This window comes from Balaenoptera physalus (genome assembly GCF_965194825.1).
Source record: "Balaenoptera physalus genome assembly, chromosome: 19".
Taxonomy (NCBI): Eukaryota; Metazoa; Chordata; class Mammalia; order Artiodactyla; family Balaenopteridae; genus Balaenoptera; species Balaenoptera physalus.
This window is the reverse complement of record NC_138900.1, coordinates 41,523,236-41,667,414: the sequence shown is the minus strand read 5'-3', so window position 1 is coordinate 41,667,414 and position 144,179 is coordinate 41,523,236. Positions and strand designations below refer to the sequence as shown.

General features: G+C 42.7%; 2 protein-coding genes and 4 long non-coding RNA genes across 8 annotated transcripts in view; 4 read left to right on the top strand and 2 right to left on the bottom strand.

Annotated features, from left to right (window-relative positions):
• Positions 1 to 27,343, bottom strand: part of LOC309649494 — a 913,024-nt gene extending 885,681 nt beyond the window's left edge. The window contains exon 1 of the long non-coding RNA XR_014257151.1: positions 24,880 to 27,343. This is a non-coding gene — a long non-coding RNA (uncharacterized lncRNA). The remainder of the gene's footprint in view (positions 1 to 24,879) is intronic.
• A 31,763-nt stretch (positions 27,344 to 59,106) lies between these two features.
• LOC309649499 lies at positions 59,107 to 66,601 on the top strand. Its single transcript, XR_014257159.1, has 2 exons — positions 59,107 to 62,920; positions 62,963 to 66,601. It is a non-coding gene; the product is annotated as an uncharacterized lncRNA (long non-coding RNA).
• A 37,507-nt stretch (positions 66,602 to 104,108) lies between these two features.
• Positions 104,109 to 126,371, top strand: GOT2 (glutamic-oxaloacetic transaminase 2). The gene is made up of 10 exons (XM_082439492.1): positions 104,109 to 104,320; positions 113,775 to 113,931; positions 116,117 to 116,245; positions 118,578 to 118,637; positions 119,170 to 119,331; positions 119,705 to 119,809; positions 120,932 to 121,082; positions 121,563 to 121,728; positions 124,396 to 124,546; positions 125,127 to 126,371. The coding sequence occupies exons 1-10, from the start codon at positions 104,232 to 104,234 to the stop codon at positions 125,247 to 125,249; spliced, it is 1,293 nt and encodes a 430-aa protein (XP_082295618.1). The 5' UTR covers positions 104,109 to 104,231; the 3' UTR covers positions 125,250 to 126,371.
• Positions 104,337 to 107,734, top strand: LOC309649489. Its single transcript, XR_014257144.1, has 2 exons — positions 104,337 to 104,604; positions 105,078 to 107,734. It is a non-coding gene; the product is annotated as an uncharacterized lncRNA (long non-coding RNA).
• A 148-nt stretch (positions 126,372 to 126,519) lies between the features above and the next one.
• SLC38A7 (solute carrier family 38 member 7) lies at positions 126,520 to 143,400 on the top strand. 3 transcript variants are annotated; one of them, XM_082439494.1, is made up of 12 exons: positions 126,520 to 130,540; positions 131,168 to 131,297; positions 132,408 to 132,829; positions 133,478 to 133,676; positions 133,909 to 134,053; positions 134,951 to 135,049; positions 135,680 to 135,737; positions 135,919 to 136,033; positions 137,393 to 137,540; positions 138,082 to 138,281; positions 139,132 to 139,186; positions 141,428 to 143,400. In XM_082439494.1, the coding sequence occupies exons 3-12, from the start codon at positions 132,560 to 132,562 to the stop codon at positions 141,528 to 141,530; spliced, it is 1,392 nt and encodes a 463-aa protein (XP_082295620.1). In that variant the 5' UTR covers positions 126,520 to 130,540; positions 131,168 to 131,297; positions 132,408 to 132,559; the 3' UTR covers positions 141,531 to 143,400. The 3 variants fall into 3 exon arrangements, with proteins under 3 accessions (XP_082295620.1, XP_082295621.1, XP_082295622.1); XM_082439495.1 differs by lacking the exon at positions 141,428 to 143,400 and adding an exon at positions 139,401 to 140,302; XM_082439496.1 differs by lacking the exons at positions 126,520 to 130,540; positions 131,168 to 131,297; positions 132,408 to 132,829; positions 133,909 to 134,053 and having other exon boundaries at positions 133,607 to 133,676; positions 141,428 to 141,677.
• On the bottom strand, positions 135,458 to 138,117 carry LOC309649488. Its single transcript, XR_014257143.1, has 2 exons — positions 137,991 to 138,117; positions 135,458 to 135,822 (listed from the first exon to the last, which is right to left on the bottom strand). It is a non-coding gene; the product is annotated as an uncharacterized lncRNA (long non-coding RNA).
• Positions 143,401 to 144,179: the final 779 nt, after the last annotated feature.

Here is a 144,179-nt window from a genome sequence, read left to right as displayed (position 1 = left end):
GTGAAACTAAGGTCTTGAAAGTAACTAGGTGCCTTTTTTTCTAGCTCCCCTTCATTCATTCCCCATTTCTTAAAAGATAAACTAAAGGTCAAGTTCCTTGACCAGTCATCATGAATTTACATGATATGAGCCATATAGATCTTTTTGCCCCCCCTGCTGTCCCACTCCTTTATACTCCAGCAATCCTAATGTGCTTCTCTTGCCCTTACACATCATGCAATCTTTTGAAAAAGCTTTCCTTCCTTTGCACATGCTGTTCCCACTATCTGGAATGACCACCTTCACTACTGCTGGATGGTAAACTTCAAAACACTGTGTGATGATCCCCCAAAACCCCATCCAGATGATTCTGGGAGACCTTTCCTTGCTTGTTCCAAATAAAGGTAATTTTTCTATCTCCAAAACCTCATCGATACTTTTACTCTTATTGCATGAAACAAGACTTACACACACACAAAAGTAATAGTCTTACTACTTGACACTAAGCATCTATAACTCATTCATCCTTATATACCCAGATCTCAGCACAGTGTTTGGCATATAGTAAGCTCTCCATCCTTATTTGTCTAATTTAACTGAACTCTTTTACCCAGGTATTTGGTTATAGGAGGCTTCTGGGAGTTTAAAAGAAACCACAACGTAAATTAGGAGTTTGGGATTAACATATAGACACTACTATATATAAAATAGGTAATCAATAAGGACCTACTGTATAGCACAAAGAACTCTACTCAATATTCTGTAATAACTTACATGGGAAGAGAATCTGAAAAAAGAATGGATATATGTATAACTGAATCACTTTGCTGTATACATGAAACTAGCACAACACTGTAAATCAACTATACTCTAATATAAAATAAAAATTAAATTTAAATAAAATAAAATAAAAATAAACCACAAGCAAAAGAAAAAAAGAAATGCATTATAAAGGATGGAAAAAAAAAATTCCTTGATCTCCCTAAACAGAAAAACACTTTCAACATTGGGTCTATGCATATCTACAGCTATACCTATATATATCTATATATATCTATATATATCTATATATATCTATATCTGTATCTAAAATATTCATACATAAAACAGAAATAGAGCTTTGAGTATTAGGTTTTTTTCTTCTTTTTTAAAGAAATTTACACCGAATAGTGGGAATAAGTTACCCTTTGTAGATGAAGATGACACAGTGGAGAAATCAGTATTCCCTCCTGATCGAACACGACAGTAAGGCTTGCTGGAATCCATTTAGCGCAATCAACTGGTCTATTATCTCCCGATTATGGAGGTGGAGAAGTGGGATATTTAATCAGGACATATTTTAGAAAGTTGTAATATATTTGCGTATTTCCCTAAGGCCAGTAATGAAGAGCTCTTAATATTTCATTTTCATTACCAGAAGAGTTACAATAAAAACTCTCCCTGTGGTCTGAGTCCCAGAATAAAGAATTTCAGCATCTCTAGGTCATTCAAGCAATGACCCCACAGTCAAACTAAGTAGAGAACTACTCAGGATCAGGGCGCTGGGTCCACTTCCCAAGCCATTTCCACTCTCTGTCTTGGTACACACTCTCTGCCCCTAACTCACAGAAGGACATCTTCTATTTAGAATCTGTTTTGAAGGTCATGGAAAATAATCATTCCTATTAGCAGGATAATGTGGACACCTCCCACTGAATACCAAATTCCTCCAGAGGTTCAGGAGCAAGAGCCACACTCTCTCTGCCATGTGAAATCTGGCAACTGCTGGGGGCGGGGTTGGTGCACAAATGAGTAAACTGAGGTATATTCATGGGAAGATCAAGAAGAGACTGGAGTATGCCATCTTTAGGATCTTTTCAAGCCCAAAAATTATCTGATTAAATTAGTGCCAAGCAATAATAGCCCCTGAACCAGAGATGTAATCATGGAGCCAGAGAATATGTTTATCAAACAGCAAAACGTTAATTCTGACTCAATTACTACTTTGGCTGCCAAATCCGCATAGTTTTTGAGAAGCTAGATTTACATTGAGATGTAGATTGTAACCAAGTGTGCTCTGTTCCTAAACAGATCAAGACCACATAGCTGAGAATTGTGATAATTGCAGAATGCATAGACAAATGATTACTCTCTGGACAAAGACACAAATTTGGCCTTCTTTCCCATATTTCTCAATGTGCTGTTCTTGTATTCCAGGTCTAGGGCTAATCATGCCAAGAGAAGAAGCTTCAATTTATAGCAAAGGATAGGTGGGTGCAACTCCCAGGGATGTCTGAGTCTAACCAGACAGTGCTGCCTGCTTCCCGTATCCAGGTGGTCTGTAGTGGTGTGTCTGATAAGAACAAGGGACAAGAGCCAGATGGCATGATCACTGCAATGGAAAAGGAGATGAAGAACCACCACGTCCCAGCAGCCCCTGACATGGTGGCCCTGGATAGGTAAATTTCAGCCATTCCTAAACACTGGTGGGAAGAAACAGATTCAATTCATTAGGTGTTTTCAATCTGCTTTTTTATATGTATACATATACTGTGAAAAGAGTATCAGTTTGTGTTTGGAAGGACTGGTATGTTTATTCATATTTAGTCATCTATTAGGGGCGTGAGGAGTAAAATAGAAGGAGGCATGGAAGGGCGAATTATTTGAAAAGGCAAACTGGTATAACAGGAGAAAGCAAAGCCTTGCTTAGTTTCTAAAAGAGAACAGTCTTTTAAAGGTCAGCTAGGAGGTTTGTCTATGTGCGTGTATGTGTCTAAACCACATTTACTAGAAAAGCACGTTGGCTCATTCACCAAAAAGAGCACAGTCTAGCATGTGGCATATCTTTCTCAGAGTCCAGGGAATGGGGACGTTAGAAGCTGGACAGAGGGGAACAGAGATAAGTGCCTGTGCTCACATGCATGGATATCCGAAGTCTATTCTCATTTCTCATTTTCTTTCTCTCTCCATCTCCATCTACCTATTTTTACCTATTTCCTGAAAGCACTCTGACTTCAACATACCGCTGTCCCTTGTGTGCTAACATGAAAATCCTGATCTCTCCTTGCCTCAAGTCCATACTGCCAAATTCCCGATTCAAAGATGTCCCACTTGGATAGTCATGAGGACACAGGACAAACCAAATGCCCTTTTAAAATACTGAATGCTTTTTATAAAATAACTTTGACTTGAATACAGCCTACAGATTATAGTATTGTATCAATATTAATTTCCTGATTTTGATCACCATACTGTAAAAAATATACCCTAAAGTATTTAGGGTTAAAGAGATATCATAGTTGTGACTGTTTTCAAATGTTACAGAAGAAAAAAATAACATATATAGAAAGAATAATAAAGCAAATATGACAAAATGTTAACATTTGGGATACCTGGGTGAAAGATACCAGAAATTCTTTGTATTTTTCTTAAAACTTTTCTGTAATTTTGAAATTATTTCAAAATAAAAAATTTAAATGGGGGCTATTCTATATGAAAAGAAATTTATTATTTTAACTTGTCCTCATAGTGAAGACTCCCTTCACTCAATAGTGCCATTGAGGAAGACGACTGAAAAGTAAAAACTATACCCCAACAAAACTCAAACCAAACATATTGTTGTGTAAACCACACAACCAAAACTGCACTCTAGAAATCTGGTCAAAATTTTCCACATTTCTAATGAAGTCCTCATCTTGTCATTCACCCATTCATTCACCAAATATTTATTGAGAGCCTTCATATGAAATGATCGAAGATGCTGATCTCATAAGCCTGCAGAAGAGAGACACACAGAGTCATGTCTGACACTGTGTGTCACGTGGTAAAACCACAGAGAGGGGCAACTCTCACCCAGTCTTCAGTGGGACCAGAGAAACCTTCCTAAAAAGAGGATGTTTAATATCAAACCCATAAGAAAAGAGGAGTTGGCTAGATGAGGGAGGTGTGGGAGAGCAATAATATCCCAAGATATGCAAAGACACTGGCGCAGAGCACTGGGAGTGAAGGGCAGAGAAGGCTATAGGTTACAAAACAATTAAAACTGAAGAATCAAGCAAGAGCCTTATACTGAATCAAGCAGGACCCTGCAGGGCCTTCTTGGGGACAGACCTCCTCAGTGTCCCCTGTCTCTTGTTTGTAGAAAAGCTTTAGCCTCCTAGGCCTTCCCCAAGTTCCAAAGAGCAAATTTACTCAGAGAAGTGAGAAAATGCTAAAACAAAGGAAAACAGTCATTCAAGACAAAATAATAAATAGTTTAGCCATTCAAAAAGGTCAAGGAACTTTAGTTCCTCCTGAAAGGCTACAGATAATATTCCAAGCTATATCCTTGAGCTGTTCTGAAGATACTATAAAACCCGCACCAGGTGGAAGAAGATAACTGTATGCTGCCCACCAGCACGCAGATCCCAGACCGGCTGGAACCAGAAGGTTGATGACTGAGATCCCCAAAACCTTACCCTGTTACCTCACCATCAACCAATCAGAGAATTGTGTACAAGCTGATCACACACCCTGTGACCTTCTCCCTCACACTGTCTTTAGAAACTCCTCCCTGAAAGCCACCGGGGAGTTTGGATCTTTCGAGCATAAGCTGCCCATTCTCCCTGCTTGGTGCCCTGCAATAAATGCTGTGTTTCCTTCACCACAATCTGGTGTCGGTAGATTGGCTCTGCTGCAACACTGGATGAGCAGACCCAAGTTTGGTTCAGTAACAATATAAGTTGCTTGTGATTTTGGATTTTATCCTGAAGACTACAGGATTTTTAAGCAAAGGAGTGACATGAGAAATGTTTTTGCTTTTTTGAGTTTTAATTCTGGTTACTGGCAAAACCACTGATTTGAAGAGAGTAGGAATAGAGCCTGTGAGACCATTTGGCTGGAATTGAGATAATGAACACTAAGGCAACATCAGGAACATATGGACCAATGAAATTAAAGGCTCATACACCATGTCTGTCTTCTGAAACCCAACCCTTTTAAGTCAAATGGAAACATCCCTGTGGCCCATATCAGATGGATGATAAAGGCCAGGTGCTCACACCCTAATCTTGCTTATGACAGTCACTATGGGCTCACCTTCCATTATGGCTTTTCTGATCTTGCTCTAAATTCTGTGCCTGATTCTGAGAGTTAATCCCATAGCCCTTCACAAATCCATCCTGAATGGATGAAATGGGTGAAGGGGGTTAAAAGGTACAAACTTCCAGTTATAAAATAAATAAGACACGGGGATGTAATGCACAGCATGGTGACTATAGTTAATAATACTGTATTGCATATTTGAAAGCTGTTAAGAGAGTAGATCTTTAACATTCTCATCACAAGAAAAATATATTTGTAACTATGTATGGTGAGGGATGTTAACTAGACTTGTGATGACCATTTTGCAATGTATACAAATATTGAATCATAAGGTTGTACACCTAAAACAACATAATATGTCAATTATACCTCAATTTTTGAAAGTCAGTAAAATGTGACCATCACACTGAAGCCAAAACTATATTGCTTAAAGCCATAAAACTAAATCTAAATCAGATTATCAAAATATCCTGTTCAATGACAACTATTACTTAAGTGGGCTTCACAAAAGAATCCAAAAATATTTCCTATGGCCATTTCCACTTATATGTTACAAATGCTGAAATAACCTCCTGTCAACCTTTGTCTTTGTCAGGTGAACTCTTAGTTATACTTCAAGACCCAAATCAAAACGTACTTATTTGGTAACATTTTTCTGAATGCTCCCAGGAAAGGTGAGTCAATCACTCCTATGTTCTTACGGTACTTTGTGCTTGCTTCTTAATCACATGGGTTCAAACTCAGCTTTTCCACTGATTTTGGGATAATGTTGATCATAGTGCTTTCTACCTAAAAACAGAGAGGAAAACAGAATTTACCTTCCAGAGTTGTTATATGAAATAATCACTAATGAGTGTTTGCTTGGGTCCCCAGAATATGAAAATAACAGCTACCAGTTACGGAGGGTTTACTCTGATTTCATTTATTACTTTCCTCCATTAAATTAGGAGCTCCTCAGGAATTCCCTGGCAGTACAGTGGTCAGAACTCCACGCTTTCACTGCCGAGGGCCCCCGTTCGATCCCTGGTCAGGGAACTGAAATCCCACAAGCTGTGCGGTACAGCCAAAAATAAAATAAAATAAATTAGGAGTCCCTCTAGTAAAAGAGACTATCTTAACCACCTATGAACCCCCACTGTCTAGCAAGTGGTTTGGCACAGAGAGGGAGCACCTTCCATAGTTGTTGAATGCATGAATGAGTGAGTGGGTATAAACAGGATATCTGATGATCAGCGTCCACTGCCACAGATAAATTACAGCCTGGTTCTTGGCAGATTCCAGTGATGAAGTGTTCAGGCTGGTTCACAGAGCCACAGGTTCAGCCCCAGCTTGGCGAGCCTGCTGAGTCGTTTGTGCACATTGACTGTATCTCAGACTGCTCTTCATCCTGATCACTGGCTTAATCACCTCTGCTGGCTTCTTTCCTGCTTCTTGGGGAGTGAAAAGTTTCTGCTGCTAAAAGAACGACTGCCTGTGATCCCATCCTTTCCATTTGGGCAGTCTCCTATTATTGTCGATTCTCCCCTTGCTCTAATAAGTGGCTCCTGCTTCATCACAAAGCATTCTGTGCTTACATCTCCCTTTATCCCTGTGTGGAGTGGAACAGAGCAGAGAGAGTTCCTCCCTGCCCACATTGTGCTGACACTGAAAGAGACACAATCATCAGGCAGGAAGGAAAGATGGCTTTTGAATCAGAACAAATGCATCCCAGCTCAATTCTATGCTTCATTTAATTAGGAATCAATTGGCTCTGGCCACCACGACGGAGTTCCCCTTTTCATAACAGAACTAACTCACTCTCCCTCTCCTCTCTCCCCCTTCATTTATATGAGAAGTGGAGAGAGATGGGGAAGAATTGAGTGGAGTTTGAAATTAAAAAATAGCATCCTGCAGAAGGAGAATCAGAGTGAGCAAAAATAAATATAAACAAAGCTGATATGATAAGGAAATTAATTCCAACCCCAAAAATGTATTGAGCACCTAATATGTGCTAGGAAGTGTGCTAAAATCTGGGAAGGCACCTTTGAAAAAAGACAGATTCCTGCATTCAAGGATTGTGGGGAAATAACTTCATATGATGATTATTTGGAGTAATTGATGTTATTTAGCTTGGGAAGGGAAAGAATCAGAGGTGGCATAAGTCTTGTCTTAAAATATATGATAGGATGTAGAATGGCTTCCTCCAAGCTCCTTGCAATTGTCTACAAAACTCTGCACTATCTAGCACCTGCTGGCCACCTGCAACATCATTGTAAATGTAAGTTTCATAGGGTGGTGCATGAAACCACCTAAAATCACAGCATTCCAGAGAAGTAATAATGATAAAGTGCTTAAGTTCTTCTACCAGTCATCCTGCTCCTTCTCCTGCAAGCCAAAGATAAAACCATGTGCTTGTATTTCCCAGCCATAAATAAATGTTAAAAACTCACCCCTACAAATTACCACGACCTTTATGGATAACATATAAGAATCCAGGAAAAGAAGAGTAGGACACACAACGTGATGGAATCAGAATTTGAAGTTGATAATCTTTCATACACCCTCAGGAAGTGTGACTTCAGTTGTCATATCAGGGCTTTGCAGCCACAAAGTGTCCTTGTCAAGATCTGCAACCTTTTACTTCATCCCTTTAAATTCATACATGCCATTTGTCACATCCAATGGCTCAGAAACCAATTCCAAGTGAGCACAGTCCATTACTTGGATGTTTGTAGATGGACTTTCTTTGTCCTCCTCTTTCTGAATTAACAAACCTATTTCAAAGGTTTTGCTTTGCTTGGGACCCAGATGGCTGTGAACATACATTTATTAGTCATCACTCTTAGAGTTGCAAATTATGGAAGAGTCAACTCAAACTGGCTTAAGCAAAACAGGCAAATTACTAAATCATATAACTAAAGCGGCTAGTAGTAGAGTTCATTTTAGAGATTTCTCTCTCTCTCTCTCTCCCTCCCCTGCTTCCCTTTCCTCTGGCCTCTCCCCTCCCCACTCTACCTCTATCTCTCTATCTCTCTTTCCTTTCCCTATGCCTTGGCTCTGCTTTCCTCTGTGTATGTTTCATGCTCAAACAGGATCTCTTTGTGTGGCCTCTGGAAGCTCTGGTCTTTCACCTTTGTAAGTATAAGACCAGAACAAAAAAGAACAATTTCTTCCAATCTCCTCAGTAAACATCCAAATATCAGCTCTGATTGGATAGACTAGGGTATGTCTCCATCCCTGAAGAAAGCCCCGAGGCTCCAGGATGAAACATTGGCGGGGCTGGTTGCTCACCCACCCCTGCACCTGAGGCTGGGTCAGCTAATGGTCTGAGAGGAGAAGGTGTATTTCCCAAAGGAGTCTCCAGAAGCTGTTATTAGTAAGAGAACTAAGGAATGCTGAGAAGGGAGAAAGAAAAAGACAGAAATGTCCCCTTAGTTCCCACATTTGAACATCGAGCCCATAGCTTTCAATAGTTTCAGACGGAGCAAAAAACAAAAGCCTCTGAAACAAATTTTAGGTGTCTAAGGCTTGGCTTGTTTCCTTCTAGCTCATTGCCCTCTTATGTCTCCTGGAGGGATGAACTGATAGAAAGTGAGGGTGAGAGAACAAATAACCAGGAGAAGGACGTTTGTTCTCAACCTTTTTTGAGAGCAATGAAGTCAGATGTTAATAGAGGCGAAGAGTAACAGATCCAGATTATGTATTGACAGGAGGGTGGGGCTGTGCTACTGGGAGGCTCTCACTTTGTTTTCCTGTAGGACATCACACGGATGCCAAGATGGACTATTTGCACAAAAAACATACTATGTATCTGAGTCATAAGTGCTATAAAAAAAGATTATAATTAGGATTTGAAGTTCAGATTCTAGCTTAACTTTGGATATGAGAAAGAAACCATCACTGACCTATTTGAGCCTGAATTCTACTTCTTATAACCTCACCAATCAATTACAAAGGTCATGGGTATGGAGAAATATTTTTACTATATTTTAATAGCAGGAAGAAAATGTGAATGCATTTTAGAGTGGATTTCTTTGGTTGTTCTGTTTACTCTGCTTTTTCTTTTCATTTGCCCCTTCCCAATGCCCCACCATCTCAGAGTCACTTCACTGCACACTGTTTCATCCATGTCTCTGTTATGTGGATCTTCATGAGGTACAGTTATGGAAACAATAAGTTTTCTCTTCCCACAGCACCAACTGGAGTTTCTAATCACAATAATATAAGTACTATTAACCTCATCATTATTATTAACACCGATGACCACAGAACAAAAACTTAGTATGACATGATAGCCATATTGATGAGCAAAGCAATGTGTCATGTTCTCTGCAAGCACTTTACCTATATTATCACAATTAAGTCTTGCAACAAAACTATGAGGTCAGCACTTTTTTTCATCCCCACTTTTAAAATGAAGAAAACTGATACTCAGAGACCAATGTTTCAACTAATAGACAAAGCTGGTGAGTGTCCTTCATTCATTTCTTCTGCCTGCCCTGCTCTCTCAAGCCTTTGCAACTGGATTGCTCTTGATTCCTAACACTGTCTCAGGTAAGAGCGTATGTTTTCAGGGCATAATCTTCACAACCATAAGTGATGACCTATTCCTTCCTGGCTAACTTCGACTCGTGCTCTTAGAACAAAAGGCACCGCCTCAGAGCTGATTCCCAGACATCACCACTTTCAATGCTCCCCCCACTCTTTGTTCTGCATGATTGTATGGTCATTGATTACCAGCACTGTCCTTCTAGACTTAGAGTTCTGTTTGGTTTTTACTCAGAGCTGTGTCCTTAGTTTTTAGCTCAGTTTTAGTTGTCTATTACACATGGCTAAATAGATGCGTGACTGTAATCACTACCCAGGCGGGTAACAGGCAGTTTGGGACCAGTAGACTCTAAGCATTTTCTCAGGACTTCCTCCATCCCCCAATGCCATTTTCTAATGCCTCCTTTTGCTAAACCTCATCTCCCTGATTTGAAAACTATGACTCTATCCCAGATGCTATTTACGTAACTACTTATAGGAGTAAGAAAAATAACAGAAGTTTTAAAAGTCGACCAATTACAGTGAATAGGGATATGTGAAGACTCCAATAAACAGTAGTCATGCCTATCCTATCTAATAAGGACATTTGTTGCCCTAAGGATTGAGAGCCCAATAGTCACTAGAAGTTTCAAATATTCAGAAATACTGATTTTTAGTTTTATATGTAAAAATCTCTCACTGTTTTAATATCACGTGTAAGGTATATGGCCTTGCACAAGTTATCTAACCTCTCCGTGCCTCAGTTTCCTCATCTGTGAAGTAAGGACAATATTGGAACCTAACTAATAGGGTTGCTATAAAAAGTAAATTACATGGTATTTCTGAACAGCTTAGAGCAGTTCTTGGCACATAGTAAGCGTTTATATATATAAATATATATATATGAATATGTGATTATATATAATGTTCAATTTCATGTTGAATATATAATTGAATATTGAATATATAACTAAATATTAAACATGTAATTGAATGACAACAATAATACATTTTTAAAGAAAAACACTGAAAGCCAAGCAAAACACACCTACAGGGCACTTGTGGCCTACAGGTTATCAGATTGGGAGCCTGCTTATACTTTCACTGAAAACCTCATTTTGGACTGCCTCTGGATATGGCATATCTCCTGACTCTTTTATCCTACATAGTTTGAAAAATAGCCCTTTCTCTGCCCACACAGTCCCTAATTTTCTTTTTTTTTTTTTATAAAGTCTCTTTATTCTTTTTTTTTTTTTTAAATTAATTAATTAATTTATTTATTTATGGTTGTGTTGGGTCTTTGTTTCTGTGCGAGGGCTTTCTCTAGTTGTGGCAAGTGGGGTCCACTCTTCATCGCGGTGCGCGGGCCTCTCACTATCGCGGCCTCTCTTGTTGCGGAGCACGGGCTCCAGACGCGCAGGCTCAGTAGTTGTGGCTCACGGGCCTAGTTGCTCCGCGGCATGTGGGATCTTCCCAGACCAGGGCTCGAACCCGTGTCCCCTGCATTGGCAGACAGACCCTCAACCACTGCGCCACCAGGGAAGCCCCAGTCCCTAATTTTCTAAAATCAGCCCACTCCTGAGTCCCAAGACTACCGAAGAAGGGACAAGTTTTTAATATCTGCCTCTCCCCACCACAGGCCCCCATGGAAGTGTGGTTGAAAAACTTCCACCCAAAAGCAAACCCTTTAGGAAGCTCCTGCTTCCTAGGCCTCAGAGGGGTCTCTCTCAGCTGCAGCCCACTTTTCAATCAATCTTATCTGTAATGTTTGCAGATTGCACCGGCCACCCCCCTCCCCCACCGCAAGCCAGCTGTGTTATCAGCAATCAGCAGCATGGTGAGGACAGAGCACAGGCACAGTAGAGAACAAGGCTAAAAATAACCATTTTCAAATTAAAATCCTGAATTGTAGAGGGAAGGGGGGAGGAGAAGCAAGACACGGTAGGGCAGGTTTTATTTATTTACACCAATGAATCAAAGATAAAAGGAGGAAAAAGGCATTTCGAAGGAGTTGGGAGTATGGCAGAATTGCTTTCATCTCCAGTAATGTTGTCAAAACACGAATGATGATGCAAAGTAAATGCCTGTCAGACAAACCCAAAGGAAGCTTATTTACACGTTTAGGATGAGCAGGGTTGTAAATGATGGTTTAATTGGGAAAATCTGCCTAGTCATTTGAACAAGCAGACCTAAAAACAGACATAGTGCTGGGAGGAAAATAAATTTAAGGAAATTTCTTTTCCATTGCTTTACTCTAATACATTTCCCCCATTCCTCTGCCTCTCCCTATTCCATTTTCATTTCCATTAGAAAAAACACTTCTCAGCGTTTCCCAGGCTGCCCTTAACCTTTCTGACTCACTCACTTGGGGCCTGTGGAAGGCAAAGCATTCTCTCAATGACTGGAGACAGGCTCTGGGCAGTACCCAACACACGTAGGCTGACCTCTGGCGCTGGGATGGTGGCTTCCTAAAAACAAACAGTGCAAGGGCTAATGGGTTAGGGAAGGTGCATAGAATGTTCAACTCGATGTCCAGCAAATAACAGGCATTCAATAAATACTAGTTTCCTTACCTGACACTCAGTAGGGAACTGGCATTTATTGACTGGGAAGAACTAAACCAATACAGTAACAATGATTATTTCTAGATGGGAGGTTATGGTTGATACAGTTTCCTTCTTCTTTATATTTTTTATTTAGGTTTTTTTTAAATTTTCTGAGATGAGAAATAAGATGATTTTTAAATCCAAAATTCTGGATGCCATCATATTAAATGTGTCATTCTAGTCTTATACCCACCTATTCCCATCCCATGATCTGACCTTCTAGTAAAATTAATTCATTAATAAGCTTTAAAACTAAGGTTTTAGTTCTCTTTTATGGTTTTTTCAAAATGTGCCAGAAATTGGCATTTTGCCAATTTTTTAGGACCGAGAGGTTGGCACAAATACCAACCTTAAACTGAATATCACTTGACATGACCGTAATCTCTCAAAACATAGCAAAAAATCATATATAAATATATAAATAATTAGTAGAGCATATACAATTTATTTCATCATTTTGGCCATTATTCTTAGGTAAGACTTCTTGTCATCTGTAGCAGATACTTGTAATGAACCATTTCCCTCCCTCAGTCCACCTAATTTCAGCACTTGTATGGTAGACAGTTCCATGCATCTTTGCCGATATCCCATGGTGCCTCTCTGTACTGCTTTCTCTAAAGCTGGAGAAGATGGCTTAGCCACATGCAGGTGCAACCCAAAAATGTGGGCGAGTCTACCCCCAATGCAGTCCTCACACTATGGAGGGTAAAAGTCTATGGATAAATGTCCCAACTTCTTTGTCTTTCAGTGGGACAATTCTAAGCAGTAATCAGCTCATTATCACATACTTTATTGTTTTTCTTCCTTTCTTGTCTCCCTCTCTCTACTTTCCACACTTCTGTTATCTGTGATCACCTTCAAAATAAATTCCCCATATCAACTCCTTGTCTTAGGGTCAGCTTTAAGTGGCAGGAGGAGGTGTGGCTGCACCCACAGTAAGATATCATAATTATAATTCATTGGTTAAAAAGAGTCTTCAAGTCACTAATGATAACAATGTCATTAATGAGAATTGCAGTCAACATTTTATTTATTAGAATGTGGTGCCCAGGGCTTCCCTGGTGGCACAGTGCTTAAGAATCCGCCTGCCACCCCGAATAGCCAAAGCAATCTTGAGAACGAAAAATGGAGCTGGGGGAATCAGGCTCCCTGACTTCAGACTATATTACAAAGCTACAGTAATTAAGACAGTTTGGTACTGGCACAAAACCAGAAATATAGATCAATGGAACAGGATAGAAAGCCCAGAGATAAACCCACGCACATATGGTCACCTTATCTTTGATAAAGGAGGCAAGCATATACAGTGGAGAAAAGACAGCCTCTTCAATAAGTGTTGCTGGGAAAATTGGACAGATACATGTAAAAGTATGAAATTAGAACACTCCCTGACACCATGCACAAAAATAAACTCAAAATGGATTGAAGACCTAAGTGTAAGGCCAGACACTATCAAACTCTTAGAGGAAAACATAGGCAGAACACTCTATGACATACATCACAGCAAGATTCTTTTTGACCCAGCTCCTAGAGAAACGGAAATAAGAACACAAATAAACAAATGGGACCTAATGAAACTTAAAAGCTTTCACACAGCAAAGGAAACCATAAACAAGACCAAAAGACAACCATCAGAATGGGAGAAAATATTTGCAAATGAAGCAACTAACAAAGGATTAATCTCCAAGATTTACAAGCAGCTCATGCAGCTCAATAACAAAAAAAACGAACAACCCAATCCAAAAATGGGTGGAAGACCTAAATAGACATTTCTCCAAAGAAGATATACAGATGGCCAACAGACACATGAAAGAATGCTCAACATCATTAATCATTAGAGAAATGCAAATCAAAACTACAATGAGGTATCATCTCACACCGGTCAGAATGGCCATCATCAAAAAATCTAGAAACAATAAATGCTGGAGAGGGTGTGGAGGAAAGGGAACACTCTTGCACTGTTGGTGGGAATGTAAATTGATACAGCCACTATGGAGAACAGTATGGAGGTTCCTTAAAAAACTACAAATAGAACTACCATATGACCCAACAATCCCACTACTGGGCATATACCCTGAGAAAACCATAGTTCAAAAAGAGCCATGTACCAAAATGTTCATTGCAGCTCTATTTACAATAGCCAGGACGTGGAAGCAACCTAAGTGTCCATCATCAGATGAATGGATAAAGAAGATGTGGCACATATATACAATGGAATATTACTCAGCCATAAACAGAAATGAAATGGAGGTATTTGTAATGAGGTGGATGGAGTTAGAGTCTGTCATACAGAGTGAAGTAAGTCAGAAAGAGAAAAACAAATACAGTATGCTAACACATATATATGGAATCTAAGGGAAAAAAAAAAAGGCCATGAAGAACCTAGTGGTAAGATGGGAATAAAGACACAGACCTACTAGAGGAGGGACTTCAGGATATGGGGAGGGGGAGGGGTGAGATGTGACAGGGTGAGAGAGTGTCATGGACATATATACACTACCAAATGTAAAATAGATAGCTAGTGGGAAGCAGCCGCATAGCACAGGGAGATCAGCTCGGTGCTTTGTGACCACCTAGAGGGGTGGGATGGGGAGGGTGGGAGGGAGGGAGATGCAAGAGGGAAGAGATATGGGAACATATGTATATGTATAACTGATTCACTTTGTTATAAAGCAGAAACTAACACACCATTGTAAAGCAATTATACTTCAATAAAGATTTTAAAAAAAAAAAAAATGAAGAAAATGAAAAGGCAACATTGCATGCGGAACATGACACCAATTCTGCTACCAGTCTAAAAGGAAACAATAAACTCTCAATGGTGTTTTAGGGAAAAAAAAAAAAAAAAAAAGAATCTGCCTGCCAATGCAGGGGACACGGGTTCGAGCCCTGATCTGGGAAGATCCCACATGCCACGGAGCAACTAAGCCCGTGTGCCACAACTACTGAGCCTCCACTCTAGAGCCTGGGAGCCACAACTACTGAGAGCCCATGCCACAACTACTGAAGCCCACGCGCCTAGAGCCCGTGCTCCGCAGCAAGAGAAGCCACCGCAATGAGAAGCCCGTGCATCGCAACGAAGAGTAGCCCCCGCTCGCCACAACTAGAGATAGCCCGCATGCAGCAACGGAGACCCAACACAGCCAAAAATAAAATAAATTAAAAATAAATTAAAAAAAAAAAAAAAAAGAATGTGGTGCCCAAATTAAACTGACCGTGTAAGCAACCTCCACATAGAATGGGACTGGAACAAAATTCCTTTCTGTCTAGATGTGCTGTTAGCACACAGAACTGTGCCAGGAACTGAGACAAAATAAGCAAGCGCTTTCACAAGCCCATGGGCAAAACCTCCCCTTTTCTAACTCTTGGCCTTGAAGAATTAGGGTCCTAGAACATGATGAGTATGGAAGACTAGCCTCACTCAACAGTAACTCCTCCTTATAGCCTGAGTTTTTGACAGCCTAACAACGGTACAGGAATTATGCCAGTTTTCCTGCTTAGCATGAGCTCTGCCACAGGACCAATGACATATAATCTGTATACTTGCTTTTCCTGCCACAAAGCTGTGACACATTATCAAAGCTTCACAAAGTCATTCCATCTTAGTACAACTCTGGACAACTTCTTTCCATCTTATTTCTGGGACAAGGACATTCACTGTATCCTACTTTCATTTTCTGATCATTATATTAAATGTTGACACATGTTTGACAACTCTAATTCATTGATTAAATGTTTTTCCTCTCTCAAAATTATTTTTAATATAATAATCTAATAAATATGAATCCCAGATTCATCACTAAATATATGACCTTGCTTAGTTAACCTCAGTATTTTGTTCTGTAAAATACAGATAACAATAAAACATTGTAGATTGTTGTGAATATTGCAAAAATCCCTGTGTGTTTTGTGAAGTCCCTAGCTCAAAAACACGTCTAAATGTTAAACACTATTATTAAAATCAGATCCAGGGCTTCCCTGGTGGCGCAGTGGTTGAGAATCTGCCTGCCTAATGCAGGGGACACGGGTTCGAGCCCTGGGCTGGGAAGATCCCACATGCCGCGGAGCAACTAGGCCCGTGAGCCACAACTACTGAGCCTGCGCGTCTGGAGCCTATGCTCCGCAGCAAGAGAAGCCGCGATAGTGAGAGGCCCGCGCACCGCGATGAAGAGTGGCCCCCGCTTGCCGCAACTAGAGAAAGCCCTCGCACAGAAACGAAGATCCAACACAGCCATAAATAAATAAATAAAAATTAAAAAAAAAAAAAAAAAATCAGATCCAATTATAATAAATGCACAATGAAAAAATACCAAGTCAGTTTTGCACTTAGAATCTGGAGACACTCTAACTAAAAGTCATATAAGGTCTCTCATTCTAACCTTTTCATTTTTTATGCAATTTAACCTTCATTAAAACTATAATGTGTAAAGACAGGAATGTATCAAAAAAGCAAAACTTATCAAGATATCCATCTAGAGGATCTCACAATATAGAAGGAAAAACAGATACATAGATTTAATCATTCACTAAACATTTATGAAATGCCAGCTTTGTACTAGAACTGCACTAGGTAATACAGACACAAAGATGAGTAAGATTCTATCTCCTCTAAGAGAAGCAGCTGTCCAATTAACCAACAAGAACTATATTGATATGATATGTATTATGTATGTATTATGTTCAAGGTAATATGAGAAGACCTTAAAAGGAATTACCAGCTCTAACAAGGGAAGTTAGAGCTGGGGGCAAATGAGTAAAGCTTTACAGTTATGACTGTTAAACTGGTATATGAAGGATGTATAGGAGTTAACAAGTAAATCAATGGGGAAAAAATGGCTCCAAGATATAGCATATACAAAAGCAAGGAATTATGGAAGAACATATTGTCTTCAGGGAACTCCAAGTAGTTAGATTAGACTGGACCCAGGAGAGATGGGGAAAGTGAGGAGGAGAGATGTAGGAAAACGCTTCTCACAACGGTAGACTGTGATTATTTTGAAATGACCATAATGGAGTTACAAGCAAAGCAGTATGAAATATTCCTGCCACATAAGGTTAGATCACTTGTCCATTTACTTCTGGCAAAACTAAAACTAGAAGCTGAGCCTCCCAACTCCAAATATGGTGCTCTATCCTATAGATCAGTGGTTTAGAAAGGTGTCCCAGGACCAACAGCTTAAGCATTATCTGGGAAATTGTTAGAAATGTACATTCTCGAGTCTCACCCAGACCTACTGAATCAGAAACGCCGAGGACCGGGCTCAGAAATGTGCATTTGTAAAATCCCTCCAGATGATTCACACTAAAATCTGAGAATCACTACTCTTGACCATGCTGTTATCTTCACATTCCCAAGGAGCTGTTCATGGAAGAAACTGAAGAAAAAGCAAAGATTGCTTCTTTTTTATCACAATCAGAAAACAGCCTTATGCTCATAACAAAACTTTATCAATCAAGCACTTTGCAAAAATTGTATGAAAATGTTCTGTTTTGGCAAGTCCTTTGATGGCCAATATCTTAGAGGGCACAACAGGTTCAGGTAGCCAGAAATATCATTTACCCCCAGATGCCACTTAGGTACCAGCTACATGGAGACCCAGGAGCAGGTGCCCACCGGTATACCTGCTGGAAGAAGTTAGAAGGGGGAAATAAAATTAAAAGGAATGGGAGGAAATGAATCACCCTTTGAACACTATGGTTATATCATTGATTTTTCTGAAATTAGAAGCATTCTGCATCCAATCAACCTGCCTCTCTATAGGTGACATCAACCATTGAGGAGAGGAAGAAAAATCTCATTTGTGTCAGTAACTGGCAAACTAATACAAGTTAATTTGTCAATTAAACTATCAGCGTAATAGGGAATGCTGCAAACTAACATTAGCAGGTTAAGAGAGGCAAGCTGTATAATTCATAAAGAAAACCCCAAGTCCGCAACAGGAATTCAGATGGAACTTAAATGAAGATGAACAATGGCAAAACTAAATTAAAGACAGGGTCTGAGTGACCTCTAGTGTTATTAAGAGGAATATGAGGTAAGTATGAGAAATAGAACTAGCCTACAGTGCAGAATCCTAGATACAAATATAACTATATATGTATATATACATGCATAACTATATATGTATATATATATGCATAACTATATATGTATAACTACACATATACACTTATGTATGTATACTTCATTTCAGCAGAGGCATCATATCCATTGGTTTAAAAGTCACCCAAGAAACATGTAATGTTTTACATTTCAGTTTTCGTCACTAAAATCTTGACTGTTCTGACTTACTGACTTAGTATTAAAATGTCTTCATTGTATATATGCAAAAGTTTGGGATCTTAGCCTCATCATTCAAATGCCCTTGGGGAAAAAGAAATAATGCCTTGTATTAAATGTTAAATAACATTAGGTTTCCTAACTGATATTGGGAAAAGGTCAAGGGAATGCAGAGAGGCAATGAAGTCATTCCAATTTTAGAACTGTTGAGAGAGAGTGCTTACATTCAGTAGCTTCACCTTCTAATGTAGGCATTGATTTTTCTAAAAGCACAGCTCTGATCACCTTCCATCAAGGTCCTTCAAGAGCCCCCGGTTGTCTACCAAATTAAGAACAAATCCTTATGTGGGTCATTCAAGGTCTTCCATGATGTGACCACTCTGACCTTCATCTCTTATGAAGAAGGCATTGCCAGATGTCACAACACTTGTATTATTTCTGCACAGGCAGACTTCCCACCTACCGATGTTTTTAACTTCAAGAATTTTGTAAACCTTTGTGTAAAGATAGCCCCAAGCCTGGGAAGGGCTTGCAGTTTATTTCTAACAATCTCCTGATTTCAACTCCTATTTCCACCACTTGCTAAATGTGTAATTTTGGAAAAATTACTTAGCCCAACTTAACTCAGTTTGATCATCGCTAATACAAAGATAATGTACATCATGAATATGTTACTACAGCTACCTCTTCATGACAGAAGATAAAGAAGGGTAAGAAGAAACCAGGTCAAGTACCATCTCTGCCATTAGCTTTGGGAGCCTGGATAAACCACTCGACTCTCTTTTTTTTTTTTTTTTTAATTAATTAATTAATTAATTTATGGCTGTGTTGGGTCTCTGTTTCTGTGCGAGGGCTTTCTCCAGTTGCGGCAAGCGGGGGCCACTCTTCATCACGGTGCGCGGGCCTCTCACTATCGCGGCCTCTCTTGTTGCGGAGCACAGGCTCCAGACGCGCAGGCTCAGTAGTTGTGGCTCACGGGCCTAGTTGCTCTGCGGCATGTGGGATCTTCCCAGACCAGGGCTCGAACCCGTGTCCCCTGCATTAGCAGGCAGACTCTCAACCACTGCGCCACCAGGGAAGCCCCGCCACTCGACTCTCTTAATTCCAGTTTCCCCATTTGTGAAACAGGTACAATAATAACCAACTTCATGATATTAAGATGAGGATTAAAATCAGATGACTTATATGCAAAAGCAGCCAGTATATCATAGGAACTCAATAAATGCTTAACCCTGCACACTCTAGGACTACTGCCTCTACCTACCTCTTTCATCTGGAGTAGGGACATGGATGTCAGTGATGCCATCAAGCCCTCTAATTGGGCTGGGGCCTTTGACTGTCCTGTTCCTCCTTTTCCTATTGAAAATGTAGTCAGCAAATGATTCAAGAATATGTTAATATTCTTGTTAATATGAATATGTTAATATGTACATCTAAGGTGTGGTTATTATGAACCATCTGATAATAATAATTCACAGGATGATCCTGTAAACCAGCATCATGCAGTCAGTAAAATTATTTTAGCCCGTAGACTTGGTCTAAACCAGGCTCAGAATGAAAAGTTAAAATAAAGTTTTAATGTATGATTCCACTTACATGAGGTATTTAGAATAGACAAACTCATAAAAACAGAAAGTAGAATGATGACTGTCAGAGGCTGGGGCTGGGTGGGGGGGTTTCTTTTTAACAGGTATAGAGTGGCAGTTTTACAAAATGAAAAAGTTCTGCAGATTGGTTGCACAACAGTGTGAATATACTTAATACTACTGAACTGTACACTTAAAAATGGTTAAGATAGTAATATGTGTATTTTACCATAATTAAAAATTTTTTTTTAATTTTAAAAAGCTTTTATGAGATGAAATTCATTACCCCTTAAATGCAACTTCTTCTGGCATCTCCATAGGCCACACACACACACAAGTGAGTTTGTGTGTAAAGAGTGATCTTTGTCTAATAACCCATGATTTTACTAATTGGCCCTCAAAAGCCTAGATTATTTGAGTCCATGTTGAAGAATGATAAAAAGTACATTTTTCACCCCTCTGAATGCCACCTAACATGTAAGCAGAGGAACTGATGCTAACTCGTTTGGCTAGAAATAAAAGGAGTAAAAGGATCAGCATTTACCTTCTACCTGGAGTTACTTGGGCAGAACCTGGAACAAAGCACCAGTATAAATAATTTTGAACTCCTTCTAATTATTATCAGGCTTTTGTGTGATTATTAAAATGATTTCTCAACAAGAGCTACCAGCAATTCCTTCCACTACCTGAAAACTTAGACCAGCAAAGAAAGAAGTCCCAAAGCCAGCTCCACACTTGTGTCCCTTCCTTCTGAATCCACTGGAAAAATCAGTAAAAATTATAAGTCTGCACTGTTGCTTTCTCGGGTTAGAAATTCCAAATTACTTTTAAAGCCTCCTCATTAATGTGTCCCTCTAACAGCCTAACCCTCATTGTTGGCCTGATATCCAGAATGCTTAGAGCTTGATGAAAAAGGATAAAACTCAGTAGTCTTGAATGTAAGTGAGCTGAAATAACCCCATCCATTTATCCCCAGATCCTTGTGCTTCTCCAAGTCAGTGTACCCTATGATGCTGTCTCTGTACTTCTGGATGGATTCTAGCAATCCTAGGTGTTCTCTAACTCATGATCACAATTTTTTAGGTAGTTGTTTCAACTTTTTGTTGATGTAATATATATAGAGAGAGAGATTGCATATATATATATATATATACACACACACAAATTGATGTGCATATATATATATGCACAAATCATGATTGTATAAATTGATGCACTTTCACAAAGTGAACATTTCTGCATAACATCCGCTTTTGTTACATTCCAGTTATCCTGCCAAGGATAACTACTATACCAAATATGCTGATTTTTAACATCATACATTAATTTTGCCTCTTTGTGGGTGGGGCAGGACTTTATATAAATGGAATCACACAGAGGGATCTGTAAATTCGTGAGATTCATCTATACTGCTCTATGTAGATGTAGTTTGTTCCCTTTCATTGCTGTGTAAGGCAAATGTAACATGACTTACTTGTCCATTTTACTATTGATGCCGCTTCCCATTTATTTGAAATTAGCCCATCATATTTGGGTCTGTGAATGCACACCTCAAATCCCTGTACCTTAAGTTTCTAGTAATGTTCTAATGACCATCTGACAGTAACCACAGAGCTGCCTTGTCATCCTCTGTCCAAGTCAGTAATTCCCAAATTCCATCTCTAAGGTTCAACCAAAAACTGCCCTGTGTGAAAAATCAAGAAATTCATTTTCCCTGAGAACAATACAACCTTTCTATATTTGTAGATTTTCTGTTTTTGCTTTAGAAATTATTTTTTTAAACACTATGTTCTATCTACTTCAGTTCCGTTCAACAAGTTTTATTAGAATTTCATCTATGTGCCAAGCACTGTGCTCCTTATGGGACTGCAAAATAAGGTAACATACAGTCCTTAATTTGGGGGAGCTCAGAGCCTACTGGAAAGAAAGATGATATTATATATGTGACCGCCCCCCACCCCAGAAGTGAATGTGCTGTCCAAATTTCTCACCAATGCTGTTCTAACTCCAGGGAAGAATAAAGTCATGACCCTAGGGCTGGGGGCTCTCAGGAAAGTCTTAAGTAGTTCATCCCAAGTGTGAAATATCCTTGAAATGTTGTTCGTCAGTAAAGGTACGCTTAATAAAATGATCACGCCTGTTTTAATACCAAAATATTTCCCTTCACAACTGTCAGTTAAAATAGACACTCCAGGACAATGTGTCCTGTTTAACACTTGAATTTTAGCACTCCTGTAAACCACTAATATATTAAACCACTGTAGATATCACCACCGAAGTTTGAAAAGGACAAATCTAAACAACCTGTAAAAGTTTACCACATAATAAAAGGATATGAGGCGGCTCCATCAATCTTGTAGATGATCCACAAACATCTGGCCATACTGTGTTTTGATATATACTAACTGATTTGCTCTACTTTTCCCAGGAGATAAATAATTCTTCAGATATTTTATCCATTTTAAACAACCATGCATTTCATAATATCAGAGGCTTTAAACCACAAACCTCAGTAAAACACAGGCTGAAATTCTAGTGTCACTCATACAGTTAATAACCAAAAAAGTAATACTCATCATTTTCCTAACTGTTTGAAAGTAGAAATTGACTCCTGGGAAGGCAGAGAAGCCAATTTGCAATGAGCGGCTTTCATTTCCTACTCTTAATTCAAATCGTCATAAAATTGTTTGAAGTCTTGGCACAAGTAGTGACATTCCAATGTAACCTATAAGCGGCTCTTTGGGGAGGGACAGTTATATGTAAAATACACTCTGCATAGCAACCAAAACAGTCAGTGGACTTCGAGTGCTAAAATAGGACATCTTTCTAACCACAAAGAAGAAGTGAAGACGGTGGCACAAGATGATTAGAACTAAGGGTGAGAATCCTTTCGGGACTCTTATTTTGGCTTGCTGTGTCTTTTCTGTGCAAAGGGAGACGTGATATCTGTCTTTCATTCATACACACATCCTGGAACTCAGGAAGTCCAAGGGTATGTACAACTAGGAGCCCTCAGAATACAGATGGGGATTAAAGCCTTGGAACTGAATAACATCACCTAGGCTAAAGAAGAGAAGAAAAGATGTATGAGGTCTGATCCCTAGTCTGATCCAATATAGAGGTTAAGAAAGAGGAGGGCAGGCTGAAGAGAACCTTAGAAGAAGCAACCTATGATGTAGGAGGAAAAACAGGAGTGTGGAATGTCTTCAAATTATATGGGGGTGGGGAGGTAGTCAACAAGGTAGGAATACTCAACCGTTCCAAAGATTCTCAAAGGCCAAATGAGATGAGGTTTGACAAGGGACCAACGGAATCCGCAAGCTAAAGGTACCAGTAACCATAACAAGCGTGGTTTCAGGAAGTAGGGAGGGCAAAAATGCATTGAGGACAGGATATACAGTGAAGATTAAGTAAACAGAGAATAGAGACAACACTTTTGAGGAGTTTGCTATAAAGAAAAGTGCACAAAGTTTACAGTATCTGGAGCAGGACTTTTTAAAGATGAGCTACAATAGATTAGGCCATGTGTTTATGCTGATTGGAAAAATCTAGCAAAAAGAGGTTAACTGATGATTCGGAAGAGAAAGGGCTAAGTGCAGGCTTCAAGCTCTTGAGCAGGTTACAGGTATGAGATCTTGTTTACAGAGTGTGTAGGGAGGGGAAATTAGATAAGAGCTCGGACACTTCCTCCTCTATGAAAGGGAGATGTGCAGAAGGTGTCGGCATTAGACAGATTTGTCATGGGGAAGCTGTAACAATTTTCTTCTGATTGCTTCAGTTCGTTTCACTGAAATAAAAAGGGAGGTCACAAGCTAAGAAAGGAGAAAGGACAGGTGCTGAAAAATTGAGGACAAAAGGGTATAGTTGTAATCATTTGGATAACCTGGTTTTCTATCCAAAACCTGCTACTCCAAGCTATGTGCCTTAAATAATTAAATTAACCTCTCTGATTCCCAGCTTCTTCATCTATAAAATAAGGATGACGGTTTTATCATGAGGTTAATCCAGCACCTCAGAGTGAGTTTTATTTGGCTTGAGTTTCTTTCTTATAAAAGTAATCATCACGGATCTTCCAAAATGATATTCTGAAACCAATTATCACATGAGTTTATATTTAATAAGAATACACACATGCATGGAATAGATGGCATGAAAAGGGCTCTGGGGCATACTTACAACAACTAGTCTTGGATTTAGATTGACTCAAAATATTCTACAACCAGAAAAGCAACAAATAAATTGTGATACAGAAAACATAGTGCAAAGAAGTTGGATCTACTCCCAGGTGAAACAATCATTTGCTGTGTGCCATGGATATCACCTAACTTTTCTGGGCAGATATTTCCAATCTGTAAAATGAAGCCCTTGGACTTAATGATCTGGTTCCTTCCAGCTCTAAAATTCTGTGGACATATGAATTACTCCATTTATACATAGCTGCCCCTTGCCTACTCCATGTATGGCATTGAAATGTTTATATTTATACCTAGACCCCGTCTTTCTTTTTTTTTTTTTTAACATCTTTATTGGAGTATAATTGCTTCACAATGTTGTGCTAGTTTCCGCTGCACAACAAAATGAATCAGCCATATGCATACATATGTCCCCATATCCCCTCCTTCTTGTGTCTCCCTCCCACCCTCCCTATCCCACCCCTCTAGGTGGTCACAAAGCACCGAGCTGATCTCGCTGTGCTATGCAGCTGCTTCCCACTAGCTATCTATTTTACATATGGTAGTGTATATATGTCCACGCCACTCTCTCACTTTGTCACAGCTTACCCTTCCCCCTCCCCATATCCTCAAGTCCATTCTCTACGTCTGCATCTTTATTCCTGGCCTGCCCCTAGGTTCATCAGAACCTTTTTTTTTTTTTTTAAGATTCCATATATATGTGTTAGCATATGGTATTTGTTTCTCTCTTTCTGACTTACTTCACTCTGTATGACAGACTCTAGGTCCATCCACCTCACTACAAATAACTCAATTTCGTTTCTTTTTATGGCTGAATAATATTCCATTGTATATATGTGCCACATCTTTATACATTCATCTATCAATGGACACTTAGGTTGCTTCCATGTCCTGGCTATTGCAAATAGTGCTGCAATGAACACTGTGGTACATGACTCTTTTTGAGCTATGGTTTTCTCAGGGTATATGCCCAGTAGTGGGATTGCTGGGTCGTATGGTAGTTCTATTTTTATTTTTTTAAGGAACCTCCATACTGTTCTCCATAGTAGCTGTATCAATTTACATTCCTACCAACAGTGCAAGAGGGTTCCCTTTTCTCCGCACCCTCTCCAGCATTTATTGTTTATAGATTTTTTGATGATGGCCATTCTGACCAGTGTGAAGTGATACCTCATTGTAGTTTTGATTTGCATTTCTCTAATGATTAGTGATGTTGAGCATCCTTTCATGTGTTTGTTGGCAATCTGCATATCTTCTTTGGAGAAATGTCTATTTAGGTCTTCTGCCCATTTTTGGATTGGGTTTTTTGATACTGAGCTGCATGAGCTGCTTGTATATTTTGGAGATTAATCCTTTGTCAGTTGCTTCATCTGCAAATATTTTCTCCCATTCTGAGGGTTGTCTTTTCGTCTTGTTTATGGTTTCCTTTGCTGTGCAAAAGCTTTTAAGTTTCATTAGGTCCCATCTGTTTATTTTTGTTTTTATTTCCATTTCTCTAGGAGGTGGGTCAAAAAGGATCTTGCTGTGATGTATGTCATAGTGTGTTCTGCCTATGTTTTCCTCTAAGAGTTTTATAGTGTCTGGCCTTACATTTAGGTCTTTAATCCATTTTGAGTTTATTTTCATGTATGGTGTTAGGAAGTGTTCTAATTTCATTCTTTTATATGTAGCTGTCCAGTTTTCCTAGCACCACTTATAAAAAGGCTGTCTTTCCTCCATTGTATACTCTTGCCTCCTTTATCAAAGATAAGGTGACCATATGTGCATGGGTTTATCTCTGGGCTTTCTATCCTGTTCCACTGATGTATATTTCTGTTTTTGCGCCAGTACCATACTCTCTTGATTACTGTAGCTTTGTAGTATAGTCTGAAGTCAGGGAGTCTGGTTCCTGCAGCTCCATTTTTCTTTCTCAAGATTGCTTTGGCTATTTGGGGTCTTTTGTGTTTCCATACAAATTGTGAAATTTTTTCTTCTAGTTCTGTGAAAAATGTCATTGGTAGTTTGATAGAGATTGCACTGAATCTGTAGATTGTTTTGGGTAGTACAGCCATTTTCACAATGTTGATTCTTCCAAGCCAAGAACATGGTATATCTCTCCATCTGTTTGTATCATCTTTTTTTTTTTTAAAGAATTTCATTATTGTGCTCATTCATTTTTTTTTAATAAATTTATTTATTTATTTATTTATTTTTGGCTGTGTTGGGTCTTCATTTCTGTGCAAGGGCTTTCTCCAGTTGTGGTGAGCGGGGACCACTCTTCATCGCGGTGCGCAGACCTCTCACTGTCGCGGCCTCTCCCGTTGCAGAGCACAGGCTCCAGACGCACAGGCTCAGTAGTTGTGGCTCATGGGCCCAGTTGCTCCACGGTATGTGGGATCTTCCCAGACCAGGGCTCGAACCTGTGTCTGCTGCATTGGCAGGCAGATTCTTAACCACTACGCCACCAGGGAAGCCCTGTTTGTATCATCTTTAAGTTCTTTCATCAGTGTCTTATAGTTTTCTGCATACAGGTTTTTTGTCTCCTTAGGTAGGTTTATTCTTAGGTATTTTATTCTTTTTGTTGCAATGGAAATGGGAGTGTTCCCTTAATTTCTCTTTCAGATTTTTCATCATTAGTGTATAGGAATGCAAGAGATTTCTGTACATTAATTTTGTATCCTTCTATTCTACCAAATTCATTGATTAGTTCTAGTAGTATTCTGGTAGCATCTTTAGGATTCTCTATGTATAGTATCATGTCATCTGCAAAGACTGACAGTTTTACTTCTTCTTTTCCAATTTGGATTCCTTTTATTTCTTTTTCTTCTCTGATTGCTGTGGCTAGGACTTCCAAACCATGTTGAATAATAGTGGTGAGAGTGGGCAACCTTGTCTTGTTCCTGATCTTAGACCCCGTGTTTCTTTAAAGTGACAACACAGTATCTTCTTTAGTATCACAGTACACTAAGTCTTTGAGGTAAATGTTAAATATTCTAATAAACTAAACTTTTGAATGACTGTATCATGTGTATTGTCATAAATAGAAAATTATATCAAGACATTACATTTTTTATTGAAGTATGGTTGATTTACAATGTTGTGTTAATTTCTGCTGTACAGCAAAGTGACTCAGTTATACATATATATACATTCTTTTTTATACTCTTTTCCATTATGGTTTATCCCAGGACCTTGTTGTCCATCCATTCTCTAAGTAATAGTTTGCATCTACTAACCCCAAACTCCCAGTCCATCCCTCCCCCACCCCTCTAAGACATTATATTCTAAATAAACACTGTAGGGTCTTAGGGGAATACACAAATATACTTTTTGGCAAAATGCTTAAAATCAACACATAATCTTTACAAATCAGTGTTAAGTATGACTTGGCAAAGACAGATAAGAGGAAATGTTATTTTTATCACTTAATTTTTTAATGAAAAATTATTAATTTATCTTTCAATGACAAGTTCACAGGTTTAAAAAGAGAACATGAATACCAAAGTTTTTAAATGGCACAATCATATGGATAGTCATGCATTTTTAGTTATCTGAAATGAGTCTTGGTTCCAGTAAGCTCAATGATAAGATAAGCATTACCATGGCTGATTCTGTCACTTAGAATGGACTCCAATTATGGGTTTTGTATAATAATGAAGATTATGGTCAACATGTCTTGACTAACCAAATTTCCAAGTCCCTTCAACTGCCCCTGTAGCAATCAACAAAGGACTGCCATTTCATTTAAGCAATTGTCCTAACCATCTCATACAACAGCAATGAATTTAAAACTTGGATAATACTCCCATCACAGTGGTGATCGTTTTGTAATAATACAGAAATATCAAATCACTATGTGTGCAGCAGTAACTAACATGATGTTGTAGGTCAATTATACTTCAAAAAACAAATAAACAAACTCACAGAAAGAGAGATCAGACTTGTGGTAACCAGAGGCAAGGGGTAGGGGGTGGGGGAATGGATGAAGGTGGTCAAAAGGTACAAACTTCCAGTTATAAGATAAACAAGTCCTAGGGATGTGATGTACAACATGATTAATATAATTAACCCTGCTGTATGTTATATACGAAAGCTGGTAAGAGAGTAAATCCTAAGAGTTCTCATCACAAGGAAAAAGTTTTTTCTTTTTCTTTTATTTTGCATCTGTATGAGATGATGGATGTTCACTAAATTTATTATGGTGATCATTTCCTGATGTATGTAAGTCAAATCATTATGCTACACACCTTAAACTTACATAGTGCTGTCAATTATATCTCAATAAAACTGGAAGACAAAAATACTTCCATCACAAAGATTTCCAAGGTTTCTTTATTTTCTGTGCCTCTCCTTTTTTTTTTTTTTAGTGTTTTACAGTTTATTTCTCTGCTTACATATGTAACGTACTTGATCTTCACGACCTGACAGATATTTTCCCCATTTTACAGATGAGGAAATTGAGCCTCAGAGTGGTCCAGTGAGTTTCCCAAAGTCATACTGCTGATAAATGGCTATGCCTGAATTGGTCCCTGTGTTTTCTGGTTCCAAATCCCACAATCCTTCCACTATCACTCAGAACCTTTCAATGATTCAGTAGCATGATGGGTGTTTGCCCCAGCTTCTGTGTGCCTCTCCTTTTGGTATATCTATAAACTTCACTGAAACAAACTTTCTAAAAACTTCAAATGACCCTTTCCTTGTGGTAGGGCTGCCAGATTTAGCAAATAAAAATGCAGAATGCTGGCTTAAAATTGAATTTCAGATAAATAACAAATAATTTTTTAGTATAAGTATGTCCTAAATATTGCACTAAAAAATTACTTGTGTTTTATCTGAAATTCAAATTTAACAGAGCATCCTGTCTTTTATCTGACCACTCTGCCTCTTTGCCCACCTTAGCCATTCAATAGGATCCAGGAAGTACACTGAGCTCATGGTGATGGTGATGATGGAGATAGCATCTGACTTTTATAAAGGGTTAATTAAGGGCCAAAAATAGCGAGTTTTTCTGATTGTATAATTTGGTATGATTTGCTTAAATTAATCAAAATGAAACATTAATCTATTTTGTGCTTAATTGTCTGAAAATTCATGCATTCATTATTAATTGAGGTCCTACATTTTGCCAAACTCTTATCAAGCACTGGGGAAATGGCAGTGAACAAAACAGAGTGGTGTTTTCCTCTTGGAGCCTGAGCTAGTAGGAAAAAGGCATCCAATAATAGGTTCAGGAATACACAACCATGGAGGAGAGGTGCAGCAAAGAAAAATAACGGGTGTCATGAAAGAGCAAACAAGGGGAACCTACCTTACCTAGGAGTATAGCTGGGTGTAGAGAAAGCCTCTCCAATTCTGAGACCTGGCGTTTGAGTAGGCATGGGCCAGCATTGAGGGAAGAGTAGGAGAATTTGGCAAGTTAAAGGGACTGGAAAAGGCCAGTGTGGGTAGAATACGGTAAGCAAGTTGGCAAAGGCAGAAAATGAGTCTGTAGAAATAGATGGGGGCCACCATGTGGGGTCCTCTGAGTCATGTTAGGATTTGGGATTTTTTTAATGGCATGAAGAAGCCCTTGGAGGCTTTTCAGCAGTATGGTGACATGATCGAAACTGCCTATTAAAACGCTCTACCTAGCAGTTAGGTGGAAAATCATACAGAAGGGAAAACTAGTACCACTGAGGAGACAGGCCATTGAAGGAGAGGAGGCATAAAATAAGGGTGTCTTTGGCTGGTGTGGTGATAGTGAGATAGAGAAATATTTTGGAACTAGAAATGACAGGATTTGTCACTGGATATAAGTAAGGAGTGAAAAAATATGAGATGTCAGATGGCTTGTTTAGAGTATGAGACTAGAATGGGGGGAAGGATGGATATGCCATTTCCAAAAAAGGGCAATTTGGGGTAGATTAGAGTGGATCAGGGAGGGAAAGAGGCAATCTAATTTTGGCCCTGTTAAATCTGAAATGCCTAGTCCCAGCCCTTTGTATCACCATGATGTGAATCTGGAAGTAAAAAGACTGGCATCGTTAGCATTGCTTGTGGAACTGAAGTGTTCTATATTCAGGAATGTTTTACTTCATGGTCCAAATACAAATGAAGAGGACATGTTACTTATCCAGGACAGAACCTCAAGAGTTTGGGTTAAGTGATGACTTGTAGAACTGGAACCAATTAAACACTGAGATTTGAAAGAAGGTATTGTAATATTGCTCATAAAATGCAAGCAGACTCTATCACGGAAGAGATTTGTCTCCACTAAATAGAGAAAAAGATTCAAATAAAGGAAGTCTTCATATACTATTCACTGACTTTCTTCTTGACAATTTGACAGACAAGATACAAATAGTTCGCTTTTGTAGCTGACTCTAAGAACGGCAACCAATGATCTGGCTGACTGACTAAAACTATTAATTAAACAAAGTAAATGGGTTTTCCACCTCATCCTCAGCACTTCCCATCAAATCAACGGTATGAACATGTACATGACTTGTGACCTCATTTTATTCTACATAGAAAAGTTTGAGAAAGAAAAGTGAGTTAAATTCTCTTACATTTTCCCCTTCACATATGTCCTGAGATGGGATGAGAATCCCATCTAGAGTTTATCACAGAAAAGTTTTCAACAGGACAGAATTAAATGAAAATGAGCATTAGAGAGAAATGGCTGAAAATAGGACAAGGATACATTTATATAATTTCTATATGTATTGTTGGTCCAGTGTGGTGTGGTATGAATAGACCTTATTGATAAATTAGATATTTATGTATGTGGATATACATGTAGAAATTAAGGCAGAGCGGGACTTCCCCAGTGATCCAGGGGCTAAGACTCCGTACTCCCAACGCAGGGGGCCCGGGTTCAATCCCTGATTGGGGAACTAGATCCCGCATGCCACAACTAGAGATCCCGCGTGCTGCAACTAAGACCCGGCACAGCCAAATACATAAATAAATAAATATTAAAAAAAAAAAAAAGAAATTCGGGCAGAACTTTGGGAAAATACACCCATTACAAAATGAACAAAATGTATCTCACTTTTTAATATTCTCACGTGCAGCGCATAAATGCACACAGTGCTTTTTAACATAACTGTTCCACATGGAAATATTTTAAAACTCTAAAAGTACATTTGATAATGTCTTTATAGAGAGCAGCATGTTCAGTCTGTTCTTCGAAATGAAAAGTGTCAACCATCACTGCAGTTCTTAGAACTGAGACGTTAAAAGTCTGTGGTGTCAAGAATGGGCTCATTGTGGGCTGCTGATAGTACAGACTCCTACAAATGTTCCATTGTACTTCTGAGCCATGCTAATGATCCGTGCCTAATGGATTATGAAGAGCGCTTTGAAGCCACTTTTTCCCTGATCATCATCAACTCTCAATACCTTGTCAAAAAGCACCAATGGTTGTCATGATGACATCCCACGAGTGTCCCTTCCCCAATGCAGCCATCAAATGCATTTGAAGGCTTTGGGAAACAGGCAGCAAAATTCAAGGGGAGTTCAATAGTGCATATCTGAGCTTTAAAAATATTAAATCTGAAATAGTATTTGCGACATGGGCCTTTCACAGTGGAAAAAGTGAACTATTGCTATGTGGGAATTCCACTTTTATCCAACTGAGAGAAAATAATACCTTATAGTTACAGAGCACTTTTTAAGTTACATGTTGTACATTTTTATCTCATTTACTAACACAATGTTCCTGTCAGTACCATTATCATTCTCATTTTATAGATGAGGCCCTCGGAGATCTCAAGAAACATGCTTAAGAAACATTCCTCATTTGGTAAGTGGTAAAATGGTGATTCAAACCCAGTTCTCTATGATTCCAGAGTGTGAGCTTGTAAGCACCCTCCTAGGTCCCCAATTATTGTGCCATGATATGGAAATCTATGAACTCAGCAAATTTTCCAAAAGTCCAATAGAAATCAAACATTTACTTATCAAGAAAGTCCCAGGTTTACTAAAAAAAAAAAAACAAAAAAAAAAACCTTTTTTTTTTTGGCTTTTAAGATAGAATTAGGGGGCTTCCCTGGTGGCTCAGTGGTTAAGAATCCGCCTACCAGTGCAGGGGACACCAGTTCGAGCCCTGGGCCAGGAAGATCCCACATGCCACGGAGCAGCTGGGCCCGTGAGCCACAACTACTGAGCCTGTGCTCTAGAGTCCACAAGCCACAACTACTGAAGCCTGTGTGCCACAGCTACTGAAGCCTGCGCACCTAGAGCCCATGCTCCGCAACAAGAGAAGCCACTGCAATGAGAGGCCTGTGCACCGCAACGAAGAGTAGCCCCTGCTCGCTGCAACTAGAGAAAGCCCTCGCACAGCAACGAAGACCCCACGCAGCCAAAAATAAATAAATAAATAAATATTTTTTTAAAGTAAAAAAATTTTTTAAAAAGATAGAATTAGGAAGAGATAAAATTTGGAGTTGAAAGAATGAGGTTCACATCCCAGCTCTGTCATTTGTGTCCTACGTGACACTGTACAAGTTACTTAATGCTAGTGTTATTGTGATAAACTCAGTGAAGTGAATGATATTATACCCATTTCTCGGATGAACATACTGATTAAATTCAACCCTGAGGGGCTTCCCTGGTGGCGCAATGGTTAAGAATCCGCCTGCCAATGCAAGGGACACGGGTTCGAGCCCTGGTCTGTGAAGATCCCACATGCCGCGGAGCAACTAAGCCCGTGCACCACGACTACTAAGCCTGCACTGTAGAGCCTGCATGCCACCACCACTGAAGCCTGCACGCCTACAGCCCGTACTCTGCAACAAGAGAAGCCACCACAATGAGAAGTCCGCGCACCACAACGAAGAGTAGTCCCCGCTCACCGCAACTAGAGAAAGCCTGTGAGCAGCAAGGAAGACCCAACACAGCCAAAAATAAATAAATAAAATAAATAAATTTATTAAAAAAAAAATTCAACTCTGAGTGTGGCTATATCCCAAATTATTGATCTCTTTATATAGAAGGACTGAAAAACTATGTGATGCCAAATTGCACTTAGTCTAATCTTGGTCACAGGGTTGAATATGCCAGAATTTGGGGACTATACTGATATGAGTTTATTGTGTAATTGTCTTGGAAGGATCCCGGGTCCAGATCACACCCCCGTAGGTGAGAGTAGAGTTTTCCTAAAGTGAAACGATATTTTAGCTGTCAGCCATCCTGGAAAGAGATCCTTTGGAGGCGATAAAAAAGGACTCGGGAGAACCCCATGAAAGAGGGGAAATTATATCTCTTTCCTTCAGTCTCAGGACCCAGTTCAGTTCACCTGATGTTTGGTCACACTGACACAGTTCCAGAAAAAAGCAGGAAGCCAATCTGAGGGAAAGACCTAAGGATGGAGCACAGCTGTAAATCAGTGCATGTTGGACTTCTCTTTTCCTGTTACCAACCTTCAGGGAAATCTCTGCTCCGATCTAGGACAAAGGTCTGCAAACATTTTCTGTAAAGGGTCAGAGAGCGAATATTGTAGGCTTTGTGGGCTATACTGTCTCATTGCAACCACTTAACTCCTGACATTGTAGCACAAAAGCTGCCGTAAATATGTAAATGAGTGAGCGTGGCTGTGTTTCAATGAAACTTTATTTATGTACATTGAAATTCTAATATAATTATCACATGTAATGAAATACTATTCTTTTGATTTTTTGTCAACTATTTAAAAATGTAAAATACATTCTTAGCTCACAAGCCATACAAAAACAGGCAACAGGCCAGATTTGAACCAGGGGTTGGAATCTGCCCCCTGCTCTAGGAAATTAAACAGGAGAGCCTATCCTCCTGGGAGTAAGGCAGTAAAAGAGAAAGAAATGTGCCCTTCTCTGAGGACTCGAGGCTGGAAACTAATGCTACCATCACCATCCAAGACAGTCACACTCTATGCTGACTTGCTCCCACTTAACTAAGCCCATGGCTGCTGAATTCTAGGATGTCAATATAAGGGCAACACTGTCCTCCAAACTACTAGAAATTGATTATGGATACAGATCACCAGTGATGTGCCTGGTACCTAGAACATACTTTGACAATACTTGATTCCCTCTCTCCTTCCTTGCTTTTGTTGATTTTAGCTTCGTAACCTTGGTGTGAATATATGCTTAATTCACATCTAAACTGTTGAGGTTTTTTTTTTTCTAATTCTGACTAATAGAAATATAGGAAAGCCAAATCCTTATTACTTAAAACATACAGTTATTATTAAGTTTAGTATTCTTATTTTTTGAGAGGTTAAATTGTTCAAGATCTGTAGACAAGGGACAAAAAAAAATAAGACCGTATACAAAAGATACTTTGGTGGTGGTCTCCACCACTTCCCCTACATAAAAACTGCATCGTGTGTCTTTTTCTCCACATTCTGCATATACATGCACACACACAAGCACATGTGCCTTTCTCCAGCCTTTACATTTATGCACACTTTGAAATAACAATTTTCATTAACTTCATTCATCTTTTGGATTAGCCAAAGGACAGCCTTGTAGGCGTTAATGTAGCATAGAAAATCAATACATCACAATTAGTAAAAGCCAATTGGAAAGGCTCCTGGCTTTTATTTTACTTTATTTTTACTCATACACATTCAGTTTATTTGAACAGAGGACAGTTTTGCTATTCATTCCATCAGCCGGAATTCTTGAACCAACGAAGCCAGTGGACACTAATGAAAAAGCATTTTTCATGTCTGTTGCATCTGACTCAACACCAAGTTGCTTAATGAATTACATTTGGGTTTCACCTAGAGTTGATTAAATATTTAACATTTGGAGCAAAAATACAGCTGCATTCAGTAGGTTAAGGGTGAGCCACAAAATGGTTTCTAATAACCAATTCTAGAAATGCATTATAGGAAACACTATTAAAAATTATCTAAGCCAATAAACCAATATATTAGACTAGAAATAACTGAGGCCCAAGAGATTCAGGTGGCATGGTTGAAGTCATCCAGCTAGATTTTAATCCGGCATTCCTTTTAGCTGGATATTAGACTCATTCTGAGAAGCAGAAAATGGGACTTGTTTCTTTTAGGATGGTCAAATCCTAGTATTCAGAAATTGGCCCTCTTTTTGAACAGGTGTAGACTGCACCTGACCTCAGGCTACACGTGTTTCTGACAATTCCAAATGAAGTGTCTGCTCTAAGGGAAAGATCTGGATTTGAGCTGCTGCCCTCGGTGGTGCAGGGTTAAGTGCCAACATGTTTGAGTGCAGGACTTATTCTTGAAGTTGCCAGCTTCAGCTAATTGCAGATGTAAAAGATAAGACACCAATTTCAAAAAGAACAGCACATTGCAATGAGACCATAAAATGTGTTCACTGTGCTCCTTCCCTATCTAAGGACAACTGACCACACTAGAAGAAGGAGACTGATAAAATTTAATGGTCTTTTTTTTAAAGTTACTTCTAATTTAAATGTGATTTAAGAAAATTAATACCCAAGTCTGATTCAGAAGTCGTTTGGGGCAGCTAAATTACAAGGCTCCTTAGAGGAAGAGTTCTTTCCATTCAATTAATGAACAAATTTTTAGGTATTATTAAGGTATGATTGATACAATAAACTGCACATATTTAAGGGGTACAACTTGACCAGTGTTGAAATATGCATACACTCATGTAACTATCATCACAGTCAACATAATAAACAATTCCATAATGCCCAATAGTTTCCTAGGCATGTCTGTAATCTACTCTCCAGCTCTGTTCCTAGACAACCACTAATCTGTTTTTTGTTTGTTTGCTCTTGTTTTTTTGGGGGGTGGGTTTTTTTTGTGGTTTGGGGAGTATTTTTTACTGGTTTCCAAATGATCCTTTATTGAAATATTTTCCTTAGTAGTTCCTAACTAGCTGGGCATTCAACTGCACCAGTTGATGTCATCTATGACGTCATGACGGTGGTGACCATCAACACTGCAGCCATACACTGGGCAGTCCCCAGGATTTCTTGAATGGTTCCAGAGAGTTTTCTAGCTAAACGTCCATGCCACATCTGTCAGACAAAGTTGACAATCTCTTCAACAGTGATGTTTCCTATGTGCTTAGTGTTTTTTGATTCTTTCCGTCTCTAGGTGGTTCCTTGAGGGCTTTGATGGCCAGGGTAGAAGTAGAAGGTACCACCTCAATCTGGGCCTGTCTGTTCTAAATGGGTAGGTCCACTATAATCCTCAGGCCCTTCATGTCACTGGTTGCCTTGGTGATGCCACCACCAAGCTTTTTTGGAGACAGACTCAGGGGACAGATATTGGTGGCCAGGGCAGACGTGGTATCAATTTCCCGACTAAGGCACCTCAAGTACACACAACTTTTGATCTTGTTGGGGTTGAACTTGAGCGACATGTTGGAGGCAGCTGGTGTTGGATAGACCTGGATGCAAAAAGACGGAAGAAACTTGCCCCTTGGCCTGCTCTGAGATAAAAGAGGAAAGCTACTTTTTGTTATTATATATTTGTTTGCACTTTCTAGAAACTTCTAGAAATGAGGTCCTGTAGTATGTACTCTTTTTTGGTCTGGCTTATGTAACTCAACATAAATGATTTTGAGATTCATCCATGTTGTTGCATGTATCAATAGTTTGTTCCTTTTTTCTGAGTTTATTGTAAGGATATAGAAAAACTAAATTGAAATGGACCATAGACCTAAATGCCAACCCATAAAACTTCTAAAAGAAAACAGGAAAAAAATCATAATGGCCTTGAGTTGGGATAAGATATCTAATATAGCAGGGGTCCCCAACCCCCATGCCGCGGACCACTACTGGTCCGCAGCCTGTTAGGAACTGGGCCGCGCAGCAGGAGGTGAGCAGCGGGCAAGCGAGTTAAGCTTCATCTGTTGCTCCCCATCGCTCGCATTACCGCCTGAGCCATTCCCGCTCCCCCACCCCACCCCCAGGTCTGTGGAAAAATTGTCTTCTACAGAACCGGTCCCTGGTGCCACAAAGGTTGGGGACCACTGTATAGGACAACAAAAGCGTGAACTATTAAAAAATCAATAAATTGAACTTCATCAAAATTAAAACTTTTTCTCTTCCAAACACACTGTTAAGAAAATGGAAAGGCAGGCTTCCCTGGTGGCGCAGTGGTTAAGAATCCACCTGCCAGGGCTTCCCTGGTGGCGCAGTGGTTGAGAATCTGCCTGCCAATGCAGGGGACGCGGGTTCGAGCCCTGGTCTGGGAAGATCCCACATGCCACAGAGCAACTGGGCCCGTGAGCCACAATTACTGAGCCTGCGCGTCTGGAGCCTGTGCTCCGCAACGAGAGAGGCCACGATAGTGAGAGGCCCGTGCACCGCGATGAAGAGTGGCCCCCGCTTGCCGCAACTAGAGAAAGCCCTCGCACAGAAACGAAGACCCAACACAGCCAAAAATAAATAAATAAATTAAAAAAAAAAAATACAACAAGAGGAAAAAAGCAAAAAAAAAAAAAAGAATCCACCTGCCAATGCAGGAGACAGGGGTTCGAGCCCTGGTCCGGGAAGATCCCACATGCTGCGGAGCAACTAAGCCCGTGTGCCACAACTACTGAGCCTGTGCTCTAGAGCCCGCGAGCCACAACTACTGAAGCCCACGAGCCACAACTACTGAAGCCCATGCGCCTAGAGCCCATCCTCTGAAACAAGAGAAGCCACTGCAATGAGAAGCCCGCGCACTGCAACAAAGAGTAGCCCCCTCTCGCCACAACTAGAGAAAGTCCGTGCGCAGCGATGAAGACCCAACACAGCCAAAAATAAATAAATAAATAAATGTATTAAAAAAAAAAGAAGCGCCACACACTTTGAAGCAGCCAAAGGTGGTAAGGCCTGGAGTGGAAGCCAGCTTTATTTATTGTCAAGGCCAGCACATTCGTCAGCTCTCCTCATTAAAATTTGCCAATTAATGAGCAGTGGCATACCCCTTAGCAAAGGTCAGCAGCAACCTAAGCAAACTTATCAAAAATTCAAAGAGGTACAGAGTTTGGGAAAAGTTCATTCTTCACTTAATTAACGGATCTAATTACAATCCTGACATAACAAAATGGAAAATGCGCTCTTCAAAAGACACGCAGTTCAAGGTTTAACAGCCCAGATAACCTTCTCCTTTGGTACAGGCTGACCCAAATGTGGGGGGGGGAAGGGGGGAATCTTAGCATACAGTCAACAGGATTGATGAAATGGCTTCTCAAGAAATTAAAGCTTAGTAGGGTATCAGTATCCCAGAGCAACAAAGGAATTGAAAGAGAATGAAGACGCTCCCACATCCTGCAATCTGGGTGAACACAGAGTCAAGGCTTTCACTAATCTCCTTTCTTAGCAGACATCAAAGTATTTATTTGGTGACCTTTCCTGACTAGTTGTGAACAGCACTTTAGCATCCTAAAGAGTCCGGGTCTGTAACTGTTGCCTCATTTAGATAAAACCTAAGATACAATAAGATAGAATGGATATGCTGTACTTACTTTGTTTCTGAAATAGCAGGTCCAGAATTTCAAACCAGGTACCACTAACCAAAGGCTTAGAGAAAAATCAGCCTGACCTCCAGCTCATCCACTCAGAGAACAACCATCTTGAGAGGGTCAGCTCCATCTCTGTCTCATGACATGGAATCAGCTTCACAGGAGACTACAAAAACCCTGGCAACTTCAAGTTTTGATTCTTTACATGAAAATGAACAGATAGGAATCATTAAGTCTCAGGGCTTCTCACCCTTCTCACCCTTCAAGCGTGTTCAAAACTCTTAGACAGCAAGTGGGTTTTCCACTCAGGAGTTCCTAGGTGAGAAGCACATTCGTGGATTAGAAGAGCATATCACAGAATACTATTATCTGGAAGGGGAAACTGATGCTCAGAGAGAATAAATGACTCACCTAAGACCAAACACAAAGGTAATGTAAGAACCCTGAAGCCTACCCTCGGCAGGGTCAGGTGTGGTAGTTCTAATCATTTCTTTATTCAACAAACATTTGTTGAGCATCTTTCATGTGTTGGGCCTTGTTTAGTCACCGGAATGAGGTTAAGTGTTCAAAACAGATATGTCCTACCCCTCATAGAGCTTGTATTCTAGTGGAGGAAGATAGACAATAAAGCAACAAATAAGCAAGAAAAATGCATCTAGGGAATTCCCTAGCTGTCCAGTGGTTAGGACTTGGCACTTTCACTGCTGGGGCCCAGGTTCAATTCCTGGTCGGGGAGCTAAGATACCGCAAGCTGCGTGGCTCGGCCAAAAAAGAAAAAAACAGAAAGAAAAAAAATGCATCTACTATCGGTGCTTATAGAGGATTAAAACAGAGGGACATGAGAGTGACTGGGTGACTATTATAGTTGGAAGGACCGGAGAAGCTCTCCCTAAGAGGTAACATTTCGGCTGAGACTGAAGGACACAGAGAGCCATCCATGTAAAGACTAGAGACAAATGTACAAAAGCAGGAGAGAAAAGTTGGTGCCAAGGCCCAAGGCCACTAAACAACATCAAGAAGACCAAGGCGGCCAGAACCAAGCGAGTGAGGAGAGGGGTATAAGATGAGGCAGAGGCAGCAGGCCATGGGTAGCTAGCACACACAGGACTTTGCACGTCCATGATAGGATATATGAATTTTATTACAAGTGCAACAGACCCCACTAGAGGGTTTTAAGCAGAGGAGTGATCTGAATTCTCTTCAGAAGATCATCCTGGCATATATGTAGACAGTCCAGAGTCCAGTAAGAAAGTCCAGTAAGAAGGCTGCAGCAGGAGAGCAGGAAAGAGACGCGAGTGGAGGTGTCAGTGGAGATGGAGGGAGGGTAAACAGAACGTGCACGTGAATTGATGAGACGTGGGAGGAGGTGAGAAAAGAGGAGCAACACACCACTGGTGGGTTTGGGGCTTGAGCAACTGGATGAGTGGTGACGGCTGATACTGGGTTGAGGAAAATAGGCCATAGGAAAGAAGCAAATGTGGAGGTTAGCAATAGTTTTTTTGGTCAAATTTGAGATGCCTAGTAGATACCGTTGTGAGATACCAGCTAGATAACTGGATAGAGAAATATACAAATCTGGGATTCTGGGAGGATGTTTAGAATTGAGGCAGCAAAGTGACAGTCACCTTCCTTAGAGATGTCACTTAAAGTCACTGGACTGGATGAGGTCACCCAGGCAAAGGGAGAATTTTTCCAAAGGAGCAGTCCACTCCACTCCTTTCCAGGAGGAGCTCTGTTCTTTTTTCTCTCCCGCACAGCAGTTCTGTGACGGTACTTGAGAACAACAAAGGAAGGGAGGCGACTCTCAGCGTCCTTGGACGCAGCATGTTTGGAGTTGGTGCCTCTTCCCCGTAATCAAAAGGCCCTCAGAGGTGAGACGCGAAGACGCGCACTTCCTGTGATGTGCTGCCGAGCGAACCGTGGTCCCTACCTCAAGTCCTTCGTAAAGAAAAAGAAAAAAACAAAAAAATCAATCCGCTTTCACACAAAACTGTGGAGTTTTACTTACTGTGCACCTAAAGAGGGAAAAGCAGCAGCCGCCGCGATCACAGGCGGCCTTCCCTGAGAACCCGGTGTGAGGCTGCCCCCTTGTGTCTACTAATGGGTATGACCCGCTCAGCAATCCAAAATCGGTTTCTTAAAATCGCAGGGCACCCGAGGGGTGGGAGAGGGAGCGTGGAAGGGAGGCGCCAGAGGGAGGGGATATGGGGATGTATGTATACGTATAGCTGACTCACTCTGTTATACAGCAGAAACCAACACACCATTGTAAAACAATTATACTCCAATAAAGATGTTAAAAACAAAAATTGCAGAGCATGGAGCTGCCTTTATTTCCTCTTAACTTTTTTCTTTTTCTTTTTTTTTAGCTGTTAGTGAGTGGGTAAGTTAATTGAATAATTGAATTATAATTGCTGTACAATATTATATAAGTTACAGGTGTACAACATAGTGATTCACAATTTTTAAAGGTTATGCTCCATTTATAGTAGTTATAAAATATTGGCTATATTCCTCATGCTGTACAATATATCCTTGTAGCTTATTTTATACCTAATAGTTTGTACCTCTTAATCCCCACCTTATATTGCCCCTCCCCACTTCCCTCTTCCCACTGGTAACCACTAGTTTGTTCTCTATATCTGTGAATCTGCTTCTTTTATTTTATATTCACTAGTTTGTTGTATTTTTTAGATTCCACATATAAGTGACATCACATGCTGCAGTGGTCACTATAAAGGAAACAAACCAAAACACACCAAATGCTCCATTGCCCTCGAGATGAAGCCCTTTCCCAACTCAAGCTTGACCTTGGAACCCTGCCTGGCCCTGCCTCCCCAGCCTCTGCTCCCTATGACCATTATACTGGCTCACCATCAGTCCCACACCCCACCCACCCCTGATCACACCATGGCGCACTCTCCTGCCCTGGCCCATCTGCCCCAAATCCTCCTCACACCCTTCTTTGCCTTCAGACCTCGGACTGGAAACATCCAAGCTCACTCTGGGAAACCTGCTCTGGGCCTCGAGGATGGGAGCTCCTCTGACGTATTTCTCCCATCACAGTCTTTGCCACACCTTATTATAACTGTTTCATTGTCTGTCTCCCCTAGAGAATGTAAGCTCTACTTCCTAGAAATAAGCACCACTTACCAGAAATCAATCCCATGCGCCTCCATTACAGGAACATAGATGAGGAAATGAGAAAGCTCCACGTGACATTACCTACCCAAACATCAAAACATGGGCTTCTTAAAAACACATCTTTCCCTGTCATACAAGGTATAATTCTCAAGCAAAGATAGTGGTGGCTTTACAGATTCAGATACCTGGAGGTCCTTTAGGATACCCTAAGGTGTATGACCTTGATGTGACATATGGGTCTGGTTAACTAGTGTCTCGGCTGGGATTCCTCTGAAAGCAGAGCCTGAAACAAGTTGAGTGCAGCTGATGTCAGAAGCAGGGATGTGAAACGGTGGGAATAAAACAGGGAAGGAGGAAAATGAGGGATGGGTTACCGAGCTGTTTACTTGCGGGTCCAATAGAGCTCAGTGATGTCAGGGAACTTCTGAGAACCCAGGTAGAAAGCACCTTATAATCGTCCATCTGAAGGGCAGAAATGTGGTGCATTTTTCAACCAACTCTGATTTTCCACTGGTGAAGGACTGCTACCTTGCATCTCTGGGCTGAGCCGATAAGAACTCGACTATCCTTCCATGGTTTTAGAAAACCACATGAGGCAGAAAACCAGAAAGAGACCATGGCACACATGCTTGAGGAGGGATGAGGACAGGAACAGGAACTGTCCACCTCAGCTAAGCTGAAAAAAGGTGAGTTGAGGGGATGTGACCTGGGGAAGACAGGCATCTGTGTCATCTAGGAAGAGTCTCATCCTGAATGATTTAGAGAAACCTTGTTCTGTAGAGCACAGGGTACCACATTTGCCATTTGCTAGCTGTGTGAGATTCAGCAAACTTCTTACCTCTCTGAATCTTAAAATTCTTCATCCATCAAGTAATTATTAATGGTAACTATAATTAAGGGCTCTTCTAAATAACAAATGTGTTAATATATGTGAGGTGCCTGGTACAAGGAGAAAAAGAAATTAAGTTGCTATGGTATTGCTAATAAAATAATAAGAGTAATATCTCACATGCCTCATGGGTTCATATCTGTTGACTCCATTTTTGTCCTGCTCTTACTTAGTAGCATCTGTTTATTCAGACACATGCTAGTTGCCTTGGCTTGTTTCCATTCTTCCTTCTTCCTAACAAATATTTATTGAGTCTTAACTGTGCTTCAGACATTGTGCTCCCCTTAACTCTATAATTTTGCTTCCCAGACCATATTCAAGCATTCTTATCTGAAGTACTATAAATTCGCTGTCTGCATAAATACTGCCTGCCACTAACCCCTAATCCACACCATGCAAATATTTAAAGTCTTGCCGTGTCACACTGGAAATGCAACAAATAGATCAGAACTTACATCTAAATGAGCACTGTTCCTCTTAAGTAGTCACCTTGCAAAGTTACACAATCCGCCTGTCTCCCTCCTCCACCCCATGCATACATTTAGGGAACAACACAGAGTCAGCATATTATTTTTAATGCATTTGAAGACAAAAACTATTTTTGTTTCATTTGTAGGTATATGCAACAACACAAACAGAGGAGTACATAACACTAGAGACCACATCTTATTCTTCTTTGGCGACCCCCACTCCATACCTACCTAGTAACCTTCACTTTGTAAGGCAACAGTAAGTGTTAGCTACTATTTTCATCCATTTATCAAATATTCTAAGCACCTACTATAAACTAACTGATGTATTAAGAGCTGAAAAAGGACACAAAGGTAATTAAAGTATGATTTATGATCTCAAGATCGCTATGGTCTAACAGAGAAGTTAATATTAAATGCCTCTACAAAAAGATCTTAGGAGAATTTTATAGATGAAGTTGAATTGAAAGGTGGGTACGATTTCAATAGACAAAACTGTGAAAGGAAGAATGCAGTACTAGCAGCAGGAACAGCAAAAGCGAAGGCACCGAGTCAGGAAATAACCAAAACAATTCATTTAACAGTGTTAAATAATTTTTTCTCAATCAGTGGAGACTATAGATACTACCACCATCTTAGCACTAAAAAGATCTAGAGGTGGCCAAATGGAAAACACGGTCGTCTCAGACACTAAGAGCAGGGTCATTTGAGGCAATGGAATTAATGCATCAAAGTTCCCTTTTTTTTTTTTTTTCATTTTTAACAATAACCACTGTTTGTCAGACACCGCTCTTGGAGAATGGATGAAAGGAGTATGGGTTGGAAGCTGAGGGTCAGTTAGGTGACTCTGGCTAGGATTTAGGTGAGAGAGAATGAATGTCTGAAGATGATACCAGAAGGAGTAAAGAAGAGGAAACAGATGTAAGAGATAATGTATTAGTAAAATTCTTAAAAGGACTAGCTGAACAAGATCAACTGAACGTGGAAATAAGGCATAAATTGAGAATATCTCCTATTTCTAACTTGGACAAGTGGGTGAATTGCGACGCCTTTTTCTGCATGTGTGTGCGTGCCAGTGTGCATGGAGAGGTGCGAGGAAGTGGTAGCTGGAGAGTTCAGTTCTCCTGAACTGAGCGGTATTTGGAATATCCAGGAGAGACTATTTTAGTATGATTGACCAACAACAGGCCCTACCGTCAGCTGTGCTATTTTAGAATCAAGCAGGACCTTTATAACTCTTGTAAGAACAAAGTTTGGATTTTCAGAAAAAGGGAGAGTTGTTTTCCTCCATAAAGCGCTCACTCAGTTAGTTCACTGAAAGTTTACGACTAACGCTTAGCTCCGTGAAGGTAGGAGCTCTGTCTCACTCACCTATGTGCTATTCGAACCTAGAATCGTACCTGGCCCAAAGAAGGCATTCAGGAAAGAGCTGTTGAATTAACTAATTAATTAATGTTAGTTATAACATTAAAAGTAAAAAAAGTAAAAAATAATAAATCTCAGGCCTATTCTCAGGAGTCTCTGGGACTACTGGATAGTAATCTAAGCCTATAAACAGAACGCCTTGGGGGCCAGGAGAAAGGAAGGATGAGTTAGAAAAATGATCTTTTCAGTCTCAAGGAGGCAGGGACACCTTCAGAATACAGCCAGTCGTTTCCTCCCACACATCACCTGCCGCTTTACTTCCCATACAGAGTCTTAGACCAGAGATTAGCACATGTTTTGAAGAGGGAAGGAAGGGAAGGAAAGGAAGAAAAACTGCCATAGCTCCCCCTGGTTTTTAACTTCATTGGTTCCAGACATTTATGAGACCTGATTTTGTATTCTTTTGATATTCTTCTACCCTCTCTGTTCCAATTTAACCAAGCTTGAAGAGCATCTACTCCTTGAAACCAAATGGTTATTAAATTCAGCACACAGTGGACACTCAAAGCTGATTAAAACAAAGGAAGAATGGAAGGAAGCAAGGACAGAAAGAAAGGTCCTTTACAAAAGATTGGCTTTCATTTATGGAACTTTATAAGCCCACTGAATGTATTTCTTTTCAAGTATTCCATAGGGAAGCTCACTTGGTTCCAAACCTAAAGATCAGCAGCAACATGTCACAAAGGAAAGAAGGCCCAAATCTTGGATTCATGACATCTGTTCCCAAAGGGTGACCCAATCGTGGGGAATTGAATCTGGTATGAGAAAAGGTAAAGGACCTGGGCTGCCTAGTCAATCCTGGCCACGCCCTATTGGTATTTGAGGAAAACAGAAAAGAGACATAGTAGAGAGGAAAAACTGAATGCTGAAAGAGGGAGACAGGATTTGAAATGAGCCTGAAAAATGAGCAGATTCATATAGTCCGTGGAATAGATGGCTTGGGACACTCTACTAAGACACTGGTGTAACATCAGAGGTATCTAAACAGGGGTGTTGAAACTCACTTCCCATAAACTTCTTTTAGTAAAAATGAAGCTTGAAAATTTGAAAAATATTCATCACCAAAGAACTCTCTGGAGGAATTGAAAAATCACCTGCCTCCAGCTAGTACTTTGTTCTGTTAATGATTTGTATACATGTGAACAAAAGGTTCAATGCTCCTATTAATTACCTAAAAAGATGATTAATCTCCTCTTCCACTATGGAATTAGGGACTCAAGAGGTAGATCGTTTAAACCTCTGTATCACAGATATCAGAAATGAGTATCCTTCCTTATACACTCACCATACTCTTCCCCAACTTTCTTTCTGCTCCCATTCTATACACACATATAGCACATTAAGAAGAGATGAAATTCATATTCATTTTGTTTTTGCTCGCATCCCAGAGGTAGAAATGGTGAGGCACAAACTTTCTAAGCTAGGGCACATGTGTGGGTAATCATACCCTTTACTTCACCATCAGAATGTCCCCTTCTCCCCACATGCTCCCATATTACTCCCTGAACATACATTTCACCTAAATTTGCCATGAAATCGTCAAGATGTTCACAACTTTTTTTTTTTAAATAACACTAAGCATAACCTATCTACTTTGCCTATGGCTGGGGCCTTAACTGTAATAGCCTCCAGTCTTGCAATTCACCTTTCCATTTATGACCTCTACTCTAAACTGTAATTTGGATTGTCCCTATTTTCATTGCACTGTGCAAATATCCCACCACATAAAACATTTCTCTTGGGGCACTCATCCATATTCCAATTGCCAACTTGAAGGGCTCTCTGGAAAGTTCACTTCAAATTATGTAACGCTAAAAAGAATTTAAACCAAAAAGGATAGGATAATTATTGTTTTTCTGAAAATTGCTTATAGTATCTTTGGGTTCAGGACTTAACAACAATCAGCACTTGTAATGACTTAGATGAAGATGTAAAAGGTAGGAACTCAGCCTTGCAAATAACATGAAGATGTGGAGAAAAAAAAACTATTGAGTGAAGTACAATAAGCCACTATCTATTAACTACTATTAAGGTGCTTTATACGTAAATCACACAATTTTATCATAAAAATCCCTATAGAGTTGCTGCTGTTATTATCATACCTCTATTTCATAGAGGAAGAATTAGGCCTTATCATGCCTAGGGCACAGGTGCAAATCCACTGCAGCTGAAGTAAGGGAACAGAAAAAAAACATCTATCCCTGAGGGAAGGGGCAGGAATACATGCCAGACATAGGCTATTAGACATCTCCTCTAGCTGAGCGGGAAGACAGTAGATCCCTAGAAGACTCCACCCTCAGGACCCAGGACACAGCAGTTATCTAATACCAAGGCTTAATCAGAACAACAGAAAATATGACCCCTTCTCTGCTCTCACCACCAGGCTAACAAGCCTCCAGTAATAAATAATAGCAGTCTATTATTGGAGAGGGGCAACAGTGAAGACCTAACGTTGATGGTGGAACACATATTAAGAAAAACCCTCTGGCAAATTAGTACCCACTTTAAACACAAAGAAAAGCTAGAAGAATTTGAAGCCTGTGGTACAATGAGGGTGCATTGGTTTCCTGAAAAAAAAAAGATAAGTTATAGGTTGCATTGTTTCCTGAAAAAAAAAAAGATAAGTTAGAATCCTAAGCCTCAGTACCTCAGAATATGACCTTATTTGGAGATCAGGTCTTTACAGAGGTAGTCAAGTTAAAATGAGGTCCTTAGGGTGAGTCCTAATTCAATATGACTAATTTCCTTATAAAAGGGGAAATTTGGATACAGAGACAGACACGCATAGAGAGAAGATGATGTGAAGAGATACACAGAGAAGATCGCCATCTACAAGCCAAGGAGAGATGCCTGAAACAGAACCTTCCCTCACAGCCCTCAGAAGAAACCAACCCTGATGACACTTTGATTTAGGACTTCTAGCCTCCAGAACTATGAGACAGAAATTTGTTGTTTAAGCCATTCAGTTTGTGGTACTTTGTTACAGCAGCCCTAGCAAACTAAGACAGAGGGTAACCACAGAAAAAATAAATCCCAAACTCAACTTAACTCCTGAGTAGATTGAATCAAACACTTACTAAAGGTCCAGCAGGAGGAAAGGAATGCCAATTTCCAAATTAAAAAAAAACTATTAAGTTTCTACAGTCATAAAAAAAAAAAAAGTCTGGTTTTCAATCAAAAACTACCAGACATACAAAAAAGGACAGGAAAAAAAAAAACTGTCAAGAGACAAAGTAAGCAACAGAATCAGACTCATATATGACACAGATGTTGAAACTAACAGGGAATTCTAAATAATTATGATTAACATGTTAAAGGCTATAGTGGAAAAGGTGGATAGCATGTAATATCAGATGAGTGATTTCAGAAAAAAAAAATGAAAATTCTAGAAATGAAGATCACTGTAACAGAGATAAAGAATGCCTTCAACAGGCTAATCACTAAACTTCACATAACTGAAGGAAAAAGTCAGTGAATTTGAATGCAGGTCAATAGAAATTACTCAAACTGAAACACAAAGAGAAAAATAAGACCAGAGCATCCAAGAGCTGTGGGACAATATCAAGTGGTCTAATATACATGTAATTGGAATCCCAGAAGAAGACTCCATTTCTCTTTCAGGAGAAGAGAGAGAAATGAAGCAGGAAAATATTCAAAGAAATAATAGTGAAGAATATTCCAAATTAATGACAGACACCTGGGTTTGGCAGGATACATACCAAACAAAGCATACCTATGTATACCATGTCCAAACTTCTAAAAGGAAAGATACAGAGAAAATATTAAAAGGCAGCTAATACGTACAATGGAATATTACTCAGACATAAAAAAGGAATGAAATATTGCCATTTGCAGCAATGCGGATGGACCTAGAGAATACTATGCTTAGTGAAATAAGTCAGAGAAAAAAAATACTATATGATATCACTTACATGTGGAATCCAAAAAATAATACAAATGAACCTATACACAAAACAGCAACAGACTCAGACAGAGAAAACAAACTTACGGTTACCAAAGGGGAGGTGGGGGTGGGAACAGATGAGGAGTGTGTAGTTAACAGATACAAACTACTATACACAAAATAGATAAGCAACAAGGATTTACTGTATAGCACAGGGAACTATACCCAATATCCTGTTGGGTACAGGTATTAGGAGTACCTAATATTCCTATAATGGAATATAATCTGCAAAAAAAACCAGAATCACTATGCTACACACCTGAAACACACAATACTATAAACCAACTATACTTCTGCTTTAAAAAATATCATAGCACCCAAGTTAAAAAAAAAAGAAGCAGCTAGAGGGAAAAGACATATTACAAAGAGGAATAAATGAGAATTACAGCAAACTTCCTGTCAGAAACTATGCAAGCCAGCTCTAGTATTCCACATGATGATATACTGCTCAGCAATTAAAAAAAAAAAAAGAACTGATAATACATGCAATAACATGGATGAATCTCAAATGCATTAGGCTAAATGAAGAAGCCAGAATCAGAATGTTAAACATGATATGATTCTATTTATTTAATATTCTTATAAATTATAGGGACAGAAAACAGATAAGTGGTTTCTAAGAGTTCATGGGAGGGACTGACTAAAAAAGGGGCACAGGTGAATTTTGGAGGGTGATGAAACTGTTTTACACTTGATTGCAATAGTGGTTACACAACTGTACATATCTGTCAACACTCACAGAACTGTATACTATAAAGGGTGAATTTAGCTGTATGTAAATGGTAACATTTTTTAATGTAATATGTTATCAGCACAGAGTAAATGATTAAAACTAACCACAGAAATGTTTAAACTCTTGAAATTACAAATAAAATATTCACCACATATAGAGTATTGACTAGGTGACAAATGTTTTACAAAATTCTCTCTAAGCCTGGCAGGAACCCTTCAAATATGTACCATTACCTCTACTATTAGATTAAGAAATTGATCTTCAAAAAAGTAGAAAGACCTTCTAATAAGTTATGGAGCAAAAACTCAAATCCAAGTTTTCTTGGTTTAAAATCTAAAATAATATGCTGCACCCTGGAAAAAAATAATATATTGTACCCAAAAAAGTTCAATGTCTATGTTTTAGAGGAGATTGAGAGAGATGACCTCAAGTTTATCTTCCAATTCTGATTTCACTGTTCTTTGAGTAAGTCTCTCTACCAGGTTCTAATGTTGTTGATTTGGTAGTAAAACATATTATTACATTTTAGAATCCAAGCTAGACATATTTTCACTTAGTAATATTAGAAGAGTAATTTTAGTTCTCCTCATTCTTCCTGCCATATTGTGATTTATAAGAAACATATATTTGGTCATTCAGATGACCAAAATATATTCTTGGCTCACAACTCCTAAAACTTTTGGAATTTCCTGTGATTGGAGCACTAAAGTTGTCTTTTGTTATATTTATGAGGTGGCTTTTGGAATGCCCTTAGGTAACCTAAGGATGGGGGCTGGCCACCAGGAGGATCAACGAAGCGATTAAAGGGTTGGAATGTTCAGCGTCCCCTTTCCAACTTCGGGGAGGGGAGAGGGGATGGAGATTGAGTTCAATTGCCAATGGCCAACGATTTAATCAGCTGTGCCAGTGTAATGAAGCCTCCATAAAAACCCAAAAGGACAAGGTTTGGAGAGCTTCCAGGTTGGCAAACACGAAGACTTGGAAAGAGCGGGTGTGCTGGGCGAAAGCATGGAGGCTCCGTGCCTTATCCATACTTTGCCCTATGCATCTCTTCCATCTGGCTGTCCCTGACATATCTTTTTAAAATAAACCAGTAATCTAGTGAGTAAACCAGTTTCCTGAGTTCTGTGAGCCACTCTAGCAAATTAATCAAACACAAAGAGGGGGTCTTGGGAACCTCTGATTTATAGCCATTTGGTCAGAAGTACAGACAACAACCTGGGCTTGCAAATGGCATCTGAAGTGGCGGGAAGGGAAGGAGGCAGTCTTGTAAGACTGAACCCTTAACCTGCGGGATCTGACACTATCTCCAAGTAGACGGTGTCAGAATTTTTTTTTTTTTAATTTTTTGGCCGTGCTGTGCGGCATACGGGATCTTAGTTCCCTGACCAGGGATGGAATCTGTGCCCCTGCTGTGGCAGCATGGAGTCTTAACCACTGGACCGCCAGGGAAGTCCCGAGAGTGTCAGAATTGAGTTGAATTGTAGGACACCCAGCTGGTGTCACAGAGAATTGCTTGGTGTGGGGAAAAACCTCCACGCATTTGGTATCCAGAAGTGTCAGAAATGAAGTGGTCTCTGTGAAGGTAAAGGAGACACATGGAGAAGAAAGACCTAGTAGAGAAGAACTGGGGTTTTTTCCTACACAGAAGGAAAAAGCTGAGTTTTCTTCCTAAACAAGGATGATTTGCTCTGCAGCTACCTTCTCACTTTGTTTTATAATGTGTGTGTGTGTTTGTTTTCTTATTTAAAGGTGATCTATGATTGTTGTAGCAAAATTTAAGCACACAGGTAAACGAAAAGAAGAACATTAGAAAACATCCACAATCTTACCACCTGTAATTAATTACTGTTGACTCTTGCATTTACCTCCTTCTAGAGTTTACTTTCTCTGCATACATGAATTTCTTTATTCAAAAGGTTTCATATTATTTTGTAGACTATTTTTTTCACTTAACAATGTCTTTGAGTCAATACATATATTCATTTATAACATCATTTTTCAAATTACAGAAGTATATAGTGAGAGGTTCTTTGTCTCCCCACTAATCCATCTCTCCAGATGTGCCTATGGTTAATGTTTCAGTGTATACCCTTCCAGGTTGTTTTTATATCGTGTGTGTGTGTGTGTGTGTGTGTGTAATCTAAAAGCAGGGCCAGCAGAAGTTGGTGGGGAAGAAGACACTAGTAATCTAGAGAGGAAGACACTAGGAATGTAGGTATCAAGAAAGGCAGAGCCTGGGCTTCCCTGGTGGCGCAGTGGTTGAGAATCTCCCTGCCAATGCTGGGGACACGGGTTCGAGCCCTGGTCTGGGAAGATCCCACATGCTGCGGAGCAACTAGACCCGTGAGCCACAACTACTGAGCCTGCGCGACTGGAGCCTGTGCTCCGCAACAAGAGAGGCCGCGATAGTACGAGGCCCGCGCACTGCGATGAAGAGTGGCCCCCGCTTGCCGCAGCTGGAGAAAGCCCTCGCACAGAAACGAAGACCCAACATAGCCAAAAATAAATAAATAAATTAATTAATTAATTACTTTAAAAAAAAAAAAGAAAGGCAGAGCCTTAGCAGGCACTGTGCTATTACAGGTGTTGAAACCAAGCAGGACCCTCTGGGGCCCTCCTGGGGACAAAAGCCTTTTCGTGTCCCCCATTTCTTATTTGCAGAAAACAACTTTAGTTTCCTAGGTCAACTTAAAAAAATGCGCCATGTGAGAGTTGCGAGTTAAGTTTTATTTGGGGCAAAACGAGGACTGCAGCCCGGGAGACAGCATCCCAGACAGCGCTGAGAAACTGCTTCAAAGAGGCGGGGGCGGGGGGGCCGGGCCTTCCCTGGTGGCGCAGTGGTTGAGAATCCGCCTGCCAATGCAGGGGACACAGGTTCGAGACCTGGTCTGGGAGGATCCCACATGCCACGGAGCAGCTGGGCCCGTGAGCCACAATTACTGAGCCTGCGCGTCTGGAGCCTGTGCTCTGCAACAAGAGAGGCCGCGATAGTGAGAGGCTCGCGCACCGCGATGAAGAGTGGCCCCCGCTCGCCGCAACTAGAGAAAGCCCTCGCACAGAAACGAAGACCCGACACAGCCATAAATAAATAAATAAATAAAGAGGATGCATTTCAAATTGTCTAAATGTAACCTAAAAAAAAAAAAAAAAAAAGAGGCAGGGGTAAGGTCAGTATATATGTGATTTTGGTGAAAGGGGAATACATGCAATCAAGCACATATTTTTTTGTAGAAGGTTTCTGCCAGTCTCATGAAGGTTACTGCTAGTCATGAGGAGCAGATGTCACCATGAAGGATTTTAGTGTTTTTTTAGGTATGAGGAGATAGAAGAATTGGGCTCATAAAATTGGCTCCTGAAAATATCTGACTATCTGAAGACCTGTTCTGCCAGTTTTTCCCAGAGCACAGAGTGCCTCATTTCTGCTCTCCTTTCAGGGGTGTTGAAAGTCAGCAGCTGCTGCAGCCCATGATTTAATCCTTGTAGAGGGAGATGGCAAGTGCCAAAGGAAAATGCCAATTTGTAGTTGACATAGGCCTTCCCTAAGTTCCAAAGAGTCGATTCAAGCAGTTACTAATTAGGGAAGCAAGGGAATGCAGAAACAAAAGAAAAGCAGTCAAGAAACAATAGTTCAGTGATAAAACAGAGTCCTAGCTCCTCCTCAAGGGATACACGTAACAATCTGACTTTGAGTTGTTCTGCAGGAACTAAGATCCCCACCAGGTGGAAGATGGTGACTACATGCTGAGCACAAACACACAGACCCCAGACTAGCTGGAACCAGAAGGTTGATGATTAAGATTCTGAAACACCACCCTGTTACCTCACCACCAACCAATCAGAAGAAAGTCATGCCCCCTATAACCCTCACCCCAAAAGTTGCCTTTAAAAGCCTTCTGCCAGTAAGATGGATCTGAGACAAACTTAGATCTCTCATCTTCTCCATCGGTTCGCTCTCAATCAATAAACGTTTCTCTGCTCCAAACTCCGACGTTTCAGTTTGTTTGACCTCAGTGTCCATTGGACACACAAACTTGAGTTCCACAACAGTACTGTTTCTCTTAAACCTTAGAACAAGCATATAGAGTACCTACTTTATATGGTAATCATATCCTTATTTTACAGATGGAGCTGCTGAGGTCTAAAAGATGAATTAACTATCCCAAAGCCACACAGCTGATAAATGACAGTCACATTTTATCAGGTCTGCCTGATTCCAAAGCCCAGGCCTTTAACTAGTATGCTAGTAGTTCTCAACTGAGGGGGATTTTGCCCACACACCCTGCACCCAGGTGACATTTAGCAATGTCTGAAGATATTTTTGGTTGTCACAACTGGGGGCAGAGGGTATGCTACTGGCATCCGGTGGGTGGAGGCCACAGGTGCTGCCAAACATCCCACAGGGGGCAGGACAGCCTCCCACAGCACAGAATTATCCAGCACAAAATGTCAACAGTGCCAAGCTTAAGTGACTCTGCATTATGCCATGGCAGGTAGGGAAGAAAAGTTTCAGGTTGAGGCACTATTTTGCTTCAGCGGGGCCTCTTTCCATGGTCCATAGTCTTGGTCCTGGTGGCATGCCTTTCCCAATATTAACGACATAAGCCTAGGGTCACCACGTGTCTGATTTCTGCCCTTTGGAAAAAGAGGAGGCTGGGGTGGGTGTTACAGAGGCAACTTTTAAAAATACACCACAGGATGACTGTGTTGAATTCAAAGACAGATTTTGGAATGTGTGACCCCAGTTAAAGAAGGCAATACACAGAGCCCCTAACTGTTCTATCAGGCAACATGAAGCACTGAGCCCTGGGGGCAGGCACAGGGATGGGAATTATGTCCCCATTATCCACAAAGTGAACATTTTCTTAACAATAACACAGTGATTTCAGAAGCAATTTTAACAACAAAAATCTTCCCCCAAACTTTAGAGCTTTTCTGATTTTTGTCAGCAACAAAAGAATACAGCTTCCAAAAGCAGGCTGTATCTCTGAATATTAAAACTCCCACCTCGGGAAATTTTTTAAGCCTTCAGACAATCCCTTTTAAAGTTATAAATGAAAGTCACTCAGCAGACTATAGTGCTCATGGGCCCCTTTTATCTACTGAAGAAAGACAACAGAGTGAAAACTCGGGAGCCAGAGACCAAATTACTGACCTTGAGTCACCTTCCACACCACGTCTGGCCCAACCAAGATAGGGAGTTAAAAGCTTTAACTAGACCAACAGCAAATGATGTAATTTGATGATATAAAGAAATCCATCAAGGGAGAATAAATGACTAGATCATATTATTCACAGAGCTCTTAGAATTTAAAACAGAGCCTTGATTTGCCTTCAGCTAAGTTCTTTCATGCAAAAAAATCAACCATTCCACTTTCCCCTCCTGTCCAGAGAACAAGCAATTCCATAGCCAAAGAACTGGTCCACTGGAGCTTGGACTGTCCTAATACATTTATTATTTATCTGCCTAGAGCTGCATGAGTGAACCCCTGCATCACTCTCCCAGCTCTACTGCTCCCATTTCCCTTTTCTATGATGGTTATTATTATGCCACACCGATACCTATTCATCCACATCTTCAGTATGAATTCCTGTGTTCCTTCACCCCAACTGTATTTCCCATGCGAGCCAACTATGAAACTTTCAGAATTGTCACCAAACCCAAGCATCAAGGATCTAACGCCCAAAACTGACATAGCAAGGACGCACCACAGCACTTTGTGGCATTTCCCCAGGACTCACAAACTGCTGTCTTCATACTCAAATCTGCTTCTTTCTGCCTTATTTTCTCCCTAACTCCTAACTATCAGTATTAACTGCTCATTCTCATTATATACCTGGCACTGTACTAGGTGTTTTAAAAATACAGTTTTATCCCACAGAGAAAACTAGAGGTATCTTCACTGGAAACTTTCACCAAATATGTAAGGAAGACATAATTCCCATTTTACACAAACTCATTCAGGAATAGACAGGGAAAGAATGCTTCCTAACATTCTATGTGGGTAGCAGTATTCTGATACCAAAAACAGATGAAGGTAAAAGAAAAGTATTCCAGAGACCAATAGCTCTCATTAACATACGCAAAACGTCTCACTAAAATTTTAGCAGATCAAATACAACAATACGCTTTTTTAAAAAAGGTTACTATATCCAAAACAAGTAGGCTTATCCTAGTGGAAGGCTACTTTAACATTATAAAATATATCAGTGTAATTCACCATTTACACAGACTAAACAGGGAAAACCATATGTTCATCTCAATATATTTGACAAAATCTACTAGGAAAGGCAAAGAGTTGTAGAATGCAAAGTGGACATGAAAAAGAGTGCTCTCCCAGAGACCTAATAATGTTTTTAAACAGAAAGATGAAAAACCTCTCTTTCATCTCTAACCCATAATTTTGGCTTTGTATAAAGATGCTAGAATCCTGCTATCTCAGATGGAAACATTTTGAGGTATACACACCCAAAATAATACTGGAATCCTGCCAACTTAGACTTGAGTCTCCGTGTTAAAATCACATGGACTTGTAGAAAATCACAATGTGACACCCAAACTGCATTTGTGGACTACCTGATACTTCTGATTTTCTGCTTTTTGTCTCAAATCTCTGTATCCACAGGAACAAGCCAAGTCCTTTACAAGTTATACATGCTCAACAAGTGTTTGCTGAACTAAATACTGAATAAAACTCTTAATATAAAAAAATAAAATAAAATAAAAAATACAGTTTTACTTAGTCCTTGCACCAACCCATGAGATAAGTATCATTACCTCTATACTACAGATGAGAAAGCTAAGGTTAGAGAGTTTTCGTAACTTATAAAAGATAACATAAAAAGTAAGTGGCATATTTAGTCCTAAGCATATCTGACCTCAAAAATCATTTTTACTACACAGCATGTAAGATTTGTGGATGAAAATCTAAATTCATTAGCAGTAAGTATTACCAAAAATAAGATGATGGCTAATTTTATGTCTTTCTTAAATATTCTCTATATTTTTCAATATATAAAATTGGGTATACAAGATAGACTAACAGAGAAGGGATTTACCCTTGCATCAAAAACAACGTAAAACAGATGAAATATATGAAACAAAAGTTTTCAAGACCTTGGACATCAAGCAACAAAGGCAGTGATCCCTGAGAGATGGGAAACAAATAAGGTGAGCCCTATGATTGCCTCAGTGTACTCTAGTAAGAGAGTGTCCAGGGACTTCCCTGGTGGTGCAGTGGTTAAGAATCCGCCTGCCAATGCAGGGGACATGGGTTCAACCCCTGGTCCGGGAAGATCTCACATACCGCAGAGCAACTAAGCCCACATGCCACAACTACCGAGCCCACGTGCCACAACTACTGAAGCCCTGCGCCTAGAGCCCGTGCTCCACAACAAGAGAAGCCACTGCAATAAGAAGTCCACGCACCGCAACGAAGAGTAGCCCCTGTTTGCCACAACTGGAGAAAGCCCGGAGCAACAACGAAGACCCAACGCAGCCAAAAATTTTAAAAACAAATAAATTAATTAATTTTAAAAAAAGAGAGAGAGAGAGAGAGAGTGTCCAGACCTCTGCACAGGGAGGGGAAACCAGGCAGAACCTAGCAGACTCCCTGAGTTGAAGAGACAAATCTAAGAGTCTAGTGAGACCAAAGTGGCTAGAGTTCACAGCACCAGCAAGGAGGGAGGTGCACAGAGAGAGAACTCCAGACACTGCAGAGGGTGCCCTTTAAGTATTTAACAAGTACTGATCAGTGCACATGTGTGAGAAAACTACCCATCAGGAAAAGAACCATCCAAAAAGATTAAGTATCCAGTGTTCAAACAGAGCTAGGTATAGTGCCTAACCCCACAAGCCAGACTAGAAAACCACATGACTCACAGGTCACTGAGTAGATTACACAGTAGGGTCTTGCTTCAGTCATGGAAAATAATTATCCCTAGAGAACTCTGCTCAAGTCCCACCTAATATTTCTTCAAAGCTATAACCAAAAGGATCAAATTTCTTACAAGTAACTTAAACATGTCCTAGAGCAAACCTCAAAAAGATTTATACGGATACAAAAATATCCAGCACTCAGTAAGGTAAAATTCACAATGTCTGGCATCTAATCAAAAATTAACAGACATGCAAAGAAGTAAAAAGGTACAACCATAATGAGGAGGACAATTAAAACAATTGGTATATGTGTATTCCATATGTTCAGAATTTGAAGTACAGGTGTGAAAGATATAAGACCCAAATCAAACTTCAAGAGATGAAAAATACAATTATGAGATGAAAAATAGACTTGATGGGAGTAATGGCAGATTAGACACTGCAAAGAAAAGATTAGTGAACTTAAAAACACAGGGGACCTCCCTGGTGGTCCAGTGGTAAAGAATCTACCTTTTGATGCAGGGGACGCAGGTTCGATCCCTGGTCAGGGAACTACATGCCCACATGCTGCGGGGCAACTAAGCCTGTGTGCCACAACTACTGAGCTCGCGTGCCTCAACAAGAGAGCCCACGTGCCGCAAACTACAGAACCCAAGCGCTCTGGACCCTGCATGCCACACCTACAGAGCCCACGCTCCCTGGAGCCTGCATGCCACAACTAGAGAGAGAAAACCCGCAAGCCACAACTAGAGAGAAGCCCACGTACCACAACAAAGAGCCCATGCAGCAACAAAAGATCCCACACGCCTCAACGAAGACCCCACGTGCTACAACTAAGACCCGATGCAGCCAAAAAAAAGAAAAAAATAGCAATAGAAACTATTCAAAATGTACCACTGGAAAAAAAAATGTAACACAGAGAGAAAAAAAGAACCCAATAAAATTAAAACTGCATCAGCGAGATGTGGGACAACTTCAAGCAGCCTAATATATGGGTAGTTGTAGTCTTACAAAAGGGGGGAGAGAGAGAAAAAATATTTGAACAAATTTCAGTCAAAAACTTTCAAATATGACAAAAACTATAAACCCACACATCCAAACCCAAATGAACCCCAAGCACAAGAAAAATTAAAAAAATAAAAAATAAAAAAAAGACTATACCAAGGTGCCAACTATACCAAGATACCAAGGCACATAATAATCAAATTACTGGACTTCCCTGGTGGTGCAGTGGTTAAGAATCTGCCTGCCAATGCAGGGGACATGGGTTCAATCCCTGGTCCAGGAAGATGCCACATGCCACAGAGCAACTAAGCCTGTGTGCCACAACTACTGAGCCTGCACTCTAGAGTCCACGAGCCACAACTACTGAGCCCGCATGCCACAACTACTGAATCCCGCGCCTAGAGCCCATGCTCCGCAACAAGAGAAGCCACCGCATGAGAAGTCCATGCACCACAATGAAGAGTAGCCCCCACTTGCCACAACTGGAGAAAGCCCATGCGCAGCAACGAAGACCCAACGCAGCCAAAAATAAATAAATAAAATAAATTTATTTTTTAAAAAATCAAATTACTCACACCATTGGTAAAGAGAAAATCTTAAATTCAGCTGGAGAAAAAAGACATGTTATGTAGAGAGGAACAAAGATAAGGATGACAGCAGGTTTCTCATCAGAAACAACACAAGGGAGAAAACAGTAGAGCGACACCTTTAAAGTACTGAAAGAAAAAACTGTCATAAAAGAATTCTATACCTAGCAAAAATGTCTTTCTAAATAAAAGCAAATCAACATGGATGAACCTTGAAAATATTATGCTTAGTGAAAGAAGTCAGTGACAAACGTCTATAGATACTATTTTATTTATATGAAATGTCCAAAATAGGCAAAGCTACACAGACAGAAAGTAGATGAGTGGTTGCTTAGAGCTGGGGGGTGGGGGAGGTAAAAGCAGGTGATTACTAAACTAGAATAACAAAGAGTCACAGCTAATAAAGCCAACAAAGGAGATAAAAATAGAATCATAAAAAATAATCTGAAAAAAAGGCAGAAAAAGAAAAATAAAACAAAGAACAGATGAGACAAATAGAAAACAATTTGAAAGATGATAGGCTTAAACCTAACCAAATGAGTAATTACATTAAATGAAAATGATTCAAATATTCCAATTAAAGGCAGAAATTGTCAGATTTATAAAAAGCAAGACACAACTAAAGATAAACAAATAGATCAATGGAATAGAATACAGTCCAGAAATAGACCTATAGATGTATGGAAAAATCAGTTGATTTTTTTACAATGACACTAAGACAATTCATTGAAGAAAATAATCTTTCAACTAATGGAGATGGAACTATTGTATATCCATATACAAACATAACAAAAATAATTTTGATCCATATCTCATACCATATACAAAAATTAACTCATTTGAACACAAATATAAAACTGAAACTTCTAGAATAATACATAGGAGAAAATATACTGGATTAGACAAAGACTTCTTGGCTACAATACCAAAATCACAATCCATAAAAGAATAAATTGATAAATTGAACTTCATGATAATTGAAAACTTTTGTTCTTCAAAAGTCACTGTTAAAAGAATTAAAAGACAAGCCACAAACTAGGGGAAAAATTTTGCAAAGTATATATCTGATAAAGGACTTGTTTCCAGAATATTTTTTTTAACTCTGAAACCTCAAAAAATACGAAAACAAACAACCCGATTTTTTAAGTGGGCAAAAGATTTAAACACTCTTCAGCAAAAAAAAAAAAAAAGATATATGAATGGCAAAGAAGTATAAAATGATGCTCAATATCATTATTCATTAAGAAAATGCAAAATTAAAACCACAATGATATAGCACTACACACTTTAATTTGATGGCTTAAATTTAAAAGACTGACCATACCAAGTATTTAGTGAGGTTGTAGAGGAACTGGACCTCTCATACACTGCCGGTGGGAATGTAAAATGGTACAATTGCTTTGGAAAACAGTTTGGCACCTTCTTAAATAATTAAACGACATCTACCATATGATCCAGCTATTCCACCCCTAGATATTTATTCAAGAGAAAAGAAGAGCTATATACCTACAAAGACTTATGCAACAATGCTCACAGCAATTTTATCTGTGATAGCCAAAACTGGGAATAATCCGAATGTCCATCAACAGGTAAATGTACACAACAATTGTGGTATATCCATACAACAGAATACTACTTGGCAATAAAAAGGAATGAACTATTGATATACACAACATGAATGAGTCTCAAAATAATCATGCTAAATTAAGGAAGCCAGCTTAAAAAAATGTTTTAATTAATAAAAAACATATTGTTTCATTCTATTTATATAAATTCTAGAAATGCAAAATGATACAGTGATAGAAAGCAGATCATTGGTTGGGGGGAAGGGGGAGCAGCCAGGATGATGAGGGACAAGAAGGAAGAATTTTAAAGGGAAACAAGAAAAATACACGTCATGAATGATATGTTTACTACCTTGATTGTTAGGTTCACAGGTGTATACATAAGTCAAAATTTATTAACTTACAAACTATAATATGTGCCATTTATTGCACATCAATTATGCCTCAACAAAAATGGGCACTTGCAATTTTATAATCATAAAGCATTAAAAACATATCTTAAGAAATCCAAAGAGATATCTAAACTAGTGGGAATTTCAGTTGCTATAATAAGGGGAGATATTTTAGGGGAAGTGGAATCTTCAGTTCCTATAAGATATCAATCTGAAAGTCCAGCATGGCTAAAATACCTCATGGACCAGACCAAGCTGGTGATAATTGCCTATTTGTCTTGTAAGTACAAGTAGGAGTAAAATCTAAAATGAAAATCTACAGAATTTCAAGAGATTTATTTCAACCATTCATACAAGGACTCTTCTCCTCTTGAGACCGTTAAACGGGGCTCCTTCAACACTGACTCATAAATCCGGGATGAAAAAAAAAGAACTTATTTCAATAGATAATGCTTCATGCTAATGTTTCTTTTCAATCACCAAGTGAAGGTCCATCACAATCATAAGGACTCCCACAAATCATTTCACTAGGTGTTGGGGTCTACTTAAAAGCTGCCAGCCAGTGAAACCTCCTGTAATCAATGTCACTCATCTTTGAGCACTTCAAGGTTGTCCTTTCAGCACTCAGGTTTGTAAGCCAAACCACAATGATTACCAAAGATCCTACGACTGAAGCGCCTCTCTGTTCAACTACTGATCTTCCTCGACTTACAAGGGTTACCTCCTGATAAACATAAGTTGAAAATATAATAAACAGAAAATACATTTAATATACCTAACTTACCAAACATCATCACTTAGCCTAGCCTACCTTTAACATGCTCAGAACACTTAGCCTACAGTTAGACAAAATCATCTAACACAAAGCGTATTTTCTAATGAAGTGTTGAATATCTCCTGTAAGGTACTGAATACTGTACTGAAAGTGAAGAACAGAATGGTTATAAGTGTATCAGTTGTTTACCCTGGTGATCACGTGCCTGACTGGGAGCTGTGGCTCGCTGCCTCTGCCCAGCAGCACAAGTGAGCACTATACTGTGTATTGCTAGCCCAGGAAAAGTGTAAAATTCAAAATTATAAGTACGATTTCTACTGAACGCATATCACTTTTGCATCATCGTTAAGTCTAAAAATCATCAGTTAAGCCATTATAAGTTGAGGACAGTCTTATTTAATTGCATGTGCCACAAGAGAAACTGCGCAAGAGAGTGGGCATGCAACCCCTCCTCAAGACTATAGAGAAGAAACAGACGTTTTGAAATTCTATATTCTTGTTTTAAAAGTTGATATTCTCTTTTTGGGGAGAGTGGGGAGGAAAAACAAGTAACTAGCTATATTGAAATCCTTTGGAAAAAGGAACCAGGAACCAGAAGAGGGACTTTTACTTTTTACTTTACACCTTACAATATTTCTTTGAATTTTCTACTCGACACGTATAACTCTTTTAAGTCAGTAGAGGATATCTTGGTGTTAGATTTAAGATCCTTTTGTATTCATTTCTATAATCCTCTGTGTTCAATCTTTTAATAAAGGTAATTTTTAATAATGTTCATCCTCCATTGTCACTGGGTCCATTCAGAACCAGGAGGAATAGAGATCTTTTAATCCAAGACTTTCATTTTACAGATGGAACAGGTGATGCTTAGACTAGAGAAGCTGTCTGCCCAAGCCTCCACACAGTAACTGGTATGGCCAATTCAGGGACTAAGTCGTCTTCTTTTTTTTTTTTTTTTAACATCTTTATTGCAGTATAATTGCTTTACAATGTTGTGTTAGTTTCTGCTGTATAACAAAGTGAATCAGCTATATGTATACATATATCCCCATATCCTCTCTCTCTTGCGTCTCCCTCCCACCCTCCCTATCCCACCCCAGACTAAGGCCCCTTAACTTTCAATGCTTTTTACCAAATTTCCATTCTATACTTACATATTAAGATTCCACAGTAAGCTTTTTAAAACTCTAAGTACAGCAATATTCTGGATGCCACACCTTGAAAGAAAAGGTGCCAAAGTGGAAAACTATCAGATGAGAAGTAATGGAGGAGATTTAAGGAGACTAATGAAGCATGTGGAAGTTTTATTGTAATGCCCGAATTTCTTTAACAACATCATGGGGACAAGGTGGGGAACATGTTCTGTGTGGCTCTAGAAAGAAGAACTAGGTCCCATGGGAGATAGTCCAAGACGGCAAATGCTTGTGGTCCGACTATCCACAATGGAGTGTCGTGTGAGTGTGTGTGTGTGTGTGTGTGTGTGTGTGTGTGTGTGTGTGTGTGCGCGTGCAGTGAGTTGGGCAATAATGTGCCAGCTATGTTGGAGAAAGAGACAGATGTGAGAAGAAAGATAACCTAGATGCACCTCGAGGTCTTTTCCCCTGGGGCCCAGGGGAGACTTGTACACACTATGGTCACGCCTTAAGTGTAGGCCACCTTATTAGATCATTCTTTCCCTTGCCTCGTTTCATGTGGAAGACACTGACTCATCCCCGACCGTTCTCCTCATGAAATAAATGAATTACACTTGGCTTCACAAGATTAAAGCTTTAAATCAGCAGTGACAATTACTGGACAGAGTGGCAAAGTAAGACCACTGGGTGCCACAAACAGCCAAGGAGCAGAACCCCCAAACAGAGCTAGACAAAGTTCAGAAGGTTAGGTAGCCTATTTGGTGCATCCCAATCTTTCCATTTCATTACCCTATCCGTCTCACTGGGTTTTTAGTGGTTTTACTTTTGTCTGTTTTCTTGTTTGTTTTGCCCTCATTTCAAAGCATCCTGTCTGTTCAAATAGCAGCAAAGCAGTTAAACGACCTTAAACAGCCAAAGGGTATTGGATCTTTGAAGTAACAGTAAACAAATACAGCTTCTAAACTTCCTTAGGGCAAGACCACCCCTGTATCTTCTTTAAGTAATAATGTGAGAGGTGAGAATGAACAGAATGAGAAGTGGGCTGAACACTGAGTATGATCAAAAAAGACTATTTTTATGCATTTCTTCATTAATTTATTCACCCATGTAATGGGTAACGTGTGTAAAAAAAAATAATGTGTGAAGAACATATGAGCTTTGACCAGACAGACAAGGTCTTTGAACCTTGGGAAAGTGACTTACCTCTGAGTCTCAAGTTCATCAAGTGTAAAATGGGAACAATAATAAATTTCTGCTGATCTTCAGATTCATACATTGAGCTAGTTGAAAGCATCCTTACTTAAATGATACCTAAGTCCCTCAAACTCAGCATGTTTAAACCTCTGTGAACTTATACAACCTTCCAGAGTTCTCTGTTCCTCGTTGCATCACCACACACAGAGCCATAAATCTAGTCATACTAAATATATCACTTCTTCCTTACCCACCACATCGATCCATTCACCAAAGTCCTCCCATTTAAAAAGGAGTATTAGGACTTCCCTGGTGGCACAGTGGTTAAGAATCCACCTGCCAATGCAGGGGACATGGGTTCAAGCCCTGGTCCGGGAAGATCCCACATGCCATGGAGCAACCAAGCCCATGCGCCACAACTACTGAGCCTGCGCTCTAGAGCCCATGAGCCACAACTACTGAGCCCGCCCGCCACGCTACTGAAGCCTGTGCGCCTAGAGCCCAAGCTCCACAACAAGAGAAGCCACCGCAATGAGAAGCCTATGCACTGCAACGAAGAGTAGCCCCTGCTCACTGCAACTAGAGAAAGCCCGCGCGCAGCAACGAAGACCCAACGCAGCCAAAAATAAATAAATAAAATAAACACATTAAAAAAGAAAAAAAAAGAATCCTCCTGCCAATGCAGGGGACATGGGTTCGAGCCCTGGTACGGGAAGATCCCATATGCTGCAGAGCAACTAAGCCTGTGCACCACAACTACTGAGCGTGCACTCTAGAGCTCTCAAGCCACAACTACTGAGCCCGTGTGCCACAACTACTGAAGCCCATGCACCTAGAGCCCACGCTCCGCAACAAGAGAAGCCACTGCAATGAGAAGCCTGCGCACAGCAACGAAGGCCCAACACAGCCAAAAATAAATATATATATAAATAAATAAATACATTTATTAAAAAAATAAAAATAAAAAGGAGTATTATGCAGTTATTAAAAAATAAGATTGAAATATATCTAATGTCTTAGAATGATGTCCCAAAAGCATGTGTGTATACACACACACACACACACACACACACACACAGGGAGGATAAGGTAAGAGATAGGAAGGGAAAGAGGAAGGTAGAAAAAAAACTACAAATTGTTTTCAGTAGTTACCTAAAGGATATTGGAAATGGAGTTGTTCTTTATTTTTCTCTTTTTGTTTATCAGTACTACATAAATTTTCTGTAATGACTAATAATCAAAGGAGAAAGTTACAGTTTTAATTATGAGAATTAGCTAAGGAACAGATTCCTTTGATAAAATAATAGAACAACAAACCCTATCATTGTTTCAAGACCAAAAGAAGCAGTATGGAGCAGTGGTTAGGACACAGACTCAGCCAGACTGCCGGGACTGAACTCCAGCTTGGCCACTTCTCCTTATGAAATATTAGGCGAACTACTTAACCTCTTACTCTTAGCTTCCTCATCTATAAAATGGGGATAATATTAGGGTCAATATGACAATTAAATGAATTAATACCTATAAATCCTTTAAACAGAATCTGTAATGTATCAAGGATTACTGTTGGCCCTTGAACAACACAGGTTTGAACTGCACGGGTCCACTTATATGCAGATCTTTTTCAATAGTACCACCACCTTCATAGTTGGTTGAATCCACAGATGTGGAACCATGGGTAGGAGGGCCAACTATCAGTTAGATGGGGATTTTCAACGGCACGGAGGGTCGGGCCCCCCCACCCCTGCGCTGTTCAAGGATCAACTGTATTTAAATGCTGCTATCAGTAGTAGCACAAACATTTTCATCATCCTCATCATCATCTTCTCTCTCTCTGTCCTAATCTAAGCCCTTAATTTCTCCCTTTGGACTGTTTCAACAACCTTCTAATTTCTCCCCCTATTTCCAGTATTGCACATCGTAAATTCATTGTCCAATCAGTAACCAGATTGATCTGGCTAAAGACAATTAAAACTATGTCACCTTATATACAGACAACATCTTTATCTTTGTGTGATATAGTTACCAGTTCTGATCTGGCCCCTGTCCACACTCCTTTCCTCACTTCCAAAATATTTTACTTCGTACTCTATGGTGTCATAACGCCAAACTGCTTCCCACAAACCCTGGTGAAGCACCAAATTTCCCACATACCTTCTGGCTTTGCTTATGCTATTTTCTTTGCTTGGATCGTATCACCCTTCTTTTTTCCCTTGGATGACTTTTATCCATTCATTCAGGTTCAGCATAGGTGCCATGTCCAGAAGCTTTCCCTGAAACCCCAGGTAATATTACTCCTCTTCTTTTTTTACGTAATATCCAGTGTTCTACTATGAAGTGTTCTGGTTGTGTGATTATTTTGCACACCAAACTGTGGGAATCTCAAGGGCAAGGACTATGTTTATTTCTCTTTGTATGCTCAGATTCTAGCTCTGCACAGACACTCAAGTGTTTGTTTAAACGAATATATCTGTATAATTACTTCATAAGGTATTGTGGGATTAATTGAAATGGCAATTCCCTCCTTTCGGTTTACTCTTTAAATCAAAAGAAACAACAGCAAAAGAAAACACACACACACAACTAAGCACCTACAGTGTGTCAACCCTGAACTAGGTACCATGGAAATGATAACGACATCATAATATAAGAACAGTGATAGGGACTTCCCCGGTGGTCCAGTGGGTAAAACTCTGCGCTCTCAATGCAGGGGGCCTGGGTTCAAGCCCTGGTCGGGGAACTAGATCTCACATGCATGCAGCAACTAAGGAGCCCGCATGCCACAACTAAGACCCCGTGCAGCCAGAATAAATAAATAAATAATTTTTTTAAAAAAACAAAACAGTGGGGGCTTCCCTGGTGGTGCAGTGGTTAAGAATCCGCCTGCCAATGCAGGGGACACGGGTTCGAGCCCTGGTCTGGGAAGATTCCACATGCCACGGAGCAACTAAGCCCGTGTGCCACAACTACTGAGCCTGCGCTCTAGAGCCCTCAAGCCACAGCTACTGAGCCCTGGTGCCACAACTTCTGAAGCCCACGCACCTAGAGCCCGTGCTCCATAACAAGAGAAGCCACCTTAATGAGAGGCCTGCGCAACACAACAAAGAGTAGCCCCTGCTCGTTGCAACTAAAAAGAAAGCCCACATGCAGCAATGAAGACCCAACACAGCCAAAAATAAATAAATAAATAAATATATAAAATTTTAATGCTAAAAAAAAACAGTGATAAAATTCTTAGAAAATACTTATAGTATGAGGTAACACTTGATAGAGTCCAAAGACAAGATATAAATAAAGGGTTAAGGGAATTAGCAAAGGGATATGATTCTTTGTTAAATTTAGTACATCAAGACCTATGAGGTTGGACCCTTGATGGCTTAGGGCTCCAAGGGGGTTCTCCCAGAGAGAAGGGCGGCTGCACGAACAGTGCTCTGTGTTTCGCCTTCTACTTGTATTCTGTCCTTTCATTCCACAGTAGCATCCAGGAGTATCCTGATCACCTTTTTTTTTTTTTTGGCCACACTGTGTGGCATGCGGGAACTTAGCTCCCCAAACCAGGGATCGAACCTGTGCCCCCTGCATTGGGAGCGTGGAGTCTTAACCACTGGGCCGCCAGGGAAGTCCCTCCTGCTCACTTCTTAGAATTCCGCAGTGGCCACTAAACATGTCCTCTTTGTCTTGGGTAGAGCCTGTATGTTCAAAAACAACATCAATAACCACCAAAAGGTGAAAATAAAAGTGAAGGAAAACATAATAGCAGAAATTAATGGTCAAACATTTGTGAGCATCCAAACAACAATAAAAGCATAAACACACACACAGAGTGTACTTAAAGCAGTAATCACAGTGCCTGAGGAGTAAGAAGCCTTGGCAACGAGTAGTTATAACTTCCTCAGAACAAGCCAATAGGTAGGTGCGTTCTACAGACAAGAAAGCTGAGGCTCAGAATGATTAAGAGAATGGCTCAAAGTCACAAGATTTGCTGTGGAGACAAATTCAAACCAGTGTCCGTTAGATTGGAGAGTCTATGTCCTTTTCATTACAGTGGGTTGCCCTCTTAGCCTGCTGTACCCCCTACACATGCAATAGATTCATGCCTCTTCTGATCAATACTACCTATTACCTTAAGCTATACCTGGTAAGTATTGATTCATGTGTAGCTTCAAAATGTTCACCTCCCTGGCGCAGTGGTTAAGAATCTGCCTGCCAATGCAGGGAACACGGGTTCGAGCCCTGGTCTGGGAAGATCCCACATGCTGCGGAGCAACTAAGCCCGTGAGCCACAGCTGCTGAGCTTGCGCATCTGGAGCCTGTGCTCCGCAATGGGAGAGGCCGCGATGGTGAGAGGCCCGCGCACCGCGATGAAGAGTGGCCCCCACTCTCCGCAACTGGAGAGGGCCCTCGCACAGAAACGAAGACCCAACACAGCCAAAAATAAAATATAAATAAATAAATAAAATGTTCACCTCCCATTGGCAGAGGCCAGCTTAGCTTCAAGGGAAAAGATGATCCAAAAATCCATATATTCCGTGTTTTTGGTCTGTTTTGTGTCAGACCCAGTTTCCTGATGCCCAAGACTGAACTATTATTGTGAGCATCCTAACCTGGCTATCCCAGGACAGTAGGGAAGAAATACAACATTGGCAACTGTGTATACATGTTGCTCACATTTGCTGAAATAACCAAAAGAGGGTATGGAAATAACGGGAGATTACATTCAACGGCCTATCCTAACATTTCTATTCCCCACCACGTAAGAGAGAAAACAGTGCTCCCATCACAGAAGACAAAAAGCATAAACTTTGATATCTGACCCGGGATTTAAAGTTGTGGAACTGAGAAACAGCAGTTTTCTTATCTGTAAAAGGGGTTGTTATGAGGATTCAAAATAATAAGTTTAACTTGCCCAGCCCATTGTAAGATAAGTTGAAAATTGTTGCTATTGTAAATATTAGTAGCAGAAGTAGTAGTGTTGTTTTAGCATATGAACACAGATAATAATACATGGACCTGGGAAGTCTTTAATGAATTGTGTGGGCTCTTGGAAACCAGCTCCTACATTAGTCCTTTCCCTTCAGCGTGGGACCGTGTACAGACAACTTAGACAAATAATCAGGGGCTTGGCAAAGCACATGTGAAGAGACACAGTGCAATCTCTGCCCTCCTTGAGGGGCTACCAGGTTTTTGATGAATGATGAGGGTGAGTGTCGGTCATGAGGCAGAGCGGTAGGGAGCATTCCCCATTAAATATTTAAATCCCAGCTGCCATTCCCAAGGCCCCAGAATTCACATACTCAGATCTGAAGCAAATGAAAAACAAGAAAGCAAGTAATAAGTTAACAACCCACTTCAGAAATGACTGCACTCGTTCTGTTGAGCAGCTACTTAAGTTCTGATGGTTCCCACTCATTTGCCAGTGTGTAATTCTTTTTCTTTTTTTTTTCTTTTCCTTCCAGTTTTATTGAGATATAATTGACATACAGCACAGTATAAGTTTAAGGTGTACGGCATAATGATTTGACTTACATACATCATGAAATGATTATCACAATACGTTTAGTGATCATCCATCATCTCATATAGACACAAAATTAAAGAAGCACAAAATAAATATTTTTTCCTTGTGATGAGAATTCTTAGGACTTACTCTCTTGACAACTTTCCTATGTAACTTTCAGCAGTGTTAATTATGTTTATCATGTTGTACATCACATCCCTCGTACTTATTTATAACTGGAGGTTTGTACTTTTTGACCACCTTCCTCCAACTCCTCCTCTCCACAACCCCCACCTCTGGTAACCAAAAATCTGATCCGTTTTTGATGAGTTTATTTGTTTGTTAGTTTTTTCGTTTGTTTGTTTTTGAGTATATTTGACTTACCACACTATGTTAGTTCCTGGTACACAAACAACATAGTGATTCTATATTTCTTTTTCTTTTTCTTTTTTTTTAAACATCTTTATTGAAGTTTAATTGCTTTACAATGGTGTGTTAGTTTCTGCTTTATAACAAAGTGAATCAGCTATACGTATACATATATCCCCATATCCCCTCCCTCTTGCGTCTGCCTCCCACCCTCCCTATCCCACCCTTCTAGGTGGTCACAAAGCACGGAGCTGATCTCCCTGTGCTATGCGGCTGCTTCCCACTAGCTATCTGTTTTACATTTGGTAGTGTATATATATCCATGCCACTCTGTCACTTCGTCCCAGCTTACCCTTCCCCCTCCCCGTGTCCTCAAGTCCATTCTCTACATCTGCATCTTTATTCCTGTCTTGCCCCTAGGTTCTTCAGAACCATTTTCTTTTAGATTCCATATATATGTGTTAGCATATAGTATTTGGTTTTCTCTTTCTGACTTACTTCACTCTGTATGACAGTCTCTAGGTCTATCCACCTCACTACAAATAACTCAATTCGTTTCTTTTATGGCTGAGTAATATTCCATTGTATATATGTGCCACATCTTCTTTATCCATTCATCTGTCGATGGACACTTAGGGTGCTTCCATGTCCTGGCTATTGTAAATAGTGCTGCAGTGAACATTGTGGTACATGACTCTTTTTGAATTATGGTTTTCTCAGGGTATATGCCCAGTAGTGGGATTGCTGGGTTGTATGGTAGTTCTATTTTTAGTTTTTTAAGGAACCTCCATACTGCTCTCCATAGTGGCTGTATCAATTTACATTCCCACCAACAGTGCAAGAGGGTTCTCTTCTCTCCATACCCTCTCCAGCATTTATTGTTTGTAGATTTTTTGATGATGGCCATTCTAACCGGTGTGAGGTGATACCTCATTGTAATTTTGATTTGCATTTCTCTAATGATTAGTGATGTTGAGCATCCTTTCATGTGTTTGTTGCCAGCGTGTAATTCTAATCAGGATGAAAGTCCTTAGTCATAGCAAACTACAGAATCTTCTATCCTGAACCTATTAGGACTCTTATAAGTAAATACCTTGCAAAGGGAACTGAGTCATCAGCTCATAGCTCTGTCCATCCCAGGCTTATTCCTGATGCTGACAGGCCACAGAGCAGTACCTATCTCTTCCTGGTATGTTTAGTTTATCTAACTATGACTTGGCCTTCCACCTCCCCATGCCCTGTGAATAAAGGTCATAAATGTCCTCCCATCTGCCTAGACTCAGGTCAGCACACAGATTCTAACTCAATGTTGTACTGGTCATTTAACTTTCTCTACCTCATTTTCTTATATGTAAAGCAGTTGGTCAAGGCATAGTACCCCATCAAGCCCTTAATGCCCTGATACAGAGCAATACCTCTTATGAGGTTAATGTGAGGATGTCAGGGGGAGGCATACAGATAGGAGATATATACAGCTAATGGAGCAGGCCATAAAAGTAACTGGGCTCCATTTAGGTTTGACTGAGAGTAACAAAGAGAAAAGGAGAAAATCATGTTAATAGTCTACTATAGCTTGCCAAATTAATTTAAAGGAAAAGTGTCACATTTCCTCATTATAAACAATGACTCTCCCTTTGGATCAACTCCCGCAAGCCCACCTTGGCCCCTCATCAGGTCAATAGCATTGATGAGGTCCATTCAGTAGCCCAAAATTTAAACAACTCTATATTTCCCAAGTTTGTCCCATCCTATTATTTTAGTTACTGTGGCTGAATATTTGGCACTCATCCTTGACTCCTTCAACTACCAAGTCCTTCACTATTTCTACTCTTCTATACCCCTAATCCATCCCGGTGGTCAGTAAAGAGCTCCAGACCTATATCCCCTCTCAACTAGCCAACAGAGAAAGCCTTCCTTTGTTCATCCTGTCTTAAGTATCTGCATTGCAGCGTATCATATCTACCTCTGTGACTTTAACCTTTCTAAAATAAAGTTCTTATTCCCAAACACTAAATGTCTCCCCAAGAAATAAAGGCCCAAATATCTCAACCTGGCGTTCAAGTATTTTCACAATCTGACCCCAAATGTCCTGCATCCATCACCCCTTTCTGTCTCCCTCCTTGAATTCTAGAGTCCACTCAAGCTAAGCTGACTGCTGGTCCCAGAGTACGCTCCTGGTTTCTCTCCTCAACATGTGTTCGTGATCTTTCCCACCTGCAAGAAGGCCTTAATCCACCAATCTGTTCATATCTAAATCATCCTTCAGCATCAAATGTCACCTTTCCTGAAGACTTCCCTGAACTCCCAGACAGAAGGGATCTTTCTCTTCTCTGAACCTGACTGCCCTCTCTCTAGCATTTATTACAATGTGATGACTCCACAGACTGAGTTCTTCACCATTTCACTCAGCCTCCTCCTAGCGCAACAAATCAATCTCCGCAGAGTTTGAATCCTGGCCATTTATTAGACCTGGGGTTATTTATTTAACCTCTACCAGCCTTCATTCACTTGCTTACAAAATGGTGGTAAGAATGATTCCTACTTCACTGGGTTAGTATGAGGATGTCGTGAGATAATACATGTCCAGTACTTACTTAGCTGCCTGTCTGACATAGAAGAGCTCACTAAATGTTAGCTATGGTTCTTATTTATTTGTATCTGTGGAAGATACTCTCCAAAAAGGGTTCCCTCTCTATAAGTGTGTGCTACTTCACCCACTACTAATACCATTACCCCTCCTCTTGAGTCAGGGCTGGCATTATGACTTTCCTTGATCAATAAAATGCAGCAGAAGTGATAACACTTCTGGTCTTCTCCTTTAAAAAGCCAGGTAGCTTCTGCCTTCTCCCTGGTAAAGCCAGTCACCTTGCTGTAAAGAAACTTGGACTAGACTACTGGATGATGAGATACCACGAGGAAAGAGAAAGGCCATATGGAAGAGCACTGAAATACCAGACACATGAGTGAAGCCCTATTGGATCTTCCAGCCAAGCCCAACAGGCAACTGAATGCATATGCATGAGAGACTCCCCAAGCAAGACAAGCAGAATAACTGCCCAGCTGAGCCTTAGAAACCTCACAGCCAGCAGTGGATTTATGGGAAATCATAAATGATTATATAGTTAACTAAAACAGCTTCTATCTACTTTCCCTTCTACTAGACCACGAGCTCCTTAAGGGTAAGGACCATATCAAATTTATATCTGTATTGTCAGCTCCTAAACAGAGAGAAATTTGAATTAATTCATAGGTTAATATACCAGTGAACTAAGTATGTGAGTGGCTAAGGCAGAATGTTTGAACAGAAAGCTATTGAATGAATTATTTCCTAGCTCTTTATGAGGATACTGGACGTATAGCATCAAAGCCCAGGGTACAAAAACATTAATACAATCTGACAACATAAGCAGGAGGACCCCATTTTTGAAAGCCTTATGCTCAACATCTTGGTTAAATAGGTCTCTTCCAAAACAACCTGGCTGCCTGTCAACTTCTAAGACAGTTGCAACCTGGGTAGCCTGGGGAAAGGAAGTGGGAAACTTGGATTTATTGCACTAAGTGGAAATTGCAGAGGGAAACAGATGGGAGATAAAGTGTTCCGTGATGTTGTCCATTTTTCTACCCATTCATGTAGTGAATGCTGCTCACCATCTGTCTTGGCCCCAGAAAGTTGGGTCTTTGAGCACTGAAAGAGCCTCCTTCTGTCACTACTGCAGAATTATATCAAATGTACCACCTCTTAAGATTATACTTTGTCTAGCAGAGTCTAGCTCTGTCCATTTAAGCCTGATGGCCCATCCCCAGATCAAAAGACCTGAAAAGGAGTTATCTCTTCCAGCTTTTTCTCTTTCTCAAGTTTTGTCCTGAACCATATCCCTCTTGTTTTTGCATCTCTTTTCTGTTACGAACCTTGCCTGTGTCCTCAGACACAGAGGTTACTGTGCGCCAGAGGTCTGACCCCAAGCTTACTGTGCACCAGAGGTTCTGATCCCAAGCTCTCTTCACCAACCATAATGGTTTATTTTCCCATGAACTTTCCAACTTCAGGTTGTGTGGACGAAGTGAAACCCTCAAGCATACCACCTGGCCCCAGCATCCAGTGTAAACCCTTGTAATCTCTGTAATTCTTGGGCATTACACATGAGATCGCAAATGAAGCCCACATCCCATCTGCTGGTCAACATTTTACATAGATCCTTTGGAAATGGGTTAGGAAGGGAAACAAAAGGATCAAGGATATGACCCTGCTAATTTGAGTAGATGCGAATGAAACCCAGTGCCAGATGTGCTCAGCAGCTTTCACTCTTTACTTTTCATCAAGTGAAAAGTCATGCCCTCCTCAATAATTTTTGTTAATTCCCAGGGTCTTTATATTCTCACTGCCACTCCTTGCTGCAATTTCCTGAATCCACTGAATTCTTGTTCCTGGTTTTAATCCTGCCACATGTGCATTTACTGAGCCTCAAATATCTTTCTTACATCATCAAATGCTTCTTGAGTCTTTCATATGTGAATGCAACAAAACCCAGTTACTGTGGCCTAGGACATAATGATCTAGTGGGGGGGGGGGACAGAAAAATTAATAGACAATTAAACACTGTGGTGAATGCTCCTACAGGAAAAGCTGAATGTGTTCTTTAAAGCACCTCATTCTGGGTGTAAGATGGGAGAGCAGAACAAGCTTCCCAGGGAAATAAAAAGCAGGAGATACTTAAACAGTTGCTACTCAAAGTGTGGTCCATTAAAACAGACAAATCCCCAATCATAGTTAGAGATTTCAGCATCTCTCTCTCCATAACTGACAGAACAAACGGATAGGAAATCAGCAAGGAGGTAGGAGACTTGAACAACTATCACCAACTTGACCTGAGTGACATTTATAAAACACTCAACCTAACAATGTCAGAATACACATTCTGCTGAAATGCATACAGAACAATTATTAAGAAAAACCCTATTCTGGGTCATACATCAAACCTCAATTATTTCAAAAGGACTCAACTCATACAAAGCATTTTCTCTAACCACAAAGAAATTAAATTAGAAATCAATAACAGATAGGTCTCTGAAAAAAATGCCCAAAATTTTGGAAACTAAATACACATCTAAATAACCCATGGGTTGGGCTTCTCTGGTGGCGCCGTGGTTAAGAATCCACCTGCCAATGCAGGGGGCACAGGTTCGAGCCCTCATCTGGGAAGATCCCACATGCCACAGAGCAACTAAGCCCAGGTGCCACAACTACTGACCCTGCACTCTAGAGCCCGCGAGCCACAACTACTGAGCCCGCGTGCCACAACTACTGAAGCCCACACGCCTAGAGCCCATGCTCCACAGCAAGAGAAGCCACCACAATGAGAAGCCTGCACACCACAACGAAGAGTAGCCCCCACTCGCCATAACTAGAGAAAGCCCACGTGCAGCAATGAAAACCAAAAAAAACCATTTTGAACAGGATGAAAATTAAAATATCAGAATTTATGGAATGCCACCAAAGCAGTATTAACAGAGAAATTTATGACTATATGTCTATATTAGAAAAGAAAAAAGGTCTCAAATCAATAACTTCAGCTTCCACCTTAAAAACTAGAACAAGAAGATAAAAGTAAACCCAAATTAAGCATAAGAAAGGATACAATAAAGATCAAAGGGGAAACGAAACAGAAAACAAAAAGGCAATAGAAAAAAACAACGAAGCCAAAGCTGTTTCACTGAGATCATTAAAATTAATAAAACTCTAGCCATAATGATTAAGAGAAAAAGAGAAAAGACACAAATTACCAACATCAGGAATGAAAGAGTTACAGCATTTTTTTTTTTTAACTTATTTTTGGCTGCATTGGGTTTTCGTTGCTGTGTGCGGGCTTTCTCTAGTTGCGGTGAGCGGGGGCTACTCATTGCAGTGGCTTCTCTTGTTGCGGAGCACGGGCTCTAGGCACGCAGGCTTTCATAGCTGTGGCTCATGGGCTTCCGTAGTTGTGGCTCGTGGGCTCTAGAGCACAGGCTCAGTAGCTGTGGCGCACAGGCTTAGTTGCTCCACAGCATGTGGGATCTTCCCAGACCAGAGCTCGAACCCACGTCCCCTGCATTGGCAGGCGGATTCTTAACCACTACGCCACCAGGGAAGTCCCAAGAGTTACAGCATTTAAATTTCTACAGATATTAAAGGATAAAAAGCAAATATAATGAACAACTTCATAACAATAAATACAGAAACTTAGATGAAATGGACAATTCCTTAGAAGACACAAATGACCAAAGCTCATTAAAGAAAAATTAGGTAACCTGAAAATACCTATCAAGGAAGGGAATTGAAATTATAATTTAAAACACCCCACTAAGAAAACTCCAGGGCCAGATGGCTTCACAGTGCATTCTACCAAATGTTTAAAGAAGAAATAATGCCAATTCAATACAAACTCCTCCAAAAATTAAGGAGAAGGGAATACTTCCCAACTTATTCTGAGGCCAGCAGTACCCTGACACTAAAATCAGAAAAAGACATTACAAGAAAAAAAAATAGACCAATATCTCTCTTGAACATTGATGGAAAAATTCTAAACAAAATTTTAGCAAATCAAAACCAACAATATATTAAATGGATAATATATCAGGACCAAGTGGGATTTTTCCAAGGAATGCAGGGTTAGTTTAACATTCAAAATTCAATCAATGTAATTTACTATGCTAACTAACTAAAGACAAAAAAACATGATAATCTTAATAGATACAGTAAAAGCATTTCCCAAAATCCAACATCCATTCCTGATAAAAACCCTCAGGAAACAAGAAATAGAAGAGAATTTCTCCCATCTGAGAAAAGTCATCCAAAAAACACCCACAGTTAACATCATACTTAATGGTGAAAGACGTGAGTATTCTCCCCCGGGACTTCCCTGGTGGCCCAGTGGTTAAGAATCCGCCTGCCAATGCAGGGGACACAGGTTTGAGCCCTCATCCAGGAAGATCCCACATGCCGTGGAGCAACTAAGCCCGTGTGCCACAACTACTGAGCCTGCACTCTAGAGCCTTGAGCCACAACTACTGAGCCCATGTGCCACAACTTCTGAAGCCCGCGCACCGAGAGCCCATGCTCTGCAACAAGAGAAGCCACCACAATGAGAAGCCCACACACCGCAATGAAGAGTAGCCCCTGCTCGCCGCAACTAGAGAAAGCCCGTGCACAGCAACGAAGACCCAACGCAGCCAAACATAAATTAATTAATTTTAAAAAATATATATTTTCCCCCTAAGATTAAGAACAAGTCAACAATTTCCACTTTCATTGCTTATATTGAACATTGTACTGGAAGTTCTAGACAGTACATTCAAGCAAGAAAAGAAATAAACAGTATCCAGATTGTAAAGGAAGAAGGAAAATGTGAACCTTTATTCACAGATGACATGATAACCTATGTGGAAAAAGAGATGAACTCAACCAAAAAATTACAGAACGAATAGATGAGTATAGGAAGGTTGTAAAGATTCAAGATCAATATAAAAAAATCAATTATATTTGTATATGCTATCTACAATTGGAAATTAAAATTTTAAAACTATTATTTAAAACAGTATTTAAAAATATTAAATACCTAGGGATAAATCAAAAAAAAGATGGGAAAGACCCATACAGTGAAAACAATGAAATACTGCTGAGAGAAATTAAGGAAGAATTAAATAAATGGACAGCTCTACCTTGGTCATGGGTCAGAAGACTCAATGTTGTTAAGATGTCAATTCTCCTCCAAACTGATCTGTAGATACAAAGCAATCTCAATCAAAATCCTAGCAGGTATTTTTGTAGAAATTGAGAAGGTAACTCTAAAATTCATATGAAAATGTAAAGAACCTAGAATAAGCAACATAACTTAGAAAAAGAAGAACAAAGTTGAAGGACTAACAAACCTGACTTTAAGGCTTTTTTTAAAACTAGAGTAATCAAATCAGCATGGCATTGCCATAAAAACAGGCAAATATAAATAGTGAGTCCAGAAAAAAAAAAACTACACATATATGAACAGCTGATTTTTTACAAAGGCACATAGACAATGCAGATAGTATAGCCTTATCAACAAACAGTGCTGTAACAACTAGATATCTATATTCTCTGGCAACTCTGGACCTCTGTTCCCACCAGCCAGCAACTGGCTGGGCACGATGCCGTTCACCCATGCACTTTGCCCGGCTCCCCACCGCTCCCCACCGCTCAGCTCATCTCCCCTGTGTAACTCATTCACATTGCTCACTCATCCCCTACAGACAGCTGAGCAGGGGACCCCCAGGGGACTCTCTCCAGACCTGTGGCCCCCTGGGCCTGCCCTAGCTGCTGCCGTCCTCCCTGCAGTGGCCAGCCCTTGTGATGGGAAAGGCCCTCTGGACTCTGCCTGGGTGCAGACCTTCTGGGTGGCCCACTGACACACAGGGCCAGAAGGCCAGGGCATGGGCAGTGGGTTGTCACATTGGTTCCTCTCCAACCGGCCGGTCCCACTTACAGAGTCTTACCAGAAACTGGACACAAGCCAAGCTTTGGTTAAAGGAGGGGTCCTTACCACAAATGCCCACAGGGTCTAAGCTTAGAAGGTGAACCAGTGGAGAGTTGGGGAGGAGACAACACAGGATGGAAGGGATTGAGGCAAACTAGACAGAAAGGCCCATCCTGGTGGCAGCTGATTCCTGCCCACCCTGACATGAACCAGTATTGTCACAGCCTTGCTTTTTAAGACAGGAATCCAGATTTTTAGATGTAAATGTCTGAGTTTTAAGTGTCATCAATGAATCTAAATTAAAATACAAGAAAAGCCACAAGAGGCCAACACCCTGGTTCTGAAGGCACATTCAGCCTCAGATGCCAGCAGATCCCGGGTTAAACCCTTCAAGGCGTGGGATCAGCTCTGGTCCTGGGTGCCTGTGAGGGCAGCTGTGAGCTGGAAGAGCAGCGGGCAGAGCTTTCTCCCAGGGTGTCTGCGGCAGCCCGACCACAGCTCGGCTTCCCAGCAGCCCGACCACAGCTCGGCTTCCCAGCTGCCTCCAGGTGGCGGGGCCTGACCTCCGAAGTCGCTGCCGTCCATCCCCACCACCCGGAAGCCCCGGTGACAGGACTGCCAGTACCTACCACATATGATGGGGGCAAATATGTCCATGCCTTGAACTGCTGCTTGGATATGGTCTTGTTGAAGATGAGCCCTCCGAAACTGGGGAGAGTCAGCAGACGATTAGAGTGGATGCTTGCCAATCTTCTCCACGCAGACCGCCAATCAGCTGAGCGCTTTCCTGGCTCCCTGGCCCAGGTGGTCTCCCCAGTGCCCTCTGCACCCCACACATGCATTTTCACCTCTGTTCTGAGTCTCACCTGTTCCAAAAAGCCCATCTGATGATGTCAGCCCACTGAAAACCCAACGAACCCTTTCTGAGGCCACTTAGCTGGCTGGGCTCTGCCAAGTGATAGCCTGCGAGCTGCTCTTCAGCAGAAAGCCGAACCTGCGCAACGTCTCCCACCCCTCTACCCCCGTTCCCAGAAGCTGCCACCCCAGAACCTGCCCCCACCAGCCCCTGTGGTTTAGCAAAGGCCTGGAGCCCAAGAGCTTCTAGAAGCAAAGACACCTCGACCACAGCCTCCCCTCCCCAAGAGTCAGTCGGGAAAGCACATCAGAAGGGTCTGGGGTGGCCCCGGTCAGCGTCCACGAGCAGAAAGAGGCCCCGAGGATGGGTCTGGAGGGCAGGAATCCTGGGTTCGGCTGGAGGCCCCAGGGCCCTGGGGCACTAATCCCTCAGCACTGTAGGTCCCACCAGCGGCCGTGCTGCGAAAACACGGCGTCCACAGAGCCGTGGCCTTGAGGCCAGCTAAGCGAGGCCAGGCCGGCAAGGGCGGCGGCAGCAGGAGAGCAGGGCCCCGGGGCCCCGGCCAGTGCTCGTCCACTCTCACCAGGCTCTGCTCCTCAGGCCCCCGTGCTCTGGCCGCCATAAACAGGGCTGCCCCTCGGAATATATGAGGTCCGGGGTTCTCGGGGGAAGAGCGAAGAGCATGGCGAAGGCGCCGCGTCCACAGCTCACCCCACCCGGACCCGGAGGCGTCGCCACACCCCTGCGCCCGCGCGCGTGCGCACCTGCTGACGACCATCCTCAGGACTTTCCCACCCGAACTTCAGGATCTTCACGACGGGCGGGTTCTGCTTGGCGACGAGGACCCACACGGGGGTCAGGGCCGCGAAGCCAACGCAGACCAGCGGCGTCAGATACTGACTGTGTAGGGCGGGGTGGAGGGCGGTAAAGGGGCGCGTGGCTGGTGGCGCCAGAGCTCACGGAGGGGCCCGGGCTGTGGCCTGGGTGGCAGAGCTGAGAGGTGGGTAGGGACTCTGGGCACCGCAGGCCCGAGGAGCAGCTTCCGTCCCCATCAGTCTGGTGGGCCGTCCCCCGCACGTCTCAGAGAACCTCGCTCCTATCAGGCGGCTGGAAGGTCTCCTTCCGCCTCGATTCCCGCCAGACCCGCCTTTTCTTCTCTGATGTCTTTCTGACTTTCCTGACACACTTCCCTCCTCTGCCTCCTCTCCGCCCAACCTCATCGGTTCCATTATGGGATCGTGACCGTGGCCAGCACCACGTTCGGCACCTCGTGTGCCTGACTCTCCTGTTCTCAACGACCCGCTCGGACGGCCTGGCAGGAGGTGGCAGACCAGGATACACGCCCTGCTCCTGAGGCCATCACAGCGCCTGCGTTTCTCATAGGGCTCGGACCTCGGCCTGCTTTGCATCTACTCCTGTCCCTGTGTCACCTGCTCCAACCGGCGGGAGCCCGGACGACCGACCTCGACCTGGATCGGCCGCCGGAACCTGGGCACAGGCCGGAGCCCGACACACGGGGCACACGCGGCCGCCTCGCCCGCCCCCGCCGCCCCGCCTGCCTCCTGCGCGCAAGCAGAGCGAGTCACCGGCCTCGTGGAGAAATGTCCCCTGACCCACGGCGCGCCCAGAGCAGGCTCGGGGGTGCGCACCCCTCTGCAGAGGCCGCAGGCCCAGCGTGCAGGCGTGGCTCCGTGTCCCCTGCCCTTCTCCGCAGGAAACAATCGTGGCCCGTCCTTCTGGCCCACGGGCTCCCGGGAAGCTGCAGGGAGGGACCAGCCGCCACAGGCCACGTGCTCCACGGTGGGCGTCCAGGGCAGGAGGCGGGTCCAGGGGTTCTGCTAGTGTCCGACGCCCTGGAAATGGCAGCCTGGAGAAGCAGGTACTCAGGACCCGTACCCCACCCCCAGCGCCGTGATACCCGCCTCCCCAACTGAGGGCTCACCCCCCGGTAGTCAGGACTTACCTGACTGGTGCCAGGCCGGAGACCCGCGAGACCCCGGGGATAACCCACTGTCCAACTGCAGGGACGGGTGGCCCAAAACGACTCAACGTCTGGTGCGTCGAGCGGAGACGTGGGGCTGAGCGCAGAGCGGAGGGAGGGTCTGGGGAGGCCTGAGACTCGAAGTTATTTTGCAAATCAAACTCGATAACTAACCCATGCACAAATCTCCTTTGAAATTATTTTGTTTGAAAAATAAAATAAGGTCATCTTATTTAAAAGAAAGGAAGAAAGAAGAAAAGAAAGGGAGGGAGGGAGGATCTCACAAACAACCTAACTGCACACCTCAAGGAAATAGAAAAAGAAGAACAAACTAAAGTTAGGAGAAGGAGGGACTTCCCTGGTGGTCCAGTGGTAAAGAGTCCGCCTTCCAATGCAGGGGATGCGGGTTCCATCCTGGGTCAGGGAACTAAAGATCCCACATGCTGTGGGGCAACTAAGCCTGCCGGCAACAACTACTGAGCTCTCGCGCCTCAACTAGAGAGCCTGCAAGCCGCAAACTACAGAGGCCACGCGCAACAATTAAAGAGAAAACCCGCACGCCACCACTAGAGAGAAGCCCCGCGCACCACAATGAAGAGGCCGTCTGCTGCAACGAAAGGTCCCGCATGCCTCAAGGAAGATCCCCGCGTGCCGCAACTAAGACCGGAAGCAGCCAAATTAATTAAATATTAAAAAAATAAAGTTAGGAGAAGGAAGAAAATAAAAATGAGGGTGGAAATAAATGAAATAGATACTAGAAAAACAATAGAAAATATTAATGAAATTAAGATCTGTGTTTTTAAAAGATAAACAAAGTTGACAAACCTCTAGGTAGACTAAGAAAAAAAGAGCGACAACTCAAACAAAACTATAAAAGAAAGAAGAGACATTACAACTTATATTATAGAAATGTAAAGGATCTTAAGAGGCTACCACGAACATTTATACACCCACAAATTGGACAACCTAGAAGAAGTAGAGAAATTCCTGGAAACATATAACCTACCAAGAATGAATAATGAAGAAACAGAAAATCTGAACAGACCAATAATGAGTAAGGAGGTTGAATCAGTAATCAAAAATCTTCCAACACAGAAAAGTCCAGGACCTGATGGCTTCACTAATTAATTCAACCAAATATTTAAAGAAGAATTAATGTCAATCCTTCTCAAACTCTTCCAAAAATTGAAGGAGAAGGAGCACTTCCGAACTCATTTTACAAGGCCAGCATTACCCTGATACCAAAACCAGACAAAGACACTACAAGAAAAGAAAATTATAGGTCAATATCCCTGATGAACATAAATGCAAAAATCCTCAAAATACTAGGAAATCAAATTCAACAACACATTAAAAGGATCATACACCATGACCAAGTGAGATTTATCCCTGAATGCAAGGATTGTTCAATATATGCAAATCAGTTAAGTGTGGTATACCACATTAACAAAATAAAGGATAAAAATCATAGGATCATCTCACTAGGTGCAGAAAAAGCATTTGACAAAATCCAACATCCATTCATTATAAGAACTGTCAACAAAATGAGTATGGAAGGAACATACCTCAACCTAATAAAGGCCAGGGACTTCCCTGGCGGTCCAGTGGTTAAGACTCTGGGTTTCCACCGCAGGAGGCACGGGTTCGATCCCTGGTCAGGGAACTAAGATCCTGCATGCCACGTGGCACGGCAAAAATAATAATAATAATAATAATAATAAAGGCCACATATGACAGCTAACATCATGCTAAATGGTGAAAAACTGAAAGCCTTTCCTGTAAGGTCAGGAACAAGACAAGGGTGCCCATTCTCACCACTTTTATTCAATACAGTTATGGAAGTCCTAGCCAGAGCAATTAGGCAGGGAAAAGGAAAAAAGGCATCCAAATTGAAAGGAAGAAGTAAAACTGTCTCTATTTGCTGATGACGTGATATGATATAAAGGAAACCCTAGAGTCTGCCAAAAAACTGTTAGCACTAATATACAAATTCAGTACAGGTGCAAGATACAAAATCATATTCAAAAATCAGTTGCATTTCTACCCAGTCGTTTAAAACCTTTTGGCCACATTGGGTTTGTCAGCAGAAAGAAGAGAGAGCAGATGAATCCTTGTTAGAATATGATGAAGAAGATTCAATTCTCTAAAATTCCCAGAAGAATACCTAGAAGGGGGTAGGGGGAACTTCTAAAGTTGTCTTTAAAGCCCCTGTCTCCTGCCTAGCATTTCTAAAAGAACTGAACCTCTTCCTAGGAGAGTGAAGGGTGATTCCAGATGGGAACTGAACACCACGAGTAAATAAGCCTCGACTGTCACTTTATAGATGGTGAGAGGGTAGGTAATGAGGATTTCCTTCCATAGGCTCTCTGAGGCCAGCAGCCAAGGCAAAAAGATCCCAGTATCCTCATTTCCAGGGTTCTCTGCCACTGGTCCCCAGTCTCATAAATCCAAGAGGAACCAAATCATGTACCTGCACTCTCTCTCTCTCTTTTTTTTTTTTTTTGGCCACACGGCTTGCAGGATCTTAGTTCCCCGACCAGGGATCAAACCCGGGCCCTTAGCAGTGAAAGCACAGAGTCCTAACCACTGAACCGCCAGGAAATTCCCTGCACTCTCCATCTAACTGTGACAGAACCCAACGGCCCTTCCCCACTGAACACACACATCTTCCAGCGTTCATCTGCTTTTCTGACCCATCAGCTACTCCACTCTGAAAAAGTAATGGCAATTATTTTGAAATTTTGGTCAGAAGTCAATGTAGACATACATTCAGGTCACCATCATTGTTACAAAGAGTTACCAGGAGAAACGTAGCAGAATAACATTTTGAAATATTTAATCTCTATTGTACGTTTTCCCAATTTCACTTCCCAGAAGACAAGCAAATAATTGGTCATGTTACCATTTCCTCAGGAGAAAAACAAAGCTAAGTTGAAATTAGACGGATGTTGCAAATCCTCTTGCTATTTTTATCTAAATTTTAAGCCTCAGGAAGACTAGGGTTCAGAGGTATGGACACGTTAGGGCTATGTAATGGGTAATTTTATGTGTCAATCTGACTGGCCTAACGGATGACAAAATAGCTGGTAAAACATTATTTCTGGGTGTGTCTGTGATGCTGTTTCCGGGAGAGATCAGCATTTGGATCAGTAGACTGAGTAAAGAAGATTGCCCTCCCCAATGTGGGTGGGCATCATCCAATCCATTAAGGGCCTGAATTGAACAAAAATGTAAAGGAAGGGCAAATTTGCTTTTTGCTTGAGCTTCATCTTCTGCTACCCTCAGACATCAGCACTCTGGTCCGCCCGATATTCGCTTTACTGCAATGGTCTGGAACCTGATCTACAATCTCTCTGAGGTACGCCTGTATGATTAAAATCTATTTTTTCCTTAAGTAAACACAGTTTGAAGCCAAGCGAAAGGGTTAATAGGGGTTTGTGTAGATGTCCTTAAGTGGCTTGGCATTTTGTAAAGTTTTGGGGTGAATGGGCAGAGCACAGAGGATTTTTAGGGCAGTGAAGGTATTCTGTATGATACCATAATGATGGATACATGTCATTATACCTTTGTCCAAACCTGTAAAATGTACAACTCTAAGAGTGAGCCCTGATGTAAACTATGGACCCTGGATGATTCTGATGAGTCAATGTAGGTTCATCAATTATAACAAATGTACCACTCTGGTGGGAGATGTTGATAATGGGGGAGGCTATGTGTGTGGGGAGGCAGGGGTGATATGGGAAAATGTACCTTCTACTCAATGTTGCTGTGAACCTAAAACTACTCTAAAATAGTGTTAAATAAATAAATATGACATATATTTTACGCCAGAATACAGCCATTTTTATTCCAATTTATAATTTTTTAAAATTATTTCCTGGTAAAATCGCTTAATTCTCTTCCAAAAGTAAAATGGGGACTGCTCAGACTTTGCAGCGTCCTGCATGGAGTATTCTAGGAAGCTACCACGAGATGGCAGCATCCGCCCACGGATGTTACAACCAGCCTAGACCGTCTCTGTAACAAGGAGCTACACGTGTTTGAGGAACCCTAGAGGGCCTGAGGCCTCACCATCTGTTTAGGGGGAGGCAGGGATGCTGGCTCGGAAAACATCTGGTAGGAGGCAGTCCTCTCCACGCCTCCACGGGTACACACACACTCCTGCCCTCATTCACTCAGAAGGTCCTGTCACAATTCTATACAGTTGTGGCCATTTTAAACACACACACACACACACACACACACACACACACATACCACTCAAGATGTCCAAGCCCAGAAAAGGTCCCTGACCCACCAAATCTCAAGGTTCAGAGGGCTCTTGCATCTGTTCCTTCCTTTCTATTTTAAACATAGACACCACTGGAGATGCAGCACATTAAATAACAATTTCAGTGTCAGGATGCACCAGCCCCCAATGTCAACCAGGTCACCCTCGGTGTGGGTTGCACTCTGCACAGCCAGGACCCGCAGGAAACCACAAACTAAGGAACCTCTAACGTCTGATGAGCACTCCCTGGTACCGTGGAGTAACTTCATTCCCTTTTTTCACTTCAGGTAACTGATTTTCAGTGTGGTTTAGTCACATCTCTATGTTCGTGTACCACCTAGTGGTAGAAGAGAGATTCAAACCCAAATTTGTCTGATTTCAAACCCCCTTTTTTCTACTATCACTTTATTGTAGTGTTTATCTACTTTATTGGCGCTTTTCCTACAATACTGGGTGGGGGGAAAAGAAAACAAGAATATCCGGCTCTCTGAAAAGATTTAGTGTCACTTGGGTTTTTTTTCTTTTTACAAATAGAATCCAATAGAATTAAACAAAGAATTTTGCCAAATGCTGAATGGAAGTTAAATTGTAGTTAAATGGAATGGAATGTGGAATTCTAGTCAACAAGAATTCTCACAGATATTGCAGAAAAAGTTTTCTGTGACCACGATAGCACCTGAAATGCCTTATCACCACATAAAATTTAAGTTCTATGAAGAATGCCACACTTGTTCTCAAAATGTTCATAAAATAAACTGTGCATTCTTTTTTTTTTTTATAAATTTATTTATTTATTTTTGGCTGTGTCGGGTCTTCGTTGCTGCGCGCGGGCTTTCTCTAGTTGTGGTGAGCGGGGGCTACTCTTCGTTGCGGTGCGTGGGCGTCTCATTGCGGCGGCTTCTCTTGTTTTGGAGCACCGGGTCTAGGTGCGCAGGCTTCAGTAGTTGTGGCACATGGGCTCAGTAGTTGTGGCTCACGGGCTCTAGAGCGCAGGCTCAGTAGTTGTGGCACACGGGCTTAGTTGCTCCGCGGCATGTGGGATCTTCCCGGACCAGGGCTCGAACCCGTGTCTCCTGCATTGGCAGGCGGATTCTTAACCGCTGCGCCACCAGGGAAGTCCCAAACTGTGCATTCTTAGTTTGAGATTAGATGTTATGTAAGTCTGACCCAGAAGACTTTTTTCTATGTTACTGCTGGCCACAGGGCCATTATAATCAGCAAATTGATATGGGCTTAAGTCACATTAATAAAAGAATAAAGTAATTATCACACTCTCCTCTGCCTTGGTCAGACCTCTCCCAATGGTGCCAAGTTCTTGTTATGACATTTTATGATAGGTTTTGTCAACCTAAAGAATGGGTTTTGATGCCAAAAGTTATTATGACATTTTAGGATGGATTTTGTTAATAAGAGAAGAGAGAGCAGGAAGGTCACGGGCTCCAGGCCAGACATCCCTGGGGTCCTCAGCTGTTTCTCCTGCCATGAACTGAGGAAGAAATGATTTAATAAGAGGGACACAGCACCTATACTCAAATATGCAGGGCATTTGTTTTCTGACTCTGGTGATCAGATGTAGGCCTCTGAACAGAAGGTACACAGATAGAGTTTATCTCATGATAGGGAAGAGTACTGTCACACCGAGTGCTGTCCCACAGTGGAATAGGTGGCCTGGGGAGGGCATCAATATCTGATGAACCAAGGAGACCCATAAGCAGAAAATCATTCCATATATGTGATGTACTGTGACAAACTCTAGACGCACAGTGGTGTTTCAGGTAGGCTTTGTCTCTGCCCTCACAGGGCCTTCACAGAGAAGACAGACCAGAAAAAAAACAAAAACAAAAACAAAAACGTATCTAGTTTTAACTATAAAGTATGAAATGTACTATAATAAGAACGAGAGGGCAAAGGAGCCCATCCAAGGGGCCCCTGCCCCTGTCTCTGAGTACAGAGAAGGATTCCCAGAGAATGAGAATATGAGACTTAAATAGTGAATGAGAATTAACTGAATAAAGAAAATAGGAGAAAGAGAAGATTTTCCCGAAAACGATGCTGCTTCCCAAATACAGTTCTCTGTGACCTCCTTCACATATGTGACCTTTATAAACACCAAGAAAAATAGCCCGTTGTTATGTTATCTATTGCTGCATAACAAGCCACCTCAATGCTTTGTGGCTTAAGACAACAACCATCTATATGCTCATGATTCTGCATCTTGGCTGAGCTCACACAGGAATGTCTCCTGGCTCTCCTGGGCTCACTCCTGTGGCTATAATCATCCAATAGCTCCACTGGGATGGACTGGCCAGATGGCCTCGGCCGGGGCACCTTGGTCCTCCTCCACAGCCTCTCACCCTCTGGAAGGCTAGACAGAGCTTCCTTACTCGGTGGTCTCAGGGCAGCATTCCAAGAGGGCAAAGGAGGACGTCTTAAGGCATCTAGGGGCCCAGGCTCTGGAACTCACATAGCATAATTTCTGCCACATTCTAGTGGTCAGAGCATGTCATAAGGCCAATTTGGATTCAAGCAATAGGGGAACAGACTCTTGCTTTTGACAGGAGGAGCTACAAAATACTGTGGCTGTTTTTCAATCTACCGTAAGTATGGTGAGAAAACCCAAAGTGGAAGGAATTAGGGAAGATTCCAGAGAAGAGATGGAGCTTGAGCTCGGTCTTAAAGGATGAGTAAGATTTTGTCGAGGAGAGCAGGAGGAGCGCATAGCATTACAATGACATGGAGGTGTCAGAGAACATAGGTGACCTGTTTGAAAAAGAACACAGGGATTGGCTCAGGGGACAAAATTGTGGGGAAAGACCCATCAGGAGAAGAGCACCATCACACCTAGCACTGTCCCACATGCATCTGGCTGCTCATGATACGATTAATAAATACTGACTGTGTCCAATCAAGGACAAGATCATGAAAGCCTCTATGGTAGATATAGGAGTTTGCCAAGAGAAAATTTTTAATCAGGGGAGTTAGGCAATGAGAATTTTCCTTGCATATCCGAAATGTCGTTTCATAGACACTGCATAAACTAGCATCCAAACTATTTTGTTCCTGTGGATCTGGTCAAGACCTTTAATCATCTGTACTTTCTGTGGCCCTTGACTTGATCATCTGTGTGAATTCTGGATCTTCGTTTTGATCATATCAATTCATTCAGAGTAGAGGAAAGATGTAATATCCTCAGCAAGCTGCAGAGACCCCATCTGACATGAAAATGGACACTGAAACAAGAGGACCATGATGAGAGCAGGTATGAAGGCATATGGCTAACATCTAATCCAACCACATTATCTCCCTCCAGTTGGATTCACACAAGATTTTTTTTTTATTTGCCTCGATCAGTAGAAAGGAGATACTTTATTGCTAAAAGGCTGGAGAGAGAAAGAAGTGAGATTGAAATTCTGGAACTAATCAACTTTGGCAAAGCCATAATAGTGGTAACTTGCAACTACAGTGGTAGATTGCCCAGGGTCACATAGATCAAATGATTTAAGCCACTAAGAACACAGAATAAACATTTGCTCATATCTGTGGTTGCTCTGTGAGCAGGAACTTACATGACTCACGATGAAAGTGTAGTCATAAAAGACCACATATTATTATTGTATGATTCCTTTTACATGAAAGGCTCAGAGGAGGCAAATCTATAAAAACAGGAAGTAGATTAATGGTTGCCTATTACTGTGAGGAGGAGTGAGGAGAAATGGAGGGTAGCTGCTAAAGGACACAGGGTTTCTTTGGGGGATGATAAAATGTTCAAAATTTGATTGTGTAACGGAGCAGGACCCTATGGGGCCTTCCTGGGACTGACCCTCCCCCCCACTCCCCCACTCCCCACCATGTGCTCTGCCTGCCTCTTTTTTTTTTTTTAATATGTATTTATTTGGCTGCACTCCATCTTAGTTGCAGCAGGGTCTTAGTTGCAGCACGCGGGATCTTTAGTTGATCTTTAGTTGCGGCATGTGGGATCTAGTTCCCTGAACAGGGATGGAACCCAGGCCCCCTGCATTGGGACCGTGGAGTCTTAGCCACTGGACCACCAGGGAAGTCCCCTGCCTGCCTCTTGTTTGTAGAAAAACTTTAGCCTCCTAGGGCTTCCCCAAGTTCCATAGAATAAATTTAATCAGAGAAGTGAGAAAATGCAGGAACAAAGGAAAGCAGTCAAGCAAGACAAAATAATAATAGTTTAGCCATTAAACAAAGTCAAGGACCTTCCGTTCCTCTTCAAGGGCTATAGATAATCTTCTGAGCCAAATCCTTTGAGCTGTTTTGCAGATACTGAAACCCCCACCAGGTGGGAGAAGTTAACTGCGTGCTGCCCACAAGCACGTAGACCCCAGACCAGCTGGAACCAAAAGGTTGATGATGTTGACTCCCTGTTACCTCACCATTAACCAATCAGAAGAATGTCCATCAACAGATCACATACCCTGCAACCCTCTCCCACACTCTATCTTTAAAAATCTTTCCCTGAAAGCCTTTTGGGGAGTTCGGGCCTTCTGAGCATTAGGTGCCTGGACCCCTTGCTTTGTAGGCCCTTCAATAAACGCTGCACTTTCCTTCACCACAACTCGGTGTCAGTAGATGGGCTTTACTGTGTGCAGCTGAGCAGACCCAAGTTTGGTTTGGTAACAATTGTGGTGACGGTTATAAAACTCTGTGAATACATTAAAACTCATTGAATTGTACACTTTAAGTGGGTGAATATATGGTATGTGAATGATATATCAATAAAGCTGTTCCAAAAAACTAAGTTAAATGAAAGAATAAACTCTCTTTTCACGCAAATCCTGTCATTTGGAGGCTGGCTGGCAACCATCCTCTAATCTAACCTTTACGCTCAGAAAGTCTTTTCAAAATCAAGGGGGGGGAGATATGGGACTTCCCTGGTGGTAAAGTGGTTAAGACTCTGCACTTCCACTGCAGGGGGCACAGGTTCGATCCCTGGTCGGGGAACTAGGATCCCACATGCTGCATGGTGTAGCCAAAAAAAACCCGAAAAAGCAAAAAACAAGAGGAGATATATTCTCAAGGCAAAAACGAGTATAATAAATATCTTCTGCTTCCTAATGGTGCCCTTTGTTTGTTTAGCCCAAAGGGAGCATCTATATAAATGCAGGTCAAGAATCCAAGAACTTGATACCTATCAGCTGGAATTTACATCATCCAATTAATCTCAATGCTGGCAAAAACTACTGTCTTGTTTTGTTTTGTGGGGAGAAGTAAAATCTCTTGGAGGTGGGAAGAATTAAGACCTGTTGACTCAATGCATTTTGTGTTAGGTTTGCCAGACAGTGATGACACGTTCCTGGGCCTAAGGTTGACTATATTTTGCTAAAATAGGAAGGAATCCCTCAGGGACACACAGGTCTGGGGCTACTTGTGCTGCAGGGTGGATTCATCACTAAATTATCTTTCTAACAAAGGCAAATTACCTCCTATGTTGTACAAGACCCCGAAGACATTAGATGAATGAATCTAATGTCCAGCCAAGACTTGAGCTGAGAGTCAGCAGGATGGCACCTGCCAGAGGAGCCTCTTGGGTGGTCTACACAGACAAAGGTGAGCATTGACAACCGTGATCACATGTACCCCTTGGGAGGGCTTTCACACACCATGGTCTTATGTGATACTCTTCTCAGTCATTGCCAGGAATGATTTTAACTACATTTATCTGCATATGAGGAAACTAATGTTCAGAAACATCAGAATCATATAGTGGACAGGGCTTAGCTTTTGTAGACATAGAGCTCTTCGTTCAAATGCCTTAAATACAACGTATTAGCCCAATGACTTTTGGCAAGTTTTTACACCTGAGTTTCAGTCGCCTCATCTTTATAGTGATGATGATAATGCCTCTCTCATAGGCTTGTAAGAACTAGAGGAGAATTTATTCACACAAGCACATACACACATATGCACATATACACATACATGCACATGCACACACATACATACACACAGAATGCCTGGCACTTCTAAAGAGTTTAGCAAGTGGTTATTAAACTGTGGCCTCTGGAGTCTAACCCCTTGGGTTAAAATGCCAGGCCTGCTATTTGCCAAAGCTAACAAATGCAAGAAGCTTGGCTTCTCTGTGCCACATTTTCTTATCTGTAAAATGGGGACAGTAATAGCAGCTGACCCACAAGTTTGTTGTAAAATTTTAAGATGATAAAAGCATATAAAGTCCATAATAAATAGTCAATAAATGATGGACACAAAGAGGATAATGATTAAAACTAATGATTACCTTAACTCTGAAACAATTTGTTCAGGGTCACATAACAGGTAAGGTGAAAGTGGGCTCCAATTCTAGGTCTTCTGACTTTAAATACTGATATTTTTCCATTACTAGAGAAGACCACAAAGTCAAGAGAAAGGGTGTGAAATATTTTCAGATCCCAAAGGGTCTTCAGTGGCAGAAAGGACGTCAGCAACATATAAGAAACAATAAACTCTTCTTAAAAAACAGAGTAGAGGGGAACACTTCCTAACTCATTGGATAAGACCAATATTGTTGCAGTGATTCCAAAACTAGATAAAGACATGACAGAAAAAGAAAACTACAGACCAATCTCTTTTATGAATATGGACACAAAATCCTCAACAAAATACTAGCGAAGTGAATCCAACAGCATATAAAAATAACTGTATACACTATAACCAAGTGAGATTTATCCCAGGAATATAAGATCAGTTTAGGATACAAAAACCAATCAAAATTATATACCATATATAGAATAAAAACAAAAACCACATGACCATCTCAATAGATACATAAAAATCATTTGAAAATTCCAACACCCTTTCATGATAAAAACATTCAACAAACCAGGAATAGAAGGGAACTTACTTCTTCAACCTGATAAAGGACATCTGTGAAAAACCCATAGCCAATATCATACTTAATGTTGAAAGACTGAATGTTTTTCCCCTAAGATCAAGAACAAGACAAGAATGTCCACTTATATTCAACATTGTACTGGAGGTACAACATTGTACCAGGGCAATTAGGCAAGGAAAAGAAATAAAGACATCCAGATCAGAAAGGAAGAAGTAAAATTATCTCTGTTTGCAGATAACATGATCTTATATATAGAAAACCCCAAAGAATCTACTTAAAAACTATGAGCTAATAAACAAGTTCAGCAAGTTGAAGGAAACAAGATCAAGATATAAAAAGTAGTTGTATTTCTATACACTAGCAGTAAACAATCCAAAAATAAAATTAAGAAAAAAATTCTACTTGTAATAGCATCCAAAAGAATAAAATACTTAGCAATAAATTTAACCGAATAAGTGCAACACCTATACACTGAAAACTACAAGACATTGTTGAAATTTAAGATCTAAATAAACAGAAAGAAATCGCATGTTCCTGGATTAGGAGACTCAATATTGTTCAGAGAGCAATATTCCCCAAACTGATCTACCTGTTCAACACAAGCCCTGCCAAAATTTCAGCTGGCTTCTTTGCAGCAATTGACAAGCTGATCCTAAAATTCATATGGAAATTTAAGGCACCTAGAATCCCCAAAACAATCTTGAAAAAGAACAAAGTTGGACTTTTTAAGGACTCACACTTAATTTCAAAACTTACTTCTAAACCGCAGTAATAGAGACAGTAATGAAACAGGAGGGAAGGGGGCAGGGCACAGCCTTTAAAAGACTGACATAGCCCAAGGACACGACATAAACCGATTAGACCAAACAGGTCCAAAATGGTGGACGAGTCGACTTCCACTAGACCTTGAGTCTCAGGATAGCTCATTGTAACACACCAGCAAGCTAAATGACACATCCACAGGTGCCATGACAATTCCAAGACCTACCATAAAGGTCAAAAAGTGGCCCAATTTCTGGAAATTCCCACCCCTTCCCCAAAATAGCTGGAATACTCCTCCCACTCATTAGCCTATGAAATTACCCACCCCTATAAAAACTGACAACCCCATACCCTGGGGCTGCACTGGCCTTCTGTGATGGCCCACACTCTGTCTGTGGAGCGTGTTTCTCTCTAAATAAATCCACTTCTTACCTATCACTTTGTCTCTCACTGAATTCTTTCTGTGATGAGACATCAAGAACCTGAGCTTCATTAAGTCCTGAGACCAGGTGTGTGATCTCAGTGAAAAGACTTTGGGTTCAGGGACTTCCCTGGTGGCTCAGTGGTTAAGAATCTGCCTGCCAGCCACTATGGAGAACAGTATGGAGGTTCCTTAAAAAACTAAAAATAGAATTACCATATGATCCAGCAATCCCACTACTGGGCATATACCCAGAGAAAACCATAATTCAAAAAGACACATGCCAAAAAAAAAAGACACACGCACCCCAACGTTCATTGCAGCACTATTTACAATAGCCAGGTCATGGAAGCAACCTAAATGCCCATCAACAGACAAATGGATAAAGAAGATGTGGTACATATATACAATGGAATATTACTCAGCCATAAAAAGGAACGAAATTGGGTCATTTATAGAGATGTGGATGAATCTAGAGACTGTCATACAGAGTGAAGTAAGTCAGAAAGAAAAAAACAAATATCACATATTAACGCATATATGTGGAACCTAGAAAAATGGTACAGATGAACCGGTTTGCAGGGCAGAAATTGAGACACAGATGTAGAGAACAAACGTATGGACACCAAGGGGGGGAAAGTGGCGGCAGCGGGGTGGGGGGCGTGGTGGTGGTGTGATGAATTGGGAGATTGGGATTGACATGTATACACTGATGTGTATAAAATGGATGACTAATAAGAACCTGCTGTATAAAAAAAAAATTAAATTAAAAAAAAAAAAGAATCTGCCTGCCAACGCAGGGGGCATGGGTTCGAGCCCTGGTCCAGGAAGATCCCACATGTCATGGAGCAACTAAGCCTGTGTGTCACAACTACTGAGCCTGCGCTCTAGAGCCCATGAGCCACAACTACTGAGCCCATGTGCTGCAACTACTGAAGCCTGTGCTCTGCAACAAGAGAAGCCACCGCAACAAGAAGCCCGTGCACTGCAATGAAGAGTAGCCCCAGCTCACTGCAACTAGAGAAAGCCTGCACGTAGCAACGAAGACCCAAAGCAGCCAAAAATAAATAAAATTTAAAAAGAAAAGACTGTGGGTTCAAGTTCCAATCTGAGTTGCATGCTTTCAGTGAGGTACTGACATAAAGACAGACATATAGATCAATGGAATAGAATTAAGAGTCCAGAAATAAATCCATACATCTATGGTCAATTGTTCTTTCAACAAGGATGCCAAGACCATTCAGTGGGGAAAGAATAGTCTTTTCAGCAAATGATGCTGGAACATCTGGATAGCCACATGCTGAAGAATGAAGTTGGACCCTTACCACATACCATATACAAAAATTAACTCAAAATGGATCAAAGGCCTAAATGTAAGAGCCAAGATCATAAAACTCTTAAAAGAAAACATAAGGCCAGCATGGGAGGTCTTCCTTATGGCTAGAATGGGAGCTCTCAGGCTTTGACCAGGTTTACAATGGAGCTATGTTACAAGACCAATGCAGTCTATTTTGTGCAGGATAGTTGTGCAAAAACTGTGTTGGTCATGTGACTGAGTCACAGAGCTATTGCAGCTGGTTGTGTATGGCAGGAATCATTTTCAACTCACTTTTGATAGAGGGTTTTCTGCCATGATCACAAGGCACTCATATACCTTGTTCCCTCCCTTTTTCCCTATCATTATCTATTTTCAGGAAAGTATATAAAGGTGGTCATTTATATCTTAACCTTCACCTAGGTCATTCATTCATCCATTCATTTATTTATTTTCCTAGTGCTTTCAATAGCCCAAGGTCAAATAATTTGCATATTAAGCTTCAATTTCCTTATCTTTGTTAGGAGATAAGTCTCCCCAGATTTCTCACTTTCTGCAAGGTCTGGGCCTTCTAAGCAAGATATGTTTGAATGGCAAACAGCTTTGGAAGCTAGAGACATGTATCTCATGAGATATTTGGAGATTATCTCTCTGGAGATATCACAAGGTAATAAAGATAAGACTTTTCCTTCCTCTCCCCCAGTGGAAACTTGCTTACATTCCATAAGTAATCTCTCTCTCCACAGGGGAAGATGGACAGATCACCAGTTTCCTAATTTCAGGGTTCCTCTCCTATGGGGCACCCCTCTGCATGAGCAGGTAACCTCCAGCCTTCATCACCTTTCCCCATGGAGCGTGGGGCAAGGAGAAACACTGCCCTGGTAGCTGTTTTGGCTGTGAGTACTAAATCATCTGTGTCTCTGACCCAGGGGTCTCATGTCTGCTGTAAGTATATAAAAACTGTAACAGGCTAACTCATAAGCTTACAAGTAAGGTAAAATCCCAGACTTTTCTCAATTTCTGACTTAAAATTTTGTAAAATGGATAATACCAGAACCAACACTTTAGAGTTTTCATCAAGACCATATGAAATAATGCATGTAAACACTTAGCTATTATTAGTCAGTCACTGTGCCTTACTATATTTATTAATTATTCTACTGGAGACACAAAATTAAGTACTAGGGACACAGTAGGAAGCAATAAAGGGATTTGCTTCTTAGATTTCTGTCTGAAAACCTGAGTTCGAGTCCTGGTTATGCATTAACCAGTTTTGTGACCTAGGACAGTCACGAGAGCCTTTGTATTCTCATTTGTAAAATTAGAATATTGGAAGAGGTCAACATGTAAAAGATTTATTCCAAGGAACATTAGACTCATGAGATTATTCTTGGGGGAATAAAAGTGTTCCATGGACACAAAAGTCAGGGAAACTTTGCATCTTATATATCTCCTCTAGAAATCTATAATGCATACAGTAAAAACTCTGAGAAGCCCCCAGAAAGGAAACCTGTTTGATTTGAATGAAGCCACAGTTTCCAAAAGTCATTTGACCACAGGACCCTTTTTCCTCATGACAGCAAATTAGCATCCCATGGATCATATCGTAGGAAATACTGAACTAGGTGATCTAAGTTTCTCCAATGTTAACAATCTTCTGTCTCTCTGCCATCATTACCTACATCTAATGTTTCTTTCTGTAATTTCAGACTCAGGTGTGAGTGGGGATGGTCTTCTTGTTGACAGGGGCCACATCTGTCGCTTCTAAGTCACAGGGCATAAGCAACTGACAGCTCAGTATTGACACAGAGCCACACCAGTAAAATATACACCCATCAGCAAGTGCACAAAAACAATGATATTAGAAGTTTGTAAACGAGCTTCCCAACATACTTATTGCCACCAACACCCTGTTTTCCACTGTTCCTGGGAAGCCTTTCCTTTAATAATCAGATGGAAAGAAAAGCTTGGAACCAGAAGGCTTTTTTTTTTTTTTCTGCCTTCTAAATAGCTAAACCCAGTAAGAGTAATGGTCTAGAACCTGGAAGATTTGGATTCTAATCCTGCCAACCCATGAACTCACTTTTGATTTGAAGCAAGTCATCTTCCATATCGAATCCTGCATTTTCCATCTGGAAAGTGAGGGAGTTAAGTGAGGTGGTCCCTGTGTTCTCACCCAGTTTGAGAATGTTGTCTCATTCTGAGTAAATGGCATCTAAAGGCAGTTTTGATCCAGCAACTCCTGGTTTGGCCGTATAGCCTTCGGTAGTGTCCATCTGGCGCAATGGAGTGTGTAGCAACCTCTCTACCCTCCAACAAGCAATAGCTGGAGATGGGAACATCTCAAGCCCATCTGGGTCTTTTCAAGGAGGCAACACCACACCCCTCATGGTCAGTGCCCACACTGAGGTTACCCTCACTCTTTGGGACACGCTCTCTCCAGCTTTGGGGACAATCTGTGTCCACTGAATCAATGGCTTGGACTATTGCGATCCTCATATTTTTTCTTTTTTAATAATTAAAAAATCAACAAGAACCCTCACTTAAGTTATGCTAAGGGGTTTACTTCAACCCACAAAATCTATGAGAGCTATACCTGGGCCTGGAAGTGGAGCCAGACACAATAGCTTAGATTAAGGCAGGAGAATAGCTTCAAGTGTGAAGTTAAAGTTTGTTCTGTGTGTGTGTGTGTGTGTGTGTGTGTGTGTGTGTGTGTGTGTGTGTGTGTGTGTGTGTGTGTGTGCGCGCGCCTGTCATGATTCAAGCATAACTTAGCTGGGAGAACTAAGTGCTGTGAATGTGCACACTGTCTTCTATTTTTCCAAACTGTGCTTAGGAGAAGCTCAAATCCTGTTAACTATTGAGCACAGGGAACATCTCCCCAGTGCAGCCGCTAGCCTTGGCTTTGAGGTTGCTGACTGCACCCCTCTCCCTGCCCTTCCTGTTGTCAGCTGAGTGAGGTCTGGGGCTTCTCTGAATCTCCTCACCTGGTCAGAACCACACAGTTGCAGGAAGAGGAACACTGAAGACTTCGTTGGCTCTGACTTTACCTATCTGTGACCTTGAGCCAGGCATGTGACTCTATGGGTCTCAGATACTTTCTTCTTCTGTACAAAAGGTCTGATAACCCTGCCATGAAAACATCAGGCTGCTGGTGGGACATCTCTTGCCCCTTCCCAATTTGTGCTGTAATATCTGAGACCACCTTGACTTTGTCTGACTATCTGCACCTCGTTCTCTGATGTCTTCCAGTCTTGACAAGTGCTGTTCTTTCATCCTGGTAACATCCTTCCTTTTCTGCTTAATAAACTTGTATTCATTCTTCTAGGATCAAGTCAAGTGTTTCCTCCTCCAGGTGTTTTTTTTACATACATTTTTTAAATTTAAGTATAGTTGATTTACAATATTAATATTAGATTCAGGTGTACAACACTGTGATACAATATTTTTATACTCCATTTAAATTACAAAAGAATGGATATATTTCCCTGTGCTGTACAACATATCCTTATTGCTTATTTATTTTATACATAATAGTTTATACCTCTTAATCCCCACCGCTATCTTTCCCCTCTCCCTTCACTCTTCCCACTTGTAACCATTAGTTTGTTCTCTGTATCTGTGAGTCTGTTTCTGTTTTGTTATATACGTTCGTTTTATTTTCTTAGATTCCACATATAAGTGATAATATAGAGTATTTGTCATTCTCTGACTTATTTCACTAACCATAATACCCTCTAGTTCCATCCACATTGTTGCAAATGGCAGAATTTCATTCTTTTTATGACTGAATAATATTCTAGTATATAAATACCGCATCTTGTTTATCCATTCATCGGTTGATGGACGCTTAGGTTGCTTCCATATTTTGGCTATTGTAAATAATGTTTCTATGAACATTGAGGTGCATGTATCTTTTCGAATTTGTTTTCGTTTCTTCGTTTTCTTTCAATTCCAGCAGCAGAATTGCTGGATCATATGGTAGCTCTATTTTTAGTTTTTTAAGGAACCTCCATACTGTTTTCCATAATGGCTACACCATTTTACAATCCTACCAACAGTGTACTAGGGTTCCCTTTTCTCCACATCCAACACCATTTGTTATTTGTAGACTTTTTGATGATAGCCATTCTGACAGGTGTGAAATGATATCTCACTGTGGTTTTGGTTTCCATTTATCTAATGATTAGTGATGTTGAGCATTTTCTCACGTGCTTATTGGCCATCTGCATATCTTCTCTGGAAAACCCAGGCGGTTTTTCTTGACATCCCAGGTTGGGTGTCTCTGTTCTGCACTCCTCTGGCAGTGGCATCTGCATTTGCATTTATCCTTAGAGAACCCCGGTTCACAGTTCTGCCCTTCAAGATGCTCAGTCTTATGGCAGATGCTGCATATTCTTTTATAATTGCCCTTTTTTGCAATGTCCTCCTAGGGTGGTGATATGTTTTAGAAGGATCCTGCTAGCTGCTGTAAGGGGAATTTCTTGAGGGGCAAGACGGAGTCCAACAGTCCAGTGAGAGGAGGGGTTTCTGGTGTGACCCAGGAGAGGACTATGATGATGTGACCACGTGGATGAGAGGCAGGTGGCTTCTACTTCCTGTGGTAACGAGAGCTGGGCCTGAATCTCAGCTCAGCCCCTCCCTGGCTAGAGACTTTGGGCACCAACTTCCTGGCATCATTGTTAGGAATAAATGAGGGAACAAATGTTTAGTAGTAGTAGTATTAGCAGTATTCCAGACATATTCTGGAGGTCAACTGGGGAGTATGGGAGGTGATGGAGAGCTGGATCAAGAATGACTCTTGGATTTCTGGAAATGGGTAGGTAAGTCAGACATGACTCAACACTGAGCATGTCAGGTCATGATGGGAGGGCATATTTGGGATCTGTGGGTGGAATAAGTTCAGGCCTTCACATCTCAGCCCTGGCTCGCGCTGAATCCTGGTCCTCACCCCCATGGGCAGGGCAGGGTGGGTCTAGCATAGGCAGCCAGAGGGACAGAACTGATTAGAAAAAACAACAGGCCAACTATCTGAAAGGCTAGACCCTATCAAAGGTGCTCTGTGTGGCCCTGGGTAAGTCACCTTACTGGCTGGGGCCTGAGCTCACACATATGTGAATGAGGGAGGCAACTGGGCCCAGCCCTGGCCTCCCAGACACCGAGCCGTGAAGTCCAGACGACAATGAGGTTGAAACACCTCCTCTTCCTTCAAGATCCACTCACGTGTCACCTCCTCCTTGTCACCTCTCCCGGTTCCCCAGCCAGAAGCAACCCCTCTCCACTCTGGGCTCCTAGAACCTCCACACTATGGGCACGCACTTCCTTACACCCACCTCACAGCTCCCGCACAAAATGGCACACACAGGCCACGCACTGCCATGTCTGCTCCTCCTCCCTGCAAGTGGTCAGCATAAGCCCAGGGCTGGTCCAGAACCCAGAGCTAGTCATGCTCCTAGCGGACAGGGGAATTAGGGTCCTTCAGGTGAAGCGTCTGAGTGTGAAGCACACCACAGGGAACACAGGGACATCAAGACACATCCAGGGGTTGCACACGGGGAGCCACAGATGGACAACATTAACAGGATTTTTAAAAGTCATTTATTAAAATCCTTAGTTATCAGGTGGAGGTGGGTGGCTTTTCCAGAGTAATTTTACACACACAGATAAGTGTTTGGAGACATTCTGTGAGCCAGTGGGAGAGGTTTCCAGAGGGTCCACCAGCCAAAGACCAGTACATTCTGTGGCGGCTCTGAAGATGCTCTCTGACCATGAGAGGGGGCAGAGACACCAGAAACTAACCCTCCCCCCACTCCGTCTCCTGCTAGCAGGAGTGCCTGCACTCAGGCCTCCCCCAAGCTCTTTTTCCAAGGCTGTGCATTTCCCTAGGGCAGGCTGGGCATGGAGGACTAGGGTTGAGGGGATATAAAAGGCCCCAGTCAGTCCAAAGAAAGGGCTGCTTCTTCAGATGAGGTGGCCCTCAGCCAGCACCATCCCCTCCCCACCCAAGGCCACTAAGGCAGCCCAGCATCCCCTACCCTGGGCTCAGGTGGCCTCTTCTGTCCTCTTCAGGAAGCATGCAAACAGGGCACACCTAGACACCTGCACAGTCACACCCCACTCACTGACTTCCACATGTGCACACAAATGCAAGACACGACAAGGTCACACTCAAACAGTCACCCCAAGTGCACATGAACATTCTCCATAGACTCCAAAGATAGGCATACAGCTACTCATACACACATGTGCACACACACACACACACACACACACACACTATGTACACGCGGGCCCGTCATAAGTACTCTCTCCTTATATAATTTATATAAATATCTACATAGTAGCTGCTGGGGGCTGCTGCTCAGATCCCCTGAACCCATTCACTTGCCAGGCAAGGTCACGCAGCAGGACAGAGAGTCAATGCACAGGTACAAAAGCCAGGCCCCCTCGCCCTGGTTCAGGACCACTCTTCAGGGCCGTTATCGCTTCAGAGCCTTTGTTCTTGCTGCAACACAGCTCCTCCCTCTATCCAGTCCTGCTTCAGTCATTCCCCCAGGTGGTGATGGCCAGAGTGCTCCCCTGAAAAGTATAAGTCTGTGCTGAGCTCTCTTTCCTTAAGGGTCTTCAGTCCCCTGGCCTGGAAGAGACTACATCTTTTCTACCTGCTACCTGAGGTTGACCCGCAGCACCAAATCCACAGCCTGGGCTTGGAGCAAAAGCCCCAAGATGATTCCTGCACAGGCCACCAAAGAGCTGACTCCAGGCTGGGAACAGATCAGGGGATCCTCCTAGTTATCTGCATTTGGTACTGAAATTGGTAAAAGGAATTTAGCCTCTATCTGTGCTTTTGTTCCTAGTCTCAAACCATAGTTGGCTATGTGACCTTAGGGAATACTTCCCTCCTTTGGCCTCAGATTCTCCATATATATAGTGGGAAGTCTGGAGTTTGGGACACAGGCTTCCTGTGACATCTATAAAGGGCTGCAAGGCATGGTTTAGATCTACGCTGCTCCAATGTGGTCCACTGGTCAGCAGCACTGGCCTCATCTGGCAACTTATTAGAAAAGCAGAATCGCAAGCCCGACTCAAGATCTGCTGAATCATAATCTGCATTTTCACAAGACCCCTGGGTGGTTCCGACGCACATTACAGTGTGAGAAGCACTGTCCTGAATAAGCTCTGAAAGCCCTTTCTGTTTCTAGAGTTCTATGATACACTACTTCACCAGGATTGGGATGGAGGGTGTGGGCCTTTGGGTTGAGAGGGGTTATTGATTTGCCAGCGAAGTTCTGTCTTTATTGATCCCTGGTGACCAGACAGCTCAATTCCAGTCAGCTTTCATGACTCCAGCAGAATTCCCAGCTGTGGTAAGAGTAATTTTAAAAATAATAATACAAACGATGATGAAGGTTGAGTACGGTGAAGAACGGACTTCTCTGTGACTCAGGACCTCCTCACTATTAGACATTCCTGCCCCCTTTCACCCAGGAGAATCCAATGAACATCTGGATCTACCTGGAGCCCTGGGGGCTGACTTTTCCGAGCTCATCCGGGAAACATTTCCTCTGGGTCTGACTGAGGGTGACCAGGAAATGGGAAAAAGGCCTGGAGAAGCTCCAGACCCCGTGGAACAGAGCATGATATCTAGTCATTTCCAACTGCTGGAACCCAGAGCCTGTGAATGTCTGAACCCAAACATTGCCCCGATTGCCTAGTCCAGGGGCTTGCACGTAGTTAGTTAAAACTGTTTTCTTAAAAAAAAAAACAACTGATGGACCTTACACATATACATATGAGTGCTTACTTGGAAGTTCATATGTAAAATATAGAGAAGTATAGACATCATGTTTGACTTTAGGGCAGGGGTGGCTGCCAGAGGCTCTCTGACTGCAGTGGCAAGTGGACGGCTTAAAGGATCAGCAGCTACTAATTGGCAGATTAGGACCGAAACCTGAAATGCAGGATTCGAGAATGCAAGTCATCAACAGTAGGATTAGGGGTAGGCGGTGGAAGGGTGAAAAAACCCCGGGAAATGGCCAGAAGGGGTGATCAGTCAGAAGGGGGAAGCTGACCAGCCACTGCCTTCCCCTGGAGGGAGAGTCAGAAGATGGAGAGCCACCCTGAGCCCTGACTGTGATGAGAAGAAAGACAGGAAACGGTGGGGGCAGAAGGGACAGTGAAGAGGGGCACAGGCCGTGCTTTCTCCCTCCTCCATCTCCCACATGTGAAATATTGTACGTCCTGCAAAGTTCAGATCAAAGGCCATCTCCTCCACGAAGGCCTCCCCGATTTCCACAGCTGGCACCGAGTCCTCCCTCCTGTGCCCTCCCACGGTTCTCTCCCCTCCATCTGATCTTTGCCACATTCTGCCTCCTCCTATTATGGCTCCCTTAAAAGGTAGCTAGTGTGTACCTTTTGCACTTGATTTTTTTGCCCCTTCCTTTAGACTCCTGCCTGGAATGGAGACATGACGGCTCAAGTTGCAGCTCCCATCTTGGACCACTGGGTGAGGGGTACACCTTAGTGAGGATGGAGGCACAAGCTGGGTCCCTGAGGACTTTGTGGGGCAGAAATGCCACGCCAGCCCTTGACTGCCCATCTCCATATTTTTATGTTAGAGAAATACATTTTATCTTGATTAAGCCGATTATTTTGGGTCTCTGTTACCTGCAGACAACCCCAATTTTAACTGATACACTGGGAATTATTTCAGACTCCTTTTCTACTTCTCCCTGCATTTAATCACCAAACACTTTTGATTCGTACTCCATGATATGTCCCAGATCTGTAACCTTTTCACCTTTTCTCCATCATTGCTACTTCTACCTGAATTCAGACAATCAAGAATTTCTTGCCTGGATTATTGTGTCAGCCTTCTTTTGACCTTGTCTCCCTACCTCTTAGGAGAGTCCTTTCCAATCCACCTTTCACACCAGCGACTCAAATTAGCTTTCTAATGAGAAAGTTAAATGTATATGTTACAGAGACCCACACCCAGAATGGTGAAAATCGTTAATATTATCTGTAATTTTTTATGAAGCAAATATGACAAAGTTGTCTTATTCCCTCCATAAGGGCAAACATCCTCTTGTGCCCTCCTGATCCTGAGTTGAACTGTCTCCTTGGTGTATTCTTTCAAACTTCTACATACATTTATGAATGAATGTATGGTATGATTTTGTGTATTTTAAAATTTTATCTAAACGGCGCCATATTATACCTATAGTTCTGCGACTTGCTTTTTTACGTTTCTGAGGTCTATACATGCTGATACCTATAAACTGAGCTCATTCATGTCAGTAGTAACAGCTACCTCTTCGGTCAGGTCCGTCGTCATTAAATGAATGAAGCGTGTCGAGCGCTGTGAACGGCAATAAACTGTGTTGTCTCTGTTTTCCGGGACCACGTGGCGCCGGCAGTGCAGACACCCCCTGCGGCGGGACCCAATGCCTCACGGAAGCCTAGCCGCTCCGCTCCGGCCACCAGGGTGCGCTGTGACGCGGCTCGGGGCCTGGAGGGAGGCCGCTCTAGCCTCGCCCGGGGAAGTCGCTGTCCTTACCTTCAGCAGGACCTCGCGCCTCCGTGTCCGTGCCCGCTGGCATCTCCGCTCCGTCCTCCAGCTACCCACTGCCCTCTTGCCGCCCACCATGGCCCTGCTACACTCCGGCCGCGTCCTGTCCGGAGTCGCCGCCGCCTTCCACCCAGGCCTCGCTGCCGCGGCTTCTGCCAGAGCCAGGTAAGCAGGGGAAAAAGGAGCCAGGGCGACGGGCCTGCGAGCTGCCGGCGCCTCAGAACATCTAACCCGCCTTCAAAGCACAAGCGTGCACCCTCACACACCAACTTTCTCTGCTACCCCCTCGGCTTCACAGGGGGCTGAGGATTGAGCGTCCGCGCCTCACAATAACCCTTCGGGTCCTACCTCCCACCCCTCCCTGCCCCTAGGACTGTCGGAGAGCCTGCCAACGCGTTCCCCTGGGTTAGGAAGTGTGGCCCTCTACGGCACCCGGACTCCCATTCAAGGTGGAGAGGTCACGACACGCATATTCGACGCAGTGCGGGTGGGGGCAAGGGGAGAGTCCCCGGGCTGTGGCGCCGAGCCGGCCTCGCGCGGATTGGCTGCGGCGCCGGGAATGCTTCGGCCCGGTTGGCTGCGCCGGGCGGGGCTGTGGGGTGGGGGGGCGTGAGCCCTTGACCCGCTGCTCTGGGGAGCGGCGGGACGCACCTGTTGGGGTCTCCCTGGGCCGCGGCAGGGCTGGAGGGGCGGCGGATGGCTCCCGTTTGTGTGCCGGGGGAAGAAATCTCAAGGGAGGAAGGTTCTCAGGGCCCTGGCTTTCGGGCTCGGCGTTCCTCCCTGCATCCTGTGACCTTGGCGCGCGGCATTCTCCCGCCTGTGTCGCCCCCTGAGTCACCGGTGATCCCCTCCCCCTGGCCCTTTGGCCCTTGGATGTAAGAGTTGGGGTGTAGTGACTTTTTTCCCCCGTTTTATCCCTTAGGTCTGGCTGTAGGGAAGTAGGCTTTCTTCCCCTCCCTCTTGCTCTGCTCTTGGTTTAGTGAATATTTCCTCATCGCAGTTACACAGAGCCAGGCACTGGACCAGATGCTCGTGCTAGATGCAGCGGTGGACAAGCCTGAGGGAGGGACCGGTGTCACTCAGAAAATTCCAAATGTGTAATTTCAAACTGTGTGATGTGTTGCAGAGAAAAGGTTAAAGAGCATTAAACGAGTTAGTAATCCCTTCCTAGTGGAAAGAACCAAGCCAGGCTATTTAATTCAAGAAGCCGATTTGGGAGAGTGCCCTAATCAGGAACCGAGTCTCCAAACCACCCCAATCAGATCTTAACTCCAAAGAGCAAAGCCTTGACCTCTCATACCTGCCTTGGCCTTTCGTTTGAATGTACGCATGGTGTCTTTAAGCCGGCAGAACGTTTGTCCTTACCAAAGCCCCCACACTCTTGGCAGTACAGTTTTGTCCAGGCTTTCACTCTTTCTTCTTTAACTAATTTGGTTCCTTTTTGGCCCACTGTCAAGGTGTGCTCTTTAAGGCAGCCTACCTGGACCAGAATTAGGGAGGGGTTATCATTTATGCAGCAGATTTGGAGAACAGAAAATAGTGCCTAAAATTATGGGCAAGTGAAAGTCTGTTTCACCATTGTAGTAATCTTAAAATAATCTCTTATTTTATGGATTTGGTTGAGTGGCCTACAGCTCTGCTTACAAGGTGCTTGGTGAAATCCCTATGGGTGTTACCTTTTAGTCTCTCTTTCACTTTGACAGCCTAACTTGTTTTTCTTTTGTGTCTTTTCCACATTAGAATGTGAATTCCATGAGAGCAGAGACTGTATCTACTTGTTCACTGTTATAATATAGTATTTCAGGACTTAGAACATTGGCTGGCATGTCTTTCAAATTGAATATTTTAATTTTAAACCTTGATTTTTAAATTAATGCAATGGAAACAAAAATGACATTTTAGCATTGTATCTTAGTTCAAAGTCTAAACGTAGGGGAACCAGAGTCGTTCAAAATGTGTACCAAAAAAGTCTTAAAATATTTGAGCACCTGCCGTTGAGGAGGTGCTGTTCAGGTTTAACAATGATGCATGATTTGGTGGTAGAACCAGATGCCGTATCTAACTATGACTGTTAACTGTTCAGACAACAAGGAAGTTAAGAATCTCCACTCCTGCCACGGTGGATGTGATCTTTACCTAAAGCCAAATGGTAAAATTGTAAAACATTTAAACAACTAATTGAAATTTTTTTTTGTTTTTATTTTTTTTAAAACAGCTCATTCTAATACAATGAAACCTTGGCAGTTGGTATTCTGAAGGACTGAGGATTTATCCTATGACATACTTAATTTTCATACTTAGGTCATTTAAATGGAACTCTCTAACTTCAAGTGTTCCTGTAGCTGCATTTTTTATACAGAAGGAACTAACCTTTAACCTTTTCTTCCTGACCTGTGCTGTAAAAGCATAGTGACATGAAATCAGACATAGTCACAGGTCAGTGAAGAAAGGAAAATATGCTAATGTATTTTTATTATAGATACCTATTCTTAATTATTTAATTCTGATTATTTAATTTGTAGTTAAATAACTGAAGGAGTATCATGAGACCCTTTAGAAAGGCAGTGTGCAGTAGTGGTACAATAACCAGTAAGAAGATTATAATTGTAGTATTGTCTTCGCCGTTTTTTAGCTCTATGATCATGAGCAAGTTAATTAACTTCTCTTCTTATTTTAAAATAAGAAGGTGAGGGAAAACATTTTAAAAACTATAAAGCACTAGGTAGACTCCCAGAAAAATTGCAAGGTATTTGAGTTGGAAATGCTTATCTGAATACTTTGTACCTAACATCTTTTGGTTGGCTGGTCAATATTGCTCAATGGCTGAAGCTTTGTGCTTTTGTCCAAAGTACATAGATAGGAATGCTTTGTAGGCCACAAGTTATCAGTATCAATTTTGTCCCTGGAACACTCTTGGTTTCCTCTCATACTATCCCTTAAAACCATTAGAGTTCTTACAGTGTGGGTGTGATCTTTACCCTTAGAAGGAATGGAATAAAAAAGAGCATAGAGGACTGAACATCATTACTCATATAGGACTGACTAATCAAATTAAGTATTCCTGCTCCTCTATTTAGATGGTTTAAGATTTAGTGTTTTGAAATTTTTTTAGAATTCTTCTTAAAAGATACCACTCTCAATCAGTTCTCTGCCAGAAGACTCAAGGCTATGATTTCTGAGAGAATTTCTCTACTAGATAAACTTTTTAAAGAACTTGACAAATAAGTGCTTTTCACACCCTTTAATAAGAATGGTGCCTTCTCCTTGTGGTTTAGGAGCAGCGGCTCTGTCGTTGTTGATGGAAGGCCCTGGAAACAGAACCATCTTTTTAAAAATGAAAATTGCTTATTAAAAGTTCTCTGTATGTCATTGGGCATTCAAGGTGTTCCTTGCACTCATCAGTTAATGACAGTGATATAGGTGGGCAGGTGGCTACATGTTTTCAGGGTCTGAATCATGGGTAGGACATAATGAAAGCTTTCGTCAGGCCCAGTTCAGAAGTTGCTTTGAGGTAGTATCTGTTTCTTACTATTGCTTAGATACTGGGACAACCAAGCAGCCTAGAACACTGAAAAAGAATGAGAAGGATTTTGAGCTGGCAGTAGCGCTAGTGAGGAGGAAGAATGATAACATCTCCGAGACTCCGGAAAAAACTAAATAGTAATAATTGAGAAGCAGGAAAGACCTGCATATTTGGTCGTAAAGTTATGACTTACGCTCCTTGAATTTTCTACATACTTGCCTCACCAGTCTCCATACTAGTGGCAAGGTGGTTATAAATAAAAGTGTATTAGTAATAATTTAGTAACAGTGATACCAGCTAACATCAAGCACTGTGTATCAGGCTCTGTTTTTGAGTGTTTTACATTTAATAGCTCCTTTCATCCTTGTAACAACCCTGCAAGATAGGTACTGTTGTGCCCCCATTTTACAGGTAAGAAAAATTGAGACTTAGAGAAGTTAATTGATTCGCCTGTGCTCACACAGCTGGTAGGTGGTTGAGCATTTGAATCCATGCAGTTTGCCCTACTGACATTGCACGGGGCAAGCTATTAAAAGAAGTAAAAGCCTGGGACATCTGAAAATGGAATAATTCACCCTTTGTTAAGAGAGAATTAGCTGTACATACCAATTACAGCTACTGAGACTGAGACAATTTTCAACTTGTCAGGAGAGCTTAAATTTAACTCTACTGCCATGTCCAACCAGCCATCCAGCGTGCCTGGTGGAGGAGAGAGGTATATTAGTGCTGATTGGCCACAAGTTCAACAAGAGAACGATCATTGGGAAAGAAATTCTAATGGAATAATTCGCCAAGCTTTCAGCATGGGTAGTGTACTGTGCTGTGCTGAAACATTTGATTGGTTGGGACTGAATAAATGATTACTAAAAGAATGTGGGCTATTTCACCTAAGTTATTGGGAACCTTGCTTCCCTAGCTTCTACTTTCTACTGCAACACCCCCTGTCTGTTTCTTACCCTTAGCCTTTATTCTTATGCGTCTGCTTAGAAAGTCTTTTTCCTCCTTTCATCTGTAGCATAGATCACCCCCTCCTGGAAGCCTTCCTAAGCCTGTACTTACCTCCCCTTCCCACGCTATCAGGTCCTCTCCTCAGGGCCCCCATAAATAATTATCTGTGCCCTGAGCCTGTCTTCGTCACTGTACATTATCCCTCCACCCCCTCCACCGGCACCCTGCATTGTTTATAACTCCCTACTGGTCACTCCACTGGGCTAATCTGGTGGTGAGGGATTGTGTTTCACTCTTCTTTGTATCCCCAGCTCTTAGCACACCGCAGTTTCTCAGTGATTGATTTAGAGATCATAAGGACTTTGTTTTCTTTATGAAATATGAAACTGTGTAAAAAACTTCTTGCCCATTTCCCCTGAAGAAGAAGGGTAGAATAATCTTTTTCTCAGAACAGTAATTTAGCATGAGGTGAAACCTCAGTTTAATGCATTAATGCCTCCATGCTGCCAGGAGGATTGGAAAAAAAGATGGTGCTTTTCCAGGGCCAATCACAAAGACAGTTTCTGGTGAAAGATAGCCTGAAATTTTTGTGTTTTCTGTATCTAGGATTCAATTTGGGGAAGGCCAAATGAAAGTGTTTTTAGATGTTGTTTGGTCCCTTGATTACGATAGGATTTTGAGTGCCTGAGAAATAATTATTGCTTACCTATTTAATCAAAACAACAACAACAAAAATATTAAACATATAACATGATTGTAAAGAACCTTAGCTCTTTCAAACGTGCAGAACATCAATTAGGAAAAAAAAAGAACTTTGAGTTGGAAAATGGAAGAAAAAAAACAACAATCATAGTACCTTAAATACTTCTGTTCTCTGAATTTCTAGCCAAACTAAGATTAATCTACTAAATTTGTTCAGTAATAATCTCACAAATGTGCAGAACCATTTTTGATTTTTTGTTTTATTCTATCCTTAAATAATCAAGGACGTAAGAGAGTCAGCATAGAGCATAGAGAAGTATTCTGCTAAAACACAGAATCTCTGCCATCTAGACAGATTATACAGAAGGTAAAAAATAACCTTTCATATTGTAGGTGAAGTCATTAATCACTAAACCAAGAAAGATTGAGCAAAACTTTGTTAAAATGTTAACACATTTCGTAGCTTCTTTTCAGACTCAGTTATTATAAATCAAAACAAAATTCACTTTCCAAGGTTTGTCTTTAAACGCTCTTTCATATTTACAACAAACTGACACACTTTAAGATAGTATAACAGATTTCTCAGTTTAATTTCTGACACGGTAAATATTGGTAGTTACGCTCCACATAAATAAAGGCTTTTCTGGGCCCTCAGTAAGTTTTTAGAGCGTAAAGTGATACAAAGGCTGAAATGTTTGAGAACCACTGCTTTAGCATAACACTTCTTTTTTTTTAATTTATTTATTTTTATTTTTGGCTGTGTTGGGTCTTCGTTTCTGTGCAAGGACTTTCTCTAGTTGTGGCAAGCAGGGGCCACTCTTCATCGCGGTGCGCGGGCCTCTTCACTATCGCGGCCTCTCTTGCAGAGCACAGGCTCCAGGTGCGCAGGCTCAGTAATTGTGGCTCACAGGCCTAGCTGCTCCGCGGCATGTGGGATCTTCCCAGACCAGGGCTCGAACCCGTGTTCCCTGCATTGGCAGGCGGATTCTCAACCACTGCGCCACCAGGGAAGCCCCTAGCATAACACTTTTTTTTTTCCTTGAAAAACAGAAACTTACATACAGTTGTATTTCTCTGTCACTGTTGTATAGTCTCAACCATTCATTATTTATAACTTTAACTGAAGTAACTTATATTTCACAGATAAAACGGGGGAGGAAGTTGATGTCAGTCCTACACAAGCATTTTGGCAGATTAGTAAAGCTTATAAACACACACAGTACAACTTCTGCAGCCACACACACACACACACACACACACACACAGGTCCCTTTTATATGTTCTTAAAATGTCAACAACGAACATGTTCACTAAAATGATCCAAAGCTATAGCCTCTCTAAAGCATATAAAAATAAGAAGCAAAAGTATATAAACTTTAAATTAGGCTTAGTAATCAGTATGTCAATATTTTATCATACTTAGAAATTATCTCGGTATCCAATGGTTAATCCATAAAGTCACTGTAATATAAGTCAAAGATTTTAAGTTATTTAAAGATCTTGGAAATTGTCTTCAAGCTACAAAATTTAATTACTGTTCTCCCATAACCCTAGTCTAATCATGAGAAAAACATCAGACAGATTCCAATAGAGGGGCATCCTACAGTATCCCTAACCAGTACTCCCCCAAACAGTCAAGGTCATCAAAACAAGGTATGTCTGATACGGTCACAGCCAAGAGGAGCCTAAGGAGACATGACAGCTAAATGTAATGTGGTGTCCTGGAACAGATATAGAACATTAGGTAAAAACTAAAGAAGTCTGAATAAATTGTAGATATAACATATCAACACTGTTTCATTAATTGTAACAAATGTACCCTACTAATATACAACATTAAGAGGAAACTGTTGTGGGGTGGGTGTATGGGAGCTCTGTACTATCTGTTCAATTTTCTCTAAATATAAACTTATAAAAAATCAAGTCTATTAGTAAAAAGTAAAAATATATTACTACTGTTAAAATTTTTAATTTGTCAAAATAAAAATTAGTTGAACACAAATTTATATTTTCCATAGTTTTAAATGTTACATAGGAGTGATGTTAGCTTATTTTATCAGTGAACCAGTATAAGTTTAGGAAAAACAAACCCACATAGAGTAAAATGTATGCTTGTATTATACTTAACACGAATAAATAAAAGACTTAGCTGTTTTTTAAAATCAAAATTAAACTAGTCTCATTTATCAGAGATTTACCTTATATGAACTTGAATTTTGTTTGTGTGTTTTTGGCTGCACTGCAATGCATGTGGGATAGTTCCCCGACCAGGGATCGAACCCAGGTCCCCTGCGGTGGAAGTGCAGAGTCCTAACCACTGGACCACCGGGGAAGTCCCTGAACTTGAATTTTTAAAACGTTTCTGAGTTAGTTGCTTTAAGAGAAAAAAAAATTTAATACTAGCACATTTTAAGCACTAGAAATTTAGTTTCTATAACACAGAACAGAGCACCTTGACTTTTGGTTTTTTTATAATCTAATTTATCAGTACTCTCCTGAGATGGAAAACATTTCGCATTCAGACACTCAGAGATAAAACCCCCCCAAAAAAGCCTGTCTGAATTACACATGGAGAGCTTATAGCTCTTAAGACCTACAACTTCAGCCACTGGTAAAGAGTAAAGACACACAATCTCAGGTCTGATTAAAAAAACATGCAAAAAACAACAACCAACCAGATTGTCTGTCATCTCTCCCAGTGGAGAATAGATCTCTGCTATCCATTTACAGAGATCACTGGTCACAGCACAAAACCAAGTTCACAGTCAGTGTTGCCGACAGGGACTAGCTTATTGGCCATAGAGGAACCAGAACCCCCAAATTAGTAGGGAGTGGGGAACAAGCTAGAGAAACAGTTATTTACAGTGATATTTCCTCTTGGGATTCACTCGGGGAGTGCACACCCCCTGCAACACAGTTCACCTGGCTCTGCCAGGTAAATCTACTGGGCATTGGTGGATGACCCCTAACACTGTTAAAGGATAAGTTATTTTTTAATTCTCATTTTTTATACATTTTTAAATATTTATTTTTTTAATTTGTCTGTGCCGGGTCTTAGTTGTGGCACACGGGATCTTTGTTGCTGCATGCTCATTGCTGCACACGGGATCTTTAGTTGTGGCATGCGAACTCTTTAGTTGCAGCATGTGGGATCTAGTTCCCTGACCAGGGATCAAACCCAGGCCCCCTGCGTTGGGGGTGCGGAGTCGTAGCCACTGGACCACCGGGGAAGTCCCTATTTTTTATAAATTTTTTTAAAGGTTACTTTCCATTTACAGTTATTACAAAATATTGGCTGTATTCCCTGTGTTGTGCGATACATGCTTGAGCCTATCTCACACCCAATAGTTTGTACCCGCCGCTCCCCACCCCTATATCACCCCTCCCCCATCACCACTGGTAACCACTGGTTTGTTCCCCGTACCTGTGGGTCTGCTTCTTTATTCACTAGCTTGTTGTATTTTTTAGATTCCACATATAAGTAACATTATACAATATTTGTCTTTCTCTCTCTGACTTAATTTCACTTAGCATAACGCCCTCCAAGTCTATCCATATTGCTGCAAATGGCAAGATTTCGTTTAAAGGATATTTTTTAATGTAAAATCATGACTCATACAAATATAAAATAATGAATATTGTTAAGCATTTTAACTCAATAAGTAATGAGGAAATCAGTTAAGATGTTACAACCAGTTCTAAATACCTGGCAGTTCTCTGTCATCCTCTCCACCTCTACTGCCCCCATCCTTGTTCAAGCCCTCATCTTTCTCTCGCTGGGTGCTGGACCAGATTTTTCAGTGATCCTTCCCTCTCTGCATTCAGTACCCCACCTTGTGACCAGATGAGCTCTAAAAATGCAAGTCTCCTCATGTCACTGTTCTTACCTGGTCACCATCCCCCCCTTCAAAAAAAAACCTAAATGATTCTATATATTTTCACTACCTCCAAAGTAGAGCCCAGGAACCTGTATTTTAATAAGCTTTCCAAATGATGCCCTTAACAAGTTGGGGAACAGGATAAAACGCAATCCCTTTGGTTGGGTGTCACAGAACACCCTTACATTGGTCCTTGCTTACTTCTCTAGTCTCATCTTTTACCACTCACAGCTTCTCACTGCCAAATTACTTGAAATATCCTTTGCCTGGGAATCCAGGTCAGGTTTGGACTGCTTTGAAAGTGTATACACGCACCCTGTCCTCCCAGGATGATTCAGGTGCCCCCACCTTTTGCTTCTCACAGCATTTGTATTAATATTATTGGCCTCCACTCTTCTGCAAGGTGCTTTGAAGTCTTATGCAGTGTTGGATTATTGGTGTCTATTGCTATATCATGTGCATGGTAGACATGCAAACATTTGTTGAAATGGATTTTTGGCAGATCCCAGACGTCTTTGGCCAGGGAAATCTAGTTACTGTGACTGATGTCTTATATTTCCCATTTCAGCTCCTGGTGGGCTCATGTGGAGATGGGGCCCCCAGATCCCATCCTGGGAGTCACAGAAGCCTATAAGAGAGACACCAACAGCAAAAAGATGAATCTGGGAGTTGGTGCCTACCGGGATGATAACGGAAAGCCTTACGTGCTCCCCAGTGTCCGGAAGGTAAGCTTGCCAGACATCTGTTTGATGGGGATGAATAACTGAAGGGCACTTCTGAAGAGAGACAGAAAGACTCCTGGACAGGGAGTCAGGAGACCTGGGTTCTAGTTCTGATACTGCTTGAATCACATAGGGTGTCTGGGCTGTAGTCTCCTTGGCTATAAAAGTGAGAGGTTGGAACTATATGGTCTTTTCCAAGATTGAATTTATATGATTATCTGTAAAACAGGCAGAGTGTCATGTTTAATCCTGAGGATGCACAAAAGGACCAAGCATTTAAACATTGTCTCTTGGTGATAGGAATAGCCCTTTGTGGATGAGGGTTACCATTGTTATTTTCCATTTCTCTCATTTTGATTGCCTTAATTAAACCCTCCTACCCAGGCGTGTTCTGTCCTTTCTTCCTATTGAGCTATAGAATAATTTTCTTTATTTTGTCGTATTTTTATTAGTAGTCTTTCTATTGGTTATCACAACTCTAAATAATGTAACTAATTTCCTTAGAACAGTTTTTTGTTTTGTTTTGTTGTGTTTTGGCTGCGTTGGGTCTTCATTTCTTTGCGCGTGGGCTTTTCTCTAGTTGCAGCGAGCGGGGGCTACTCTTTGTTGCAGTGCATGAGCTTCTCCTTGCGGTGGCTTCTCTTGTTGCGGAGCTCGGGCTCTAGGGTGCATGGGCTCAGCAGTTGTGGCTCGTGGGCTCTAGAGCACAGGCTCAGTAGTTGTGGCGCAAGGGCTTAGTTGCATATCCTGCAGCATGTGGGATCTTCCTGGACCAGGGCTTGAACCCGTGTCCCCTGCATTGGCAGACGGATTCTTAACCACTGCGCCACCAGGGAAGTCCCAGAACAATTTTTTAAAAGAAAGTATGTGTTTCCTTTCCATCTGCACCTCCTCTGATGAAATATGTGCTGCTTTGTCTCTTCCAAACATGGGGTAGTGACGTGTTGTTCCTACATACAGCAGAACTAGGCATCCTTAGTGGAAGTTACAGAAGCATACTTTGGGGTGGGAGTAAAGAACCCTGTGATCATCTGAGCTGCAGTAGGCTGGCTCAGGCCTTCGTGAGCCACTGCAGTAACAGAGCATGGGCTGAATGAACCACTGAAAGAAGAAATTTCTGAGTGTATGGGAGTGTGGATTAGGTGTCCTCTCTCTAATTCCCTGAGTAGAAAAAAAGGACTCAAGAAATGGCTGTGATGAGAAGACTCACAAAAAACTGCTGGCTACTGGGTCTCACGTCCTGCAGGGATTGTTTCTGTTCTCAGTAAATCAGTTTAAAGTATTCAGCATGTGTTAGCTATTGATACAAGCTGAAACACCACCACACACTTTTGTACATTACCTCTTAACTCTTCACCTCAGTCATATGAGGTGTAGAAACAGCTGTTCCCCCATTCAGCAGGTGAGCAAACAGAGGTTCAGGGAGGTTAACAAATCACCCAGGGTCACACAGCTAGTAAGGGACAGCCAGGCCTCTGACTCCAAAGCATGAAGATATGTGACTATTACTATGAACCTTTTGAAGTTCTTAGACTGGTATATACCTTGAAATACTTCTTCTTTATGTATTTGTTTTGATTTTATCATCTTATATCTATTTTAAGTGTTGCTCTTAAACCTTGTTCTTGTGCATCCCAAGAATGCCATTTTTTATTAAACCAAGAGACACCATATACCTACCCATTCACATAAAACCTAACTTAATGGGCTTCCCTGGTGGTGCAGTGGTTAAGAATCCGCCTGCCAGTGCAGGGGACACGGGTTCGAGCCCTGGTCCGGGAAGATCCCACATGCCGTGGAACGACTAAGCCCGTGTGCCACAACTACTGAGCCTGTGCTCTAGAGCCCGTGAGCCACAACTACTGAGCCTGCACTCCCTGCTCTCCGCAACTAGAGAAAGCCCGCGCACAGCAACAAAGACCCAATGCAGCCAAAAATAAATAAATAAAATAAATAAATTTTAAAAAACCAAAAAACCTAACTTATAAAAGTAAAATATGATAAAAATTTAATATTTCTGTTCTGTAATATAAAATATATTGTACTTATCCTTCTTCTTGAACAATATCTCCAAATTATTTTAAAAGGCTTTACTTCCAAAATTTAACTTATAAAACATTAGATATTATTCATGTGGTAATTCCAGGTAAGGAGAAGAAACTAAATGGATGCATTTTCTCTTGTCTAGGCAGAGGCCCAGATTGCTGCAAGAAGTTTGGACAAAGAATACCTGCCCATTGGGGGACTGGCTGAATTTTGTAAGGCATCTGCAGAACTAGCCCTGGGTGAGAACAACGAAGTGTTGAAAAGTGGCCGGGTAAGGAGAACAGACTCTGGCATCATACGGGTCTCTTTTTAAATTTAACAGTTTAAACAAATATGAAATAATTTAAATAAGAAAAGATACACCACTTTGTGTGTGATGATTGTTTTGAGGTGGCCACACGATGACTAATATCTCATCTTTCGGTAGTAAACTGCCACTAATTCAATAAAAGATTTCATATAATACCAATTCCAAAAATGTAGTAGTAATCCTAAAAATGTTGTAGTGATTTGACTTAAGATTTGACAGTTTTTGCTGTTAGTCTCTGTGTGTGCTTATGTTCATTTTACACTGAATGGCTTTGAGGAATGCCAAACTATGCCAAGTTTTAAGGCCTATAATTAGCCCCCACCCTCATGTCCCAAGCTGCCAGCTTAGGTAGAGGAAACAGGCAGAAAACAAGCCACAGGGTGACTGTCGGGGCCAGGACAAGTCTGGCACTCCTCTGCCGCCCCTTCACAGCCAGCTTGGATGTTGAAAGAGCAGACTGTGCTCCCTCCGTGCTGTCCCCCTCCTCTTAGAGGGCAGAGAGCATCACTGCAGCCAAGAGGTGAAGCACAAGTGGTTCCTAGGTGTCTCCTCCCTCCAGCTCCCTGGGGGCCCTCTTACTGTGGAAGAAAGAGGCCCCTAAAGGTCACTGAACATAAGCTTTTTACAAACAGATTCTCATATGCACCCACAGAGTAAACACAGGCCCAGCACTTGTAGTAGAAGACTCACATCATGCAGGTGGGATGCAGCCAGCCAGCCTGACATGTGGTCTCATGTGCATTATAGTTTCCTTGCTTTTGAAACAAATGTGTTTTTTTTTTTAACTCCAAGTGTTTTTATTTTTTTTAAATTATTTATTGATTTATTTATTGGCTGTGTTGGGTCTTCATTGCTGCATGTGGGCTTTCTGTAGTTGTGGAGAACGGGTGCTACTCTTCGTTCCGGTGCGTGGGCTTCTCAGAGCGCAGTCTCAGTAGTTGTGGCACACGGGCTTAGTTGCTCTGTGGCATGTGGGATCCTTCGGGACCAGGGCTCAAACCCGTGCCCCCTGCATTGGCAGGCGGGTTCTTAACCACTGCGCCACCAGGGAAGTCCCACAAATGTGTTTTTTTTAATAGATACATTTGTGTGTTTAAATATTTATTTTTCTGGGTAAGTCTGGGGGAAAACACACAAAGCAAAGCTAAGCTAACACATCTCCCCTCCCCATTCCCAAGGCCAGAATGAATAGTTTATTCACAATACTAGTCTAAGAACATTAGTTCATTAAGTGGGAAAAAAGCATACAACCTCGACCCCAGGGTAATGTAGTAATGATCCTAAGTCATGGACAAAATATGGTTTGATTGCTATCCATATAATCAACCACCTGTTAACCTCTCAAAACATCTATACTTTTCTGTAATTTTTGCTTAGTCTGTGTATTATCTAGCGAATTGTAACCTAAGTGTAAGACTGGCCTATCTTAAAATCACATCAGCTTCTCTTTTATAAATTGCTATGCCTTTCTGAGTCTTATTATCAGATTTACAGTTAGGTTTTTATTTCTAACATGCCAAAGTTTGCACAGGCAAACTGTTTACTAAAGAGTTTGTTAGTAGGGTCCCCCCATTTAATCCACTGCCTCCCAGTCCAGAAAGTAGATTTATGTTTTGTAGAGCCTTGTACTTCTATGGTGCCTAAAAAAAAAACAACAAAAAACCCTACTGTAGTTTCTTACTCATCCCCTAAAGTTGACCAATTTGAAGATTTACCTCAGGCCATCTCCCTGTTACCCAAAAAGTATTTTCAGATTATGAAAACTCATAGAATATTACTCATGTAATAATGTTATTCTAATATACTTGTTGACTTTTTAAGATGACTTGCTTTTTGATGTTCAGAGAGTCATTCAATTTCATATAAGTCTAGAATAATATTTGAATGTAGTGACTGTTCATCGTGTCTTTTTTTCTCTATATAAATCACTCCTTTTTCATATCTGGTGGGGGGCTGTGTCCTGAAAGTTTCTCATATAACACAGTATGATACTAACAACTTTCAGGGCAGGCCATAAGGAATTAGCTTCCACATCAGCACAGGTGTTAGAAAGTGAAGAGCCAGGTCTTTTGAGAACCTGTAAGTAGAGTTGCTCTCTCTTAGAAAATGGAATGAAACAGTAGTACTGTTCTCTCGTTTCTAAATACTCATTTGGAAGGGTGTCTTCATCTTCTGAAGAAAGAAGGGTACTGACCATACGGTGCCTCCCTGTGGGCTTGAGCTCAGGGTTGTTAAGTCGTGGGCCCGTAGAGAGAGTGCTGCACCTCACTGACCAGGGGTGTCTCTCCTTCAGTATATCACCGTGCAGACCATTTCTGGAACCGGGGCCTTAAGGATTGGAGCCAATTTTCTGGTGAGTCTGGAAACTCCTTCAGTAAGACGGTCTGTAAGCTGGGGGTGATGGGGTTCCCTATTGCATATGTGTTTGACTTCTGACCCAGAAGTAGATTTCCTCTTTCCACAAAGCTGGAAGATTTCCGGTTCTCTAATAAATGGAGTTGGGAGGAGAGGGGGGAATGGAAATACTTAGAAGAAATTATAAGGAAGAGATAATTATAAGTACAATTTATTGAGCACCTACTGTAACTAGGAGCTTTTATATCTTAACTTGTTTAATCTTTCTGAGGGAGATTTAGTTAATGCCATTTTACAGAGGAAGAAAGTGAGGCCCAGACAGGTCCTTGGCTACATAGCCAGTATAATTGTTGCAGCCTGATTCCAACCCAGGCAGTCTCGCTGCTGAGTCATCACTGTCTCTCAATTGTAGAGAGAAGCTGACTTTCAGTAGAGAAAAATGTCTTCTCAGTTAAATATATCAACTTTTCTGTTGTTGTTTTTGCCTCTCCTTTCTTCATTTTTCCATTCCCTTTCATTCCATCTTTTAGCAAAGATTTTTTAAGTTCAGCCGAGATGTCTTTCTGCCCAAACCATCCTGGGGAAATCATACGCCCATCTTCAGGGACGCTGGCATGCAGCTACATAGTTATCGATACTATGACCCCAAGACGTGTGGCTTTGACTTCACAGGCGCTATTGAGGACATTTCAGTAAGTGTGGCTTTCAGGGCAGGAGGGGGAAGGAACAAGGAATAAACCTCCCTGTGGAGATTTGATGTCTCCCACTTAGGTCTCAATATCCAACTTAAAACACTGGGATGAGGGACTTCCCTGGTGGTCCAGTGGTTGAGACTCCGTGCTTCCACTGCAGGGGGCATGGGTTCAATCCCTGGTCAGGGAACTAAGATCCTGCATGCTGCACAGAGCGGCCAAAAAAAAAAAAAAAACAAAAAACCAGGATGAGCTAATTCCAAGACCTCACGTTATTTTCGTTACTTATCAAATAATGATGACCCTATGGCATTTCAGGTAAATGATCTCCTTTAAAGCTGCAAAGTAATCTCTTGGTTGTTGTTCTCTTTAGAAAATACCAGCACAGAGTGTTATTCTCCTGCACGCCTGTGCCCACAATCCCACGGGAGTGGACCCTCGTCCTGAACAGTGGAAGGAGATGGCTGCAGTGGTGAAGGTGAGGCAGGTGAACTGACCGGTGACTGCTCTGTGTTTAGTAACTAGCCTTGGATGCTTCACTTGGCAAAGTCTTAACAGTGAGATTTAACCTCGAGGCTGCATGAAATTTCCACGCATTGGCGTAGTTGCCAGGAAAGAACTCCTTGTTTGCATAATTAGCAGTTCTATAATTGATGATACATGAGCAGTTTGAAAATAATTTTTGCTCCTCAGCCAAGATGTATAGAATTCTGATAAAACTTGTCGCTGGCTAGTCTGCACAGTCGGTATCCCTGGCCCCAGGATATCTGCTGTTGGTGCCTACACTTGCCCTGGTCAGTGGCTACTTGTTCATGCTTTTATCCTCTTTTTCACATCCCCTCCTGTCTTTTCCACTCTCCTTGGCATTGCTGTTAATTATTCACAGTGATTCTTATTCTTCTGTGAGAGAAGGCACTAGGCAAAATGCCCAAGGAGGAAGATATTCCTGTTGGCTTGTGTCCCCATTCTCATTCCTTTCGGTTTCCCTTTCTTTACATTCTGTCAAACCTAAGCTGTGAACAGAGTGGGACAGAGAAACAGCATTCAGAGAGCACTTTCAAAATGAGATGGTTATAATGAGGCTGTCCCCTGAGCCCTGGGAATAAGATGGCCTGCCAGAGTCAGTCTTATTAGCCCCAGGAAAGGCTGAGGCTCGTCCTGTGTTGGCTGGACCAAAATAATTACCCAGACCACTGTGGGCCTTAGAAGAGCTTCCTGTTTGGACTTCCCTGGTGGTCCAGTGGTTAAGACTCCATGCTTCCAATGCAGGGGGTGTGGGTTCGATCCCTGGTCAGGGAACTAAGATCACACATGCCATACTTCCTGTTTGACCAGACAGCATTCTGTCCAGGTTGGATTAAGATTATCGTTTCTTAATGTCTTCTTGAAGGCCCATATCCACCAAAGTATTGAATAAAAAAATATATATATTGATATCTTAACTCTAGGAAAATTAAACATCTCCAAACTGCCACCTGGGGAGAAAACTGTTGACTTTGTCTGAGTGAAGCAGGCATGGTCCCAATAAGCACAGGTAACCATCTGGGGCATCTTGAGAAGAACTGCCTAAAGCTTTGGTCATCTTTTCTTTCCTTTCCAGAAAAACAATCTTTTTGCATTCTTTGACATGGCCTACCAAGGGTTTGCCAGTGGCGATGGTAACAAGGATGCTTGGGCTGTGCGCCATTTCATCGAACAGGGCATTAATGTTTGTCTCTGCCAGTCCTATGCCAAGAACATGGGCTTATACGGTAAGCTAAAGGACCTAGGGTGATATGTGTCCTGTTGAGACTGAAGAAGTGGTGGGAGAGGGTGCCACAAAGGTGTAGAGTCTTGGAAGGGGTGGGTTGTGCGTGTGCGTGTGTTGTCCGTGTCCCTCTTACCCAGAGAGGAAAGACAGGTAAAGTGGATTTTACTGCTCTAAGCCATATCTTATTCAGTGTCCCTGAATTCCTCCAGCAAAGAAACCTATCACGGCTTCTCTAAACAAAAAGTGACTGCTCTGTGAGCCAAGAAGATAGAAACAATGAAGAGAGACCTGTGACCACTCTCTAGTACTCCAACTTTCTGTTGTAGATTCACCATGCTGGTTGTTGAAAACTTCTTGTTTATAACAAAGCGTTATTTTGTGCTTCTGATGGAAACAGATAACACATAGCAAATGGAATCATGACTGCCTTTAGTATTTTAGATAGGAGAACCAGAAGACAAGATCCATTTTGTCTTTTCAGGTGAGCGCGTGGGAGCCTTCACTGTGGTCTGCAAAGATGCTGATGAAGCCAAGAGGGTAGAATCACAGTTGAAGATCCTGATCCGTCCCATGTATTCCAACCCTCCTCTCAATGGGGCCCGGATTGCCTCCACCATTCTGACCAGCCCGGATTTGCGGAAACAATGGTAAAGGCGCTTTGCCATTCCCCAGCCATCTGCCCTTCCCACCACTGATCCTTCAGAGCTCCTTTATACTTGGCTTATAGGGACATGCAGTGTCACTCAGCTTCCATATGTGGAAGGGGAGGAAGGAGAGAGGAGTGTGCATTTTGTCAGCACTTTCGAACAAATAAGTTGGTTGTTCCCTGTAAGAGAAAACATTGGTCTAGATTAGGGGTTGGCACACTATGTTCTGCAGGTCAAATCTAGGCTGCCCCCATTTCTTGATGAATTGTGTATGGATGCTTTCATGTCACAACAGCAGAGTTCAGTAGTTGTGACAGAGAATGTGCAGCTCACAAAACCTAACATATTTACGATTTAGCCCTTTACAGAAAGCTTGCCAACCCCTGCTATATATAATTTGGAGTCATGGAAGGTGTGATTTGTTATATAAGAGTTTATCCTGTGTAGCTGATTAACCGAGGGCATAGATCCCTAAGCAGCTAATTGGATAGAAAAGCTAAGTCTGTGAGAAACTTCATCCATAGCTCACCTGGTCATCATGCAACAACTGTTTTTTCTACCTTGGATTAATCCTCTGAACATTGAAGTAAATAGAGTCTGGTTCAGGATATTTCTTTTCAGTACAACAGATCTATGCAAGGCTTACCAAAAAATCAACTACTTTTTAAATTAGATCTGTTATAAAATTAATGTGTGAGTACATTTCAGAAAGTTTGGGCAAGTCACTATAACCCAGATTTTTTTTCTTTGCCTGTTATTATTCATAGTTGTAACATGAATAGTATGTCCATGTATCATATGTATGTGTAAATATGTTATATATGTGTGTGTAGGGTTGGTTTTGTTTTTGTCACTAAGAATTATTCTAAGCTTTTTTTCTTAATATCTTTAAGTGGTTTTTAAAAATATTTCCATGGTCCTTATGGTTATCAAGATGTTTATTTTTTTAATGTTTGCATTTCAATACTCATTTGAAGTCTGTAGTGTACAGAGATGACAGAGATACTGTGCTAGGTGACTAAGATATCTCTTCCCTTGGGGAGTTTATAATCTAGTGAGAGAGATACATGTATAGCATTGCTACAAGACAGATGGAATAAATGCTGAGTAAAGGAAGAACTATTGATTAGTGGGGAATGAGGGAGGAAGTGATGCAGACAGCAGCATTTGAGCTCTGCCTTGAAGAGAGAAGGCACTTTTTTCCAAAGGAAAGGAAGGGGAAAGATGTGCGTGAGGATCAGCACGGGCACGTGATGTGCATCTTGCAGGGTGTGCTTCAAACCAAGTGGGTTTCGTAGCAGAAACACTGAGTGTGAGGAGGGTGGAGAAGGCAGCAAAGCTGGGAAGGTGGGAGCAGATCATGAAGCACCTTGATATTGTGAGAAGTCAGAACTTCATTCTGTGGACAACAAGGAGCATGGGGGCGGTGGGGGGGCAGTGGTTGCTAAGGTGGCCCTGGATCTAGCCATGGTCACGTACTCAGTGCCTTTAGGGACCAGGCCTCAAAGTGAATGAAGCTGGATGGATAGGACTACAGGAAATTTAAAATGAAATGCCATCCTTAGTGGGGCTAGGGGCTCCAGCCGGTAATCACAAGGCTGGTGCAGTGTTGCCAGCTTCTTGTTTTTCAAGAGAGGCTACAAATCCACGTCTTTATGTGCATGTACCAAATCTAAGAATGTTTAACTGGGTCAAATAAGACATGACAAAGACTCTTACTTGGCCTTTCATTGGCAGTGTGTAACCTCTGTTCTACCTCTGCATGACATCATGGTGGAGAGATGGTTTGAAAAGTGAACACATAAGAACAATGAGATAAATTATTTACAGTCATCTAGTTAGTGAGAGCCCACAAGAATTTCCCATAGCTCCATAGGAACAGAATGAAAGGGTAGATTCTGAGGAAGGGGAAGACTGTGTCCTGAATCCAGCGAGCATGCACAGTCAGAGGACTGCCTTCTGTGCTCCCCCAGATAGAATTCACCCTCTCTTCTCAGGGCTCTCTTAACACAGCACAATTCTATCGATTCTTGACTTATCCCGCCTTGTTCCATAGTCAGTTGTTTACAGGTTTGCTCCCAGCCGCAATGGTAAGCTTTTAAAGGGAGGGGCCGGGTCTCAGTCCTCCTTTTCTCCTCAGCACCTAGCACATGGCTGGGCACATGGTAGGTTCACAGCACACTGTCTTTAATTGTGAAAGCAGGAATGTTTCTTCCATCCATGTTAAAGAATAAGGTCATATTTTACTGTTTAATTTGCAGCTTTTGCCCTTTGAATAAAGGATGGAGAGCCTTAGTCCTCCTATGTTTTAGAGTGATTTAGTCATTCATTTTTCTTTTTTTAAAATTGAAAATCTAATTGGCTTTATTAAATAATTCATGAATTGGGCAGTATCCATCTAGTAAATAGAAAGGCACTCCGCATTCATTTTTCTTAATAACTCAATTACGTCAACTATTTTAGTTGCCTGATCAAAGTGGTGTTCTGATATAAATCAGGATGCTGTAAAATAGCTTTCTTCCGAGACCAGTGACAACACAGGACTCGGTCAAAAACGGAGAATTGAGGCACGCTAGACCAGTACTCAAGGGAGGTAAAAATGCCGGGAACTGGCTTATCTGTCGGCGCTTGGCGAGAATTGAGCTCCATCTTGGGGGTTTTTTCCAGGTTACAAGAAGTAAAGGGCATGGCCGACCGCATCATTAGCATGCGGACTCAGCTGGTCTCCAACCTCAAGAAGGAGGGCTCCTCCCACAACTGGCAGCACATCGTTGACCAGATTGGCATGTTTTGTTTCACAGGCCTAAAGCCTGAACAGGTGAGTGGACTCCGATTTCTCCGCAGCAGACCAATTGATCAGTCCTTGCAAACCAAAATTCCTCAGGTCACCTACCCATTTAGGATTACTCTAAAAACAGTCATTTTGAAGCTTCATTCATAGGTAAAAGAAATATGAAGCTTTCATTTCGTTTTACTCTTTGCTGGTCGTTTACCTGTCTGTATCCTCTATGAGGTTGCACACTTCTGAAGAACAGATCTTGTTTTGATCATTTTTATAAACACTGCCGTTTCTCAGAAAGATTCCAGAACAAGCAGGAGCCTGAATATTGATAAGAAGAGTAGCTGTTCCATAGCTGGATTCTGGATCAATTTTTCTACAAAGGCTGAATATAAGATTTTTTTCACCTGGTCACACTTTAGAATTCAACATCCTACTTTAAAATAGCTTTTTATTCTTCTTTCATTCTAAGCTAGCATACCAAATTCTGGGAATAGGGTTTAAGTGAGAAAACAGACCTTCTGTTATTTTCCTGTTCTAACTGTTGGCTAATTGTGCCATGCCAGGGCTGGGGAGACCCCCCTGACCAAGAAGTGCCCACACACTCTTCTCTCTGCAGGTGGAGCGGCTGACCAAGGAGTTCTCCATCTACATGACAAAGGATGGCCGTATCTCTGTGGCAGGGGTCACCTCGGGCAATGTGGGCTACCTTGCTCATGCCATTCACCAGGTCACCAAGTAATTCCCCTGGTCAGAGGGAACAGAGACAACCTTCCTGTCTTCAGCCTCTGCTATTGTGAGATTCACATGGAGGAAGAGGGAGAGTGGATGGTGGTGAGCGGATCATTTTTTTCAACCACAGTACTTTAAAACTCAGCAATTGAATGTGTTTCTCAGAAAAGAATGTGCAGTGAAAGAGGGCGGAGGCACCTGTGGCTGGTGTTGGGAACTCTGTGGCTGTAAACCAAACTCTCACTCATCCTTTTCTCTCCAGTTTTTCCAACAGTTTACATGTACAAGAAAGATATAAGCCCAAAAAATACCTGTCAATCACACCATTGCAATATTTCAGAAGCTTTAACAGAAGAACCTTTTGGTGTTGCGGGTTCCTCTGTAAAGCCAGCGTGAAAATAGCACCTATTAGAGGCTTTGTGAAAAGACCTAGTTCTAACATTAACAGTCAGCCTCATGTTTGTCCTCCCATGATTGAGCAACCTTATCAACAAACCGTATGACAGAAATCATGTTTTACAGCGAGTCTGCTACCGCTGCAGCAAAGAAAATAAAAGATGCTATTTCCTGTCTTATTTAAGAAAAAAAGAAAGAAGGCTCTCCTTTTTAGTACTTGCAGGCATTTTAATGTTCCTCTTTTCTCCTTACTCACTGCTGTTCTTTTCCTTAGGCACAAAGATCTATAACTAGCCTAGATTTTCATCCTGTTCTACTCCTTGATTGACCATCAGTCCCATCCCATAGGATTTACTTACTTGAAGAATGAAGAACATTATTTACTGCTCATCCCATACCCTCACTTTTCTTGGCAAAGAATAGCAGAGAGTAGGTAACTGCACTTTATTTCAGCATCCCCTTCAATGATTGTTATCTCCTGTAGGGATGTTGCTCTGCCCAGTTGGACCTCGTAGCTTTGTTCAGTATGGTTGTGCAGTCACTCATTTCATATCATGAGTCAGGCAATGCAGGGTAGAATCGGGAAAGAGGATATTCTGGGCTTTGATTTTAACTTTTGTGTGCTGCCAGCTGGGCTCAGGCTTTACCCTTTGGAAGGATAACCACCATTTGCTCTAATCATGTAGACTTATTGCAGCCTGGTCTCTCTGTTACAATAAAGTTACTGTAGACCCAACCGCCATCTACCATGTTATCTTTTTTCTTTAATGGGATGAAAGGGTAGGAGTGGATATATATCCCTGGAATCTGGAATTGTGTCCAGATGACCATAAGCCAAGAGATGTTTTAGCTGTTTCGAATGTAAACCAAAGCCACATCTTTGTCGTGTCATTCCTCACGTCCAGTCCAACAATGCTGAAAATGTGGGTACAATCCTTTGGACCTTGGTGGACAAGTAAATGGAGTGCCTCAAAGGATCCTGTGGCTAGAGGCAGTGATGAGGAGATGGGGAGGGGAGGTGGCAACTTTGGTGTCTAGAGGAGTCAAGTAGGTAATATAAACGAACAGTGCATGTAAAGTAAAAAAGCGATGTGAACTGGGTGTGAGATGATTGTCAGTGACCATCCCGCATCCTCAGAGATGAGGCATAGTAGGGAAGTAAGTGACAGGTACTGTGAAAATGAAAGCCCAGGGTTGCAGGTCTTAAATTTTTCAAATAAAATGGAAATCCTGATTTTTATGGGAGGTCTATTGATGCTTAAAAGCTGGCAACTAATTTTTTTATTATTATTATTAATGATTTGCAAGCAAGATGCAAACAGTAGATCGCCAGTGTGCAGCCTCTACTATAAAGTCATATGCTCTGTCAGCAGACATCCCAAGGTTATTCTGTCACCTTCTGCTTAATGCCAGGAGCCATTCAAGATAGGACAGCTACTGGGCAGACAGGCAGTGGAGCAGGAGTCAGGCCCAGAGCCCAACCACAGTGTTTTGATTATTGCTGGGAGGGGAAAGCAGGCTCAACTTGTTCCTTCCCCCTTGCTGCTCCTCGCTCTCTGAGAGACACAGTACATGATGGGCTCACTCCTGCTCCTTGGCTCTCTGTGTTCCTATTGCTAATGGATACACCAAGGTGGTAAAAGGTCAAGTGAATGGACTGATTCACCGGATGTCTTTGGGAAACTATCTTAAATGGGGAAACAGTAAACATATTAGTCAGCTGCTCTGTAAAGGAGATGACTGCCTAGCTTAGAAGAAACTGCTTTAAGTCTCCCTATCTGGAGCCAAAATGATTGAAAGTTGGCTGCCAAGACCTCAGCTGGAAAAGGAACTTGACCACCCGACTGACCTTGTTATTTTTAAACGCATGTATTTCCAGCTCACCCTGGACCAAGTCCTATTCCTCACTGAAAAGTCGTGTAGGGTGTGAACCTGATGTTTTTCTCACAGTTCAGTCTGTTGGCCATCAACCTTTTCCTCATTTCCTACTAGGGTCTAAAATGTTCTTCCACTTGATGGAGGAGGTAGCTTGCCTGCCCAGAAAGAGTAGTCACACCTTGTTTCACCATCATTTGAGGTAGGATAGTTCCCAAATCTGGATTTTTTTTTTTTTTTAATATTAGTTCCCTGGCCGTACCTCTAGGCACTCTGACTCAATATGTCTCAGGTAAGCCTTGCGAATCTATTTTTTTAAATGAGAAAAAGAAAACTTTCTAGGTGATGCAGATACAGCTGACGCATGGGCCAGCCATTGGGTGCTATTAGAACAACTGCCTTAGGCTTACATCTAAACAGCCAAAGTCCAGCTCACTCAACCAACTTGAGAATTTTGTTTGAAACTTTTTTCCTTACTTCTAGGCTGTGGAAATTTTTTAAATTAATTTTTATTGGTGTATAGTTGATTGGAAAAAAATTTTAATATAAATTATTGGTTTATTTATATCTAATAACTGAAAGACCAACTTTTTCTTTTTTTAAATGACAGTCTTACAGAAAGGTTGAGAATAATATTGCAAATCACATAACTGATAAGGGATTTGTATTTGTATATAAAGAACTCTTACAACTTGACAATAAAAAGGGGGTCTGAATAGACACTTCTTCATAGAAGACATAGTAATGGCCAATAAGCACATGAAAAGATGCTAACATGAGTCATCAGGGAAATGCAACTCAAAACCACAATGAGAATCACTTCATACCCACTAGGATGGCTATAATCAGACAATAACAAGGGTTATCAGGGATATGGGGAAACTAGAACCCTTATACACTGTTGGTCAGAATGTAAAATGGTGCAGTTGCTTTAGAAAACAGTCTGGCAGGGCTTCTCTGGTGGCGCAGTGGTTAAGAATCCGCCTGCCAGTGCAGGAGACACGGGTTCCAGCCCTGGTCCAGGAAGATCCCACATGCCGCGGAGCAATTAAGCCTGTGAGCCACAACTACTGAGCCCGTGCTCTAGAGCCCGCGAACCACAACTACTGAGCCCGCATGCCACAACTACTGAAGCCTGTGCGCCTAGAGCCTGTGCTCCGCAGCAAGAGAAGCCACCACAATGAGAAGTCCATGCACTGCAACGAAGAGTAGCCCCCACTCACCGCAACTAGAGAAAGCCCGCACACAGCAACAAGACCCAACGCAGCCGAAAATAAATAAAATAAATAAATATATTTTTTTAAAAAAAGAAAACAGTCTGGCAATTTCTCAAAAGGTTAAACATAGAGTTACCATTTGACCCAGCAATTCTACTTCTAAATATATACCTAAAATAAATGAAAACGTGTGCACAAAAAAAGTGTACCTCAACATTCATTGTGGCATTATTCATAATAGCCAAAAAATGGAAACCACAAATGTCCAAACAACTGATGAATGAATAAACAAGATGTGATATAGCCGTACACATACATACATGTAATATTACTCGGCAATAAAAAGTAATAAAGTACTAATATATGCTTCAACATGGATGAACCTTGAAAACAGCTCATCCAGAGCACAAAGTAGATGAGTGGTTGCCAGGGGCCTGGGGGAGGGACGAATGGAGAGTGACTGCTAATGGTTACAGGGTTTTGGGGGGAGTGATAACAATGTTCTGATATTAGATAGTGGCAATGATTGCAAAACTCTGAATATACTAAAAACCACTGTATTGGGCACTGAAAGTATAAATTTTTTGGTAACATTCATAAATCTCAATAAAGCTGTTATTTATGTTTTAAAAAACCTGCAACAGCTCAGATGTCCTTCAAAAGTAATTAGTTGCACAAACTGCAGATACCATGGAATATTGTTACTCAGTAATAAATAAAACATAGACACACTGCATGAGTCTCTGGAAAATTATGCTGAGTAAAAATAGCCAATTCTAAAAAGTTGCAGACTGTATGATTCCATTTATATAACATTCTTTGAAATGACAAACTTTTAGAAATGGAGAACAGATTAGTGATTGCGAGGAGTTACAGAAGGGGGGCCTTGCTGGAGGGAGGTGAGTGTGGTTATAAAAGGGTAACAGGAGGGATCCTTGTGGTGATGGAAATGTTCAGAATCTTGAATGTGGTGTAAACCCTACACATGATTAAGTTGTATAGAACTAAATACACACCAAAAAATGACTATAAATATAACTGAGGAAATCTGAACATGATCAGTGGATTGTGTCAATGTCAGTATCCTGGTTGTGATATGGTACGATAGTTTTGCAAAATGTCACCATTGAGGGAAACTGGGTAAACAGTACACAGGACCTCATCAGCAAGGACCTTTGATGCATGGAGAGGACATAACATAGATGAAGACATTGGAATGCCAAAGATTATGTGACAGCTTGCAAGTGGCACACAGCCACAAACAGAAGCCAGGTCTCTGGACACCCATTCCTTCATTCAACAGGTATTTATTTATGTGAGTGACACCAATGCCTCAGATCCCCAATTGTAGAATCTAGGCCCTGGGGTTATAGTCATGAACAACCCTCAGGCCAGCCACAGCTCAAGGAGGTACAAATGACCCCTCGCTGTCCCTAGTGAAAAAGTCCAGGGTCATTGGCTGTGGGTGTGAATGTAAGAAGGGAGACAAAGTAGGATAATGAGGCCAAATAGCTCTGGCCCACAGCATCCGTACTGGCAAAGACACCAAACCGCCTAACGCTCTTGCTAGGAGGCAGGAGGTGTGGCTTGGCCAAGAGGCCAGGACTAAAGTAACAGAATAAACGGGCGGGCTGGGGGTCGACGCTGGTTTGGGGCAATGCGGTTGGGTTGAGGATTGGAGATCTGGTGTCCAAGACTAATGCCTGCCTAAAACTACAGCTCCCAGTGTACCCCGCGGTCCGCCCCAGCCCCGGCGGTCATGTGACCGCTGCTCACGTGCCTCCGCAGCCGGCCCGGGCTCCAAGCACCGCAGGTAAGTGAAAGGAGGTACAGGTTGGTGGAGGTGGAAACGTTAGGTCCCTGGGCCCCCAGGGCCACCACCGTGGCAGAGCCCTGCCCACTCCCTGCAGGGCTCTGCAGCCCGGTGTCCTCCGCCCCACACCCGTCTTCTGTCGGCCGGCCCGCCCTTGCCGCGCCTTAGCCCGGCCTGTCCCCACCTAGTCTCTACCTAATCAGTCCTAGGCCCGGATGGAGCACCGGAGCCCATCCCCAGTTTACCCTACAGCAACCCACTCTCCTCGCTTCAAGCCTGAGGATCGCCCCCACCCCCCGCCCTGGGTGCGCCCTGGCCTACCTTCCAATGCAGCCCACCCCTCGTATTTCTGGGATACAGCCCCAGGCTGGCCTGGGAACCTGCTCCGGTTGGGATCTGAGGGGCCTAGTGCAGTGGTTACAGCTCTGGGCTGAGCGTGTGGGCATCAGGGTTCTAGTTCTGGCTCTGCTGACGAGCTGCTGTGACAGTCTAGCCTCTTTCCCTCCGTGGGCCTGTTAACCTAACTGAGTTGCTGCTCCACTCCGTTAGTCAGAGCGCCTCGGTTCCCTTCACTCTGCTGACCCGCACAGAAACAGCTCAGACTCTTTCTCTGCTGACAAATTTTAGGTAGAGTTTGAGAAAGAAGACACTGGGGGCAGAGAGGGAAGTGAGGAGAATCAGATCCCAGATCTTTGGGGAGAAGGAGCTGTAAGGAGCAGCTGTCCCTCCACCAAAGCTGGAGGGGTGGAAAGAGCAGGTAAGCTGGGGACCATGGAGCAGAGTAGTTTGAGGGGAGGGGAGGCTGAGAGATGTCAGACCAATGCAGAGACCTCTGTGTCTGGGATGTGAGCAGGGTGGAGGACAAGGTCTCACGGCTCAAGTAGTGCTAACTTTGCAGGGCTCTCTCTGGAGCTACGCTGAAACTTGGGAAACCTAAACTGCCTCCACACTGCTCACTGCTTTGATTTTTTGCTGAGTTGTTGGCTGGGTGGCAGGTTGCACAAGAGGAAGAAGCCCTGTGGCATCTGACTGATCCTTCTGGACTTGGAGCCAGCAGGGAGACATTTCCCCTGGAGCTGTGTCCCTTGGTTGCATGCTTGGTGACAGATGTCTGAGAGCACCCAAACTCCCCCTTTTCTCTCTAATGAGTTTAAGGCTCCCAACTTCGTTCAGCCATCACAGGAGGAGCAATGGCAAGCATCTGACTACCCAAGAGGCCTTGCTAGCCATTCTAAACCCCCCAGTGTGCTGGGGGCATTGGAGGGGATGCCCCTGTGATGGGCAGTGGTTACGTCAGGCATGTGGGGAGAAAAGTAAGAATTGGCCTGAATTTTGAAGGGCTTTGAAAGCTCCACAGAATTTAGAGGTATGGAGGGAGGTATGCTGGGCTGTAAGAAACTGAAATACCCACAGTTCTGGGTGAGGATTGTTCTTGCGACCCTGTGGTGTAGAAACAAATTAGGAAGCCAGACAGATCTGGATCTAAATCCTGCTTTGCAACTTGCTACTATGTGACCCTGGATGAGTGATCTGATCTCTCTGAACCTTATGACCACTGTCATAAGGAATGAATGAGATAAGATATGTCCATGACACTCCTGCCCGATGCATGGCCTTTAGGGCTGACATATCAGTACCCCTCTCTTCTGTGTTTATGTCTTATTTACCTGATAGGTCTGTAGGCCTGAAGCAGGCAGGAATTACATCTGACACATTTCTGTCTCTGCCATCACACTGTGGCACCCAGTGCAGTGTTCTGCACAGAGGCACACCCGGGTTTGGATCTCAGCCATCTGATCTTGGGAAAGTTGTTTCACCTTTCTGTGTGTCTCTTGGGATAACAGTAGTACCTGCCTTTCCCATCTAGGTTGAGGAGAGCCAGAGCCCACAGGCCTCCTAGGGTAACAGCCCCAAACAGGCTGGTGGCACCCTCCAGCTGAACGTGTTCCCTCAGCGCCCCAGGGCATGTGGTCGTGAGACAGAACCCACAGACCCTGCAGGAACAGGACTCCCAGGGCCATGGCCCAGGTCAGCATCAACAGTGACCTTGGCGAGTGGGGCTTAAGCACAGACTCTGGGGAGCGTGCCCGTCTGCTGCAGAGTCCCTCTGTGGACATAGCCCCCAAGAGTGAGGGGGAGGCCCCTCCTGGGGGTCTGGGCAGAGGCACCACTTCCACACTTGGAGCCATCTTCATCGTTGTCAACGCCTGCCTGGGCGCAGGGCTGCTCAACTTCCCAGCAGCCTTCAGCACTGCCGGGGGAGTGGCAGCTGGCATCACGCTGCAGATGGTGAGTGAGCGGGCCTGGCGGGCAAAGGTGCAGTTCGAGTGGTGGGTCTGGGCTCTTCACCTCAAAAGGGAGGCTCTGGATCAGGAGTGGTCAGTTGGAGACACATGCTACCACTCTCCCCTCCGTCATACATGGCAGACATTACTAATCTATTCCAGCATTCTTTCCTTTGAGCCCAGATGAGACTTCAAAAGCCTTCCCAGCTATCAGGGAAGTTTGGACATCGACTGCATATTTAATAATTTCGTGGTTATGTTTAAAAAGCAGGCCCATACCTTAGAGCCGTGCTGAAATATTTACTGATGAAATGATATGATAGCTCGTATTTTCTTCAAAATAATCCAGAGTGGGAGAGGGAATAGATGAAACAAGATTGGCTGTGAATTGATGATTTTTGAATTTGAGTGATGGGTACACAGGGGTCCATTATACCATTCTGTCTACTTTTGCGTATGTTTGAAATTTTCCTCAAAACTTTTTGTTTTTAAAGAAAATCTCAACTCCAGTAATCTATTAAAATTGCCCTGCAAGGTAAGGCTAATTTGCCAGATGGGCATTGGGCATTGGGCCAGTAAGTGCTGAGCAAGACCAGGCTGCTCTTTGCTGCCAGGCCTTTCCCACACCCTCTTGCTCCGCCCCTGCCTGCAGGCCATGCTGGTTTTCATCATCAGTGGCCTCGTCATCCTGGCCTACTGCTCCCAGGCCAGCAATGAGAGGACCTACCAGGAGGTGGTGTGGGCTGTGTGTGGCAAGCTGACGGGCGTGCTGTGTGAGGTGGCCATTGCCACCTACACCTTCGGGACCTGCATCGCCTTCCTCATCATCATCGGGGACCAGCAGGACAAGAGTGAGGTCCCCCCTCAGTGCCTACCTCATCCCCCCCCCCAGCCCTGGGGGTCATGCGGTGGGCGGGAAAGAGCATGGAACACCTGCCCAAGGCCTGGCCTGGGCCCGGCATTCATCTGGGAATCCTCCCTCCTGGCTGCTGGGCCCATTAGACAGATGGAGGTCCCCGCAGAGGTGGAGGACCACACCCTGCAGTAGCCTGGCATCACGTTCCGTCCTTCCTCCCCGTGCAGTTATAGCTGTGATGGCAAAGGAGCCTGAGGGGGCCGGCGGCAGCCCCTGGTACACAGACCGCAAGTTCACCATCAGCCTCACTGCCTTCCTCTTCATCCTGCCCCTTTCCATCCCCAGGGAGATCGGCTTCCAGAAATATGCCAGGTTCGGAGGCCCCACCCCAGCCTGCGCTGGACAGAAGCTCTGATCACAGGCAGCTGGAGACCCAAGGGCTGCAGGGGAACCCCTCTCCTCCATGCCACCTCATCTCCTGGGGCAGCAAGAGTGGGCAAGGCAGGGTAGACCGGGGCTTGCAGGGGTTCCGGCATAAGACCTTCCTTTTGTGTCAGCAGCAAGGGAGACAGTGGCTCTTTGCATCAGTGAGAGATTCAGTTCCAAATGTCCTTGTCAAAGAAGGGATGGGTGATAATCATGTGTGAAGGCAGTCTCCTAGCCTGGGCCTTGTCTTTCCCATGGAGGATGGGATTCTTGATCATTTGAGATTGTCAGCCTGGCAGCATTTTCCATGCAGCTTGGTATGAAGGGAAGGGACTAGCTTCCTGGCTCAGAGTCTGAAAAGCTGTGGGATTCTAAGCTGTTTCCTGTGATCCTTTATCGAAGGGGTCACACTCAGTGTCTCCAAGGTTTCCTTTAATGTTGACTTCCCAGTATTTGTGCCTTCAACCCTCCAGCATCTCCTACTTCTCAAAGGCCCTGCTTGCACCTCTCGCCAAGTCTGGGCTGCTCTGATTGATGTGCTTCAGTCAGATGTGCTTTGAAGCCCAGCACCCTGCTGTGGTCTCTGAGCCATGGAGCTGAACCACCTCATTTCCTAATGGCCACAAGTGTCAGTCTGGTCCCCTCTTGGCTTCCTAAATGTGGCTTGTTTCTCTGAAACTTATTTCTCATGCATTTCTTGAGTCTTTGTTTGGGATAGTCTCCCAGTTGGTTCATTAGACACTTGTGGTCACTAAAGTTAAGGGTGGATGTCCCTGGGGATGGAATGAGAGAAAAGGCAGCTGGGGCTGGGGAGGAGGAAGTTTAATCTATCCTTCCTGGCAGCTTCCTGAGCGTTGTGGGCACCTGGTATGTCACTGCCATCATTATCATCAAATACATCTGGCCTGATAAAGAGATGACCCCAGCGGACATCCTGAACAGGTGGGTGAGGGCCCCCGGGAGACACATGGGGTAGAAGCTGCCACTCAGGAGATGCTGGGTCAGGCATCAGAAAGCCACACAGGTGCTCTTCCCAAGGCTCATTAGCTCATCGGGGCTTGACTCATTGGTCATTTTAGGAAGGAGGCAAGAGGTCCTGATCTCTTTTTACTGGAGAAAAGAGTGACAGCCGGAGATGAGGGAGACTTTGCCACTAACGTCAAACAGATGAGCCAATGTGAGACTAGGCCTCAGGTTATGGAAACTGCCAAGGTGGAATTGCACATTTGTTTCAACATGTGCTTATCTGTAATATCTGTATCTTCCATGTGAGGATGAATCAATTTTCTTAATTAAAAAAAAAGTTTCCTTTTTCGTGAAAGGAACAAATCAGAGAAGCAAAAGCCCAAGTGCAAGAGCCAAAAATTCTGGATTTTGGTCCCAGGAGGGCCTTCCAGAGCCCTAGTTTACTCACCTGTAAATGTGTCCTCTCCCAGTTCCCAGACTTCTGTGGGTTGAATGTGTGCATGCTGGCTGGTGGAGGCCGTGGGGGGCTGAATGAAGAGTAAGAGCATGGCAGCGCTTGGTGACTCTGAGGGGTTCCCAGGCAGCATCTTGTGTGTTTGTCCGCAGGCCAGCTTCCTGGATAGCCGTGTTCAATGCCATGCCCACCATCTGCTTCGGATTTCAGGTGCTAGTTGCAAGGTCCCTTTTGTCCCCTTAGCTCACTCCCCATCCTGGGATGGAATCCACGTTACAGGCAGGATGGGGGAGTCCTGGAAGGAAGGACGGAGTGGGGGCCCCAGGACTTGCCCCTTATCCTTGGGGGTGAGGTCACTTGCCCGCCATGACCCTGCCCTTCACCCTGACAGTGCCACGTGAGCAGTGTACCCGTCTTCAACAGCATGCGGCGGCCTGAGGTGAAGACCTGGGGTGGGGTGGTGACAGCCGCCATGGTCATAGCCCTCGCTGTCTACATGGGCACAGGTGAGTGCTCCCCTCCGAGGGCGGGGCTTAGAGGGCTCCCACTTTCCCTCTTTGTCCCCAAGTCATCTGGCCCAGGATTTCCTGGGGACAGCCCTGCACTCCCAACACGTCGAACACTTCTGTAGGCACTGGCTTGAACTTGGGCCACCCTGGGCCTCCTCCTGCCCAAATGAGAAAGATGTATGCATGCATTCATTCATCAGCTCTCAGTGGGTGCCTAGTAAGTCCCAGGAACTTTCTCAGCACTGGGGATGCCATGCAGATAGATAGACCCGGTCCTGCCCTCATGGAACTGACAGTCTAGTCGGAGAGAGAGTCTTCCAGGAGTAAGTCAGGAATCAGTAAGGAAATCTAGACAGTGGTGAGTGCCATGGTAACAGGGAAACAGGGAAGCTGTGAGTGGGACTGAGTGGGGTTGGCTTTGGTGGGTAGGTCACAGATGGCTCCTCTCTGAGGAGTTGGCAATTGGGGAAGCCCGAATCATGAGAAGGAGCTAGAATCTGAAGAGCTGGGGGAAAAGCATTCCAGACAGAGGAACCAGAAAACGCCAAGTCCCTGAGGCCGGGACAGAAGAAGGGCTGCATAGCCGGAGTGGAGCGAGCTGAGGGCGGGTGGCGGGCAGCACGGCCAGACAGGGAACACAGCCAGATCCCTGAGGACTGTTGGGAGGCAGAGAGGAAGCGTTTCAGCAGGGGTGTGGCTCGGGGACACACGGCTCTGGGTGTCGTGTAGAAAATGGTTTGGGTGAGAGAGCAGGACTGGGAGACTACAAACAATGGCCCTGTGGTTCCTTCCACAGATGGTTCTCAGGACCAGCACTGTTCTAGTTTCTGAAGACACAGACAGGAACAAGGGTGGCAAATAGGCAGAGTCCTGTTCTCCTGGGGCTCGTGTTCTGGTTGAGGGAGACAGACAATAAACAAGTAAAAATTTAAAAAAAAGTTCCAAGAGAGAGGAGTGCTCTGAAGAACACAACAGGGTGGTGTGAGGGAGTGCCTGGGGGCAGGGATTACTGTGGATGGGCTGGGCGGGGACGCATTCTCGGAGGAGGGGACAGTGGAGCTGAGACCTGAATGATGAGGAGATGGGCAGACAGAACGTTAATGCAGAAGCTCTGAGACAGGAACTGCTGGGTGAGTTCCAGATCCGAAAGGTGACCGTGTGGGGGTGGGAGACGTGAGAAGGCAGGGAGGGAGGCTTCTGATCCCAGCCTCGACACCCCTCTGAGCCTCAGTCTTAGCCTCCAGAGCTGTTCCGTCATCTCCCCATCTGCTGTTGGACCGAGCAGTGAACGGTCCATCACCCTAACCTAACCCTCCGAGGGTCGCCCGGACCCAGCCCTCTTGTCCCTGCCCTCAGGCATCTGTGGCTTCCTGACCTTTGGAGCTGCTGTGGACCCCGACGTGCTCCTGTCCTACCCGTCGGAGGACATGGCTGTGGCCGTCGCCCGCGCCTTCATCATCCTGAGCGTGCTGACCTCCTACCCCATCCTGCACTTCTGTGGGCGGTGAGTCCCCTCCCCACCCCGCCGGGGTGCTCTCTTTCACCAGGGCCCCTGAAAGCCCTTTGAACATGGGCCTTGTGTAGAGTCCATTTTATAGAAGGAGAACCGGAAGCCCAGAGCAAAGCGTCAGTGCCTAGCATGGTCCTGCAAGTACCCCCAGCCGGGTCTTTGGGGGCCCCCTTTGTCCCAGAGTCACCAGAACATTCTGTGAGTCCCCTGAGAACCTCTAGTCCAGATCCTTTCCTGAACACCCTGCTTTCTGGGCGCCCCAGACCCTCCCTCTCAGGAGGCTAGAAGGGTATGTTCCCATGGGTCGTGCTAGTCCTGGGCCAGGCGAGGCACTAAGCCCGTCACATTCACCATCCCGTCCGGTCCCCACGGCAACCCCGAGAAGAGGGCTGCTAGGCCCATTTCAAAGAAGAGGAAACTGAGGCTCAGGGCTTAGAGTCTTACCTGCAATCCACCCAGTCGGGGGTCTGGCCCCATGGCTGGAGGTGGGGAGCTGTTAGCAGGGGCGCCTCTGAGCCGCTCTCCGTGTGGGCAGGGCGGTGGTCGAAGGCCTGTGGCTGCGCTACCAGGGGATGCCGGTGGAGGAGGACGTGGGGCGGGAGCGGCGGCGGCGAGTACTGCAGACGCTGGTCTGGTTCCTGCTCACCCTGCTGCTGGCGCTCTTCATCCCTGACATCGGCAAGGTCATCTCGGTCATTGGAGGCCTGGCCGCCTGCTTCATCTTCGTCTTCCCAGGTGTGGACCCCTGGCATCCCTGCAGCACTCTCTCCCAGGGCCTCCTGGCCTGAGCTCGTCACCTCCCGGGGAGGATCATCACCAGCGTTTATTGCTCACCCACTTCAGGCTCTGGCATGTTTAAGCGTTATCTCCTGCAAAGAAGGTGTAGTTGTCATCTCCATTGTACTGGTGAGGAGGTGTGAGGATCAGAGAGGGTAACAAGCTTGCCTAGAGGTTAACAAACTCAACTAAAGAATAATAGAACCTTTTCAAACCCAAGTCTGTCTAGGTCCACAGCCTATACTCTTAACTCTTCATTCAAGTACCTGTTACTCCCCGACTAGCAGGGATCTGGCTGGGTCAGCCCATGACAGAGTAATTAGGGTCTGGTGGTGGCTCCCTGACACGGGTCGGGAGACCTGAGTTTCAGACACAGTCTGCCACCAGATCCCTGGGGAACTGTCCTATCTGCCCAGTCATGAGTTCTGCCTGTACCCAGCTTACTTCTCTCCAGGAGGCCACCTGGCAATCCCTTGCCACTTTGCTTGGAGCAGGGGGGCCACATCTGCTCAGAAGTGCACTGGGAAGGGCCCTGCAATGTAGACACCTCTGAGTCACCTCCCAGTGCTGCCCCTTTAGCTCTGGGGCTTGCATGCAGCCCAAGGGGTGCCTGGCAGGTGCTGGCCCCTCCTGGGAGACCAGATGCCAGGCCTCCAGCTGGGTGCAGAGTGGAGACAGAGGCGGAATGTGTGGAGGAGTAAACACAGGCCTTTCTCCACCCACCGCCACTGCCTCCTGGCAAAGGGGGAGGCTGGACTGCCGCGGGGGGGGCCCACCCAAGCTCTCGGGGCCACCTCTTCTCTTCTAGGGCTGTGCCTCATTCAAGCCAAACTCTCTGAGATGGAGGAAGTCAAGCCAGCCAGGTAAAGCAGGGCCCGGCCCGTGGTCCTCTCAGGGAGGTACTGGATGGGGGGTGGCCTTTAAATGGACAGGAGTCAGGAGACTTGTGTACTTTGAAAAACTTTTTAAAATACTTCTTTTAAAATGGGTAACATGTTAGTTGTAACAGTTCAAACACTACTGAGGATTATTTTTTTTTGAATTTTTGAATTTTATTTTATTTATTTTTTTATACAGCAGGTTCTTATTAGTTATCAACTACTGAGGATTTTAGAGAAAAAAGTGGAAGTCCCTCTTTCCCCACAGACCGCTCCCCACCTCTCCCTTCTCCTGAGAGAGCTCCATGAGATCAGCACAGCCTGTGTGCCCTTGTAGACTGTTTCTGTGTATGCATATGTGTCTGTGTACGCAAAGCTATGCATGTGTATACACAAACATGGGGTTTTGTGTCTGGTTAGGTTTTTTCAAAAATGGTTTCATGCCAGACACATTTTTCTGCTACTTGCTTTTTTCACTTAACCATGTATTTTGGAGATCATTCTATGTCCACACAAGAAGATCTACTGCTTCCTTTTTCCATGGCCGTAGAATATTTTGCTGTTTGAATGTGTCCTGAATGTGAACACACTTCTGCATGTACACCTTGGCACAGCTGTTCGAGGATCTCAGTAGCATCGATTCTTAGAAGGAAATTGCTCCACCGTAAGGCATGCTCATTTTTACTCTGGCACATGGGTTCAAATTACCCTCCAAAAAGGCACTACCGCTCAGAGTCCCAGAAGCAGTGAATGAAAGTGCCCTGTTCCCCACACCCCTGCCAGCACTGTATATAGCGGCCTTTTCAGTATTTGTTAGTCTAATGGATACAAAACACTACATTTTTTTAAAATTAACCATTTTTACCATTTTAAAGTGTTCAGTTCAGTGATATTAAGTGCATTCATATTTTTGTGTAACCATCACCACCATCTACCTCCAGAGCTTTTTCATCTTCCTAAACTGAAATTCTGTACCCACTGAACAATAATTCCCCATTCCCTCTCCCCTCGCCCATGCCCCTACCATTCTACTTTCTGTCTGTGTGAATTTGACTCCTCTAGGTACCTCATGTAACTGGAATTATACAGTATTTATCTTTTTGTACCTGGCTTCTTTCACTTAGCATAATGTCCTCAAGGTCCATCTACGTTGTAGCAGGTGTCAGAACATCCTTCCTTTTTAAGGCTGAATAATATTCCATTGTGTGTATAGGCCACATTTTGCAAAACATTACATTGTTTTAATACGTGCATGTCCCTGAATGGTAGAGAGGTTATGACCAGGTTGCATGCTTTTAAAAAAAATTATTGTGCAAGTAATACTCATTGGTTATAGAAAACTTTAAAAATACAGACAAGTCTAAGGAAGAAAATAATAATCACCTTTAATATCCAGATATAACCAGGGAATTTCCTGGTGGTCCAGAGGTTAGGACTCTGTGCTTTCACTGCTGAGGGCATGGGTTCAATCCCTGGTCAGGGAATTAAGATCCCACAAGCCAGGCGGGCAAAAAAAGGAAAAAAAAAAAGAAAGAAAGAAAGAAAAAATTCCAGTTATAACCCTGTAGCTATTTTTGACACATATCTTTGCAGATGTCTGCTTATTTATTTATTTATTTATTTAATGAAATGGATCACTCCATGTGACCTGCTTTTTCCTGACCATCTTTCCATCAGGAGATATGCATTCTTTTTTTTTTTAATATTTATTTATTTATTTGGCTGTGCCATGTCTTAGTTGCAGCACGTGGGATCTTCTATTATGGCATGTGGGATCTTTTAGTTGCAGCATGCAGGATCTTTAGTTGTGGCACGCGGGGGTCTTTAGTTGCAGCATGTGAACTCTTAGTTGCGGCATGTGGGATCTAGTTCCCTGATCAGGGATGGAATCCGGGCCCCCTACATTGGGAGCTCGGAGTCTTAGCCACTGGACCACCAGGGAAGTCCCAGGAGACATGCATTCTAATTCTGGTCCTGCCCTTGGTGTGCTGTGACCAGTCAATTAATCCCGTTAGGTCTTGGCCTCTTTACCCAGGTCTAGGGGTCATACACCCAGCCTCATAAACCGTTGTATGAAAGTCGTTGAGAAGTAGGAAGTGCTCTACCCACAGGAGAAGTGGTATAAGTAATTACAGTAATTAACTGATATATATGTATATATATGGAAGTCGGCAAAGTCACAAGTGGGTCGACTGACCAGGCCCTCTCTCACCCTCTGCTCTACAGCTGGTGGGCGATGGTCAGTTACGGAGTCCTCTTGGTCACCCTGGGAGCCTTCATCTTCGGCCAGACCACAGCCAACGCCATTTTTGTGGATCTCTTGGCATAACCACTGCCTCCCAGGGAATTCTTGGCCTTTGCCATTGGACCCTGGAACCCATCTCGTAGAGCTTCAGGACCACCCTGAGTCCGGCATCATTCCCCTCTACTGGTGGGATGACATCTGGACATCCTTTTCCAGGGACAGTTCTGGGGTGAAATCAGGCCCCACACCCCTGGACAGCTCAAACCCAGCTCCCTTCCTGCCCCTGCATCCTGGCAGTGCCATGGATGGTAGGAGAGGAGGTCTCGTGTCACAGAAGAACCTTCCCCCCTCTTCCACCTCTCAACTTCTCCATGCCTGGAAGCCATGGGTGAAGAGAGTCGGTAGGTCTTGGAAGGAACAACTCAGCCTGGCTTCCCTCTGGAGAAGGAGTGTGGACCAAGGGCTGCCATCCTCCACAGAGAAGCCTGCCCTGGGTAGGGGCTGTGCTCATTTCCCCGGGACTCAGTGCCTGCTCCAGTCTATCGGCAGCCCAGCCAGCAGTGGCTTCCTCCGGCAAGTTCCAAAGGTAGCACTGAAGTCATACAGGTGCGCCGAGGCAGGCAGACTGATGCCTTGTCCACTGCCTCCTGGGCCTGTGGTGAGCCTGAGAGCCCTCTTGCCCGTGGCTGGTTGACATTTCCCGAGCCTTTTGGGGCCTCACCCTGTCTTTTTACCCAGACCTGATGGTCCAGGCACCCCTCTGCTCCTCCATCCCCAGACATCACCAAGTCTGCTGTTTACAAACGGCGCCAGCCCAGCTCTGAGCCAGGGGCCAGGGGCCGTCCGGTGCCACGGTGCTGTGCGTGGTCCTCCCTTAACTTTCCCCCAGGCGGAGAGTGTGCTTTCCTCTCTCACATTCCTGATGGGTCCCTCTCTTCAGAGGCACAAGGGTGGGTGAGGGAGCATGCTGGGGACCCCATACAGGCTGGGCTGGTGAGGATCAAGGTGAACCTGTCTGGCATCTTCACTTTGAATGGCTGCTTCTCTTCTCCCTGCCCTGCACGTCCCCGCCTTCCCTGCCAACCCAGCCTGGTACCCTGGAGACAAGAAAGGCAGCTGAGTGGCCACTGACGGGGCAACATCTGAGTGTAGTCACGCCAGCCTAAAAGTTTCCCTTCCAGTGTGGATCTTGTCTGCTCCTGTCCCCCATCACCTCTTCACCACCACCCCATTCTTCTATGTAGCTCAGTCTCTCCTGTTCACATAAGTATGGGGGTGGGGGTGGACCAAACCCTCTCTCGTCCACTTCCTCAGCTCCACACGTCTACCAGGCCTGGCCTCGGAGGCCTGTCGGTCACACTGAGGTCACGCCTACGTTGTGCCCGGGGGGGGGTGAGGAAGGATATTTTCCCCTTTCATATTTTGAACACCTTGGCCACTCACTTAGGCCAACCCTAGGCACCGTATCAGGCCTCCTCTGCCTGGAACACCCAGCATTTTCCCTGGCCCCTCGTGCCTAAAACCTCTGAATGCAGTGGTGGGGTGAGAGGGATCCCTGCCCTCTGGGCCGTGAGACAGAAGAAGCAGAGCCTGGTTGGGGCCAAATAGGCTTCTGCTCAGACCCCCGGACTGGGTGACCTGCCTTTCCTCACGTTCCCTGGGGGCCAGACCCACGTGGCCGTTTTCTCAGTCTGCTGCACAGCACCAGGCCCTGCCAGTGCCCACCCCGGATACAGTTAGGAGGACGGCCCGTCATCAGCAGGGCTGCACTGCCTCCTAATGTTGGATTTCAGTGAGGAGTGGGGGGATGTAAGGGGAAAATGAGCTGGAATCTGGCCTAACCTCAGGAGCACCTTCCCCTGCCCTCTCTGCCAGGGCATTTTACTGTTTCTTTTCTACTTGTGCACATTCAGACCAGGGAGGATGGTTAATAAAAAGGGACTTGTGCTGCTGAGCTGCGTGGCCTGTGTCTGGTGCCAGGGACAGTCCAGGCCACTGACAGGAGGAAGACGGGCTGGAGTGGGAGTAGGGATTGGGGTGCGATAAGGCCGTTTGGCCTCACCGTCTGTGACCCCTTACTCGAGAATGGGCCCATCACGCTCCCTTTCCCAAGCCGGAAACCTGCAAGTGGTTCTTAACACTTCTCTCTCCTTCCACATCCCATCAGACTTTCCCCACTGACTTGGGACTCCGCCTTGGTCTGTCCTGCTGCCTCTACCTTGGCTCATGCCCTTCCTGTGTCTTCCCTGCACCACTGCAGCCTCAGATTAGCTTCTGTGTTGTATGTCCCTCCCTGACCTCAAGTTTTGGGGTGAGCTTCAAACCCCTGAGCATCCCCCCCGCTTTGTCCTTTCAGAGGCAGGTGTTGAGAGCAGGCCCTATTGTCCTGGTTATGGAGCCTGTCACTGTGCTCAGTGCTGGGGAGAAGACATTCAGCAAAACACACCAGCTCTGCTGTCAGTCTACTGGGGAAGACTGATGCTTAGCAAGTCATCACAAATATAAACATGCAAGTTGTGATAAATGCCAAGAAGGGAAAATACAGAATGTTATATTTGGGGGTCTGGGGAGTCAAGGAAGGTTTCCTGGAGGAATTGACATATGAGCTGGCCCCTGAGTGATGAGTAGAATGAACTAAGTGAAGAGAGGTGGGGAGACCTTTCCAGGCTGTGGGAAATGCATGTGCAAATGCCCTGTGATGGGAGGAACATGGTCATCTGAGGAACTGGAAAG

Bases quoted from the DNA above. Each gene is read 5' to 3' on its own strand.
- GOT2 (XM_082439492.1), top strand. From the start codon at position 104,232: ATGGCCCTGCTACACTCCGGCCGCGTCCTGTCCGGAGTCGCCGCCGCC. The intron at 116,246-118,577 runs GTAAGGAGAACA...TCTCTCCTTCAG, and splicing joins AAGTGTTGAAAAGTGGCCGG to TATATCACCGTGCAGACCAT. The intron at 124,547-125,126 runs GTGAGTGGACTC...TTCTCTCTGCAG, and splicing joins CAGGCCTAAAGCCTGAACAG to GTGGAGCGGCTGACCAAGGA.
- SLC38A7 (XM_082439494.1), top strand. From the start codon at position 132,560: ATGGCCCAGGTCAGCATCAACAGTGACCTTGGCGAGTGGGGCTTAAGC. The intron at 134,054-134,950 runs GTTCGGAGGCCC...CCTTCCTGGCAG, and splicing joins GGCTTCCAGAAATATGCCAG to CTTCCTGAGCGTTGTGGGCA. The intron at 136,034-137,392 runs GTGAGTGCTCCC...CCCTGCCCTCAG, and splicing joins CGCTGTCTACATGGGCACAG to GCATCTGTGGCTTCCTGACC.